This window comes from Pelecanus crispus, chromosome 12 (assembly GCF_030463565.1).
Source record: "Pelecanus crispus isolate bPelCri1 chromosome 12, bPelCri1.pri, whole genome shotgun sequence".
Taxonomy (NCBI): Eukaryota; Metazoa; Chordata; class Aves; order Pelecaniformes; family Pelecanidae; genus Pelecanus; species Pelecanus crispus.
In genome coordinates, this window is record NC_134654.1 from 16,964,276 (window position 1) to 17,108,454 (window position 144,179).

The window sequence follows — 144,179 nt, forward strand, 5'->3', positions numbered from 1 at the left end:
ACTGTGTACCTTGTGGGTCTTTCAAGCAATGTATTTGTATCTATGTGCCTCAGAATTGGTGGATTTTTAAAATGAACCAGCAAATGCAGACGGGGTTTGATCTGTAGGTTTAGAAAGCTTCATTCCCGGTCTGGTCCATCACATTCAGTTGGCTCTGCAGCTCCAAGTCGGTTTATTTACAAGCATTAGCAAAAACCATTTTAGCAGAAGGGAGGTGGGAAGTCCCCCCTTGCCGTTAGGGTTTGTATGTTCCTCCTTTCCCGCGCACCCTCTGCTGCATTTGACTGTTTACATTTGTTTTATTGTACATAGGTTTGTAAACATAATATCTTTGCCTGAGATCTTTGTACATAACTTGGGCTTTGTAGCTTTATTTATTCAGAATCTATATGGCATGTTTCAATAGGACAGCATACCATACCACTGTGGTAACACAGATCATGATGTGGTGTGAAAAAAACAAACAAATGAGAGTAATCTTCCAAAAATAAAGTTCTTTTAATGTGGAATCATTGGATTTTGCAGAAATTGTGGCAGTGCTGTATTTTGTCGTGTAGTATTTTCTGCCAAGCCCCAGGGAGGGGTTGGCAGTGCTGATCTGCGCTGCCATGCACCTCCTGCTCTCCTTTCCTTGGAGTGTTTCTTCATAACTCAGTGGGTGCACAAAGGGCAACAGCCGCTGCTGGAATGCGGGCTGAGCAACCACCTTTCCTCTGCTGTAGCCTCTGCTCCTGGCACTGAAAGTCCTGGGGGCTTGGCTGAGTCCTGAGTTGCAAGATTTCATAGAGTTATGGAATGGTTTGGGTCTCACCAGAGTAGAGGGGCAGAATCACCTCCCTCGACCTACTGGCCACACTTTTTTGATGCAGCCCAGGATATGGTTGGCCTTCTGGGCTGCGAGTGCAAAGTGCTGGCTCACACATCCAGCTTTTCATCCACCAGTGCCCCCAAATCCTCCTCTGCTGGGCTGCTCTCAATCTCTTCACCCCCCCAGCCTGTATTGATATCGGGGGTTGCTCCAAACCAGGTGCAGGACCTTGCACTTGGCCTCATTGATCTTCATGAGGTTCACACAGGCCCACCTCTCCAGCTTGTCCAGGTCCCTTTGGATGACATCTTATCCTTCTGGCGTCAACCGCACCACTCAGCTTGGTGTTGTCTGCAAACTTGCTGAGGGTGCACTCGATCCTACTGTCTATGTCATTGATGAAGATATTAAACAGCACTGGTGCCAGTACGGACCCCTGAGGGACTCCACTTGTCACCAATCACCATGTGGACATCAAGCTGTTGACCATGACCCTCTGGATGTGACCACCCAACCAATTCCTCATTCACCAAACAGTCCACCCATCAAATCCATCTCCTGCCAATTTAGCAAGAAGGATGTTGGGGGGACCCTGTCAAAGGCCATACAGAAGTCCAGATAGATGACATCTGTCTTCCCTTATCCACTGATGTAGTCAGTCTGTCTGGCCAACCATTAGGTTGGTCAGGCAGGACTTGCCCTTGGTGAATCTGTGCTGGCTGTCTCAAATCACCTCCCTGTGCTCCCTGTGCTTTAGCATAGCTTCTAGGAGGATCTGTTCCATGATATTCCCAGGCACAGAGGTGAGGCTGACAGGTCTGTGATTCCCAGTTGGTTTGGGGAAGAACATGAAGATATGTTAGAGGCCTCCAGCTGCAGCATCCAGGGCTTTTTGCCTTCTGGGAGTAGCTGAAAGGTCTTTGCTCTGCAGAACAGCTGGGCTCAGGGCTGGGGCCCTCCCCCAGGGTGCTCTTTCCCTTCCCCTGTGCCTGCTGGGCTGACGGAGCTGTGGCAGCCCCAGGGGCCCTTGCTGCAGCCTGTGCCTGCTCCAGCTCTGCCCCTGCAGCACCCTCAGCACGGCAGTTTTGCCCCACACAAAGGTCGGTGCTGCCTCTCACAGGCCGCTGAGCTCAGCTCCAGCCCAGGCGCTCCCGAGGCACAGCAAAGGCAAGCCGCCACCCGGGACAGCTGTTCCAGCACCAGCTGCCCAGGAGAGTCAGGGCTGTGGTGTTCCTGCTACAGAGCCTCCCTCCTGCCGCTGACCAGGCTGGCCCTGCCCCATCCATGGACAGGCACCTGGCAGCACACCCTGTCCGCTGCCGGGAATGCACTCGCTCCAGCTCCTACCATAGCCGCCATCCCTGCCCCATGCAGGGGAAGGCTGCACACCCCACCTGTGACCAGCTCCCTCCTGGGGGTGCAGTGATTTGGGGGGGGAACAGGGTCACCCTCCCTGCAGTCAACCTGCCTTCCCCCTGTTAAAAAGCCCTAGGCAACAGTAAACTGTTCAGGCACAGAGTCCAGGCCTCCTGCCTGATGTGTGTAAACCATGACAGAGACGAGGAAAAGCCCTTCCACCTCCCCTCCACTCTTCCCAGCATCATCCCAACTACAGGAGAAGCCACAGCCACAGCATTGAAGGGGATATTTTAGCAAAAGATGCCCAGGACAGAACCGGGTTCCAGAAGCTGGTGCCTGGGACCAGGGGAACCCCACAGGCCAGGCAGCTGGAAGCAGAGGTACCACTGGAAGGGCCAGAGCAGCAGCCACTTCCAGCTGCCCTGTGCAGCAGAGCCTGCACCCGAGCTTCCAGCTGCCCCAGCCTTATCAGACACTGAGCTCTGCTCCGAGGCTGATGAGTGGAGCAGGTACTGCACAACAGGACACCCAAAACAGGAAATTTAACTGCTCAGAAAAGAGACCAGATCCTGCCAAAGGCAGAAATAAGGGCTGTGGCTGTGCCATGGTACTGAAGGTCAGCATGAGGTTTCAGACCTCCCTTTGTGCTCGATTAAAGTTCAAAAGCAAATGGCCTGGTCAAGGGTTGAGCCTTTATGCTGTATTTAGGTCAAAATAAAAGGAGGGGGGAAGGGGGGGGAACCAACCACCTCACAGCCCAAGCAATCAAAACAGTAAGAAGGGAAAAGGCAGCTTCCAGTCATATTCTCATTTATTAAGGTCTATGCCAGCCTCAGGAGATAGCTCTTCCTGTAAGTAAACAGAGCAGGCGGCTGCATCTATAATGAATAAATTTATTGTCTTACAAAAATCATTGTCTAGAAATATGGGTATACAAGAAAACAAGATAGTTGCAGTCAGATGCCTGGTGGTCAACAGCCAGTTTGATTAAAAGTATCCAAACACACACAACAAAACCTTTGCAACAGATGTTAAAGCTTTTAACCAAAAAAGGAAATCCATGTTTTTTTGAGCATGTGGCAGAGGAAGTTTCCTAGTTAACACTGATTCATTGTCACTAATATCAATAATACCACTTAGACTAGAGAGGTACATGATATGAAGCACAGTCAAAATTAATACATTAAATCATTGTTATATAGGCAAATTATATATGTAACATTGTCTTAGTACTGTAGTGTCTAAGGCACTTTCTGTAATGTCAGTTTTTCTGCTATTTAAACAAAAAGTACACTAACTACTCACTGTAATACTGTTCAAAATAAAAAACCAACAACAACAACAAAAAAAAAAAAAAGGATTCACATCCACTGGCATGTTAACTCGTAGGCAGGCAACATCCATCACTGAACCCCTGTATCCACAGGCTCACACGAGCCCCACATGCACAGTACAGGTGGCCCTGCTGCTCTCGGAGGGCCATGGGACCAGCTCCCCCAGTAACACCAGGCTGGCTGCTCAGGTATCACATAAGCCTCATCTCACAGTGCAGCTGCTTGGCTCCATGTCCTGAAGACTAACTCAGCCATAAATTAATAAATTAATTTTGCCTGTGTTGTATGTTTATTTTCCACTGGTGTTCACATTATACTAGCCTTAATATATATACAGATCTGTTGGGCATGGTAATAGCAGGTCTCTACAAACACAGAAGTACTGTACAGATGAGGAACGGTGATGCTATTTCAGTTTGCCTGTACTGCAGGAACACTAACTGATGAAGCAGGTGCTGAAAACACTTCAAAATGATATTGCAGGTTAAAAATAGACACTACTCATTCATCCCTACATTTCCCTCTAACACTTCCCAAGGCCTTTTCACAGTTCACTCGCTGATTGTGTGCTGATCACAACAATTAGGAGAAAAGAAAAATACAGGTGCAGTTTGGTCTTCAATGATCCAACACTCAATACAGCCAAGGGCCGTCTGAGCACAGAAGAAATGGAAGGATGTTGTCTGTACAACAAAGCATGCATAGTCATGACAATGGGTCTGTCCCAACCACCTACCCTCTGGGAATGAAGTTTCTGTATTGATTAAAAAAAAGTTTCATCCTTCACATGATGCTTTATAAAATGGCTTTACAATGAGTATCTGGAAAATAGATGCACTGAACAGAGACAATCCCATTTTGTTTACTATATATAAAAAAGCAGTTGTACCTATATCTGAAGCAGGGTACAGTATGGTGAGGCTAGAGAGCCTTAAGACATAGTTGACCTATGATAAGTAACCTTGTAGCATGCCGACGTTTCGTAAGGCAGATTTACAGCCACAAGGCAGTTCGGTGGTCAGGAAAGTTCTCCTTCTGCCGACTATTGTGTAAAAGGTCTCTGCATGCAAATGCTGTGACATGGCTCTACTCAGCAGGGGCCGGCTGCGCTTCGTTCACGTCGCTGCCTTTGCTCTCCACATCGTCATCTGAGAGCTCCAGAGAGGCCCCTTCAATGTGCAGCTGGCGTCTCCCAGATCGACTCGAGGAGAAGGTGATGGGGCCCCCCCTCCTGCAAAAAACAAGCAGACAGCAATTGCTGATAGGTCATGTCTCGCTCACAGACCAAGTCCCCATGCTGGTGGCTGCCCCTGAAAGACCTCCCTACTGAACTGTGGGGGAACACGGCAGCATGCTCCAGGCCACCCAAGGGGCAAATTTCACACACAGCATTTTGAAACCTTCTCTTTAACCAAGGGTTCAGTATGCTGTGCGCAAACACGTTCTGGTACTCTGGTATTCCTGCTTAGTTTATACCATCACCTTAATTTGGCAAGTCTCAAGTAACTTAAAATATTGTCTCTGTACAAGCACCAAGCACAGACCAAGTATAAACAGAGTGGGTTCTCTAGAAGAAAAAAAAAATTGACCGCTCATTTGTAAGTGCTGCACTGCACCCCTCCTGCCATTCTTACAAGCCCACTAGTTCAGCTGCTCTCCCTGTTGGGATGGTTTTTGTTCTGCACCAGCCTCACCTTTGCTGACTCCCATCCATACTTGATACAGACTTTGATCTCAAAGACCTGCTCTCAAGGAAAGTGCTGAAACACTCCCACCAGATCGGGATAAAAGGGATCAGTACTAGCCACTGGAAAAGCGCACCTGAGCTGTCTCCTCTGTCACATTTATCTATGGATGGATTGAACTGGCAACTCCAGGGAACCTGCCAATGTAAGCTCCAAAGAGTTCAGGCTCAAGAGCTGTCAGGAATATCCCTGTCATCTGGCAGCTTCTTTGTCACCATCATCAGGCTTGGTCAGCAGTTCCCAGCAGGCTCCAGTTTGACCCATCCCCTAATGTTAGCAGCTCAGCTTCTGCAGTGCCACAGCTGGATGCACCCCAAGGATGTATTATGGAGACAGTCTGTGGGCACACAAGGGCTTAGATAAACCCCTGCCTGCTGCTACTGGCACCACTTACCTTAGCCTGTTTTTCAGGGTGCTGACCTCCCGGCTCAGGCCCTCGTTAGCCTCTGTGGCATCATCCAGCTCACGCTGAAGTTTACGTCGCGAAGCATTTGCACGTGTGGCTTCCTCTTCAGCCTCCTCCAGCTGTCGTTTGAGCTGCTTCATTCTGGCATTTGCCTTTTCCATCTAAAATACAAAACCAGATCATCAGAATCAAACTCAGCAGCTGCAACCCCACGATTTGGGAGGTCAGAGAGGTTAGCTAACACCCTGTCCTCCCTGACCACCCTGGCTGGAGATACCAGAGCTAATACAGGGAGGCTTTGACTGCTGGGAGCTACTCTAGTGGTTTAGTGATCAAGATGGGGGTTCCCTCAAATGTTTTCATTAAAATGCTTCTTAACAAGCCCTTTCTACTCAAAGTATTGTTTTGTATGCCTTTGCTAAGAAACAGAACTCAGAAGCCTTCCACCTACCTGCTCCTTGTACTGGTCTGCATGTCGACGCTCATCCTCCACCTGCATGAAGACTTCTTTCAATTTCTTCTCTGTACGACGGACCAATTTGTTAGCAGCTGCTCTTTCCCTAGAATAATCAAAAGCCATAATTTGTCCCAGTACTTCAAGGCTAGGAACACAAGGTCTGTCCTTTTCAAAAGGCTCTTGTCTCATTGTGTAACTGACACTTGAGTCCTCTTAACATACCTGCCACCATCAACAGAACTTGGTTTTAATATGCTGCAGGCTGGCTGGGATGCAGCTTTGAAATAGTAAAGTATTAGCACTGGAGCAATATGAATATGGTATGCACGCTAAAGAGACGGATAGGGAGGTGCTTCTTCACAATGAGATTCAACAGAGCAGCTTTAAATTTATTGCTAACCAGTAACATGGTCTTCCCACAGATCCAAAAGCATAAAAGGATTGGAGATGGTAACAAGACAGCCCACCTTCAGTCCTTCTGGGAAGAACTACCAAAAGAAAAAAATTTGGAGGACTGAGATGGAAAGGACAGGCAGAAAGCGCCCACTGGAGAAAGCAGACTTCTGCAGAGCACAGAATTCATCTCAAGTGACTAAAGCTCTCATGCCTAAGCTGTTCAACTTGCTTCCTCTAACCAAAGAGACCAGGTGTCTCAAGGGGACATTTCATCTTGTCTCAAGAAAATTCTGCAGCACCGTGTGCATCCTGGGACTAGCAGTCAACATATTCACCTGGTTAACTTCAAAAGTTAGTTCAGCAGTTTCAGTTACAGAGCAAACAGATTCTGAAACTTTCCACCCTAGTCACTTTACAGCTGTCTTGTTAAGTGTGTCCCTTAAGCAGTAGGTTTCTAGATAATAAACCCTAATGCCTGTGCTGTAAGCTCACATCTCAGCCCTACAAAAAACTTAAGGCATGGGTATTTCAGACATTCAGCTGACAAAGCAAACACAGGCAAACAGATTTTTTTTTTCTCCTTACTTGGCTTCCTGCTCAAGCTGTTCTTCTAGCTGCACAATCTTGGCTTCTAGAGTAGAAATTGTTGCCTTGAACTTAGACTTCACAGATCCCTCCAGTTCCTGCAGCTTGGCTTTCAGCTCTTTGTTCTGCCTTTCCAGCTGCTGCCGTGCATTTTCACTCTTCTGGGCAGCACTCCGCTCCCCAGCTAGCTCAGAATTAAGCGTGTCAACCTTTCAGAGGAGAAGAATAGAAGATCATTTGGTGCTATTCAGAGCCTCCACTTAACTGCACACTGAAATACAAATTTCCCCAACGGCACTGCCAACAATGGATTCACCTGCAGCGTGGTCTTTCGGAACCGCTCATTGAGAAGCTCCATGTTGCTCTGCTCTTCCTCAAGCTCTTCCTCCAATTGTGCAATACGAGCTTCCAGACGGCGCTTCTCATCCAGCAGTGCCGACCTAGAAAGGAAGTGTTTGGGTCATGACACATTCAGATCTGATACAAAGCAACCAGCTAGTTTACTTCTGATACTTTAGTCATTGCAAATTGTCATGAGAAGCCACTGTGTCAACAATTCTCTTCATAACAACAAGGAATTTATATCATGAAGACAGATCAATACAGAATTTGCAAGCAGACTACAGAGAACTACAGTTTCTGGTGCCTTAAGTTCTTCAGATGCACAACTAAAACATTTGATGACTCACTTTCCAGAAGCACTGTTCGCAATCTCATCAGCCAACTCATCCCTTTCTTGCTCAGCATGACGACGGGCTCTTTCAGATGCAGCAAACTCCTGCAAAGGAAAAGATTCATTACAGCATTAGGAATCTCAAAACTTCTGCAAACAATTTAGCCTTCTAATAACACTACACAGTATCTCCCAGAAGTGATATCACTGAGGTCTTTAAATGGATAAGCAGAAGCAACAGCTGTAGAAGCTAGCAGGACACATCATCTTGATATTTCACCCCCTTAACTGCCATATGACTGCAATGGATTTACTTCTCCCTGTCCCTGAAGCGTTCCTTGCACAAAATTAAGGAGAAAAAAATAAAATCTGTGAAGATCAGTAACATTCAAGTCCTAAACAGCAGGAGAAAACTATTCTGTCACATGCTCTAATAAACACATTCAGTGTAAAGTGGGCACTAAATTAAGTAAATGTTTCAGGTTCTTACAGAGTACATAGCATGAATGAAAGCAAAGTATAGAAAATAAAAGCTTTAGCACAACAGTAGAAACAGCACTGAATCTCATATTATAAAACTGTATTACGTGGTAGAAACACCCAGGCATTTGCTAAGAAGGACAATTAAATGCTCTGCAAGTGCAAAACTGACAAGTTTGAAGTCCACAAAAGAATGACATGGAAAAGCTCTAGTAAGCTGTAGGTTATCTATAAAGGCTCAAACAGTAAGTGTAGTGAAATTTGAGCAATTGCTTCAAACTTTGGTCTGTGGCTAATACAGGACAAAAAAAGAAGCAGTCTCTCACACAAGGCAATTCTGCTGATACTTGACCTCGTGGCAGACCAAAGAGATAATAGGAGATAAGTGATCATAGCAAGGCTTGGAGATCTTACATGATTTGCCAACTATGAGGGAACACATGCCCATCAAGGAAAGGGATGAGGACCTAAGATGGCAGAGTGATAAACCTCCACAGACTTAAATGGTCCACTGAGGTACTGGAGAGATTGTTAGGTTTTTATATATTTCCAATAACTGATTTTAGTACTGACACTGTGCATTGCACCTTTCAGAGACTCTTGAACCACCTTGCAAATTTTAGTGAGGCATCAAATCTGTTTAAGCAGTAGTAAAGCTTTCCTGCTACCCAGGCAGGGAAATGAAGTCCAGACTACTAGAATAATTCCTACAAAGCCATAAGGAGCTCACTAATGACCTGGGGAAGGGGGGAAGAGAAATATCTCCAGGCTCCAATTTCTCTGTTCAACTCACTAGATTGCTTTTTAATTTTTTTTTTTTTTTAAACTCTGATCTTCCCCTTGCTCTAGCAAGAAAAACAAATTTCTTTGATTTCAGTCTCACCTCTTGGAGCTGGAGTATTTCTGCTTCAAGACCTTTAAGTTTCTTTTCACTCTCTTTGGACTGTGCAAAGATCTCATCTCTGGATGCACGGGCTTCTTCCAGCTCCCGCTGGTAGTCTTTCATTTGAGCCTGCAGTTGGAAAGCAGGGGAAAGAAAAAGCCATGATGCATTAGGACAACCACAAGATTTATTAGTAGCTCTGAAGCATTTGGCCCTTGAGAGGTAAGACCTTCCTCCCAAAGTGGCTCCATTCCACTGAAATACATTTTCAGTTCTTATTTTCATAGTAAGACTTCATTTTCTCATCTTTCCATCGCTCACTTCTCATCAGAAATGGTAAGTCAATCCCATTATAAGACTTCACTTCATTTATCAGTATATTTCTTGTAGGGAAAATACTTCTAGTACAGAGTTGCTCAATTACATTTATTATGAAACTTGGAGAGGTAATGCTCTTGGAATTGACTTTTGGGGAAAAAAAAAATCTATTTACTTAAATTGACTGATGAAACCTATTACTAGTATGCAAGGTAAGAAACTTCTCAGTGTAGAAATAACATAATTCACCATTTTGCACATATAATGTACAAGCACATACTTCTTCCCTTAGGACACTGTTAACACAGGCTGAGATCTTAATTCACGTGAGTTTGACTTGAGATGCTAGAAGAGTAATAAAGTTGGAGAAACTGCATTTAAGTTGTATCTGCATCTTTAGAATACCACCAGTATTCATGAGGCCACTATTTCAGGTACTTGTATGAAAGTGTACAGCACTCGGGTATGAACTCTCTAGCTGTCCTGTCCTCTTGGACTAGAGAAGCAGAATACTGCTAGGTACCAGCATTTCTTGCTTTAACCTACATTCCCTTCTCATTCGGCACCTGGACTCAGTTCCAGAATTGCCCTCATCCAATTGAAGTAGGATTTGAAGTAGGATTGCCAAGGAAGAGAGTGGACAGGGCAGAAAGGCAATTTAATTTGCTGTATGCTTTACATGGTCTTGCCATGGCCTCATACTCCTGCAAATTTGGGCCATGGCACTGAAAATGTTTGGCAAAACTGAACTCTACTAAATGTTGAATATTTTTCTGGGAATGGGAAATAAATCCTTGACACAAGTACTGGCTTTTTCTTGCCAAACTAAAAAGAATAGGCATCTTGGAGCTTTTTAAAAGCAACTGAAATTTACTCGTCCTTTCTCTCTGGAGCATTTTTGGCTGAAAATGCCTTAAAAAGTTCAACTTGAGGAAGCAGCAGTCAGCAAGAGCTGAGCTCAAATCAGTACATTCAAAGATACAAACAAACATAAATTTTAAAAATGCAGCCTAGAAAGCAATACCCATAAATCCTTATGCAAAATCTTGAAATAAAGAAAAATATGACTGTTGAATAGAAGTATGTGGGAGACAATCTTAACTCCTTACCAACAAAAGGATAAGAGTTTTGTGCAGGTGATAAGTTCAGGCCAGAAACTATGATGTATGTCAGCACAGCCAAGTCTAATACTCCTCTTGCCTTCAAGCTACAAATGTATTTAATGAAAAGCAACACCTTTGACAGACTGTCACTAGGAGAGAAAGCAGCTCAGTTGATTAGCTGTGCCTACCTGGAGCTTCCGTAGCTGTTTGATTGCTTCATCTCGAGCCTTGTTTGCAGCTTCTATCTGACCTTCCAGGTCTTTTAGATCCATCTCCATTTTCTTCTTGGCTGCCACAGCAAGAGCCCTCTGTTTGCGCTCATCTTCCAGTTCTGCCTCCAGCTCTCGCACCTGTGAAATCAAGGCATTTAACAGGCTCAGTTCCAAGAATGGAGCAAACACAAAATCCTAACAAAATGGTTGTTGACTCCAAAAGGCCTTTGCAGATCAGAATTAACGTTACTCAGTTGAAAAAGACTACAGAATGTGAGCTACATGGGAAGACACTGCAGATGGCAAAAACAAATCCACAAACTGGAAGCAGAGATCTCTGAACTGACAAAAAGGAAAAAAGACAACTCAGCATCTGAAGCATTTTCATTTCATCTCTTCAGCTACGTAGTGATCAGTTTCTTGCCCAGCACATCTATCCACATTTAGGTATTACTTTAGGGCAGATGTCACTAATTCCAATTGAACCGCTAAGAGGAAAAAAAGAAGTAGAATTGCCTCATTTTCAATAAAAAGAAATCATTCCCTTTGAAACAGCTGTTTCACTAGCATTTACTAGCTGTTTCACTAGCATTTATACACCAACTTATTTTTCAAAACAAAACAAAGATATCTAAGCAGCAAGCCAACATGAATTACACCAAACTTATGCAAAAATAAAACTGAGCCAGAAATGCCACAGGTTACCAACATGAAATATTTTGTTTAAGCAAGTCTCCCTCCTCATGCTAGGTCAAGAGCTCATCCAGTGCAAGATAATAGCGATTTTGCATTGCAGTGAACTTCAAAAGCCCTCCAAGCCATGTTTATTTGTGAGAGAGTGGTGATTCTCAGTAATTGTACATTTTTGTTTTCTTGTGATAAATCTTGAAATATTGGGTGTGTTTTCCTCAAAGCTTAATGTTAATTTAGAACCATGCTTGCATGTTGAGTGTTTTTGGAGGGCCATCAGTAGCAGACTAACACTAACAGTTGACAGTGGCCTATCTTCAACAAGACCTATTCTATTGTTTGTAAAGATTAGTGCTTGGGATTTCTATAGGATGGGATCTTTAAGCAAAAAAGTTTTATTTTTCTGGTAGCAAGTTATCACTGAACCCACAGAGCTTTAACAAGAGAACCTCACACCCTTCCCACTATGAAGCACAGTAAAAAAAAAAAAGTACAGTAAAATAGACATACTTGTTTAACCAGCATTCTCTTTTTCTCTTCATTCTGCTCATCTCTGGCTTGCAGATCTCTCTCAAACTGGGCTTTCATAGCTTGCATGTTCACCTCCAAACGAAGCTTAGCATCTTCTGTGGCCTGCAGTTCATCTTCCAGTTCTTCAAGCTGAGTCCTCATCTCTTCAACCTGTTGCTCTAGAGTTCTCTTTGACTTCTCCAGTTCATGGACCTAAGCCACAAACATTAATCAGACCCTCTCCTTCAGGTATCTCAACATCAGCAGCTATTAATAGCAAAATAAGAAATTACATGCACTCAGTACACTACATTTTGTGATGTTCCGAATTGGACAATGAATCAGAACAGGCAAAGCAGCATCTCTAAGTCTGTATTAGAGAACCCAACAAACATCTATGCAGATGGTTGGAGAGATGAACTGTGCAGTGTCACAGAGAAAAAGTAGTAGTGAGACAAGCTCTCAAATCTAGTGCAGGTGCCATTAGTCATTCAGCCAGCAACTTCTGCTCTCCATGTCTTCACATCTTTTGAAGAGGCCTGATGTTAATAAAAACCACCCCCCTTTTTCCGAGTGTTAATTCCTCCAGAATTTTGGGTTATAAATCAGCTTCAAAAAGTTCTATTTTTGTGTCAAATGTACTTCTCCAGCCAGGGAGTTTTCCTGTGTTATTCCCTATGCAGTATATAACAAGACAGGGTGTGGAAATGCACTTACATTTTTGCCCACATCATCTTTAGAGCTCATTAAGTCTTCCATATCTGCACGCAACTGTTTGTTTTGTCTTTCAAATTCTTCCTTAGCTTCCAGGGCTTCTTCCAAAGCCCGAGCCAGAGACAGCGCTTTGGTTTCCTTCTCCCTTGCTTCTGCTTCAGCACGATCTCTTTCCTCTGCATATCTGGCAGAAATGTTCTTTTCTTCTGCCAGCATCTGAACGTGAGAAATAATTAATCCATCTCATAAGTTCTATAATCAGGTCCTTCCTGCCTCAGGTGTTTTAGTCAATGAAATGGTTAATGCTCTAAGTTTAATTGGCCTTCAGAGGCTGTCTAGTCTCTCAGCTTTGAGCAAAGTGCTAGTAAGAAAACAGGTACAGCTACTCTGGGATGAGATGAGGAAAGCAAGCTACTAATCAAGATTAAGTAAGTTTTATATTATTTTCATCTTTCAGTCTTCACATCCTTTCTTGAGGGATTACAATCTTGAGGGATCTATCTTGAGGGATTACAATAATACTCTTAAGTTTTTGTTCCAATATAATTTCCTTTTTGTCTATAAAGAGCTTATTACTTGATCTAACAATACTCAAAGCTGGCATTTAGCTCACTGCAGTTATAAATGACAAGTTACACTTAACAAAAGCCAAGCTGCTCACAAAAGATTTATCACAGTACTCTAGTCAGACCCTTCTTTATACAAGGCTCATTTGTGCAGTAACAATATAAACAAGATGCCATTTAAAAATCATAGAAAGAAGTAAGATGACAGCAACTAGACTACCTGATCAAACTTCTTCTGCTTTTTCTCCAAGTTAGAAACAATCTGGCGCTGATGATCTAGATCTACCATCAAGTCATCCAGCTCTTGTTGCAGGCGATTCTTTGTCTTTTCCAGTTTGTCATAAGCCATTGCCTTCTCCTCTAGGCGTTGGCTTAAGGACTCCATGTCTTTCAATAATTTCTTCTTATTTTCCTCCAAGCCTTCAATGGTTCCCAAGTCGTCATCTACCTTTTTCTTAGCATCAGCCAACTGAAATTTAATAAAAGAAAATAATGTTCCTTAGTGCATCATGAGAAGGAAAGAAAGGCATAAGGTCCAAAATACAAAACCAGAAATAGATGTTATTGCTAACTAAAGTAACACAAAAAATTGTGAGCTAGCAGGATACTAAGTAGGGGAAAGTCCTGTCCATTGCAGTTAGTTGTACTAGTCATTATTGCAATGGAGAAAGACCACAGGAAATTTTATTCCAAAATCTGGTCTAGCACATGTGCAAATTACATGACATTTTTCTGAAAGGTTTGGGACACCAATTCATCTCACCTGGAATGTGTAGGCCTTATAGAAGTCCTGCCATTTACAACAGCTTACCTGTAACTGCAAGGCAAGCATCTGTTTCTCCAAGTTCTTTCTGGCCTCTTCTTCCTCTTCCTGCTGCTCTTGCAGGTTGTTCTTCTCCTCTTCCAGCTGCCTAATCCTACTGCTCAGGTTGAGCTTCTGGCGGGTTTCTTCCTGAAGCAGCTCCTGTTACATAAACAGGCATATTCAAAGTTCAGTTTGGTTCATAGTGTGTTAACTGTGGCCTTGGGCTATCACCTTCCATTACTCTATATGGAGTTTCAGGTTTGATTATTTTTCTCACAGCATTTTTGTACAAGGACATGCTTATGAAGACATCTAATTTGGGTTTTCAAAAAGGCACTGCTCGTTCATCTTGGGCACGCTTAAACATTTATAAAGCATACTTCTGATCAGGGAATCCATGCAACTGTCTGTTCTAGAAGTTAATGGATGACACTCTTCCATCTTTAAAAGGACAAGCACAGAAGTCACCTTCAAAACTTATTTTTCTTCTTTCAGACAAGCATGTAGAGTCCCTATTTTAAACCACCTGGGAAGAATATATAGCAGCAAATCCTGCAATAGCAGCATGCTTCCAAGTTTTGCTGCATTGCTTAAATATAAAGGTCAGTTTAAAGATAGATTTAATTTGGCACTGGAAACTTCTGTCATAGTGGAAGCTAATAAAAGGTGTAACCACCCCCCACCCCCCCATCCTGTTCCTCACAGACCTCTCCAGTTGTGATTAACATTGTTCAACTAGTCACCACTAGCATTTTTATACGGGGTGGGGGGGGGGGGTGGGGGGGAGTATATTTAAGTGATGAATATGTGTATAAAGCTGCATTATTTAACTCAAAACCAAACACTGGCAGTTTTAAGAACTTAAGCTGTCAGTAAAAGACAGGGTATTGTCCCTCGTGCCTTTCATATACCCCAAGGATCTTATTTACATTAACATTCTACTTTGAAAGGGTTTATTTGAACTAATATTTATCTCCCACAGAGACTAATAAAGAGAAACTGAACAACTACAGTCTAGTAAGTAGTGAATCTCACATAATGAAAAATTAGCTCCATATGTACCAGAGCAGTCATTATACATTGCATTTCACTAGACTTCAATAGGAAATACAGCTTCTACCCAAGGGACTTCCCAAATCATGAATGAAAATGTATTTTCTGTTATGCAGTTAGCATTTCAATAAGGAACAAAGCTTCACTGCAAAGTTCAAGCTTCACCGTGCACACACCTGTGTATCCTGAAGCTGAGATTCCAAACTAGCTGCATCCTTGGCAAACTTAATACCTTTCTTCTCTGCTTCCTCCAGGAGACTTGAGACATTATCCAATTCGTTCTGCAAAGCAAGCAGTCTAAAGGTAACAGCATGCAGCTGACTCACAGCAAAACCTACATCGCACCAGGAGCTAGAACAGCAGAACACAAAACCTCAACAAATTCCAGGTATGGCAAGACAACAATTGGTCCCACTACAGAGATACAACAAGCTAAAAATACCAAAGTTTCATAGAAACATAGAATGCTTTGGGTTGGAATGCACCCACAGCATCTGCCTGAGGGACAGACTGGGAGGGATTCCCCATTCACTCAGCACATCCAGCCCACAGATGACCCCGTGGGGCAGACTCTGGCACATGGGACATACCCCAGCCCTGGAGGGATGTAGAATCATAGAATGCTTTGGGTTGGAAGGGACCTTTAGAGGTCGTCTAGCCCAACCCCCCTGCACTGAGCAGGGACAGCTTTAACTAGATCAGGTTGCTCAGAGCCCCATCCAACCTGACCTTGAATGTTGCCAGGGATGGGGCCTCCACTACCTCTCTGGGCAACCTGTTCCAGTACTTCACCACCCTCATTGTAAAAAATTTCTTCCTTATATCCAGTCTAAATCTATCCTCCTTTAGTTTAAAACCATTACTCCTTGTCCTGTCACAACAGGCCTTGCTAAAAAGAGTCCCAATCTTTCCTGTGAAAGGCCACAATAAGGTCTCCCTGCAGCCTCCTCTTCTCCAGGCTGAACAACCCCAACTCTCTCAGCCTGAAGTTTGGTTAGGAACTTGAAGTTGGATGTCAATCCTGAACTTAAGGGTATAACATAACAAGAGTTAGGCATGCTATTTAACAGAGCACATCATTCCAATATCTGCATTCATACTTAAATGCTATTTTTAATTATAGGACCATATATTTTACAGGACCATTAATTCAGGGATTATCAGGGTGGCAGCTGGGTTTAAAGCATCAGTGCTAGAGAAAAGGTTACTGCCAGGTGCCAACTCTTGCTATTTTAGACTATACTACTTGTATATACAGTGAGTGACCGCCCAAAAGCTTCCTGCCCGAAAAGAACTGGGCCATTCCCTTTTTGAAGCACTTTAGCTTGATTTACCTAAAGTACTCATTGCTGTGGTTTAAGTCAGCCCTGACTGCGTTTTGTCCATTTTCTCCATTTCCCAGAAAAACAGGCATTTACTTGCAATCCCATCCGTCAAGATCCCAAACTTTGAAGCACAAAAGTAAACATGTGGCCATCATCAATCAGTAGACTTTTTTGCTCACACCTACAAATGAGCTCGGACCAATCTACACAATTCCATATCCAAGCCAAAAACCTGTAGGTCAGCTGTCAGCAGAGCCTCCGACAGGACTTGGTCTCCAGGATGGGAAGCCATGTACTAGAAGCCACTATAATTCTCACAGAGCCCACAAAGTTCAGGATTAAAGTCATGGCTGTCCAGCTATCTGCACCCGAGGCATGTCACCACTTCAAGGCCCCTCAAGTACATGTATACTCACATCACCTCCCACATCAGCTACAGACGCAGTTCCTGTAGACCTAGCTGCATCTTTGAAAGTCATTTTTCCTAGCCATTTCTGCATATGGTCAAGGCTTTTAATTTCTTGCATATTTTTCAGCAGTTTAGGACTTCCATGCAGCCTTACCTGCAGCTTGTTAGCTTTCTCCGCCAGTTCCACCCTCAGTCTTTCTCCTTCTGTGACCTTAGCAGTTAGCTCTTGTACCTGAGCATCAAGTTTCTTCCTCTTATGTTCAGACTCTGCCTTGACCTGCTGCAGTACCTTCACTTCACAGGCTAACTCCTTGTTGTCGGACTCTAGGCCTTGCTTGTTTTTTTCAAGATTTGCTTTGAACTAGGAAAAACAAAAGGAAAGAAATTCAACACTTTGTTACATATCAATAAAGTTTTCTGCTAAAAATATTCAGTCCAACAAATCAGGTTTACAAGTTCAAAGATAAAACAAGTGCTCAGCAAGTTGTAAGTAGGGAGTGTTTAAAATGCTGCCATGTAACATTCTGTATGTGTTAGTAAAAAACTAAATTAATGCAAGTTATTCCACTGTCAGATATCACAGGTAACAGTAAGGACCAGAATTGAATTCAACAAGTTCTGGGATGTCAGTGCTGTAAAATGACTGTTAGAGTAGCACTGTAAGTAGGAAGGAATGTGCCCATTAACAGATCATCACGGCTCATCTCACAGAAATAAAAGGAAAGATATCAACTAAAGCTGCCCTGATTTTAGTAGGCGTAGCAGCCTAGAAGTGCATAACAAAACACTTTTCGCCACTGCACTGACATTTGTCAAAAACCTTTTTTAAAAAAGTAATAATTGGCATAAGGGATGTTTAAGTGCCATCCTTACTATATCACCAGAACTGACATCATCTTAACACAGAACCTTTGTTCAAGATTGCAGGGTATTTTTCCATCTTTTCATGCTCTTACTGAGAATATTTAATGAATAAGGAGCAGAAGACATGCATAAAGATCTTCAGGTGAATAAACTATAATTTCCACCAGCTTTAACTACTGTGTTTCTCACTTCGTATTTTAAACTAAGGAAGTGATGTATTCCCTACATAAAAATATTACTGCAGTAGATGAACTGTCCACACATACATTTGTGAATGACCAGAACTATAATTTCGCAAACTAAAGACACTTTTTTTTGGAAGTATTGGAATAATTCTACTTTTGAACAAGACACTTAAGCTACACTAGGAGGAACCATGCCATCCAGGTGTGCCTCCTCCTGCCTGCTCTGGTGGTGGTTACCAGAGAACATAATACAGCTGTGTAAACTGGCAAGATACTCCACAGATATCTAGCACTGGAGGTCACAGTACAAGCATGAAGTTAAGAGTGGCTGGAAGAACTTCTACACTACCTGTACTCACAGTTTGTTATTTGTGAGTGCCAACATTACAATTACCCTATTTGGAAACATTCTGCAGCTCACTCATGCAGAGAGCTGCTTCTGTCCAAATAAGCACGTGGGCTGCTGGAGAATTCCTACAGAAGTACTATGTGAATTTATCTCTAGATGCACCATTTCCAAGTCTAATGAACGCTTTTCAGATAGATGCCAAGAATGCCCAATAGCTGCAATATATTCAAACGAGCAGGATATATTTGTTTCAGTTAGAATTGTTATGCATGTATAGAGGACAACTTAGGTCTGCAGATATCAGTGGAAAGGACCACAATACTTGTGTTACTTATAAGAAGTCCTGAAACAGAAAAGTGTATTTCTGTATTAATTTTATTCTCACCCTTTTGGCCTGTTCAAGTTGTTCAGAGAGCTCTTCCAGGGCAGTAGCATGCCTCTGCCTGATTTCCTGGATCTGTGCTTCATGGTTTTTGGTTTCCTCTTCAATTGCTTTCTTCAGTTCAGCCACTTCCTGCTCTCGCTTTGTCCTAGAGGAAGCATCAATGGTAATCAAAGTCAACATTTTAGTCTTTTGTAAATTAAAGACAAATTTTAACGGTGCATTCTTACACAGACGTGTGATCCTACCTCAGCTCTTGCTGTGCTGCAGTGGTATCCAAGGTATCTTCCAGTTCAGTTTTTAAAGCCTCCAACTCTTCACTTAAATCTCTTTTCTGCTTTTCTGCCTTGTTGCGTGATGCCTTCTCAGATTCAAGGTCCTCCTGGAGTTCTGCAATTTGAGCCTGTAACTCTCTTATCACTTTCAGTGCATTGTTTTTCTGAACCGCTTCTTCATCGCCTCTGTTAAATAGAGGCACAACAGTTAATGATATTTTGTAGCTTCAGATCTATTCTCATAACAGTCTATTATTAAGTTATGTACACAAATGATAACTCAACTTTCCCACTAGAATAAACTAGACCTTCTAAAACTTCATACACATACAGATACACTAGTAGAATGATCAAGCTTTCAAGTTTACATTCAAGTATTCCAGTTTTGTAGATCTCAGCACTGTACCAAAAAATGCACTGCCTGTAGAATTTTCTCTTCCTGCAAAATTATGGATCATTACTCAAAAAATACAAAAGGTGTTTAGTTTATATTATGTGGCTGCATGACTACCACACAAATCTTTCAATGATTGAATAGGACATATATTATCAAGTACTTTGAGCATTAAGAAGTCTCTCCAAGAATTACATTGTTTTTTCCCTCCTGAGGCTGAACTCTAGGAGACTAAAAAAAGCTTCTAGAGCCCAAATGCTATTATACCCCAGTGAAACATTGCTTTTGGAGCTTTGTAGAGCAAGGATGTTGCTAAAACACTCCATTCCTTCTTTGCCATGTCTACTCACAGCACACAGGTGTCTAGAGATGCTCTAGTACAAACGTGAACTGGCTTCTGCTTTAATGTTCCCAGTTCTAACTGATAAATTTGCAGTCAGCTGAAATTCTGTCTGGAAAAGTAGGTTTCTACCACGCTTCTGTAGTCATAAGCCCCATCATGCTCTGACCTAGCAAGAGCAGCCTGCAATTCTTCCTCTTTCTTGGCCAGCTGGATCTTCAGTTCTTCAATCTGGGCTTGCAGCTCAGCTATTTGGTCCTGTAGGTCTGTTGTTTCACCATCAAGTTTTCTTTTAGCTTTTTCTAATTCTTGACGGGTCTTCTCCTCCTTTTTTAAGCGCTCTAAGGAAGAAAAAAAATTTGTAAGCAATGTTTTCTCTTGTCATCCTCAGAAGGTTCAGGTGCAGGGCACCAGGGTGGAAAGATGGGTGGGAAGTTTAATATATGCTGTGTCAATTCTTCCTCCAGTCTGCAGCTGGAAGGGTGACTGGGAAAGATGAATAGCAAAGTAGAACTGTATGATTTAGATAGAAAGTCAAGAAAAAGTCAATGACTGGAGAAAAAAGTTTCAAGTAAGGGAACAGAAAAATAACCTCATCCCAACAGAAAATAAGGAATGGAATCTAACAGAGGAAGTTTTTGCTGCTAGGCCAGGTGATCACAGACATCAGGATTCAAAAATAAAGAACAACTACGGACTGTAAAAAATGATGGCTTGCATAGTTTTGGAAGGGCTAGGCTAGCCTCCAAAAGGTCTACTGGAAAATAGTATAGCTTAAAGAAAACTTGGTGTCTTGGGTTTGTGTGGCAAGGTTTCAGTAGCAGGTGATCTACAGGGGTGGCTTCTGCGAGAAGCTGCTAGAAGCTTCCCCTATGTCCAATAGAACCAATGCCAGCTGGCTCCAAGACAGACCCACCGCTGGCCAAGGCTGAGCCAATCAGCAACAGTGGTAGCACCTCTGGGATAACATAGTTAAGTGGGGATGGGGCGGGGATCAAACAAAACACCAGGACACAAACTGCAGCTGGAGTGAGAATATGTGAGAGGAACAACTAGGCAGACACCAAGGTCAGTGAAGAAGGAGGGGGAGGAGGTGCTCCAGGCACCGGAGCAGAGATTCCCCTGCAGCCCATGGTGAAGACCATGGTGAGGCAGGCTGTGCCCCTGCAGCCCATGGAGGTCCATGGTGGAGCAGATATCCACCTGCAGCCTGGGGAGGACCCCACGCCAGAGCAGGGGATGTGCCCAAAGGAGGCTGTGACCCGGGGGGAAGCCCACTCCGGAGCAGGCTCCTGGCAGGACCTGTGGACCCATGGAGAGAGGAGCCCACGCTGGAGCAGGTTTGCTGGCAGGGCTTGTGGCCCCGTGGGGGACCCATGCTGGAGCAGTCTGCCCCTGAAGGACTGCACCCCATGGAAGGGACCCACGCTGGAGCAGTTCGTGAACAACTGTAGCCTGTGGGAAGAACCCATGTTGGAGAAGTTCATGGAGGACTGTCTCCCGTGGGTGGGACCCCACGGTGGAGCTGGGGAAGAGTGTGAGGAGTCCTCCCCTGAGGAGGAAGGAGCAGCAGAGACAACGTGTGATGAACTGACCACAACCCCCCATTCCCCGTCCCCCTGCGCCGCTCGGGGGGGGAGGAGGTAGAGAAAAATTGGGAGTGAAGTTGAGCCCGTGAAGAAGGGAGGGGTAGGGGAAAGGTGTTTTAAGATTTTGTTTTATTTCTCATTACCCTACATAAGTTCTCACTCCTCTCTCCTACTCAGTTTTGATTGGTAGTAAATTAAACTGATTCTCCCCAAGTTGAGTCTGTTTTGCCCATGATGGTAATTGCTGAGTGATCTCCCTGTCCTTATCTCAAGCCATAAGCTTTTTTGTTACATTTTTCTCTCCCCTGTCAGTTGAGAAGGGGAGAGCTGCTTTGGTGGGCACTTGGCATCCAGCCAGTATCAAACCACCACGCTTGGATAAACCATTTTTGCAAATATCTATGCCACTATCTCACATCCCATTGATATTTAGCAAGACTGTGCAACCCTGATCACTTCCAGTAATTTATTTGTGTAGCCAAGACACTCCTGCCCTAAGGTATTTCTTTGTGAAGACCATCCAGTTATCAGTGCCATAGCAATAAAATACTTTTATATGATCTCCTGTTGTCTGATTAAGATAGTTACTGGCTGCATTGTTTACAGTTAGCTAATGACCAAGTATGTAAATATATTTAAGTCACAGGAAGGTTTTGCTTAGCATAGCATTAGCACAATTCTACATGCATTAGCATAAATCTAAGTTATTAGACTTGTTCAATACTTCGTGGGTCCTCAGCACAGAGATTTCTCTCACACCCTTCCTATGCCTGCTACTGGATCAGGTCATCATCTTCTACATGGAAAGTGAGCCATGTTCAAGAATCATCTCTTAAAGCCACCCAGGGCTATTTGGGATTTTCCAGATGATCTAAAGTAACACTGTTTTTCTCTAAACAGTTCCTCATTCAAATAAATAGCACTTCTCCCTCTGTTTTTACATTATATTTCTGGTGAGTGACAGTTAGAACAGTGTCATAAGACCCAATTTTGTAATTGAGAAAGCTCATAGCAAACCAAATTAGGGTTCCCCCCCGCCAAATTTCAGTACCTAGCAGTGCCAAGACCCTAGCAGAGAGACCTTAATGGCTTCTTGAATCATCTCAAAGAGTAAATATCATTTTACTGTGCTTTACTAGCCAAGAAATTGCATGCCTTACATTTAAGCTTTAGTTTCCATTTCTAAGGTCATCAGTCTTGGAACAGTACCATAACCAAAGACATCTGTCAAGTATCTTCAGAAACACTAGCCATAATACAGTGAGTGATAAAACTATTTCCAAATTAGGGCACAGAGCACAACTTTGCCTTACATTTTGCAACTTTGACTTGGCAGGTTATTAATGTTGCACAATAGCTATTTACAGCTGTAAGTAATTAAAAAAGCAAAATCAAGAAAGGTTACGTAAAGGTGACAACACAGGGAAAACAATCAGAAATAAATGGCCAAGGAAATTGAAGTGTTTTAGATAAACAAAGCATTAATAAAAGCAAAACAATTCAGATTGGCTTATTAAAAAAAATATTAGAAGCCTAACGAATGCATACTAACATTCTTCCAGAAATACGTTGTTCTAATGTGTTATTATAGAAAAGTATAGCAACTTCGAGACAGATGTTTTACCTTGTTACTAAGAGATGCATGCAACATGAACTTCTGAGTGCATCTATAAATGAAATGGATTCTCAAAAATGAAAAACTAACGAACATAAGAAAGACTGAGCAGCCAAACGCAACAAGTCTTGCAAGCAACACAAATTTCTTTCAAGATTTAGATAAAAATAACAGCTATTAAGGTGCCTACATACAAGATTACACTTAGCAGACTGGACCAGATACTGCACACATTGTAATAAGCGATCCATTCCTTTCTAGCATGATGTCCAAGCTGCTAACAGGCAAATGTAGTAAGAACAAACCTTCCAAATCAGTGATCATCATTTCCTGCTTGTTCTTGAGTTTGGCCAAGTTTTTGGCCTTTTCTTCTTCTTCAGCCAGCTGAGAAGTACATTCAGCAATTCGATCCTCCATCAGCTTCTTTTCCTAGTTAGGAGAAAGGGGAGAAAGACTAACTTCTAAAATACGATTTGAAGAGTCTCTAAGCACCACAAATAACTCAATATACAAAATCCATACAGAGGTCTCATACAGCATATATAATACAGATTTTATTTCAAGTGACTGACCTATCAATATTAAGGATTAATTGTAATAGTATAGAAATGTGAACATTTTTTTTCCCCAAGAAAGTTAGACTTGGAATTTAACACACGGGAGGCCTGGTTTTAGGACAGCATTTGCTATACACTTGTGGAAATCTGTTTACAAAGAACAACAGTAGCTATGATAAACACTGTTTCCAACTCTTAGATTTGGAAGACTCATGAAATTGGAAAGAATGCATGGCAAATACCTCCCTTTTAAAGGTCAGTTTAAAAGAAGCTCTAAGTGTCTCAGCTTCAATCTGTTCAAACCCCACAAGCCTTCATGCACAAACTCTACAGGTAACGTAACAGTGATCTCAAATGTTTTGAGAGCTCTCAGTTGGTACTACTATTACTTATGTGCAGAATCTCCACTGCGCTTACTGGTCTCACCTTCAAAAATTTGGAATTTTGGTCCTCCAACAGTAGGATCTCTTCCTCCATCTTCTTGATCTTAGCTTCAGCTGTCACTTTTTCAAGCTGCAACTTCTGTCGAGCTCCCTCCTCCTCATCAAGCTGTTCCTCCAGGTCCTGGGAAGAAAGGCAATTGCATCTGTGCATTTTCCAGGTTACCCATATCATTTTGTTTTTTTTTAAATTGGTGAAAAAGATGCATTATTCTGAAAAGCCACCTGCCCTAACTAACACTAAAAATGCATTTACTTTTTGTTAGATTCATTTATATCAATGTTCTGGTAACAAAATAAGGGCTGTGATACACAAGGAATTTTTTATACTCTGTTTCCACTTTGGCTGAAATATGCTGTCTAGGAAACATACACTCACTTCACCAGAGTCTTTCAAATTCTTAATTCTGAACATAAAATAAAAAAAAATCTACTTAATTGACAATGAAATCAGATCAGGCTTTATGTCAAATACTTCCTAGCATACTGCATCTGAATAGGGCATCTGGTGTAAAAGTATAAGTGTCTGGGAAGAGATACCACAGGGAACAGATCTCCTGATTTCAGTATGAATCAAGGTTTCTATTACAGCTGAAATGGTTCAGATATTGGCATAAATAGCTAGATACAACTAGAAAAGTAATAATGTATTGTGCTTCTATTCATTCATGGTTTTAAATAAGATTCTCAGCCACACATTAATGGACACTCATTAAAAGGCATCAAGAGCTGTGAGATGTAGGGTTTATTTCCCCTCCAAGTACCTTTAATATTTTGAAAGACAGATAAGTTCTCAGGTATTCCTTTTTTCAAGGTCTCCATGTATGCAAAAGGAAGCATCTAAATCACCTGATTTTCACAAAAAAAAAACCCCAAGTAACTTGGAGGAGATGAAGCTGTCTTAGTTTTGTAGAAGTCAAAGGAGGAATACTCTTCATGATATTCACTGGATTTCAGTCAAAAAGGAACATTTCTCTCATAAGTGACATCATCCCATCAGTCTTTGTTTCTATAAGAAAGCAGGTAAGCCCCATACAGTTATTCCCAGTTCCTCCCCCCTCAAAAGTGGTTGCTACCTTTAATACTCTATCTGCATAGCTACCAACAGTGCATTTTGACTTTTCTTTTTCTTTCCTCACCCTCACATGCCTGGTGACCACAAGAAGCTAAACACACTGAACACAGGAAGAGAAGACAAAAAAATTCAAATTGATTTTATTCCACACATAGTGCTAAGGAGCTAAATACCTCTGTGCCATAGAGATGCTGAGGGAGCCTTCTCATCCTTAACTATCCTATTTGCATGCTTCTCCATTTCCAGTTACCAAGAGGCATACCTGAATATGGCCCTGCATTTTCTTCTTCTCATTCTGCAATATTTGGTTTCTTTCCTCTTCCTCCTCAACCCTGGACTCCAAATCATGGAGAATTTCTTCCAACTCTTGTTTTTTGGCAGCCAAGCGAGCCCTCATCTCCTCAGCTTCTGCAAAGAGCTCTGTCTCAGCCTGTAGCTGCTCTGCAAGAATGTTCTTCTCTTCCAGAAGCTGCAAATACACACAAAAGGTAGTAAAGCAGTAAAAACGACGTTTCAAAGTCTCTCATGAGAGATTATATGTATGACAACTACAAAGTTACTTAAAGGCCAAGTTCTGCTCCAACTCTTGACTCCCTGGTCAATATCCAAAACCAAAAGACTTAGCAGAGGGCTTTATCAGCAGTCTAGAAGACACCAGCTTTTGTAATTGGGCCACAGCAATGTTCACTCACTTGTCCCCCCCGTTTAAGGAACGGATTCCACTGCACCTACCCCATGTGCCCTGTTCTACCAGCAGCAAAAAGATGAGGGAAGTGCCCGTTTCCTAGACTGTTCCTTGCACTCATCCCTGTATAGTGGCAGAGCAGTGCTGTGGGTAGCTGGGCTGAAGCTGGCACTTAGAGTCACTGGAAGAGAACTGGAACACATTACTTCTTGCTGCGTAAATTTGACAATAGAATAGAATAGTCCCATTTGGGAGGGACCTATGACAATAATCTATTCCAACTGTCTGACCACTTCAGGGTTGATCAAAAGTTAAAGTATATTAAGGGCATTGTCCAAATGCCTTTTAAACACCGACAAGCATCGGGCATCAACCACCTCTTTAGGAAGCCTGTTCCAGTGTTTGACCACTCTCTTAGTACAGAAACGTTTCCTAATATCTAGTCTGAACCTCCCCTAATGGAGCTTTGAACCATTCCCACGTGTCCTGGCCCAGGATCCCAGAGAAGAGATCAGCACCTCCTTCTCTGCTCTCTACAGCTTCCTGAGGAGGGGAAGTGATGAGGTCTCCCCTCAGTCTCCTTTTCTCCAAACTAGAACCAACCCAGTGCCCTTAGACACTCCTTATAGGCCATGCCTTCCAGCCCTTTCATCAATAGGAACTGATGCTTTGCCATTCTAGATATCCATCCCAGTACTATCATGTCTCAATATTACCACAGTGATAAATACATGTCTACCTTTACTGACACTCTTTCAGCTGTTCTTTAAACTGGTATCAGTGTTACTTATCAGCATAAATTAATTTTCAGTTTTGCCCAATAATTGTCATAATTGCTTCCTCATGTCTTAAACAGCATATGTACACCACAGAAGTATCCTACCCTGAAAACACATCTGAAAAGGAAAATGACACTGCTACTGAAACTCTCCTGTAAACTAGGAAAGGCCAAAAACGTTTAGTTTCATTAACATGATGTTTCTGCATTCCTGGAGGAATAGCTCATGCTGTGTCTTGTTATTTCAGATTTTAGCAGAGTGTGAAAGGAGTTAGCTCTCCCAAGTCACAGTGCTTTTGCTGACAAGTGTCTCCCCAGCATGGCTCCCTCACACAGGATATAGTGCAATATACATTCTACATATCAAAAGCTGATCTTAGGCACAAACCTGTTGATGTTTCCTTTCCATTTCCTCAAGTTCTGCCTCCACTTTTGTCTGCTTTTCTTTCACCTTCATTAGCTCCTCGTCCTTGGCTTGAAGTTCTTCTTCTTGACGAGTGACCTGAAGAAGAGGCTTCACCTGCAAAGATTTGAAAGGAACAAGTAAGAACCTGCATCTACCTATTTACAGAAGTCAAAGAAAGTGACAGAATACAACGAACCTTTGTGAACACTCTCCACCACTGCCAGTGCCTAAGCTTTAAATATGCAGCGCAATTCCTCTGCAGGATTTTCAGTGCACTCAGTTGCTGTTGCTTCTTTGCAAAGGCCCTGAAGACAGAAAGAGCAAAACATTTCATGTTAAATACAGCTGTATTTTTAAATTTTTAGGTTACCTAACCCTAGAACACTTGCAGACCATAAATAGGCTTATTTTCAAGTTTCAGTGACAACACTGATTTATGAGTACTCATTCCTTATATGAAGAGGCAGAGCAAAAGCTGGATTCACCATTTTCAAAGCAATAATTAAAAATGCTATTTTTTTTTTACTCTTAACAGATGTTTTTCTTAAAAAAATAAAATCGGGATGGATTATACACTGAACTGCCCTTTAATTTCAAAAAAAGCAGCTTTCCAGAGTATCTCTAAGAACTTCCAGTGGAGCAGAAAGATTTTTTTGCAGCCACTAGCTGTACCATAAACAGCTGCACATGTCACAGAGGGAATGTTAAGAAAAGGAGATATTGCTATGGAATGAAGGTAAAAATTGTTGTTGTCATTAGGTAAAAATTCACCTATTTACCCTGGATACAACTACAGTTTATCAGGCACCACTCTTTCTTAAGAAAATCTCTCCTGAAATGGAAGTTTTAATGCATAGCTCCCTATCAAAGAGACTTAAGATGACCATGAGAAAAATCAAACCATAAGAGCACACATACTTCCTAGCCAGGTATCCTCTACAGACTGCCTGGAAAAAGATGATAATGTCTGTGATCTTCAGATCTCGTTCTTCTTCTAAGTGTGCCAAGACACCAGCTCGGAAAAAGATCTTGCTCTGTCCAATTCTGTATAAGTTGGGGTCCAGCTCTAATGCTCTGATCTAAATAGGTAAGCACATTGTTTTTACACCAAGGAAAGAACAATTTTTTTTTTCATCTTTTCAATGTGTTAACAATATATAGGTATAAACACTTACCATACGCTCACAGGCTTGCTTACCATCCATAAAACCTTTTGGAATTGCATTGGGAGTAAGGATCTCATACCTTTAAGTCAAAAGAAAAAACACCTTTACATTCAGCAGTAAGCTACATTATTATGAACCCATAAAGCTATAGTTACCAAGTGCACAGCTAAGGAATTTCTCCAGAAAGTTTTTCTAGAAGCTCATTTTAGATTGGTTTCCCCTTCCCTAGTGTCTTTAGAATAAACTTGTAATATTTAACTGCTTCGAGTTCAAGCCACTTCAAGACCTCACATATGGTTTTGGATTTTCTTCCAGTTGGGCTGGGGAAGGGAGTGGGGGTGTCTTCAATTATTTAACAAGGAACTTTATCTCATAAAAACTCAAAAGACTATTCCTCCTGTTACCTCTGTCTAAATTCCTGGAACACTATCCTGTTTGGAAATCCTTGTCGACAAATCCTTATTCCTTCCAAAACACCATTGCAACGAAGCTGATCTAGAACCAGATGTGGATCCAATTTTCCAGCCTGGACAAACAAAACAAGTATGATTTTTAGTCTTTGAATTTGCATTAATGAAAAACTAGTTTAAGTTTTTCAGGCTACCCTCTACAAAGTCAACCATCTAAATAAGGGCATGTGTGGGGAATACTGAGAAGATACTTGATTAGCGTGAAAACTTTTGAAATGAGAAGCCAAGTTTCACAAAGGAAGACACAGACAGCATGCATAACTTGAAATGCATGCGAAGAAATTAATAATGAGAAAGAATTAGAGAGTGGTCTGTAGTACATACCCTCTTTTCATGATTTGGAATGATGCAGCGAACAAAATTGGGATTAGTGTTTCGGAGCGTTGCCATCAGCTTGGTGAGAGATTCTTTGTACAGTTGGCCAACAGTACGAAACATGCCCTTCTTGGTCTTGTACGCAGAGCCAAAAGCTGTCTCTGTTATTCCAGTGACCTGATCCAGACCCACAATACGATCCACTGGGAAGGACAAGAGAAAATAATTAAGTGGACTTTAATATTTGTCAGCTATGAAGATAAGCAGAAAGAGGAGCAATAGTGCAGCAGCAGAAGCTTTGTGGAACAAATGACAGAAGATGCCATCAGTAGGCAAGACAGTCAGCATGTACTAGGGACACTGTGCAGAAGCAGTGGAACCAAAAGCCACAAACTTATACAGCAGAATAGTGTAGCTTTAGTAGGTACAGACTAAAATATCCAGCTCTTTACTTGCAGTTCTACATGACCAGGAAAGCCATTTTCTTTATTTTAAGTCAACTCCTAAGAGATAGAAAGTTGCCTGGAAACTGGCAATCATTTGAATTCTTACAATGCAAAGTATTTCTGGGTTGAATATTTTGAATTAGACATCTATGCATATTTGCTTAAAATGAAGAGTCACTTACGGTAATTATATAGATTGAGTTTCACTGAATATTCAAAAGTGTTTTGAAAGCATGACTATTTACAGAAGAGTTGGAAATAGTGTTATTTCAGTGACAAGAGGGGAAAAAAGTATCTGCCAGACTTCTGCTAGTCTGCTATTTTGAAAAATTCTTTTGAGTTTTATATACAACTGCTAAAACGTCCCTAGCCAAAAGACAAGTTTCAAAACAGGAAAACTGCACACCAAAGCACTTCACAAAGCTGCCATAAAGGCATCAGAATAGTTTGGGTTGGTTTTGGTTTGTTTTTTTTTTTTTTTTTTTAACATTTTGGGTAAGGATCTCTATGGTTTCTTCTTCAGAAGCACAAATTAGAAGTCTGACAACCATCATTAAAACCTTTAGACGAAAATCATGAGCGCTGTTCCATGTGCATGTCAATAATTAAACAGCTTGGTAAAAAATACACAGGCGGCCTAACACCTTAATAATTATAGTTGACACTTCTTACTACTGAGGAAATGCACAACATATATTGATTCTCCATGAAATCCAAGCTGGCCAGCCAGAAACAGGCAGCTATATGTAGGCTACAATTTAAATTTTGTTAAGTTATATTCAAATTAATTCAGACCAAAGCAGAGGGAATTCTGCTTTGCTATCAGAATTAGTTTTGTATCTGAGAAATAAGTGACAATATTTTATTTCATACTCATACTCAACTGGTTTTCAAAGTTCTATAAAAAAAGGAAAATTAAAAGCAGAAAAATACAGGGCAACAAGTTTGAATAATCACTTGTAAGTCCTGCATCTAGTATAGAACAGAGGCCAGATCTCCACACAGTTTTGAACACAAGAATCTAAGCAGCTTATTAAAGTTAGAAGAATAAGTAGGTGGTAAGTTGTTCATAAGATCATATCCGAAATATTTACTTTGAAGCAGAATTCAGTTCTAAACCAGAAATGGGATAGACATTACTGGGAATCAGTCTTACAGAGGATGAACATAACAGCTTGTAAATATTAGAAACATGCACCCACCAGACACCACTAATGACTGGACACCATTTGGCTTTTATTCAGCCATGTACTATTTTGTAAATATATCTGTTAATTGTGCATCTTTTGTTTTGCTCCCCTCTGTCCTCCAACTATAATACAGTTATTTATATTTCAGTTAGGATTATTAAAGTTAAATGTAAGCCTTCCCTATAGGTTAAGAGCAGTCATTGAACAGCAAGACTGGAAAACGATCCATTGGCTAAAGCCTCTGAACTCAAGCCCTCTAGTAATTACTTTAGGAAACACCACTAGCTTCCTCAAGCATGTGATGTAGTTAGCGATAGGACGAGAGGAAATGGGCTCAAGCTGCGTCTGGGGAGGTTTAGGTTGGAAATTAGGAAAAATTTCTTCACGGAAAGGGTAGTCAAGCATTGGAACAGGCTGCCCAGAGAGGTGGTGGAGTCACCATCCCTGGAAGTGTTCAAAAAACGGGTAGATGTGGCACTTCGGGACATGGTTTTAGTCTAGTCTACCCTTGATTGGTTTAGAGTGGACTTGGTAGTGTAGGTTAATGGTTGGACTGGATGATCTTAAAGGTCTTTTCCAACCTAAATGATTCTATGATTCTATGTATCATGTGTAGCAGAAGATAAACCCAAGTAAAGATCAAAAGTTTGAAGGCACAACCTTCACATACACGTATTTCTAAACCTGGGGAGAAGAATACAAGAAGGATGAGGAAGGTTGGATAAAGTGTCTAAAACATCTTCAAAAAGACATTCCAAATAAGTGAATTTGTTGACTTCTCAATACCTCAAAACACATCTGCAGCTTCTACAAAGGGAAATACTAAAATTAAGAGGTTTTTAAATAAAAGAGCAATTCCAACAAGTCTGGAAGAAGTTTATTTCACTTACTACCCCCCACTACAACTGCAGCACTCATCCTGATACTTCAATACATTCTTCAGCTCTCCTCCCAAAACACACATCCGTGTTCTAAAATGTTCAAGAGTTTTGTCAATGTTGGACTGCAGAAAGAAGCTTGATAGTGTTACAGAGCTTACGCATTCTCTCAAATGCTTGGAGCTACCAGAATTATCACTTAAGAAGCAATTCTGCATCTCAACATGGAACTAGGAAGCAAACGAACCTTTTTATCTGCAATGCTTAAATGCAATGCATAAAATATAGATGCTATATGTATGCAGCAGCAACTGAATACGAACGCACTCAGAGACCATTTGCCTTGTGGAGGTGTACCCAATTTTAGCATGAAATGAAAAGTTCATGCAAGCCTACGAGCAAAAATGGTTTTCCTGTAGATCCAACAGCCCTGCCTTTAGTAGGCCTACTGTTTTTATATCCATTCACCTGGTGGATCATGAAGACCAGTAATATTGTCATAGAAACAGGCTCTCTGAATATTCTGAATCTCTAAGGCAGAGAAACAGCAAAAACAAAGACAGAAGAGCAGATACACAAGACACTTCAGTTAGTATACAGAACAGGTTTATCAATTGCAAACAGACTTAACTGTGCTACAAAAGCAATTAGGCCACAACATATTCCATGCACATTTCAATTATCTGTGGAAGCAGGTTTTGCATATCTGGACCAAAACACTTTTGCTTCTGTGTGTGTACTTAAAAGGAAAGGAGCAGATCCCCAACCAAAAAGTCCTTTATATACATTCATTAAAACTGCTCTCTGTAGCTGAACTAAGTAAGTATTCCTGAGAAGAGGGAAACTCAGTATTAACCTACAGCATCATCTATATCACAAGATTAATTTCCTCCTGGAATAAGACACTACAAGATTTATATACTATGGCATGTAAATATACTCTAATTAATATACTGTGATGTTAAAAACTAGAATAAAAGAGTCCTTGTAAGTATTTATTTGGCTATTTCTGCTTCCTGGGGTATTTTGGTAAAAATGTTGATAAATACTTTAAGCTGATGTGCAGGTAGACTAGCTAAACAGCAGTGTACAGTTAAAACAGGAAAATAATGCATTTGATATTAATATGCAATATCTAAGCAGTAGCATGGCTATTAATGAATTTTATTTTAGGAGTTGCAGATTTCCAGGATACGACCCACGACTGAACAAGAAACAACTGTGCCAGTGCTCACATAAGACAACATTTTATTAACAGCAAGTATCACTATAGCTGCTTACATTCAGGACTTAACTGCAGCAATTCAAACTAAGAGTTTTGGACAAGATCCTACAGATGAAATTTGACACAGGGTAACAAACAGTAAGTGAATATCAGTTCAAATAGTGAACATGATAAGCAGCTACTCAGAAATGGTACATGTGCAAGGGACCATAGGGGCAACCCAGCTTCCTTGTTGTACTTTTGGTGCTAAACAATGCTGTAGATATTTACAACATACAGGTGAGGCAGGAACAGGCACAAAAAAAAACACCGACTCATCCAGCAAGGTAAAAATTGCTAACAACTTGTGTACTCAGAGCATGATCTCTTACCATCCTTCCAAAGCTCTGCAACAAATTTGTCAGAAGACTGGTGCAAGAGTGTAGCCACATTGTCATTCAGGGGGTCCATATTCTTCATCAACCACTCATCTGCCTTGTAGTCTACCTGGAGAGTAGCCAAGTTGCACGTGATCAGATAGACTACCAGGTTTAGTTTTAAATTTACCAGCACCAAAAAAAACCCCAGCTTTCAAAAACTATACTGTTTTCCTCCTATTCTCTTGTTGATGTTAGCTTGCTATGAGTTTGTTGTACTTTGAACTGTTCTAAGGAAACACCACAAAAAGTTATTATTCTTTTGAAAAAGTAAATGGGAGTTTTCTTAAAAATTTAGCAATCTGACTTTTTGCTTACTAATAGCTGGCATACATTTTCAACCTAGTGTTATTGCCAAAATAAAGCTTCACTGTTCACTGTGAAGATGTAAAAGCAACTCCAGTATAGATCCTAATTACTTTATCTAAATTACTAGAGAGTAAATTAAGGATGTGCTGCAACATGATTTTTTTTTTAATTTCACTATATCAGTTATATTTAAACACTTTGTTCTATAAAGAAAACAAAGCTCTCATCTTGAAAGAACCAATTCTGTGGTTTGCAATTAGACTATAGTTCAGCAGTTGAAAACTCAATGCTACCAGCATGGTTTCATGCTAACCCAAAAGAGAGCCCTAAAATTCCATAAATCCAACAAGACCTCCATGTAGACTAGCATGTTTTTGCTTTAAACAAACTGAGTTTTCTATTTTTAAATAAGGGCTTTGGAAGGAACGCCACATATAAATGCCTCCAGCACCCAAAACCAGATCAGATCATCATCTAAGTATGTCTTGCAGTAAAAGCTATTTTACAAATGATTCTAGCTTTGAAGGAAACTCAATTTTCTATCAGAGTGTGTAAAATGCCTTCTGTCAGAGGAAGATATGCAATGCAGTGCCAGTATCCTGGAAATGCCCACTCAGTTTGGCAGAAGTAAAGCATTCTTCAGAACAATTACTTTCCAATAGTCAGGCACCAAGCTGGTTTTTTTCATTTTGATTACCTAAAGGTAACCTTTTGTTTCACAACTAATCTATTATTAACTGCAGTAACAGTGATGACTTCATTATTTCTAACTTAGTTTTAAATATTGATACAATAAAATGTATAATTTCTGTATTTCAGTTTTTGCCACAATTATCTAATTGGCACCACTGACATCAAAGATTAGATAACAAGGCATTAGTACTTTAAATGAAAATCAAAGGATGACTCAATCATTTGCAGAGTTTCTTCTAAATATCAGGGCAAAAACTGGTACTAGGATTAAGTTTTAACTATTTATGAAACCAATTACATAGCATGGCCCTATGGAATAGACCAGGTGATCATAAATGTTCCACAAAATGCTGACAAGAACTGCACAGTTGTTTCATGGACCTGTTCACATTGCAGCTGAGCTCTGTCCCTCAACAGAAAAAAATAAAGATTGAGCTAACAGTAAAGCCAAAAAGATACCAGCTTACCTACAGAACGAAATCTATACAGAAAATCTTATGTGAACTGAGAACATAAAAGTGAAGAGGGTACTGACACAATCCTACTTCAAGCACTACTATCAACTTACAAACAGATACTCAGAAGAGATTCCTTTCAGTAAAAGTCCTGAAAAAACTCACCTGCAAGACCTGACAACAAAATTAAAAGGAAATGGAAATATTTGCTTAATTTAATATTAATTGATATTTTTCAGTTCTATTTGGTAACAAGAGTTCCATCAGAGCACTCCTGAATATGTTCAAGAAAGTGAAACAAGGCCACCCTCCTACACAAGTATTTCTAAATTTGGTAGCTATACCATGTAGTACTTTCCCAAAACCAACGTTTCTAACCAAATATTTAACATTTAACCCTTACCTTCCCTGCATAGTGAATAATACAGAAATCTGCTTTGTCCTTTAGCTGTCTTGGCTTTTGGAACTTGGAGTGGGTTCCTTGCTCTTGGACCAATTTCTCCACAAATGTCTTGTCAGTAGCTTTAGGGAACCAGCATTCTTCATCCAGTAACGCTAACACACCAGGAGGATTTGCCTGAAATCCAGTTGGATTTAATCTGTGTTAATATTTTTTTTATATATATTTTTTTTTAAATTTTAATATTTAAAACACACCATTGAATGCCACAAGTAAGATGTTGTCTAAACTGATTCAAATTTGATTTAAATTAAAACAAGCTGTGGGGGAGTCCAGTTCAATGGATGACATTATGACTGGTTCAAACAAATTCATTCCAATGTATATTGGAGCCAGACATGGGTGACCTGATATAGTGCTGACTAGCTTGCTTTGAGCCAAGACTGGAACAGATGACCTCCAGAGTTACCTTCTAAACATTTCTGCGACACATATGTACACAGCAGCTCATCCACATCCCCACAGTAGTTAATGTCATGCTTTAATGTGGGCTAAACTGAAGACAATTATCCCTCCCAGCCACCTGATACTACTGTGGCAGCCATTGAGCCTCCCTTTGCCAAGCCCTGTGCTGATATCCAGTAGCAGCATCCAAAGAGATTCAGCAGGCTTAACTTGAGCAGCCAGCATAGTTTTATATACTCCCTCTCTTTCCATACAATTTAAGCACTCCGTCTGAAGCTTTGTTTATTCGTAAAGTGAAGTAGGAAACAAGCAATGTCTGTATTTTGCAGTTGTAGAATTGTTTGACAGGATCATTTTCCTCAGGGAAGACAGACTGACATACAGGAAAGCAACAGGAAAAAAAAGAGTTTATAATAATTTATACTTCAAAAGTTTCTACTGAATGTAAAGTTTACACATTTGAAGAGAGATGCTTCTACTATGTGCCTACTGCATGGCATTACATTTACAGAACAATTATGAAGGTACTGACATTTGCTTTTAAAAAAAAAATCCCAGTAATTTGATGCATTTTAGGATATTCACCTAAACATCTGCATACTGAAAGCATCCACACTTACCCCCTCAGGCTTATTGGCACAGAATTTACGTTCCAAGGAGGCAGAACTTTCTGAAGTTCCACACACAAAGTGAAAACCTTTGATAACTGAAACAAGATTTCCTTTTTTTCCTTCTCTAAAGAAATACAACAATGTGGCTCATGGGCTTTTCTGCTCTTCAGGATGCATAGCATCATTGACAGCTTATGTGTGTTCTAGAATACACACGCAGAAATGTAGAGAGTAGTAACTGCAATGCCCTAGATTTAATTTAAAAGGTCATAAAATAATTTTGTCAGCATAGTTCTGAGGTGTGAAGAATGATAACTTTCAGAATTATGATCTTTGTTGTCCCCCTTCCCCTACCCCCCCAATCCAACTGCTCCCCCTGCTCTTTGAGGCCCTCTTCAGCTTCCATATATTGAGCAACCAGAAGAATATGTTAAAAAGCACAGTGATCAAAACAACCTTTAAGATACTGCTTTCCTATTCGCAAGGCAGATTTATAGGGAAAACTCTACCCTAAATGAAGTTTCAGAAATTTTGCTGTTGATCTCAAACAAAAAAAAAAGTTTACTGTATGCCTCTCAAAAGCTTTGAGCCACCACTCAAGCTCCTAGAACACAATGGCATTGTTTAATATGAAAGTGACAGAACTAAAGGCTTCATTAGTACTTGGGAAAAAAAGTATAAAAATAGCAGCTTAATATCTTTAGCTCAGCTTTCTACCCTAACATCAGGCAAAATCCCATAGGGCTAAAACCTTTTACATGGTATTTTAGACTTTAGATTTCAGCCTTCAAGTTAATTCACTTTTTGTGACAGCTCTAATAAATCTCTGTATAGTCCTACAATTTGAAGGCAGTAAAAGACAAACCCATAAATGGAACCTCTTCTCCTTAGAGCATTATTAATGCACAAACTTACAGGTCTTTCGATTAAGTCAATGCAAGGCTGCAGATCCAGTCCAAAGTCAATGAAATTCCACTCTATACCCTCTCGTTGGTACTCCTCTTGCTCCAGGATAAACATTGTGTGGTTAAACAACTGTTGAAGCTTCTCATTGGTGTAGTTAATGCAGAGCTGCTCAAAGGAGTTCAACTACAAAAATAACATTAGTAAAAAAGAATAATTCAGTGACAGGATTTACCACATATCTGGAAGTCAAAAGTTTGACCTTACAAGGAAATTCCCCAAAACTCTGCAACATTCAAATATATTGTAAACAAAATTGGAATAAGCATTATTCAAATCTTATGTTCCCTGTAACTTATAATTAAATTATATATAGTAAGAAAAACCATCATGTACAAAAGAATGATTTAGACTAAAGTATGACTTTTTGGCACTGTAATTTAAGGTTGTCAAACCATTTACATGCTACAAAACAAAACCCTCCTGCACCCTTGGAACATGCATGCATTAAGTGGCTCTACACAGTCCTGAAAGCACATTAACAGGGAAAATAAAAGTCTGATTAGCAGTGTTTTGAAGTACCTCAAAGATTTCAAATCCAGCGATATCCAGAATTCCAATAAAAGACGCTCCCTGTCGTTTGGTCCTGTCCAAAGCTTTATTAATGCGGTGAACAAGCCAGCGGAAGAGGCGTTCATAGGTGGCCTTTGCCAAAGCTTCCACTGCAAAGTCTGCCTGAAAAGCCAAACAGGAAAATTTATTTACCCTGGAGAAGTCAAAAGAACAGGGACATGGATGTTATCACAAAAAACTAAGTCACAGAAGAAGTTTAATGGAGTTAATACCACTGAGGAATGAAAACTAGTAGTAGAAACAGCATGCAGTTTGATTAATGCTATGAAAAACTTGTTTTTAAACTGTTCCATAAAACCAGAAAAGCTCTCTGTGCATTTGATACATACAATGATGACATTAAAGGATAAACCCAGCAGAAGGTCAAGGAAAGGGAAAGGTTTCTTCTACCACTGATTTTTACCATAGAAGAACATTTAATAAAGACAGTAAGCTTAAATAAAGTCAGTGGCAGCACACGCTTAATTCCAATTTTCTTTCCTAAGAGCTAATCAGGATGAGGTACAGTTTCACTGCACCTTTAAAGCACCAAAACTTACTTGTTCTTTGGTCTGGGCTTTCTGAACATAGTCTCTGCCAACTTTGATGCGTGGTGTCAGTATGGCCCGGGTGAACTCCATTACGTTCATCCCCAGTAGGTGGCAGAGTTTCTGTGCAACTGGAGATCAAAGTAGTAAATGTAAGCATTTAGATCCTCCACAACATTGGTGAAAAGTGCTACTGACAAAGGACATCATATACCAGCTTAAAAATTGAACTGCCATTCAAAATAGCAGTCAGGGAGACGCACTCCTGTCTTTTGGACAGGCCTACCCTATCATGCAGCCCACGTCTGCAGGGCTTCCATCTCAAAGGCTGATGGAAGTCTCTACAGAAGCACACCACTGAATTTTCTTACAGGAGTGCAGAAAACACTAGATTTCATGAAATTGCAGAGAAGTCATGTAACAGTCCATAGCCCACGTAAAAGTGTTCATTTTGCTACTTTAATAGGAAACATTCATTTTTTCATCTCCAGGAAAAAAAAGCACAGTATGAGGACATCACACATCAACTCCATCATACTAAAAGTTGCTTAAAAACTGTTTCAATTTAGGCAGGTATGCCATTGTAATGCTTCTATTACAGACTATTTCAAAATGTGTTGTTTAAACTATTTAAAACATGTATTTGTAATTTTTTTTATATAGAGTAACAACGCAAGCAGCAGCACACTTTCTTTAGACAGAATGAACTCTCCTGGTATCATGATCATTACTTGAAACACTGCGTTACCCACACCATCGTTACATATTCTTGCTGCATCAATCCCTTTTTCCTAAATAAATTTTCCACTAGTTTAGGTGTTTATGGTTCCATACTTCTAAAAATGAAGGTGACACTAAAGGTATTTTTAGGTCCGGATAAGTGTTGCCCTTTAGCAGGAAGCCCTCCACACTATCCAGTAAGTACTTTAACCCATTATCTTTGTAATCTGACAGCTTGCTGTTTTACTGTCAAAATGAAAAAAGCTTCTTTTTTTTTTTTTTAAACAAATCAGCATTGGAAAATAGATTTTAATGCCAATATATAAGAGCTTCCACTTTTTTTTTTGTTTGCTAGTATTAAAAACACTACTACTTGCTCTTAATGTTGAGATTCTCTGTCTGGCCATATACTCATTAGAAGGGTTCATGAATCAACACACAACTTGATCAGTGAAATTAGGGTGGCATCACACATTGAGCACTTCTTTCACTCCACATACAGGAGCATTTCTGTGCTTTGGGCATAATAATACACATCAGCACATCAGATAAAACTTACAACCTTAGGTGTCAAGTAACAAGTGCCGTCAGGATCTTTAAAAAACCCAAGAACTCAAAAATATTAAGTAGCCATGAGCATAAGCTTGGTACTATGGTATAATGGATACTATATAAAGGATATTACAGTTTTTAAGGAAGGAGGAGTTTTCTTCCCCATGCAGTACTCCAAACACTACACTCGGCTCCTCTTCCATGAACCTGTGACATAGAATTTATTGTCCCTAGCTTTCCAGTTTGTAATAAACCTTAGGTAACGATAACAACAATAAACCATAGCAGAGGTAATACTAAAAATCACATCCGATTCAGACACTGAAAGAGGCTGTAGCCAGCATTTCAGAGATTTAACTGAAGGAAACTAAACCATTTTCAAGTCAAAGTTCTATCACTTCTAAGGGTAGGACTGGTTCACACTATTTCAGCTTGATTAATCTTGCACTTTAAAAAAAGCATAATTCATCTTGTTTGTTTATAATTGAGGAAGATCCATTAAAAAGGTGCAACTGTAGAAAGCCCTGACTATCCTGACTTGTGTTTTATTACTACTGGGTTTTGGATATAAAATTCTGAATTATTGTAAAGCAAAGATACTGAAAAACTCGTATCATAGTTGAAGCATGAACTTTATGCGGTTGCTTATGAACCTCTGCCCTTTCAGCAGAAAGGCTTCTTCCAAATCTGGTAAGCATGAAATGGTTCTCTAAATACAGCTTCTCCCTCCTCTTCATCCATGAAGGCTATATGGCTTTCTTGCCACCTCTTGTACCTATACTTGAAAAAGATACTTGTTTTCTATATTTATTATCTATAGGGTATTCTTTGAATAGGTTCACTTCACTACCCACACAAATTCCTTCCCATCTATGGAAACACTAACCTGACCTATTTCAGACACATGCCTCTAAATGAGATGAATCGCTCTCAAGACACACTTATTTCTCTGGAGGATGCTAGGGAAATCCATTACAGGGAGATGTGACAATACAGATGACAAGAAGGGAGAGTCAGTTTCACTCAGTGTCTTCAGAAAGATACAACAAAGACCACATAACTAAAGTAATTTTTAAATACAAGAGAACAGAAACATGCTTTAACTATGATCTGAGCTTTTCAGCATCTTTGCTTTCTAATTCAGAATTTTGTATCCAGTATTATAAATATCCAATAGTATCAATATATTTATTCCAGTATTATAATTCAGAATTTATGTCCAAAACCAATGGTAACACCGAAGTCAATATAGTCAGGAAGTAAGAGGCATTTGTATCTTTCTACATCACACCTTCTAAATGGACAACGACCCAGTTGAGTTGTCTAAGCTGGCACTAAAAGCCCAAAAAACTAATCCCTCACCCAACCTTTTTTCCTCACTGCAAAAAAAAAATCAAAGTGCCAACTGCCACCAAATATTGAGTCAATGACTACTGAACTTTACCCATACCTGCTTGCTGGAGCACTTTGGGCAGCAGGCCACTGCCCTGAGAAGTGACAAAAGTTTTGGAAATTGCAAGCAACCTACCTGCACAGCAGTTTAAGACAATTACAAAACGAGACACAGACAAGAACTGGAGCTGTGCATGTGCAGCAGGTCCTGTGAATGATTGTTCTTACTGCTCTTTCCATTGATGTCAATTCTCAAAGCTGACTTTCCATGATAGCATTTAAAAGGCTGGTACTGAAGTACTACATTAAAAACCTGAAATTTGTTTCAGCAGCTATCTCTATTTTTTTGTGAAGAAATATACTCCTCAAAATGCTGATTGCATTGCAGATACTAACTGATAAATTAAATCTTAGTCACACTGCCATGCCACTTCAGAAACCAGATTTTTCTAAATATAGTATTCTTATGTTCAGCCATTTCACTATGGAAGTTGTGCTTGGCTCCAGGGCTCTTATCATTGGCAAGAAAACTTCTGTCAAGAACCAAAGAAAAACAAACTGATTTAAGCATGCACTTTTTCCTAGCACTTAAGTCTTTGTAGATAGCAATAAAGACGACTACAACTGAAATACTTGTTCAAAGTTTAGAAGCGATGCAAACAGCATACATTATGTTGATGGCTACTTAAATTTGTCTGCATTACGAGAATGGAAGAGGGGTTTTATTAATTGTCCATTGGCTACTCCCACAACAGTCACGGCCTCTTTTCTGGCACAGAGCGCTATCAAGGAAGCTCAGAAGACTGCTCTGTATTTTTACCGATATGCACTAAACAAATGGCAGGAAGAAAACTACAGCATAAGTTAAAGGAAGCCATACAAACATGGTCAACTTACCAGTATTCTCTGGCATAGAAGCTTGATCAGTATTTCTCTCCTTCTTAAAGGAAATATTTCCAAATTGTAGCACTGAAGACACCACTTTCAGCATTGCTGCATTACCAAAAGACACATGCAACAGTTTAATTGAGGAGGGCTCAGCTTAACAAATTTTTCTTCTGTTACTTGTGTCACTTTGCTTCCAAACTCGAAGTATGATTTCAGAAAGGAAATGAGTTTGTACTGCACTTTTTGGGCAAATGGCTTTAATTCAACTCTAACTCATGTTCAGTAAACATTTGGTGCAGGCTGTCAAGACACTGAAGCAACATTAATTTTGGTGACATTAAAATCAGCAAGTGTGTGTGCATGTGTGCAAGAGAAAAAGGTACACTTTAAAAATAAAAAAACCACCCCAACTTACACAAGATCTCATCATGCGAAAATCCCATGATATGCATGGCTTCCATAGTCTCCTGAAAGTTATCCTTGTCTTGTTGCCCAGGAATGGGGATGTAGCCATTAGACAGAAATCTGTAATTGTTAAATCCTTCAAGCAGCAAGTCAGCTGTATGGGAGGGAAGGGGAAGAGACAGAAAAATAAGCTAGAAGAAATGCTGTTCACACCCACCTGTACTCTGTTCTCACTAAATGTACAAACTATGTTTTAGAAAAATCAGTTCCTCAAATATGGCTACAAGCCATTATACCAGCTTCTGAAACTCTAAAAATATGAGTGTACCTTAGAAGCTGAAGCCAGATTCCCAGAATCTCTATCTGTAGCTGCTTATATCAGCTCTTTAATGCATTAAGCCTGTAAACAGAACATTACCCAGCTCAGATCTAGCATCATCTCAAATCCCTATTTGGAATATCCTAAAAGAAGTATCTCCATTGAAAGGTAACAGACACAAGCAGAAATGCAGTTAGGTATTGATGATTACTACATCAAGAATGCTAAACACTGGTTTATCTAATGCAGGAGAAGAAAGAGTGGATCAATTCTCTGAAGTCTATACCTTCATATAGTTTCACTCATCACAACAGAAATTCTCAGTTACCAATGGAAAAAAAAAAAGACAATAAGCAACATAGTACTGCAATGGCTGAAGACAGACACAGGGTTTCATTATGTTTTGGTAAAATGGCTGCTTTTCTACCCAGTTGAAGGCAGATATGGCTGACACTGCTGACCAGGTTTGTTATTTATCAGCTGGGAGCACTGCAGTTTCAATCCAGTAATTCCCAGCCAGAGGCTGCCCAAACTGTACTTTGTCATGTAGAAGCCATTTGCTTGAAATGCAACAGTTGCTTGACAGCATACTTGATAAGACACAGAAGTTATTTCAAAACAAAGCCACATGGCTTTTCATTCTTCTTTTAAAACTCACTGTTTCAAGACCAAACAACAGTTCAAACACAACTGTGTTAACACTGAAATAACAAATGCCGCACACAGAAGCGACAGGTTTACAAAATGAGATTCTGAACTTACACTTCAGGTGTTCTCCTGCTCCAGCTAGTAGTTGATAGAAGATATGAAATGTCCGCTCATCTTTAGCCTGACGAACAGCACGAGACTTTTCCAACAAGTCTGATTATAACTAGTCAAGGATCCTTTACAATTTTTGGCTAAAGACATCCAGTGCAAACAAAACTTTCAAAACAGGCTATATAATTACTTTAAGACCAAAGAGAACTTTAATAGTAATGACAGAAGTATGTCCAATATGAAATTTGAACTTTCAGTAACTAAGAGATTTCAAATTCAGACTGGTAAAAGCCCACATTTAATTCTCTGTAATGGATCAGCTGAAGTTTAAGTAAGAGGGGGAAGTGGCCATTCTTTTTCAACCACTTCTACTACAGTCTTCTACTACAGCTCTTAATACCAAAAACCCAGCAGCTGCTGAACTCAAAAGTACTTTATCTGAAGTACATTTGCCACTTCTTTCAAGCATTGCATTTTTACATACAATCTGCACTACCTTTGAACAGCTCCCAAATTCAATTTGTGCAGCAGATAGTAGCTAGTAAGCTGCCATAAGCTGGAATGTTATTTAAGTTTTTATTTCTTGATATTCCATATTGTAAAACAAACATGGGACAGGGATTTGAAATGACACAAGTTACAAGCAAGGATGAGTTCTTGTGATGGAAGAAAAAAAATTCCCTAAGAGTTAAGTCTTCCTGTTTTCAGAGCTCTAGGCAAAACAATTCATCTGAACTTTCATACAAGCAAAAACTGCCTTCATTCTTGTGCTGTATGAAAAAAAACATTTATCAGTAAGGCATATTTTGAATAACTATAGATCTTTCCCAGCCTTATTGGGAAATTCTATTTTGTTACAGTTCCAAACACTCCGTGCACTTAAAATTAAGCAGTTTAACTCATAGCAACAGAATGAAAGCTTAACTGCAGCATTATTTATGATTAATACTCACATGATTTGGGTTTTGTTTACTAAGACTTCCGATTTCATAATTTTATGACCACCCTATTGCTATTCCCCCAGAAAACAAGCTAAACAAACTAAAAAAGAATAACACACACATCATTTTTAGTATAAAGAAAACAACTTTAGAGAAGGGCTTTCAGTGCAAGTATTTTCACTTGTTCTTACGCAATCATTAAAATGAACCTTAAAGCTAAAACTGAATTAGACTTCAGTATTAATTGCTAGTAGGTCTCGTGTTATTGAACCTACACTGGTATCTAGAAGACTTAAGAAAACAGAAGGTGTCCCAGCACTTCCAGCTCTAACACTTTATAATAAGCACCACCTCCTTCCAGGCAGAGAGCTGCTTCTGCAGTGCTGACGAGAGCAAAACCAAGCTTTCAGCACAATATAGTAGGTCAGCTTCTGATTAGGAAGGCAGTTTTTTTCCAGAAATGTTCATACAGCAAGCATACTTTAAATGGTTTCTCTATTTAATACACCCTCTTTTTAAGGCTAGTCTGAAAATCCAGCAGATTTCAGAGTGCTAAATTTTGGAATATCTGATTTCTAAGCACGAGTAAGCACACTGACTTCACAATATTTGATCAACTATTTTAAAATAAAGGCAGAGATGGATGTTGTCAAAGGAATGTAGAAGTGTGGTAACCTTTCACTGCATTCCAATGAATTCTAGGGTTAAAAGCAAAACACTCAGGAAAGTTTTACACATTTTACAATGATGTGGCATGAAGTAGGATACACGTTTCAATGTTGGCCCCAACAATATAACCAGTAACATCAAAGTTAATCCTAATGAACTTGCCCTGCAAAGAAAAGAGATTTTTTTGTAATTACTAATATTTTTTTTTACTAGGACAACAATGCTGTCTACATAAAAACATAAACCTACTTGCATTCATATAACAAGCATTTCACACAACTTCAAATGAAATCTTTTCCCTTCAATATGCTGGGCCATCATTTCAATGTAATATGTTACACTGCACACACTTTCTAAAGATTAAAGAACTAGTATTCTAGATATGTTTGTAATCCAGACTTATCAAAAACTTTTCTGAAAGTGAAGCTCAATTTCTCACATTAACAGAACATGCTGCCTAGGGTTGAAAGCAACGCTGAGATTTAAGTGCACATACTTCTATAACAAACTTACTGGTACCTAAAGGTGCTTTATCTGCAGCAATCCTGAATCTCAGTGTGCTGCCCAGCCCATCATACTTCTACTTCCATTTCCAAAAGCAGGATGGCTGCTATCTGCAAGGCCTCTCTCTTCTAGCAGTTGGTAAAGAAAGGACTAAGAGAATGTCCTGGTTTTGGCTGGGATAGAGTTAATTTTCTTCCTAGTAGCCATGGAGAAGGCCACACTGGAACAGGTACACCTCAAGGCAACTGTGGCTGTGGATAAGTCTATGCTGCAGCAGCTATACTCCTGGAGAGACTGTGGCTCATAGATAAGGCTCCACTTGGAACAGGTACTCCCCTAAGGGACTGCAGTCTGTGGATAAGTCCAAGGTGGAGCAGGGGCAAGGGGATGAGTTCATTGCAATGTTAAACCCAATGGTCTGGCCCAAAGGGACCAGGGGTGGAGATTGTAATGCAACTATCTTTAAAATCATGGGTTACAGCAATTTGAGTTGCATGTTATAGGAATTACTATAGCAGGAACCACCTGAACCAATGGAGGACAAGCCTTACAAGAAGCAGTGCAAATGCAGCAGTGACCCAACCTGAGCTGACTTTGGTGCCCAGTAACTCCACACAACACACCACCTCTCTTGTCCTGAGTGACCACCATTGGAGATGGAGCTCAAAGTCATGGACTAAATTAACTCAGTGGACATTTTGTGGACACTTCTGGACATTTTACAAGGGTGGTCCACAGACTAAGGGAATGATATCTGTGTATTATATCAAAGGATGGAAAGGAGGGGGTGGTTAATGAGGAAGTATTGGATAGCGAGAGACCTGAGCATGACATAAATAGTATAGAATAAGGGGTGGATACTGTCCTTGTATCAGCTGGGATAGAGTTAATTTTCTTTCTAGTAGCTGGTTTAGTGCTGTGTTTTGGATTTAGGATGAGAATAATGTTGATAACACACCGATGTTTTCATTATTGCTGAGCAGCGCTTACACAGAGCCAAGGCCTTTTCTGCTTCTCACACCACCCCACCAGTGAGTAGGCTGGGGGTGCAGAAGAAGTTGGGAGGGGACACGGCTGGGACAGCTGACCCCAACTGACCAAAGGGATATTCCATTCCATATGATGTCATGCTCAGCATATAAAGCTGGGGGAAGAAGGAAGGATGGGAGGGATGTTTGGAGTGATGCCGTTTGTCTTCCCAAGCAACAATTATGTGTGATGGAGCCCTGCTTTCCTGGAGGCGGCTGAACACCTACCTGCCAATGGGAAGTAGTGAATGAATTCCTTGTTTTGCTTTGCTTGCATGAGCAGCTTTCCCTATTAAACTGCCTTTATCTCAACCCACAAGTTCTCACTTTTACTCTTCTGATTCTCTCCCCCATCCCATGAGGGGGGAGTGCATGAGCAGCTGTGTGGTGCTTAGATGCCAACTGGGGTTAAACCACAGAAAGAGACAATATAACCATTTCTTCCACATACATCTCCTTTTCTCCGCAAAGGAGCAAATAAAGAGCATGCTTCCCACATGTAGAGCAGCTCTTGGAAAGAAAGGGGTTGCAAGCAGATATATTATACCAGTTTTAAGCCACATCAGTTCCCCAATCTGATTTGTCACTTGGCTACAAACATTCACAACAGGACAACAGGCTCCAGCTTGGAGTTGGACCACTTTTAACAGCACCATTACTTCATTTCAAGTTTGTGCTCATGAAACTGTTAGGTATTCCCCTGGTTGCAAACATGTGAAGAAACCAGTGGGAATACCCAGTGACTACACTGGGCTCTCCATTTTCATTGCATCCAATTTCTACAGTCCTCTATCCACATATAAACAAGTTTTGAAGATCAGGGAGCATCACAGCAGTTTGCTAACAACTGTCTAAATGCTTCTTTTGATGGTATCTCCACAAAGCCACCTACTAATATCTTTTGCAGTGGCCTTCTGAAAGCACTCTTACAATCAGCATCCAAATCCTCACCTCAAGTCTGACAGATTAGCGCTATCAGTATGTTAAAGTGAGATCCCGTTTGGCAGATCTATTTAGCTCAGGGACTGTACTATTGATTTTCATATTGAATATTCTACTCTACTAGCTTGTAGAATATATGTATTCTAGCAATGGCCTGACCTAGTAAGTGTATATTGGGGGAATATATTGCCATGCCGCAGATTTATGCCTGAACAAGTTGCTGCAATCATTTGAGCTACTGCAACTTCTTACCAGCACACCCTATCCTTCTCAACTGCCCTGATAAAGCCCATTCACATAAAAAATATTTGTGTGCACAAGAGTGACCAAGTTTCTCCTGCCGACCAGACTAGTAAATCCAGAGAAAGGTACAACCTACCTACCAGCCTTATCTTGCCTTAGTCTCAGAGCAAAGCAACTGCTCCATGACTGTGGTTGTACATCTTCAACTCAAAGTGAATTCTCCAAGTTTCAAGAAAACTGGTGGAATACTTTAAACTAGCTTCAAAGGTTACTCCCTACTATTTAATTTGCAGTTTGTTTGGAAAGCCAGTGGTGCTAAAACGACCATGCCAAAGAACAAGGCTTGTTTTCAAGCATGCCCTGTTAGGGATCAACACTTAAACTCAGATTTCTGAGTATGAAGAAACAGAACACTCTAAGCTCAGCTTGTAACTGAAGTATTTATACTTTTTGCTCAGTAACAATTCCAGAAAGTTATAAATATAACTGTCACAAAGAATAAACCGACATTTCACTGAAATTCAGGCAATAGACTAGATACATAAGGCATATGTCAGCACTAGCATGTGAGGAATGGCAGCTGACAATGTTTTACCCAGAACAGGTAACACAGAGCCTTCTTAGAATGACATGGCTTGAATTTGCCACGTTACATGTGAAAACAAGTATGAAGCATTACATAAGGTCCATACAGTGGCTTTCTCTGATATAATGCAGAACCACTTTACTCGTTTCACCCTTAAAAGTTATCTAATTCCTGCTGTCAAGCCACCAGTCCCATGAACAAAAATAATTGAGAGGAAATGCAGTCATTAAACAAGCTGACACATCAGAAGAGGGGACCCACACACTCCCTGCCTCAAAGTTCAGTCATCACTGAAGTCTGAACTAGAGAGGTTAATTATCTAGTGCACCTTCTTAAAAGCATCCTTTTAGCTAGCACTGGCAAATCTGGCTATGAAATCTTTAATTTATCAGTTAGAGACTGTAGTGGTGGTCATCTAACAACTGAATTCTGTTTACACTATCATTATAGCACTAAGTACATGGCTTTGTAAAAACCACATCAGAAGGAAGCATTTAGTTCTGCCACATGAACCCAGCAAGCCCACTCTCCTATCCACTGCAAACTCGAGACTTTATTTTCTGAAACACAAGACAATACTGCCTTTGGTAGAAGAAAAAAGAAAAAAATTATTTGGCACTAGTCTTATTTCAGTCCTATCTGGTATTATCAGCAAGTAGGCAACAGGCTGGCATCCTCATGCTGCACGGTACAGTCAGTCAAGTCTGTATGGACTGAACAACAGCACTCCTCACTTTGTGGGAGGATATGTATTTTTTAAGTCAGGTTTTAAAATGGTTGTTAGTAAAGATTATTTTTTCTGCACAAGATGACACCATCTGGAGTGCATTATACTTGCTCCTTTATAAAAACAGAGCTGGAGCCATCTGAGTGATTATGTTCATGATGGCAATGCAGACTTCAATATAATACAAACCAGATGTTAACATCTTTTATGAAAAAAAGTATCCTCATTAAATTAGTACAATCTTTGATGGATTCAAGATGTGTAACAAAGTAGAATTATTATGCAGTGAAACCTGTTGATATTATAAATCCTATACAAAACATATAAGCATCTTGTAAATAATGTGGCTATAAAATTGTCAAAGTTGAATTTCTACAGTATTCTGCACTCCCTTCTTGATTGAAAAGGCTAAGGGATTTAGTCATACAGTTTTCCAGAGTCCTTATCACCAGAGCAGAGTTCATACACTATAAATCCAAGCAACTGTTGAAACATCAAGGCAGCCAAGAAATCTTTCATTTGTTCTGTAAATTTTAGTTTTGTTCTCACAAGAAAAAAGATTTAATACCTCCTATACAGTTTTAAAGCTGTGCTAAAAACATCTTTCCCCTGAAATAGGAGATGGATTCCCCCCCACCCCCACCCTTCAAAGGAAAGGAAGTTTTAAGAAATGGTAAATAGCTATTCAGCCTGAATTCCACCACTATTTTTAAAACTATGGAACACATCAAAAGTGTTAAAAGCGTTTATCTGTTCACATACTGTTTTGGTGGCAGAAGGCACTGACCCAACAAAAACATCAACCAGCTACCAAGAGTGCCCAACACCTTAAATAAGTCATACTGTCTTTTTGACTTTCCTTCAGTAAATCAGACAGAAGGGCATGGAAATTTAGAGAGGTTTTTATATGCAAGTCTTGTGCTTTTTTAAAAATTGAGGATGTTCTCTCTAAGTCATAGAGTCATAGCTATTGACAAGAAGGCTACATATTTAGCCAAATTCCATGTTGATGTCATGCTCCTTCATACTTTATAGTAGTTCAGCAGTAGTTTGTGCATGCAAGCCACAGTTTAGCTCTACAGCGTAACTATATTTGTTATACTATGAACACCACTGTCAGTTCAAGGATGGTTAAAGTTAGAAACTGGAAAAAATTGAAGCAAGTTTCACCAAGAGCCAGTGAGGATGCATCTTCAGTGACCCCAACACAATACAGAAAGCATCATAAGAGAACCTGAATTCATGGAGGAAAGAGAACAAAGAAAGCTTCTGATACTAATTAGACAAATTCCTAAAAAGGGAATTTCTCCATAAACAGTAATCCAGATTAATAGACTCTAAAGAGAAAAGGAGTAACTCACAAAGCGGGAGGAGTTGTCATTTTTCACTGTCTTTGCATTCCCGAAGGATTCCAGAATGGGATTCGCCTGAAGAAGCTGACGCTCCAGCTCCCCCTAAAAACCACACAAACAGAAAAATAAACAGACATAATAAGCACAGTATACAGGCAATTAAGTGTTCCTATATTCTGCTTCTTCCTGACAGTCATTTTATACCCAGGTTGTGGCAGTGATACCACCTTCAGAAGGGGGTTATCATTTTTCCCCTCACTTCCAAATCCACTGATAGACTCCTCCATCCAGTGAATAATGTGTTTTGGGTTTGGTTTTTTTTTGTTGGGTTTTGGAGGTTGTTTGGGGTTTTTTTGTTTTTTAAAAACACACACACACACAAACAGAGCAGTGACCCAATAGGACTTAATGGATGTTGAAAATCATTGAACATGGAAAAGAAAATTCACATTTAGGGCTAATGAAATTAGGCACAGACTTTGAGTGCTTAAGAGGAAAAACTGATTTAACTGTTTTAAGATTTTAGTGCAAGATTATTCTTAAACTACCTGTTTAGTGATTTAACAAATAGCTATTTTGCAATACCTATTTTCAAACTGGATTTCAAATCAGTGAAATACTCACTTTCAATCAGCCAGACATTCATATCATTGCAACATCTCTGACCTGAACGCGCCCGAGAAGCATGCCAGAATGGCATAATAGGAACTGAGCAATACCAAATATAAAGATCATTTTCAAATTGCTCAATTCAGCCAACATTGCTCAGTATGTTTAATGCATTTTTTTTAAACGTTTCTTTACGTTCAAGCCAATGGATGTAGAAATCAAAGTACTTATCTTAAGGAAATTGCACAACAGCTTTTACAATTGCTGTCCATGAGGAGGTCTGGTAACAAAAAAAAAAATCTGTGCTGCTTCCATGAGCCCAGGAGGCATGTATGTACATAGGAAAATATGATATTGACTTCCTGCTCTGAAGGATGGTTTAAAAAAAAAAGTGAAGCTGTCTGGAATATAGTCTCAAAAACTGACATTTGTGTTCATAAACCTGCTTTTTCCAATTATTTATAGCATACATGAATAAAGGCCCCAGACTAAGCATCAAAGAATGGGAAACCTACGTCTCTTAAGGCTTCCACGTGAGGTCAATTCTTACACAGGAATTTTTAAAATTCATTAGTTAACACCTAAAAGGGGCTTTCATTTGTATATTGAAATACATTTCGAGTCCTCCTGGAAACAAAAGGCTGCTCATTCTTTAATGTGACCTCAAGATATCTGCTCAAAATTTGTTTACTTCCAAATGTATTCCCTTTGGGACTACATACTCTTTGAAGTAACTAAAGAAGAAAAATGTGCGAGTCTTAGCCCAGAGCACACTAAACACTACACAGGCCACAGTGCCTATGCACTATATGTTAGGTCTGCCAACATTACAGTTCTCAGGAGCACTTTTAAATTGACAAAGAATCCACAATTGGAGAAAAACTAGATCCCTGTTATAACCACTATATGCATGTCTGCAATTTATATGCTGAAAGTTTCCTACATAAACACATCAGATAGTGGGAAAGCATTTGCTCACACCATTCCTTCTGTTCTCCTCTCCCAACCATGCTGTCAGCTCCTGCTAAGACACCAAGTATAAAAATGAGAAGCTTGCTTACCATGCTGTACACAGCTTGAAATAAACCACATTACGTATATTAAACACAGCAAGCATGTCACAGCTTACATTTTAAATTCTAGCTATTCTGGAAAAAAAAAAAGCACACTGACTTCAAAATTTGACACCTCCGCAGAACATCACTGTGCCACTTGAAAGCATCTCACTGCAGGCACACTTTGTCCATGCTTTAAAGTGCTTCTGTGTACCACCACCTTAATTTGTTTTTGTGCAGAAGAGCTTCTACAATGCATCGTAAAATAATTGTACTCAAATTCTCCAACTGAATGCAAAAAGTTCTTAGTAGTTCATTTTTACAATCATCTCTGAGGATTTGAAGAAAATATTCACTTGGGTCCTCAGATGTGGGCGAAAACTGTGAGAACAAACAGAGCGATCACAGCCTAGCCAGCCTCTGTGGTTTGTACTTGCAAGTAGACTTGTCATAGCCATCACTAAGAAACAGCAAACCTCTCGCACTATATTAAACGGCTTCTGATCTAGTAGTTTTCCTTTTTAGATGGATTGCTTTATAGCCAAAACCAATTCTCTTTTAGAACTGGTCAGTGTTTTGGAAAGAATGTAAATTTGGCCTATAGGCATATCTCCTACATAGGCATCTAAAGAGAACTTGGAAAAAGCAGTATTGCAGTGTTGTGGAAAAAGTAAAGTCATGCAGTATTTCATGCAGGACAACATTAAGATAAGGACAGGTTATTGTCTCAGTTTCAGAAAAACCAGCACCCCAGTGATTCAGTTCATTGTGAAGCCTGGGTGAGGCAGGGATATGTATGCTACTCACATACAACAGGGATCCAATCTGTAGTTCAAAATGACATTGAAACAGAAATGTTAATGATTATGGTTTATGCAGTAAAGAATTCTGGATTAGCATGCTTCCACTGATACATTTAAAATGTTTGCCAACAAACAGTTTATTTCAACCCTGACATGCTAACTCTAAGCAAAATGAGGGTTAACTAAACACTGCTCCATCTATTTTTGGAACAGAAATATTTTAGTAAAAACCCTTAGAATGAACTGAGGTTTGCAAGGAGGGAGGATTAGGTTAAATACTAAGAATGTCTGTAACTTCTGAAAATGAGACTGTGAGCTCAGATGCATGATTGGGTTACAGAGGTTTAACAAGTTAACACACACTAGCAAAGGCATCACAACTGTCCATGTGATTTCTTTTCACTTCCAATACACCAGACTTAACTTGAAATTTCTTTTATTATTTTCCTTTCCACTACAGTTTAAGTTGCACTACAGTCAGCTGTCAGAAAGACGTAAAGGGGAAGAACACAATCAGCTAAACTAACTCACAGTAGTTTCTTCAGTTACCAAGCCTTGGTTGCACCATACGGAGCTGTTGCAAAGCTTTTTCTTTATTTAAGAGCTTGTGCCCATGACAAAAAGGCATCACTTACCATCTCAGGTTAGCGAGTGGAGCATTTATCTTGCATAACATGTGGCAGCAATTGTTTATCTCTTTTCACAGTCTTATCCCCAACTTCCACCTAACCCTCATCTTTATGCTTCTTCACAAGTACACTCCATAGGACTCGGAGTACTGCACTTCCTGCTCTCGTACAAGAAGTTGGTCTAGAAAAGACTGACTACTGCTGCCCACAGGAAGAGGGGGATTAGGGGAGCAGGAAACAGACAACATTATCTGCATGTCAGCTCCAGCCAACCTGAGGAGTAAGAGCAGCTGAAGCTCAAACATTAATTCAGGCAGCAACACTGAACAGATACCACCATCACTCACACCACTTATCCTAGAAAGTCATGGGAAACACTTGATTTCAGAACAATTGGTTATGCCAAGCCTTTTACAGTTGAGATCAGAGTCTTACCAGGTTATCTGAGAAGCTATAAAAATACTCAGACAAAACAGTATATTAATCAAAAGAATTCTGTAGCTTCCATTAATCTCTTATTTAGTACTTTGTTTAATATTAAAAAAGTGTTCTGCACTCTCACAGCACATTAACCAAGTACACAGATAGCATATTGGAGAAGGTCAACTAGAGTGAGGGTGAACCTTTTGCTTCAGGACAGAGTAACACCACTTTAAAATGGTGAGGAGTGCTTTGCAACACTGAGGAACTTTTAAGCTGTTCACTAGTCCACTCTCTCAAAGCCAGTTAAATATTCACAAAGTTTACTATTAGCCATATACATCTACAAGATTTCCCACATTATAAATAGAAGTTGACAGAAAATAGAAGAATATATGTCAGTTTGCCTACATAACTTTAAAAGCGTAAAGAAAAACACTTGCCTGATGTTTCACGGGTTTAGGTGATTCGGGCTGTTCATTGCAAACAAACAAATGCATACGTTAGCAAGCAAGCATTCCAGCTGCAAGTTACATCCCAAATAATTAATGCCAGTAGGTTTAGTTTAACTATATACTCACTTAACAGGAACTGTTTAAATTAATTTTAGAAAAGAAGTTATTTGCTTGTCATTGCATGCACAAAATACTAAAACCTGTGTTTATGCAAAGGACTAATTCCAAATAAAACACAAGATGACAGATGGACCTTGGGCAGCAAGGAAAAAGGGCAATAGTTTAATTAGTTGTGCACTGCTTTGCACAGTTTTGCCAAACAACAACAAAAAACAAACCCACAACAACAAGTAGCTTTCTCTACAGCCTTAGTCACTGCAAGGTAGTTTTGTATGGATAAGATTATCATTATTCTTCAAAAATAAAAAAGTTATTAAAAAAATAAGAGGAAAGCAATACTTAGGGAGTCTGGCATTTTGATTTCACACTGTACCTGAAGTGTTTAAGAAATGCAAACCTACAATCGAGACAGCAGCTTTGTTTGTTTCTTTCAAGAATGACTGTCTACATGAGAAGCAGCAAAATCTTAAGAAACTGGAAGACCTTAAAATTTTGCCAGAAAGCAGGGTAAATGGAACATGAATGTAATAAAGTAAAATAAAAACCCTCTAAATTCAAGTTTGCACAGTTTCTGCAGAAATTTTCTATTCTGTTATTATTTCCTTGGCTTAGTCTGCAAGATTAATAATCTTGAGCTTCACATCAGAGAGCCTATGGAGAAAATATTGTGAAACACACACACACCAAGAAATTTCCATACCAAGCCAGATGCACACTTCCTCCATTTACGTCTATTATTTTAAACAACTAGCACTGTCTTAGTGCAGAATAACAGACTTTGACAGAGGTCTGTAAAGCAGCTGAATAAGCCAAACCGCTGCCAGCTAAGTGATGTGAATTTTGCAATGCTGCATCATACCTGCTCAGAAAACAACTCAGGCATCTGAAAAAAGGTTAGATGTTTCAGTATGAAACTACCACTCCTACTGTAATAGCTAGAGAGGGACAGGTACACCTAAGAACCTAGGAGGCATTTCATTTGCTTATCTTCAGACAAGATGATCTGCTCTCTCAGGGTGTCCATTTCTGTCCTCACTAGAAACAGAACTGAGCATAATCAGGCACATATTTAACTTCTCTGTGTTTAAATTAGGGCCATTAAAGCTCATCTGGGAAGTCTTCACTAAGGGGAGCTTCAGTCTGCATGAGTTTACCCAAGATCCTGTACTTCAATTATGTTTAAATTTAATTTTGTTTATAAACAAATTAAACAATTTAACTTTCCAGCTACAAAGGCAAATGCAGTCACTGAAAGCAATCCTTAACCTGAAACTACCAGTAATTATTTCTGAAGTTTAAAATGGCACCACCATGAAAGCTGGATTTTAGTGAAAATAGATAAGGTTTGGAGTGGGAAGGCTTTGGGGAGAAGGGAAATGAACAGAAGTCTAATTCCGTTCATCTGAACCAGGGATACATAGCACCAGGATGACTGGAAGTGGAAACAGTGGTGGATAGATGTAGTTAGTTATAGAACTTAACTACTTCACATACTACCATGATTGAAAATATCTGCTGATTTCATGTATTTGACCATGAATCAGGTCCATGTACATCCATAGTCTACAAGTACAGCTGAGAGTGTTCCCCAATCTCATACAGCCTGTAGAACATGCAAGTTCACGGCAGCCCCTGGGCAGTAAGCAACAACCAGCACTTTTCCTTCTTTTGGAAAGCTATGTATGCAATTTTTTTCCTAATTATTTCTATATTTTGCATTGACTTCTCTCCCCATCCAAAACCACAGTTTGTAAACTAAAGCAGAACCCAAGAGTCAGAATTAAGACTCACTACTTAACCATATTAAAGTAGCTCTAACACATGCATTACCACCACAATTTCATTCTTTTCTTTCCCATCTCACTTGGCACATATGGGAATGATAAGCCACAAAGCTAAGCAGTTTAGAAGTCTCATTTTCCTCGCTACCCTCCTTGCTTCATCTGTCCAAAACCCTCTCTAGACACATCAGCCTCCTCCCCACACTCATCAGTTACTTGTCCTTGCTCTCTTCCTCTCCTCTTATTCTAAAGATCCTTTTCTCCACATCTCCTGAGCCTACAGAAGAATAATTGAGAGCAAAGGTGAGAGAGGCTCCTACATGTGGCCTAGTAGCATGGGATAGCTGACCAGACCAACAAATACCAGCATGGGTCACCTTTGGTCTGAGACACCTCAGCTAAAGCACAGTGGTTGCCTTTATAAAGCTGGTCCATGCATGGCACAGTTATCAACTGAAGAAAAACCACAATATGCTTGGTGCAGGTAAAATATTCAGATTTACTGGCAAAGTTTTTAACACCACCAGCCCACCCCCTCCAAATTCTTTAGAGCTCAAACTTATTGGATGCGAAGCTAAAACTTTCACTTATTTACAACAGATATCTTCCATCTTCTCTTCCTTGCTACATGCCGACTAGGACTGTACGTGTGTCAGTTCTGACTCTCAACCAAGCACACTACAGACAAGGATTCGGGCACACTTTCATCCCACCTTCAGTCTTTAGATGAGCCTATGTTTATAGCTCACTGCCAAGTACTTCTCCCTCCCCTCCATTACTTGGCTCTAGAAAGCAGTGTCTCTATTCCTAATTTGTCTCTATTCCTAATTTAAGGGACTACCTTACTCTCACCTAGCTCTGCCAATTCCTACCATTACTAAAGGTTCTCTTCTGCATTTTTACTGTCACCACCTACCATTTCCTAGCACAGTGCCCAAGCCAATACCTTTAATATTCCTTGGGAACAAACAGGAAATTAAACTGTAGTTACAGATTCAAACACTCAAAACCAAGGAAATGCTAGTATTAAGGTTGTTCAGTGCTGCAATTCCACCTTCCGTGGTTACAATGTGCTATTGACTCAATTTCCCACAGGACCCCTGTCTGAGGACAGTCACTAGCTGTTAGGAAAGAGGGCTGTTGGGAAAGAGAACTCACATGGACAAGCAGCTGAATGCCGAGCATGAGGATGCCCAAGGGATGGGTAGAGCTCCTACATGATGCTCCTTGCATAAGCAGAGCATTTCACAATCAGCGCTGCTGCAGAGTGTACTTGGTGAGCATCTGTGGCATGGCAGAACATCAGTGCTACTCTGGCCATGGTCTGAGGTGTCAAACTGGGGGCTACATTTGTTTGTAATACTCTTACAGCACTCTGTCAGGCAAAACAGACAAAGTTAACCCTAGACTTCAGAACAGTGTTGGGAATATAGTTATTCATTCATCAGCATACAAATTGCTTCATAAAAAAATCCATGCAGCATTCAGAACAGTCTCTGATAATTATTTGTAACAGGATGGATAAAAATAAATCCATGACTAGCAGTCTATTTAACAAGCCTATTTAGCATCTTCTCTGTGCACAGGATAATGCAAAGTTTGTACAGATGGGTACTATGGATCACTGCCAGCCCTCTACACTTTTCTAATGAATATGTAAACAGGAACAAATTAGGGCTGCATATATAAACCCAATTCTGACACTTCCTAACTTTTGAGTATTAGGTGTGTAGATTAGACATTCTTTGTCTGCAACATATAAATAAAAATGAATTGTTACAGAACAAGGGAGACTCATTTATATTTTCAAAACTCTTTTGGTTACACAAACATTCTGCATTTTTCGTAAACATATATTCAGCACTTACTATAGTACTGCATTGAATGACGTACACAATCAAAGTATCAAACTTTCATTCAGGACAATACCCTATTATTTTTACTGTGCCTAAATTATGTTTTACAAAGAATAAAAACTTTTCCAGTCTTCATCACAACAGTCATCAATGGTTCATGAAGCAGCTGATTACAACAACCATCTTCAAACCTCTTTTGAGATGAACACCACCATCCCATTTGATCACACTGGTAAGTAGAGAATTACATTGCAGTTCAACCAGCAATTTAAATGGAATTAGCCAACACTGCATTTAAAAGGGCAATTTATCCTTCCCTTCACTGACATCTTCCACCCCAGCTTTCTCCTTTTCTGTGCCTTCACTTCAATACCAGTCATGCAGCCACACAAGAAACAGAGGAAACTTGTTTCGTTTAAAGCCAGATGGACTTTAAGACAACAAGTTTGAGCCTGCATCAGTCTCCAAGCCCAGTGAGTGGCCACAGGAACTGTTACACTGACAAAGCTCAGAAAGGGGTACTTCTTTTGGCAGATGTACTGGGGCACAAAGTGCTCATGGAAACACAGCATGAGAAGAGCCAAATAAACATGGAGTACTTTTTAAACAATCAAAAATAGGGCTTCAAGTGGTTAAGCACTGGAACAGGTTTGCAGAGAGGTTGCATAATCTCCATACCTCAAGATTTTCAAAACTGAGCTTTACAAGGTCTTGGGCAATGTAATCCAACTTTGAAGGAAGGCACATTTTGAAAGGAGGCTAGACAAGAGGCTTCTAGAAGTCCCTTTCAACCTGAGGTATTCCAAGTTGTCACTAGTACATTTAGAAGTACTTGGTACGAACCCTGCACAATTCCCCTTCTCTGCATAATTCCCTTCTCCCCCCAAAAGCTGTAGGCAATTTTACTCCTGTAGAAATGGAACAAAAAAGTGCTGGTTTTGTTCAAGACTGCACAGCGGTAAGGCCAAGAATATTGATAAATCAAATCCTACACGGAAAAGCACGTCCGATGAATGATGTTCTAAACAGCATTCCCCAGAGCCACATATTCTCCCAACACACAAGACAATGCCATGAACATACATGTAATACTGCTGATACTCCAATCATAAGAAACTTCCTTCTAAGGCCTGTAACTGATGTGGACACAACCTGCAGCACACTCAGACTGCATGATGAATACTCAGACTAATTTTGATCTTTTCTGTGTGATAAACCAGCAACAGTTTGAATAAGTACCTATGCATAGGGTCACATTATTTGCTGTTGATTAGAGCAGAGATTCAAGTTTCCCTATACATTTAACTAGATTTCTCCAAATCTACCTGCAGAGCAATCTTTCCTTCTCTCCCACTTCAAATGCTTGCCCGCCTTTCCTTCACAATTGGTCAAAACTCATCTCCTGTTTTTCCAGGAGTTTGAGTCTTGACACATTCGAGATTGTCTTAACATTAAATGCCATGCACTGGAAATTACAGAAATTGTCACTGCTAAGTCAGATGATACAGTTTGAAAGCTTCGAACCACCAGAGACACCTATGCTACTACCGTAGCAAGGCAGGCATACACCAGTACTCATTAAAGCAAGCTACTTGGTTGTATCAAAGTTGAATTAATACTTCACTGCAAAGAGATCCAAGCGCTCATGGCAACAGATATACAAACCCATTCATATTTTTTAAAGCAAAGAATTGCTAAAAATTCAGTGCAAATTTTGAAGTCTGGCAGTAAATCTGAAGAAAGTTCTATGTAAATCAGAGTTAGTGACAAGTTACCAAAACCCACAAGATTCTCTGACATAAGTGTTGTTTGTAATGTAATAAAATTTGAGCTTTATTAACCGCTGACTTCCAGATATAGCAAGTCTACAGCAGTTTAAGCTTGATGATTTTTCCCACCTCCAAGTTAATTTTTGAAAGAACAGAAAAGCTTGTTCACAATGTAGTCTTGAAAACTGCATCTAGTGGGAACTAAATTCACTAAGAATTGCCCAAGTTAATTAAATTTTTTTGAAAAACGGAGTTTACTGCATCAGAAAGCTTTGATACTGTTTCCAGTTACAATGTTTGCATAAAGGCTTTAATTTTACAACAGAAGGTAAACAGCTAACATTAACTGGAAATTTTCATGCAACTGCTCATTTCAGCCACTACTAAAGAGAAAATAATGGTGAAGACAAAATTATGTGGATTTCATTACAGGTTATCTTTAATAAAAAAGTTGTGGGGTTTGTAATGCAAAGATGGTAGTTCTCAAAAAGAGCAAAAAACAAATGAGAAAATATCCCAACTTACAGGAATATTATGGTCCTTTCTTCCTTTATGGGAGGAAGCAACATGAGCAAGGTATTGAATAACCTTCTTAGTGTTTTCAGTCTTCCCGGCACCAGATTCACCTCTGCAAAACATTTCAGACATTTTCCTTCAAAATTTATTTTCAACAACTTATCAATCCTTTGTTTATAGCAACCTCATTTCATTCCATTTATGGCTTTGACTACACAACAGACCTTCATTAACCATCTAAAACCAAAAGCACTGATGTTGCAGGGTACTACAAAGTATTTGTTTTAAATACTTTCTTCATCCTAAAGATCTCCTTAGTATTAAGATGTCGATACAATGCATAACTTTAGTTTGATTAAAAGCTTTTGACTATATGCCTGAATTCCTTTGTTACCTTAAATAACAAGAAACAGATTTGCCCTCTGCCTTGATCACAAGGCCAGAGACAGAATTTTTCAGAGTGCAGATACATATATTTTTTTTTAAAATCATTATATACATATATACACACAGACACACTTTTATATTTAGTATCATTTTAATATATTTTATATTCCAGGAGCTGGTTATGAGTTGATGGAAACATTCAGCATCTTTAGAAAACAGTTTCAAGGTACAGTAAAGCACAATTTAAATAGATTCTTTGCACTGCTCATCGCAGACTTAGCTAGTTTGAAAATATATTTGTGGCCATGGAGCTACATGAATTCATTAAGAAATGAATTTGTTAGTGCAGTACTGTACTGGTACAGTATGCAGATTAATAAAGACAGCAAATGCACATTTCATTTTTAAGACAGAGGCAGATTTAAAGCAGAACATGTTTAGACAGAATTTATTGCAAGGTTTGCATATGGGATATTCTAGGCAGGAAATGTGGCCAAGTTCACACCACAGCAATCACAAATGATGTTACTACAGCTTTTTTTTTTTTTTCTTTCTTCTTTTTTCCCCTTTCTGTAAAACCTAGGTCTGGTCTTTGGATAAATCTACACATCAAAGGGATGACCAGGTCTAACTTAGCCAAGATTCAATCAATGGCAGTAAACTACTAGAGAAAGATCCCATTTCAAGTGAGACAGTGACCACCACTGGCAACTCTGAAGTGGGAAGCTAAAAAGGATTTTATTAAGGATTTTATTATGGGGATTTGCATGGAAAGAATGAAAGTACTTCTGTCATTCAACAGTTGTTCAGAAATTAGTTTGGAAGCAAACTACTTTGTAAGTAACAAGGACATGTTTTGTGTGCTTGCACATTTCTCAGCTAGATACTTATAATGGAAGTGTTAATTTACCGGGGGGAATTTAAGCACATTCTTTTGCAGTCTTCATAAATACCTTCCTCCACCATGCTGCATACCCCAGTTTTGTAGCTAGTCTGCATTTCCTTTGGTATTTAGTACATTCAGACCTGCACTTCCTGATCAGATAGGCAGCTTAGAAGCACCCCTATCCTTACATTACACTTAACATCTGCAAAAAGGAGACAATATAGCACTTAATATTTCAACTGTTCATATACAGAAAGGATACTACCACAGATTTTCAAAGAGAACAGACTCAATCTTGTTTCTTCTTACCTTCCAATCCTCTTAAATCATGGAAACCCCACAGGACAACTGAATAGCAGAGGTGACCTCTTGCTAAGAGATGGGAGTGTGTGCATTTCTCCATCCATGAGCAAGTAGTAATGGGGATTGAAGCAGCTCACTCACAGCAGCTTAGCAAACTCATCATGGAAGAGTAGCCTACAAGAGCTAGGTGCGAGCTTCAGGTAAAACAACTCATCTGTTTGACCTGACAGAACAGTATCAGCCCCTATGTTTTGCAGGAGAAAACTTATAACTGAAAACACTGAACAATATGATTCTGCTGACAACCTGTGAGACATTTATCATAGCCTCAGTTACCAAATTGTGGCCTGCAATACTAGAGGGTTAACCAAGGCACCCGATGTTATTGATGGCATCTGCTTTTCAGAAGCAACTACATCAACCTGTCTAAAACCATTTTTTCCACTTTTCCTCACAACAAGACAAACATCATTGGAAAATAATACAGTGTGAAAGATTAGAAATCACTGTACTCAATGACTCAAAACTTCCCAGAGATAGAGAGGAAACTTGTTGACTATGCTAGCTTTGCACACTGCATGAAGAAACTTGGAAGGTATTACCTGAAGAGCTGGTTAAAAAGAAGATTACTCTGAGAATTAGCTAATGAATAACTGGATTTCCTTTCTGCCAAGATACCATCAATATGCAATACAGAAACTGGATGTACTTTGGGACTGCTACAAGTGGAACAACACACTGACTCTTAATGAAAAAAACCAAAACCCAAAACATTTCTACCTGGCCCAGAGTCATCACATGCAAGACAAATGTGAAGATTGATAAGCAGACGAAAAGACCTCAGATGCCAGTTCTTGCTTCCCAAATATTTCTAGTTTCCCTTTTACTGCAGTGTTTACATTAACATAATTCATGACTATAAGCAATAATAAAAGTAGTCTTGCCTGTTTCTAGATGTGTATTAAAATATGTTTAATGCTAAAACTATTCCAGCAGGTAAGAAGTACAGCAAAATATATATTTACATTTTAAAACAATACAATTTGTTCTTATTGTCATCACAGCTTGGTTGTGCCTTTAAAACTAGATAAATAATCTTTTCTGTCAAATTACAGAAACAAAGCTTATTGAATTTGAAAGGAGGAAAATCTACTCTGGCACATCCAGTGAGGAAAAAGTAGTACAATAAATACAGTCCAGATGTCAACTTTCTAAAAGGGCAGCACACAGTTTTAGAAGAGGCTACTAATCAACAAGCTTTTCTGGCACACACAGCAGTAGAGCTTCATACAGCACAGGAAGGTCAAAAGCTTGCAATACATTCCTTTTGCTAAAAACACCTTTAAATCTAATAGTGGGTTTTTTTAGCGACAGTCTCTATGCAAGTTCTCATTCAAAAGCAACACTAATGGATGTTATCATCCTACTTCTCCTCTCCCTGGAGCTTGCAAATATGCCAAATATTTCCTGCAGGATACAGTGTTAGATACCTCTGCTGCCATATACTATAAAAGAATTAGAAGATTTAGGATAAAGTCCTTTTCATTTATAGAAATAATGACATCTGCACACTTTAGTTCTTTCCCAGGAGTGCAAGCACACAGATTGTAAAAATAAATTAAAATCTTCTACCTCTATCAACCTGCCCAAAAAAGGTAAACTTTTAGTAACACTATGTACAATATTTATGGAATGGAGATGGTATCAAAGCTAAAGATTAACTTTTTCAAAACTTTGTTTTAATACAACTCAATTAATATGTTACCATAAATTAAACAACTAAAACCCTTGGCTGAGATCCTAGCTTTACTTCAGTCAACGGCAGCTTTGCTAATGACTTCAGTAGGGTCATAATTTCACCTCCTTTATTTCAGTTTCAATTCCAGTACTAGTAGAAACAAAACTTTATGAGCCTGAATTGAAATGCTGTATCAACTCAAGCCATGGGCTATGCCAAACAGTGCATCCAGTAAGCAAACCATCTTTAGCAACAGCCTCAAGTTGGAGGTATAAAGTTAATCCATCAATTAACTGAAGGATCTCTCCCTTACAAACTATGTTATAGACAGGTCAAATTAAAATCTGACAGTCACTGGTAAATTTATTCAGCATCTAGAGTTAAAGTGCTTTTCCCTACAGCAGTAAAGCTTCTGCTTCAAGGAAGCTTCAAGCACATTTGAAACAGGAAAAGCTTAGCTAGCATGAGCACTTTAAAGTTTTTACATGGTTTAAAATTCATTGCATGTAAAGCTATAGTGTCATTTTCAATAAAGGAAAGTACTCTCCAGGCAAACTTATCTCAGCTACAATTTGGTTAGCAAAAATTAGCAACTGACTTCTCAACCAGATGCAGTTTTTTTTTCCCTGAGCAACATGAGCCCAGATCTTGCACAGAAATAAGAGCTATTTCCTCTTCTAGATGGCAATCTATTCAACAAACAGGCAAAACAAACACAGCAGAAGATAACTCACAGGTTGAAGTAAACTGGCAACAGCCAGGAATGGAAGCAGGTCTTCTGACTTCCAGGAGAGCAGTGCGCTCTTCCCATACAGCCCACTTAAAATGGCAGTTATTCTATGAACAGGTCAAATGCCTGTCTGGGAAAGACCTATTCTAAGGTGAAACAGTACTAAAACAGTTGTTTTCCTTATTGTCAAGCAGGTTTGAAGCACCTAGACATCTTCCTGTGATAGTTATAGCACTCAGTATGGCAGGACAAGGCAACACCACTTCTTCATGAATTGGCAAATGCATTTCTGGATTTTATGGAAGTCATATTAGTTTAGAAGTTGCTTACTGAAGTCCCACTGAGAGGACTGGCACCCTTCCTACCACCACCCAGCTAGCCATTAATTTCACTAGCAGATCGGGGCTACACAGGACATACAAAATGTCATGCCATGAGCCACATAAGACAGAAGGACACAAAAATGTGTGTACAAAGAAAAAAGACAGACTTTTCCTCATCTTGCTACCTGTGCACAAAGCCCCTACTGCAAACTAACAATATCTGTGAGGATAAGCATCTGGAATACATTAGGATGGTCAGATGCAGTTAGTGCCATGTACCCCATTACAGATCATCTTCGATTTAAATTAAATTACTAAAAAACTAACCAAACAAACCAGTATTTTCCATGCTAGGGGTCTGGTTCACTCAAAGCCTTCCCCAGGAGTTTCAGTCTATTTCTATCATTCCTGATCAGCAACAAGCCCTGGGATGAAGTTCATCTGGGAGCAGAAGGTTCTTCTGCAAAGGAGAAGTGGCACCACTACCTCGGCACCTGGGCAAGATCTCCTCCATGCCCGCTCTCACAAGACACAGGAATCCCAACCTGCCACTCACAGGTCCTGTGGCCAGCAATTCCTTGTTTCATACAAAGCACCCACTTACATAAGGCATCAAAACATGAAAGTACACACTTAAATTGTTTGTAGGAGAAAGTAACCACGTAAGTAAGAGCCCCAACAACAGTCTTTTGTCCTTCTCACAACAGCAGTTGCAAAGAACAGAAGAGTCACTTATTCTCAGACACAACTGAGCAGATCTTCTGCCAGCTACAAATTAACAGATATTTACAGTCAAGACCTGTAATTAAAAGGATGCCTTAATGACTTTGCTAATTTTCCGAAACGAAGAGGTATAACTGACAGTTTGGACTAGTGCAGAAGAATCACTAATTGGCTTTACCATTTACAAATCTGCTTTATAGCTCCTTCATTTCTCTCTAGATGCTTCGCATCATCTCAACACCAGTTATCTAGGGAATGTTACAAGCTGGACTCTAGCCAGAGGTTGTATACAAATATGCTTGGTATTTGCTGCTGTTGTCCTTTAATAAGCAGCCTCTATTCCCTCCACACCCCACCACTCCTACTGAAGCCAGTATTAGATATCCTTCTATGGCTTCAAGCATCTGCTAAATGACTGTTTATCAAGCCCAGTCTCAGTTTTGAGAATACCATAAGCTTGTGGTAAGATTCTCCAATTTAGAACATACTAGCTTAAAAAAGTACAGTGTAGCACATTTTCATATTTGACTTTCCAAAAGTCGCCTTGCAGCTAAAGACAACAAAGCCAGGAAAGGTTTGGATGTTTCTCAGATTCCTAGTACACCACAACAGAAATTTCTTCATCTTGGTCATCAGCCTCCAACAGCCTGGCATGCCCTTTTAACATTAACAAACAGCAATAATCAAAGAGAAACAACAAAACATCAGCCCTTGCAGCTTCTCAAAGAAAAAAAAAGCCTACAAAGCTGTTCATTACAACTTCACATCTTACAGAAATTAAGAAATGTACAGTGAGGTATGTGCACATTGCGAAATCAGCACCACTTTTCTGTAATTGATTTCTTATGGATACTGGGTTAATAATGTACTTAAGTTAACATGAAGTTGCTGGAACTACATATATTTTCCTTCCTTTTCAGCAAGCTAAGAATTTACAGACAGAAGATCACAAACAAATTAGGCTTTCATCAATGACTGATAAACTGTCCAATGGATTTGGGAACTGCAGATGTATGTGCCTGTGCACATATCTGGGTTTTCCAGTTGGTGAAAAGCCAAAGGGCACATAAGAAGTCACATCACTACTACCTGAGGAAATCAGGGTTATACCATGGAGCAAATGCATGGAGATACACCAGAGTCCTTCTGGACATGGGAAAATGACTTTTGGTTCACTGAGAAAAGCCTCTCTATAATAAGTAATTTCATCAAAAAGTTTATCCTATAAACTCTGTCCCCAGGGCTGAAGTACCAACCAATTTACAAGAACAGACATAGTTGGAGGAAACAGGAGGGAGTACAATGAAACAAATAGAAGATGAGAAGAAAGGAAATTGTTTCATAAATATCCGTAAGATTATATGCCACTAACTCAGAATAAAGCCCTGTAGACTAGTCTCCACAGCAATGTGATTGTCTATATTTGGTTCCTTAAAAGATGGAGAGTAGAAAGGGAAGAGAACAGAAGGTAACAAAAAAAAAGGAGAGGAAGAAGGCACACCATTTTATGTTCAAAGACAACTCTTATTTCTACAGTAAGACCAGGAAGACATCTATGTAATCATGTCTGGATTGGAGAACTGAATGACAGCCACATCAGCAGGCAATCTGAGTAATACCCTCCTGAGAACAAGCTTCCATGTTAGGTGAAGGACAAGATGTTAGGCTGAGACAAGCATCCAGAGAACACAGCAGTGGGTTCCACCACCCCACCTCACCCCCCGTATTAAGTTTGACTTTTAGAAAGTATTACTAACTTTAAGATCACCAGTTTTAGCAAAACTCCTCATCCTTAGGGCATGTCAGACCCCAAACTCCTCATGGAACATCAGCAGGTGATGAAGTTGAGACAGGAAGCGTCGAAGTAATCCCACTACCTTCAAAATAATGAGATGTGATAAGAGGCATGCTTGGAGAACCATCCATCAGGCTAGCCCACTCCACACAGTGCATTTAGATGAATGCCTGTATCTCCAGCATTTCAATGGAATACAGGTTATTCTTCAGCACAATTCCCTTTGAGGGAAAAAAATTAAGATAATTCTCAAACTGTATTCCTCAAGAAGTTCCACCTGCATGCACCGTCTCTCAACAGGTATACTGCCTGCATACCGTCCTGTCATGCAATGACTACTCTCTACCAAATGCTGAACCAACTTGGATCATTAGGCACTGTTACTCCTGAGGCAAAGTGTGAACAAAGCTCCAAAGTGTCTACATAATATCCAAGATAAGAAATTCTTTAATGTAGCTACAAAAGTGGTTTAACTATGTTAGAAAATACACAAAATAACACCCTTGCAGTTTCTTGACATGTCTGGACACAGCTAGCTATTTACTGGAATAGTGACTGCATGAAGGCAACAGCAGACCTTTCAGGGGAAACAGACTGGCATTTCCTAAAGATCTGGACAGGTGAAAACAATGAAACAGCCTCAACCCCAGATTTAAGTTGCACATTTTCATGCCTAGGGTAAAAAATACCATGTGTACCAGATATAAATCAGGATTCAGTTGTCTATTCAGTCCAGAAGGATCAAAAGCTTAAGGTTATCTTGCAGGTGAAGTAATTACAGCATTGAAGACAAAAGCTTAAAGGTTTTTCAAGGTAAGTATGAATGGATCGGACATTCACTAAGTTAGAGCTAAACAAAAGAAGGCATCTGGAAAAAGTGCAAGATGGCCTTTGTAGAGGAAGAACTGAAACCAAACCCAAAGGCTTGAAATAGCACCAATCTTACACTTAACAATGGCCTTGAGAGCAGCACTCCTGGCTGTCAAGAAAAGGGGGCTGGATCCAAAGACCCGGTAAGGTGTGATTCAAATACTATTACTTGAGAGCTGACCTGGCCCCCTACTCTAAATGCCATGGAAGGTAAAAAACCCAGGAAACTTGATCGACTAGAGGAAGGGAGAGATAGGTGAAGATGCTAACCAGACTGACCTTCATCAAGCAATAGGAAAGACTTATCTCCAGATATACTTAAAGACAATTACGGTCAAGGCAGTTGGAGACTGGAGAATGACAGGCACACCACAACTGTCCACTCATCTAAAGTGCACAAGTCAAGGGATGTTTTCTTTCTCACTAGCTAGCTTGAATCACTCCTACCGGAGAAAAGAAAAAGTGTTCTGTGAACTTTCAGCTCTACTAAAGATCAGGGTCAATCAGATGATCCAGGTCCTGAGACAACAAGTTTGGGATGAGAAGACGTCTCAAGCCTTTTATGAACTGCCAAAGCAGTTTCTGAAACCACCTCCAACGCAGTTAAGACACACTCCTTCTACCTTATTTATTCCTGCCTTAGTCCAAGACCTGTAAAACCAGTGACACAGAAGGGAAACACACACAGTTTACCTCTTAACCACAGAACCAGCAATGCAAGAAAAGTCCTGGACACTAGCCCACTCTTGATCAAAACAAGAGACCTCCTTTTAGCCTGCTACAAAAGGGAATTTGCCATAGCCTTTCCCATTCATGAAGAGGATTTAACATCCCAGCCAGCCACATGTCAAGTACTGAGTTTATAATGCAAACCTGACAAAAGAATACAGCTCTCCCATGAAGCCCAGGGAGAAAACCATGTTAAGGACAGTACCACATCAGACAGCCGTCTTTATTTGTTCAAAACATACATGCAGGGGAATACAAATGGTTTTGATGGCACTTCTCTCCAACGTGGACACAGAGCTGAAAAGCAGCCTAAGGCAAACCTATTTTAAGAGAAAAGTGTTTATTAACCTGAACAGCAGTCTGGTAACCCCTACTATCCTTTTATATAGTCAGCATCTAAATGGTGCTGAAGGTTAGACAGTGTTAATAAGGTCTCCTGGGCTATAGTGGAACTTTGGTGTTCAACTTCAAGATGACAGAAACACCTTGAATCATAGCATCTATCACATAATATGTCTTCATATTCTCAAAAGGTAAGACCTAGACTGGATGGTCTTTGGTCCTGTACATCCAGTTTGGAGATACAATGCCTTACCATTCATAATTCTGAGGCCACAGATCTGACCACATTACTGAGGAAATTCATATTTCCTTGTTAACCATGTTTGGTGACATTGATCTTTTTAACCTGGTTTTTCTTTATACTGCTGTGTAAGTACTTCAGGAAGAAACGCAAGTTAAAGTGTCAAGACAGCCAACAGAGCCTAGAATCTGTTGCTCAAACTCAGCTTTATTAAGAGTCTGCCATACTTCTATTAAATGTTGCCTTTAACACTGGTACAACCAAGGCACTGAATTAAAGGTAGCAACACTTGTCCAGTGTCATGGTACTAATAGTTTCAATACTTAGTTTTCCAATTCAATTCCAGAACAGTGTTGAAATCTTCAGAGATATATTGTTCACTTAGCACCAGCTTCTGGAATTTTACATGGAGCAGTAGATTTGTCACCAAACATTTTACATGTCCAACAGAAGAGATATCCTCAGGGCCATCTCTGAGGGTCTTAATATTAGGACTGCACTCAGAGCAGTCCCCAGCAGCTCCAGACTTCACTACTGGATATGGTCACATTCTCCTGAGGTCTGACTGTAAGGACGTGTGCCCATTCCCAACCCCTCTCCATCTGGAAGCAAGCATCTCTCTGCAAATGGATGTACAGCGAGCAGCTTTTCAACTGCTTAGCCAAGATGCGGAACCTATCACAAGATCCAGCACGCTGAAGTGTGCTGTACCAGATTTAAAACAGGGTTCAGTTGCCTATTCAGTACAGAAGGATCAAAAGCTTATGGTAACCTTATAGGTGAGGTAATAACAAAATTGAAGGCAAGAGAGCTTAAAGGCTTTCCAATTTGCAAATGAACAGATCAGACATTCACTAAATCCTGTAGCACTGCCATTCCAGCCTTTGTGGTCTCAGCTGACCATGTAAAGGAGTGCAAGGTTCAGGCACAGAACATGAAGCTACTTAAAAAAAATTACCTGGGGCAAGCACATACTGCCAAGGCATTCAAACACACAAGAACAAAGTATTTTTTTTCTCTCTGGGATCCCATCCTTGCTTTGAGGGCTGTTTCGTACATTGCACATGAAGCAGTCATCACATGAAAACAGAAGTCCTACTAAGAGCAGGAACCACAGACCTAGACAAGCCTGTGTTAACTGGATCAACTTTTATCTTAGCTACACAACCGTATTTGCTTCTGTGTCCTTAGGCCCCATGAATCTTGTATTCATAGTACCCATAGTTGAAAAAAGCATAGCTTGAAAGGATCCACCTTCAGTCTTGTATAGAGTCTGACAGTTAAGGCAGTTTTGTAGGAAGCAGGAGATGAAGCTTTGAATCCCTTCATGTCAAGAAGGAAACTGAACCTAGGTCTCTTTCCAGCAATTAATCTAACCATCAAGCTATTTCAGGAAGCAGGCATCCTCACAAACTATGGCCTCAATGCAGCTGGCATGCACTGGCACACAGTATGGTCAACTGATCACATAACCAAGTCAGAGGTATGCAAGCTAACAATCTTCCCTCTCTCCCTCAGATAATTGAATATGTGAAGTTATACCCAAGACTGCTAAGTGCAAGTAGTTTCAGAATGGAGCCAATGTGTAGTTTCACAACACAGATGAACCATCCTAACCCACAGGCTGCTACCAACAAGGACAGTTCCCTCCTGCATGTTCATACCTCCTGCTTCAGACTAGTACCCCTCTAAGCCCACAGAGTTCAGAGCCAGAGAACTAAACTGCTGAAAAGCATCATTTTGTGGCAAGGTTGGTTTTCTGCCAGCTTTGGTTCCTGAACTACCTTATCATGTTGGCTGCCAATCCCCAATACTAGCATAAGAGGCTGCAGAAACACACAGCCTGTGTGGGAGAGGAAACTGCATCACCCCTTTTAACAGCAGCCCAAAGATAGATTAGCTCAGTAGTGTCATAAGCCTGAAAGCACATTCATACTCTTCTGACTACCCCACCATTGCATTTCCAGATCCCAGCGAAAGTTAAGCTGAACCTAGAAGTTTGCTCCCGGGTGGGGCAAATTCAGGTGCACACAGAGAAAGCAAAAGGAAACCTTAGTGTCAACTTGTTCAGAGCTCTCCCGTTTGAAGCAGATCCAAAGCTAAGCTGTGGCTCAGCAGGGTTTCTAGACCAACTTTTCATTCATGTCCCCCTCAGGTGCTACACACTGAGTAGTTAAAGCACAGCATTTCAGACAGAAAAAAAGCTGTAAAAAGTGTGTATAATTCAGATCTCTTGACTGACATTTTTAAACTACATTTCTTAAATGGCATATGCCTATAAAACTTTCAATAAGGTGAGTTACAGTATTAGAAGAATATATCCGCACATTAAATATCAATCATGCTACATCTTTAACCATTAGACACTGCCTGTCAAGATTAAAGACCAAGTTTTGACTACTACAACTGTATCAAAGACCCCTTTCACAATACACATTTCCAAAAATGCCCAAATGAAAAGCATTCACTTACGTGCAGAGAATTGATTGGTCCTCACGGTCTGCAAAACAAGAACAAACATGGTTATAGTTTTTTGTTTATACTGTCCTGTAATTTGCAAGACAGTTTCTTTTAAATGAATATTTAAAAAAATTCGGCTTTTCAGCTTAACAATTCTAAGGACACTCTCAAGCAATTTTAATAATATCCCTTAAACATTCCAGTTCACACACACAGCCCCCTCAAACAACAGCTTAGACATTCCTAAAAGTTCTGCCATTTCATATAAAGCCAAAATTTTGCTTAAATTTAATAATAATCCACACCAATCTTTTTAAACCATATTTTCAGACAAAGCTGGCCCAACATCTTTTATTCTGTATGCACCCTTTCCCAAATTAATCAAATTATTTAAAATCTTAAGGATTAAGCAAGAAAAAGTTTCAAGTACACAATACTAATGACCAGATACTTGGAAATAGCACTAACATCTCCAGCAAACAAGTGCTTTGCTCTACAGCTCCCCCTCCCCCACGTTTTTAAATGAACATGCACACCTAAAGTGCTTCCATAATTCAGCTTCTTCATTAAAGCCTTGTCAAAAGGACATCCAGGGAAATACTGAACAGAGCTGAACTCCACAATATGGTGCAGCTCAGCACTTCTGTGACACCCACTGCCACACTCATGACCTTTGAAAAGAATGCCTGAAGGTCAGTTATACCCTGGCAAGAGGTATTTCATAATTACAGGATCTTTGCAGAGTATATTTCAACATCATACACTCTATATTAAAAATTATATAATCAAAACATTCAAGTATACCTGCAAAAATTAAAACGTTTCAGTGAAAGGTGTTCTCCACCTCCTGTTTGAGCCAGGGTTTTCAAGGAGTTAAACATCTTTTTCATAAATCTGCATCACAAAGATCTTGCTTTTACACTTCACCTGTTTGTCACTAGCTCCAAAAGAACACAATCACTTCCTGCAAGCTCAGAACTTCAAACAGGTTTTCTGTTCTGATTGGTAATTTGTAATGGATTACATCTAATAAATAAAAAAATCAAGCTTTATTTTGTTCAGCTGTACATCTCAGGACTACACATTAGACTCCCTGCCACTCTCTGCATACACCCCTTCTCCTTGAACACGAGGCTCTGAGTGATCACAGAAAGGGAGCAATTGTTGTGTGATGATCGTTATTCCTTCTAGGACACAGAGCTCAATACTAGCAGGATGAAGAGACAGCTTCAGTTGCTACAAGGCAGCTTCCCCACATGCTTAATAGGTTTGAAACAGATCTATGTCCATAGATACAACCTCAATACATTTATGACTATTTCTGGTAAGCAGAATAATGTAAACAACATTTCACATTGTTTCTAAATGGGTCCAGAAAAACTATTGTTAAACTGAGTTGCAAATTACTGCTGAGTTTTGCAGACTGTATGAAACCAGTCATCCTACCTATGTAACGAGCTGAGTTCATAGCACTGTTGGGTAACAATTAGTATTGAAGAATTTCAACTTTAGCTAGGTAGCATGTAAAAAAGAAATCCAGCAGTGAGCTGTGTGTCCCCCCATTAAACTGCCTGATGAACAATCCAGATAGAAGAACAGTTCATGTTCAGCCACATCAGCTCCCTGAGCAGGCTTGCTGCACAGCAGCAGAAATTAAGTTTCAGCACAGACAGGCAGGACTGCCGATTGGGTCAGAGACAGATGCCTGGATTTAGATCAGCATGGGCTGCCAGGGAGCCTGGTGACTGGGGTATACAGCCAAAACAAAGACAGGCTACTGTTGAAGGGGCTATCATGTCCTGTCCCTGTCCTCCCAACTGTCCCAGCATTCATGCCATCAGCGTAGCACAGCCACAGGGTGAGCATGACAAACTGGTTTTTGGTCCGATTTGTGTTGAGCTGAATAAGTGCCCTCTATGTACTCTGTACAACTGTACAAAAAACTGTACTGGCAAAAGAGAGACCCAAGGTCCCTTTTCTACATCGCAGCCCCAATTTATCTTGGATCAAAAGGCTATGTTCATATAGACACAACGCATCTAAAAAAGCAAACCACCTAAAAAAGACCTGGTCTCAGCAAAATGTTATTTTAATTAGTCTAATAATAGAAAGTTTGAAGGACATGAAGTCAAGTCTTTCAAAGCAGGCAGTTGCTACAGTGTATTGTCACAGCTGGCTAAACTAGAGGCTTGTGGACTGCACCACTGACAAGTTTTAGACTACATTTTAACATCAAGTATGACAGAAAATATGAGGTGCTTTCTGACTCAAAAATGTTAAATACATGCAAACAGTTGTACTTTGAACCCTGTGTACTAGCTTGTTCAAAAATGGCAGGAAATACCAGTGATCCTCTTACCCATTGTGCAGAAAAACTGCATTGGGTTGCACTTCACCGGGAGCGCAAGTCAAATGCTGCACCCCTGTGACTGTCCTGCAAGCAGGTGTTAGCTCCAAAAATCCTACCTACAGGGTAACAAACAGAGCAGAATGATTGCAGTAGGAGAGCAGAAGAATATTAGAGTATTAAAAGTGGGAACCAAAATAAGATTCAAAAAGTTGGTGATGCTCCTGACAAGACTGCAGGGATGGTACTGGATCACTTCCTACATCTGTATGATGTATAGCAACTCCTGTACAGACACACCAAAAAAAGGAAGGGGGAAACCTCTGACTGCAAGAAATAAAAGCTGAGAGTAGGCAAAAGCAGTGGGATTATGACAACAGAAACATTAAGAGAACACTAAAAAAGTTTATGTTCTTCTGGTTTTGATATATGGCAGCTGGTCTTGCAAGTCCTATCAGAAATAACTTTTTGGTACCATATTACTCTTATGAATAGCATTAGCAAATTTGACATTAATTGCCTCTGTTACTTGCATACAAAGGGTGAGAAAATGTATTGGTCTGGAATGGTTGATACTCTGGACAAAAGTCACAACAGGTTCGTTACATTTTGAGCACAAAAGTAGATGATATAGGTGCATTTTCCCCAAAAAAAGACAACTTAGATAACACAACTTCTGCTATCAGCATAAATATCTTTCAAGTTGCTCCCATATAACCCAATACAGTTTCATTAAAAGGCTAAGCCAAACTAACAGCCTCCAGTCTGTTGGGGAAAGGTTTATCACATTTCTGCTGTACCAATACCACAGTTTCCATCCTCTGAATAGACTCTGGTCCTTCTCTGATCATAGTTTAAAGCAACTCAGCTCACTAATCAAAGATACTCAGTAAGTCAATTTAACTCAGTCAGATGAACATAAGCATGAGGACAAGTATGTGGTAGGAAGGGATGAAATAAGAGGACCAAGCTCTTAAATTCAAGATATGTCATAAGACCAACACTTCTGTTTTAAACCAATACAAAAGTCCTATTGGAATCTATTACTTCAGAGTTATACAGCTTGGATTTCAATATATGCCAAGGTCTTCCAACTACAGTGCAGACCATAACATTAAAGTTGCACAGAGAAGGGTTACTATGATATTCCTAATTTGAAAAAACAAAGTTCCAAAATTATGCAGAGTCTATGAATAAAAACAAAATTAAATTTTCTGCTTATGAAATAAGCTTTCTGTAGGCTAGTACATCCTTTTGAATGGAAGAATTTGGAACCACAAAGGCAATACAACCTGACACTAGCCTTACGCTGAAGCTCCCCCGCTGCTGTAATTCAACTTGAGCTGCCATCGATATCTCTGCTTTGCTTGCCCAGTTTCACCATCCCATTCCACCCTTTGAACCAGCAGCTGATTGTGCAGATGCACGTGATGCTAGTTCAAGTAGCTGATGGAACTAACAAAATATAGTTTTCAACCAGATCAGGTCCCCGATCCAGTTCAAAACACAGCCACATGAACACTGAAATTAGTGCACGGAAAGTGAGCGAACCACCTCTTGTACCAGCTACCCACACTCTGGTCACCCTTAAGCTACCGCAAAAGCACACTCCCCAGCTCAGGCGAGCTGCAAACCATTCCCAACCAAGTAGCTGCTGCCAGCAGAAGGTGCCACCTCCTGCATCCCCAGTGTATCACACCACCTCCCTTAAGCCAGCACTGGTAGTCACCTCCACCTATAATGAGCTGATCACAGAGTCATACTAGCAGAAAACTAATCCTGTCTATACAAAAGGGGGAGGGGAGAAGGGGAAAAAAAAAAGGGCAGCCAGCACAAGGGAGATGAAGCAACAAATATCAGAGTGGGTCTTACTCTTTTGGCAGTGGCTAATCATTAGATCAGCTTACACTGCATCAAGCTATATATTTAGCATCTGGAAGTATCAGACATAGAAGCATTTCTTTCACTCTTGCTCTCCTCCTTCTATTGCTTCCACCCAGAGGAAGACTGACTCTCACACCTCAAGGCAAGAATCAGCTGCTGTGTTTAACACCAACTACTGTAGAGCTGAAAGACATCTTACTGATGCAAGCAGCAGCAGCCACATTAGGGAAATCCAGCCATATAACACCGAACAGTACAAATGCTTTGAAGAGAGGCCAGGGAGAATTACCAGAATACAAGAAGGACAAGGAGAATTACAGCTTTGAAAGCCGTTTTTCCCCTATGCTCTCTTAAACTTACTTTGCTCTCGTCTCCCCAGAGGAATATACTCTGGCGACAGCAATTGGCAGCTCCTCAAACAAACCTGTTGCTTGGCTGCAAAAGAGCTTCCATGTTTTCCTGTTTGAAAATCCAGTAAGAATAGATCCTAATGTTTACCTTACTATGTATATATAATAAAGTGCATGAAGTTTTGACTGTCAGTAAACAAAACATTTTGTTCCACATCCCTTCTCTCACCAAACCATGGAAGGATTTTTCCCCCAAAAGACTAAGCCTAACAAAACCCCTGTTAACTCTGGGGAAGGTTCCAGATGTACATTAAACGCATCTGTTGGGCAATTGGTTCAGGCAGAACATTTTGAAAAGTTGTAGCTCAAAGCTATAGAGTCTGTCTACAAATGAATTACTGTATTTTAACAAAGCAGCTTTTCTTAAAAGTATGACTTAGTTCTGCTTGGGTCATGCTATAGTCATTCATGTCCTGGTTTCGGCTGGGATAGAGTTAATTTTCTTCCTAGTAGCAGGCATAGTGCTGTGTTTTGGATTTAATAGGAGAAGAATGTTGATAACATGCTGATGTTTTCAGTTGTTGCTGAGTACTGCTTATACTAGTCAAGGACTTTTCAGCTTCCTATGCTCTGCCAGGTACACAAGAAACTGGGAGGGGGGACAGCCAGAATAGTTGATCCAAACTGACCAAAGGGCTATTCCATACCATATGACGTCATGCTCAGTATAGAAACTGGGGGGGGGGGGGGGGGGGGGGGGGGGGGGGGGGTTGGCCAGGGAGCAGCGATCACTGCTTGGGAACTGTCTGGGTATTGGTCAGCAGGTGGTGAGCAATTGCATTGTGCATCACTTGCTTTGTATATTATTATTATTGTTATTATTATCATTACTATTTTACTTTATTTCCATTATTAAACTGTTCTTGTCTCAATGCAGGTCATTACTATTTTACTTTATTTCCATTATTAAACTGTTCTTGTCTCAACGCAGGAGTGTTTCTCACTCTTACTCCTCCAATTCTCTCCCCCATCCCATCAGGGTAAGGGGAGTGAGCGAGCAGCTGCGTGGTGCTTAGTTGCTGGCTGGGGCTAAACCACAACAATGCATGAATTGATAAAAGATAATCAAAATGAAAAGGGAGAATCTGTCTTCAAGTTTCCTACTGAAACTCAAAGGCAGTAGCATTGCAAGCACAGAAATTTTATCACAGAACAGAGCTTACAGGTCAACTGATACCCACCCTCTACAACTGTCTTTGCTCCAATTGCCCTTTACCACATTGACATTGCAAGTATTGCAAGTGGCCAGACCTACCTTCACCCCTCAGATTTGATTCAGAATGAATGGAAGAAGCCATTTGGAGCTATCCTGCACAGTGAACTGCCCAACCAGAAAGCCATTTTTTTGAGCTTAACATAAATATGCAAATCTATGAAGACAATTCCACAGATTTATTACCTGCTTTCAGATTTAACAAATCTCTCATTACTTTGACAGCAACTACAACTCTTATCAGACCTGGTAACTTTCATACAAACATTGACTGTCTCACAATTCCACCACCCTTCCTGTAAGCATCTTCCCTTTTGCATCCAGCCTTTATTTAGGTAAAAATATGAAATAAGTGTGCCAAAGTAAAAAGCTTAATTCTAGGAAAGTAGTGAAAATGGATGTATGTATTAACATGCTTTCCTGACTTGGGCTGAAGAAAAAGCTATGGGCTACTACACATCCAGCCATCAAACAGCATGAAATCATGGAGAGGGAAATTGTTGTTATCTGCAAGGACATCAAGAATTGTCCTTCCTAAAATTCAAGTGCAAGACACTCATGGATCGTTCATCCTTATGTAGCCTTGCCCTTTATTTCTCCAGAGCATAAAATACCTATTCAGCAATGATAAAACGCCAGCCTCATTTCCGTAGCTGGCATAACCAAGAAAGTTGATGCTTTTAATGGTGCAGAGAAGGACAACTTCTCTGATATTTCTCAAATGGGAGAACTTGTTGTCTTTCCAAAAAGAGGTAGTGGTGTAGGGGGAATGGAGGGTTCTTCTTTATTTTTAGACAATATTTATTTCTCAGGTGCCATAGCCCATAAACCAAGAAAAGCTTGGTTCCCTGGTCAATAGCCTGTTTGTTGTGGTTGTCAGGCTTGGAAGATCTGTGTGTATTTGCCCTCTACTGTAGGTGAACAGGCTCAAATATCAATCTATTCAAGGACATTTAAAAGTTGAATTCCTGACAAGTTTTATGAAAATGGGTCACTGCCTGGAGAAAAGAGACCTTCCCATCAGCACAGATTATGCTGCTGCCAGAGCACTCACAGGATTGAGTGATAAACACTACACAACATTATAAAGCATGCAGGTAGTCTGACAATCTGCCATTCTTCGATTCCAAGCTCCAACTCACCCCCCCCCCCCCCTTTTCTTTAAACCAAGTCCTACTGGACTGATAAGCATGGAAAGATATCTGGTTACAGAGATGAAGCATGCCTATATATTTTGTGTTTGTCTTTAAAATGTTGCCTAGTTACTCCATAAACTATCAAACACTTAGCACTATGAAGTGACTTGCAACAAACATCTCTAACAAGCATAACAGGAAGACTGACAGGCACAAGTTTGTTTGCTGAGTACCTACCTTACTGCAGACCAAGTATACCCTGACACACTTACACTCACCATGAAATTTCTGCACTCACCATGAAATTTCTGCAATAGCACTGTTTACCCTACATTTCCCCTCTACCTTTAGTTGTGCAATAACCTTTGCTATGTACAGCTTAGTAATTCACTCTTCAATATACATTTCTGCAACTTCACAAAAAGACAAAGGCAGTTTACAGGAATACAGTCAGTATTTTGCCAACAGTAACCCATTAAATATTCAAGTGAACTTTTCAGAAAGCATGTAACTTGCTAACACTATAAAGCTGGCATTTCAAGTTATAATACCTACATTTATCAAGTCAGTACTGACTATTTAAGGAAGCTGAACTTACACATGCCCAAAGCATCTGACGCGATACATCCACGAGTGCTAAAGGAGCTGGACAAGATCACTGTCAGGTTACTCTCCTTGGGAGGTTTCAGGTGACTAGAAGGATGGAGACATCAGAGGTATCTTCAAGAAAGGTGAGTAGGATCATTTCACTACCCTTATAAAAGCTGGAAGGAACTTCTGGAGGTCAGAAATTATCAAGGCCACTGGCACTCTTCAGGGGAAAACCATCTCTTGATGTACCTTGAAACTGCATTCATCTTTTTCTTTTTGCCTTATCATCAGCTTGTTCATCTGTTGGTCAGTTTTTACATCCAAGTCTTATTTCTTTGAAACTGTCAAGCAATGAACTGGAAGAAAATTCTCATTCTTTGTCCTAAAACATGTAACTAACTGATACTAGAAGTAAGATCAAATTCAGGTGCACTCCACTCCTTGTGGGTATCCAGTGGTTTTAAGACTTAGAATAGTAGTATTTATCAGTTTTGCTTCATCAGTGCTCAGACACTTTTTCCACAAAACACTGAAAGCCCCCAGTGCTGGCTCAGACACAGTCTATGAAGAATTACATCAAAACTCTCCCTCCAGCCCACTGCTGTCCACTTCAAAGACAAACGCAACAGTGCTGCCTTAAATCAATTACCAATTCCCAACTTTTTTTACCTAGTAGTTCCCATATAGTATGATACAAGACTGACAGCCAGAGTCTACTACATTTCCTTTACCTAGAAACCAGCCCGAGAAAGCTGTCACGTTGAACTGCCACAAACCACTTTTGACCCACCAGTATTTCACTCTTGCCTCTTGTGTACTTTGTCTAATTACTCCAAGATACCTCCAAGTCTTTAGTGAAGGGCTGAGAAAGCACCTCTTCACTGTGGGGTGGGAGCATTGATGTAGACACTCTATAGGTGTTCCTGCTATTTGTGAAGTTAAATAACAAAAGCTTTAAAAAAAAAAGTGGTTCTATCCCTTACTCTAAAAGATGTGAGATTTGAGAAATTACAACAGCCAGATTTCAGTGTCGCTTGCTGACTGACTGCTAACTACATTATCATCAAATGAAGCATAGCAGAGGTCAGTCAAACCCCAGTCACGGTTTACCCTGCAACTTGTTTACAGTGAACTGTAGCACTGAATACAAGTATTTCTTGCACGTCTACAGCAGACTTCATGACTACACTCATTATTTGCTCACTCACCCCAGACAGCTCAAGCTGCTGCACAAGCACTCCAGTACAGACATAGCACAAGTAGCTAACCTAACAGAGCACCATCAAACCCTGGAAGAATAAGCCAAGCTATGAACTGAGGCTATTTTAGAAGTCACGAATTCGGTATTTGCAACATTAGCTTGAAATTACCTAAATTCCTAAAGAAAAAATTGTGACATTTGTTTTCAGAGTTGCTAGCCAGGGCTGAATCAGCATAAAAGGAGAAAACAAATAGCTGTTAGACAACATCCTCCTGACTTAATGAAACTGTGGGTAGCTTCTCCATTACATACCAGATAGAATTTGAATTTTTTTATTAGTCCTCATTAAGTTTGAAGAAGCTCAAACATGGTTTATGTTTTCACTGGCAGTCTTTCACTATCTTTTTTAACTATCATTAAGAGAAACTTTAGCAAGTCTAACTTTATAAATTAAAACAGAGGTGCCACATTGTGAGCAGAAGTTAATAGGCAACACATTCCTGCCCTCTCAAATTCATTCAAACAGACATGGATTTATATCAAGACTTGCAAACACCCCCAATCTATTATGTAATACCAAATTCATTTAGCCTGTTGAAACGGGTGACTGCAGTGGCTTAGGAGATGAGCAGAGAATACAAGTCAGCCTTCAGTTTGGAGAAAGGCCACAGAAAACTGCACAGTCCCAAGGGCTGGTCCATGCTGTAAGCAACAGCTGAGATGTACAAATAGTCAATACATGAAGTGGGAAACAACTTGGAACGTGAGAGCGCTCCTGATGCACCACACCATCAAGCCAGAGAAGCCAGCTACAACTTGTGACTTAATTACCGTCAAAGCCAATGACTGGTTCTCACCCAAGTGTTTAATGCAACTTAGCTGAAGGGCAGTAACAATCTGTAAAGCAACAACTTCTTAAACTGCTCCACCTAGAGCTGTAAGGACTTGCTCACTTACACTTATTGTTCTTCAAATGACACAGATGAACAGTTCTCAGCCTTCCTGATTTGTGGCTCCCAAAGAACTTTCCCAGTAGAAATGAGCAGCTCCTAAGTCTTCTACACAGGCTGTCCCTATGTTTACTTTTCAGTTTTTATTTGCATGCTGCTTAGAAGTAACCTAAGATTAGTAGTAGTTGGCAAGCCACAGGCTGGAAAATGTTTATTTAGACTTTATAGAGTATTCAGCATAGCAGTGGTTTATATTCTCCATCAATGCTGCTTAAGTTGTTCCGTTTCCCATGTAATACAATTTTGCCTACACAAAGATTACATCATCAACCAAAACAATGATTCAAGGAGGTCCTTTAACTGTAATACCTGCCATTTAAGCTCACTCATTTAATTTTTTGCTCTTCTTCTGAAACAAATAAGCAAGCACAAACCACTTAACAAAACTGGTTGTGAACAAACTTTCACTCTAGCAGGCTGTGAACAAACTTTCACTCTAGCAGGCTCTTCCTAAGTGTTTCATTATGCCTGAACTCCAGAAGTTTGGAAAGATAGCAAGTATGATAACAATACATAGTTAGGCTTTCTAACTTCAACACAACATGGTTTGGCTTTTTGTTCTGTCACACATAGGACAGGACATAGATCATCTAGGACATCACCCCACCCCCAGTAAGGTCACCCACACTATACACACCAGTGATTAACACATCACCTAGCAATAGCTAGGCTAAAAAAAAGTCATAAGCATTTTTCTGATGGGTATTTTCTAAGACCCATAACAAGCCTTTTGATGAGTATGTTTATCTGAAAATATTTTAAGGCCCAGATTTGCTGTATAGAATTCTTCAGCAGTGGAGTCAAGTTGTTACTTTTTCCAATCACTGAACACTGTAAGAAGTATTGGGGCTCAGTTTTAGGGCCAGCCTTGTTTAGTATCTTTATTGATGATCTGGACAAGGGTGCCCTCAGTAAGTTTGCAGATGACACCAAACTGGGTGGGAGCATCGATCTGATTGAGGGTAGGATGGCCCTGCAGAGGGACCTGGACAGGCTGGACCGATAGGCTGAGGCCAGCTGTATGAGGCTTAACAAGGCCAAGTGCCAGGTCCTGCACTTGGGTCACAACAACCCCATGCAATGCTACAGGCTTGGGGAAAAGTGGCTGCCTGGAGGAAAAGGACCTGGGGGTGTTGGTTGATAGACAGCTGAACATGAGCCAGCAGGGTGCCCAGGTGGCCAAGAAGGCCAACAGCATCCTGGCTTGTATCAGGAATAGTGTGGCCAGCAGGAGCAGGGAGGTGATTGTTCCCCTGTACCCAGCACTGGTGAGGCTGCACCTTGAATACTGCGTCCAGTTTTGGGCCCCTCAGTTCAAGAAGGACACTGAGCTACTGAAGGGTGTCCAGAGAAGGGCAACAAAGCTGGGAAAGGGTCTGGAGCACAAGTCTTATGAGGAGTGGCTGAGGGAACTGGGGTTGTTTAGCCTGGAGAAGAAGAGGCTGAGGGGAGACCTTATCGCTCTCTACAACTACCTGAAAGCAGGTTGTAGTGAGGTGGGTGTTGGCCTCTTCTCCCAAGTAGTTAGTGATAGGACAAGAGGAAATGGCCTCAAGTTGTGTCAGGGGAGATTTAGATTGGATATTAGGAAAAATTTCTTCACAGAAAGAGTGGTCAGGCATTGGAACAGGCTGCCCAGAGAGGTGGTGGAGTCACCATCCCTGGAGGCATTCAAAAAACGTGTAGACGTGGCACTTTGGGGCATGGTTTAGTAGGCATGGTGGTGTTGGGTTGACGGTTAGACTGATGATCTTAGAGGTCCTTTCCAACCTTAATAATTCCTAGTTTTAACTTTCATTATAAATAATCCAGCCACCAAGCCAGGAAACATGAAATTAATTATTACTCTACCCTTAATTGGTTTAGTGATGGACTTGGTAGTGTTAGGTTAATGGTTGGACTGGATGATCTTAAAGGTCTTTTCCAACCTAAATGATTCTATGATTCTATAAGTTCTAAAACACTTTCCCAAGAAAACATGTAAAAGCCACTGTTAGTCTCATCAGATATTTCAGGAGATAAAAGCTCATGAGCTTCCACCACTTCACATGCCAAACTGTTGAGGCTACCTTGTGAGTGTGGAAAGGTACAGCACAAACAATGTGCAATGTTCAAGATGAACATTTGTCTAGAATTTAAGATTGGGGAGGATAAGGGGGGTGGATATCTCAAGTGAAGTAAGACAGTTCAAACATTAAAATCCTTTCCTTGAAGGACCCAAGTTAATGCTACTTTCTTATACTTTAAACACAGATTCCCTTTAGGTTTGATTCTGAATATTTTTTCAAGATGTTCAACAATTTAGAGGACAAGCACTATGTTTTCCCTACCCTCTTGTGCCTAAATCACTACTAAGTTCTCAATAAACTCTATTTCAGTACAATAATTTGAAATTGCACAATATAAATCTGTCCTTCAGCTTTTAAAGAAAAATTCACAGGTATATTCAGATCTCCTTTCCTTTGGAGGAAAGACGTTGACCTTCATTTCTTTAAGGTCAAAAGAGTTTTTACTCACATGCACTTGTGTGCACACACAGGCATTTTCTTCCCCCTTTTGCCATTTTTCTAAACATGAGCATCATATATTCCTTATGTTATTTACAGGGGGGAAATCCTTAAAATCCTCTTCTCTCTCTCCCTTGAGCACATAGACTCCCCTAGACCCGACATAAACATTTGTTCCTGGAAGTTCAAAGCACTAACATTCATTGGATAGTTTCACTGTATCTGCTGATAATTAAAGTAATCCTTTCTTATGAGAAATGGTCATGAACAATCATTGTTTACAAAATGGCTTCAACTGGTGGGTTTTTTTCCTACGTAGCTTAATACACTAGCTTTTTAGATGGAAACAGTATATTACCCTAAGGGGGTGTAATATCTTCCTATGGAGGGAGGGGAACAAGACGAGTATCTCCCCACCAACTACAGCTTTTCTTTACCCACTTTCAGCACTTAACACTCCCTTTCTTCCAGCCTTAGTCTTCAATAAGAAAGGGATGAGAAAAACAAGGATACAAGAAAGAAGAGAATAATCATTGTAGGAATTTTTGACCCAGTAACTACTTTGAATTAATTCCTGTACTAAAGGCAATGGTTCCTTCTGATTTTGTTGGAAGAAAAAAAACAACCACAAAAATCGTTAATCTCATCTTCTAAATCTATTCCATTTGAGATGCTGAATGTAACCATGAACAACTACTGCTTTAAAAAGAGATAGTGACATTTCACCAGTTGCCTCTTCTTGGCCAGTTGAACACTTCAGTGTACTAAGAAGTAATACTTATAGAAAGCACCCCAATAAAGACTAATTAAGCTCCATGCAGTCATAATAAACAGCTGTGCTACAGTTTCAAATAGTCTTATCAGCCTCTTAAAAGCCAGCTTTTAGATTCCTGCACTCCTACCACTCCCATGCACTGCACAGTGAGGCACCCACTAACGCATCACACTCCACAACCCTCCAGTGTTACAAAGAGACAGACTATTACTATTTAATCCACGTGCACTTTTATATGCAGGTTACAAAGTAAACTTACTGATATAGCAAGATAGACCACATAGAATCAGAATTGGTATCACACACTCCAACAGCAGAAAGAAACAACAGACCAAAATTAGCAGGTAAGGATGACTCCCCAGAACACCTTCCCATTCACCAGCAAATTCTCCTGAAATTTCCTGATCCATCATCCTTAAACTTCAAGTTCATGAGTTCCTCAAATTGCTGTTTGGACTAGCATAGGCCTTCAGCACCCATTATATCCTGAGGCACAGGTGCAGTTCTTCACACCAGGCTCTCATTTTTGCTACCCTGGATAACAACATAAGCCAAGTATCCCCCTCACAACCTCTTCTCTTTTCCAGGCAAAAAGTTTATAACCAAGAAGCATGAACACAAGCACAAGTTCCACAGGGTTTTCAGCAGTAACCCTGCCAAACAGTAAAAGCAGAAAAAAATGGACAAGATCGGTCAATCTTGAACTAGTTCTTTACGTATACAAAGGCCTTTTCTCATATTGCAATTACTTAAGAGCCTCTGGTTAGGATCATTATCAAATTACTTTTCGAAAGCCACATAGGTCATATCAGATTGCCATCCCTGTTCATGCAGATTCATTCACAGATCAATGCATTTGCGAGGCATGACCTCTCTTTTTAAAAGCTATATGGAGTTTTGATATATTACATGCATTTGTATGTTCCTGCAAAGGCTAGTTTTATACTTTGGAACAGTTTCTACCAACATGATTGGCACCAATCATGAGCATACTGCTCTTCATACTCCCAGATCTGAAGAGGAATCTCAAAAAAGATGACACCCAGTAGCTAACATCTGGGTGCTTTGGTACCAAGTGTTTTATGCCAAAATGTTCACGTGCAGCACAGTTAGTCAGTGAGCTGTTCCATCTCTGAGCTTAAGAATTTGGTTCTTGCAGTTTGCTACCATCATTTCTCTTTTTACTAATCCTTCAGTTTGAGATTCCTTGATGTTTTTTTCCTCAAAGGAATATTCCCAGCCTGAGAACTTCCCTGAGCAACTTCATAGGAGACACACAGAAAGAGGTAGTTGCATTTCTTCCTGCTTTTTCTTCCAGGTTTTCCTTCTACACATCATCTGATGGCTTTACCATCACTATTTAAAAGCCCTAGAATAAAAAGAACTTTAATGCCCCAGAGTATTCAGAAAGCCATGAGCTTTTATTCACCTTGCTTTATGAAACAGCAGCCTAGAGGTGCACAACACCTTGCAACTCTGAATTGCTGAGGAAGATACAATAAGTCTGCCAGGAGTACCTAAGGAGCCAAATACCTGAAAGCATCAGGTATGGACAAGTGAAAGGAAGCTAGATATACACCAAGGTATAAATTGGCAATCGTGTTGGTGATGTGAGCCTTGGGTTATTGAAGACAAAGATCAGAACACCAACAGCCACTCACTACTCTCCACTTGCTAAGTGATAAAAACTGCTTCTACATCTTGTTGCTTCCTTGCCAGAGTGTAGCAAAGAAATTTAAGTAAAGAGGAAGGGGGCGGAAAAAGGAGCTACTGCAATTGCTATCAGTAGTAGTTAATAGCATAGCTAAACTCTTAGTTCAACACCCCAGAGGAATGCAGACATGACTGACAAAAACCAGTTATTGTGCAAAACATGTAACACCTAGCAGTGCTGTTACAGTGCAATGTGCTGTCAAGATTAGAATACGCTTAAGTTTTTGTTGCACAAGCAATAATGTCTTGATGTATGTCATCTGAAAGCTAAAGCCAAGCAGAAGTGAATTATTCATTTCACAACTACCTAGAAATAAATGGAGTTTAAATTAAACTAAAGCTTCAGAGTAGAAGCAGGTGCTGGCTGAGTAATATGCACAAAATGATTCATCTCATGAATGATTTCATAAGTTGGACGCACTTAGTCTTGAATTCCTGTCTGTAGGCTAGCACAGTCACAATTCAATTATGAGGCCAGCTTGCATAGCAAGTTTTAAAATTAAAGCCATCATGAGCTGGTCAGAATATCAACTGAAAAGACCATGGAACTGGCTAATCTGCTGCAACACTTCACTTCAGAAGTGGAGAGAAAACAGCCAAAGCACCAAAGAAACTTAGAATTCTTTATGAAGCAATTGTCACTCCTGTCTCATTTTTAAATATAAGAAAGTTACTTCTTGAAGTTATGCAAATTTAAGTCAAGCACTTCAAGTAACATTTCTAAGCAACTGAACCTTAAGAAAAAAAGTTGTGTACTGTAAATATCATCATGCCTAATTAAGTTTGTAACCTTGAGGTTGAACACCAATAAAGAGCAGGCATCCAAACACATTCTGACACAGACAAAGACAAAGGTTAGGAACTGTTGTCACAAGCACTAAAGTACTAAAACTTTTCCAACATTAAGAAAAAAATTAAGAAAAAGACATGACAGTATACTATAATCTAGTTCTAGACACTAAGTTCAATTGAGTTTGTTCAATAAGTAATTGGTACTGATGTCATTCAGAGATGGTCTAGCAAGGCACAATAATTTAAATCATAAAGAAAACTTTACAGTAACTGAAGCACATACATGTAATACCAAGAGACAGAACAGAAAAGTGAGGGGAAGGAGATTAAATATTGCACAATAGGTCACAATAGGTGACAGCAGCATTTCACGTTTTACTTCAAATTCAAAAATAATGAGGTGGAAGACAGTTTCAGCACGATGGATTTCAGTTTTTTCTATTTCATTTCTTGCTTCAAGAATTTCTTTCCCTCCACTCAGCCATTAAGACCACTGCATATCACATTCCTATTAGTATACAAACCAATCTTGATATTAATGTTATTGTCACCTAAGTATTTATATTCCACACCAGCCTGATTGGACAAAGTGAAAACACAGAAGTCACAGTATAACAAAGGAGAGACATATAAATCCTTCACATTACATGTACCAAGCAGCTAGTTCCACTTAGATTGCCATCCTGCACTTTGTAACTAGTTAAAAAGCTTTGAGGAATCTTTTTGGTAAGTCAAGATGTAATGAAAATATCAAGAATATTAATTGCACAGACAACAGGTTCAATATACGCCTCACAAAACAGAGAATGCTAGTCATCACTCCCAGGCTTTTTAGTCTCAGAGCAATTTTTTGCTCTTCCATTTGAAGATTTAATAGACTTTTAAAGGTAAGAGTAGTCATATTTTAGTTTCAATTCTTTTCTTCTATAGCTTGGGGCAGGGGGAACCACAAACATCCCCAAATGGAAGACTTAAATCAAGATTAACTAAAAATGTAGATCAATGTGATGTTTTTAAGAGAGAAGTATTGCATCTGTAGGCAGTACTGGCTTCTCCAACACCAAGCGTTTGCTTCACGTATTACACTGTTTCCGATAAACCTTCTCTGTAGCAGGATTAAAGGCAGTCCTAAAATATCAGTGCTAATTTAGAGCTCATCAAGATGTCCTCAGGGAAACAGGATAAAAAGGAGAGACTAAGCATAATTATACAACAGTAATATTGGTGGGCAAGCTGGTCTTTGGCAAAACAAAGCAAACAAGTTTTCCTTTATTTCTTCCAAAGCACTTTTAAGAGTCAATGAATAAAGAGGCATAATAAAACAATGTCATACTTCCTCTAGAAATACAGTGGGATAATAGGAAGGGAGGAGGGAGAAAGGAGGAGGGAGAAGAGAAAGCCAAGTATGGTAAAAGCACTAAAGAAAAATTTGTTAGTGCTGCTTCCACACATTCAAGTCTCCCTTGCTAGTAAAATATAGTCATAGATGAACTATTAGACTTGCAGAATTGTTTTCTTAAAGAAAATCTTAGTCCCTGTCAAAACGTTTTCTTCTTACGGCCTATAACTTTTAGCAGTATAGAAGAGCAGTAGCAAGTCTTGCAAATTGTATTACCAAACAGAATTAAGGTTAATGTTGTCACAGGGATTAGGATACCAATTCCTTATGACCATGTCAACTGTCCTGCAGCTGTGAAAAGCTCAGTCTAGCATTCTTTTGTGAAGCACACCAACTCCAACCCTATGCATTTATGCACTTGATTTCTGTCTAGGGCTAAACAATTTCAATATGCCTAGAAGCCCTGGGTTTGTGTACTTACTGTTTCAACATAACATTAGGAAAATGAAGAGAAAGCACAGGAGAAATCCACTAAACAACCTGAAGTAGCACTTACCCTACTACCATACTACTTTGAAAAATAATTACTAAGGGGGAGAGAGGGGAAATCCAGTATGTAAAGCTGAATTGCATGGTATTATCTTCTGAGGTCAAGGCACTAGGTAATGAGTCTTTTCCTGAGGAGAAATCCTGCCTGTCATAACCAGAACACACCCAAAGTCTTGCTTGTTTTTAAGTAAGACTGTGTTCACACTTAATCTTTACAACAAGTCTTGCAGAAAAGGCAACACTTATGAGATCAAGCAAGCGATGCTTGCTTTTCTTGCAAAACTTTTCTCTCAAATCCCTAGTGCACCACAGCTGCACCACCACTGAACTGTTCAGCTGCAACACTCAGCCATTAAAAGTAATTCCGCACCTCCCTCTTTCTTGTATTGAATTAGTGTAAGCCATGACATCTCTCTGGAGAATATTATTCCCTCTAAAATGGCAAACTGGACCTCTTGAACATATTCTCTGTTTTACAGCTCTTCCCCCCCACCCCTTTATCCTCCATGTTCAACAAGCACTGAAGTAGATTTTCAGCCCATTCTCCTCCCCACTAAAGGGCACAAATGAGAGCTGACCTGTGATGACTGCAGGGCCGAAGGTCCTCCTAAAGAGGAAATCCTTTAAGGGGACAAGAACAGAGAAGCAGTTTGACGACTGGCAGTTAGCAATGCTTCCATACAACCTTTTCCTAACAGAGAGCCGCACTGTGAAGTACGGTGCTTCGTTTATATGGCCAGTTTAACAAAATAGATTATTTCCAGCAACATTTAAGACACGGAATAACTACTGAGATGCACATGTGTCACTTGTTTCTGCTGACCAAAAAGCCTTTTGCTTTCATAAACCAGAAATCTTTGTTGTTTAAGCAAAAATTTTTTTTTAAACATACAAAACTTCAGATTAGCAGAAACTTGAGGCTGATCTCTAAACATCCATGCTCTGAATTAAAGGCATGAAAGCATTAAGATACTGAGTAACAGTTTGCTTCCTGCACCCAATTACCAGGCACAGAAAAATTGTGTTTTAAGAAATCAGGTTGTTCAGAGTCACAGCCCAGGTCCAGGTATCCCGTTTATCAGTGTAAATACATCTCAAACACCTAGAAAATTAGTAGTTTGTGACTAGCTACAAGGAAAGTAAACATGATTATACTGAACAAAATACCACTGAACAGGCCAGAAAAATACAGCCAACCACTTTCATTGACCTAAGTTAGTGGCTAAGATATTTCTATAAGGGTATGGTCATATTATCCAAAGGAATTGCATTTCTATGGTTTCAATTTCAGGTTTGAATCCTAATAATTATACTCTGGATGTCAAATACTGGAAACACAAAAGTCATTCACATCAAATGAAATCTATGAATATGTTATAGTAGCAATATCATGACTTGCTGTAATACTGGAAAAATTAATCTCTCTGCCCCACCCTCTCTACCATCCTACCTCTATCTCCCAAAGCAACTATGCGCACATAGACATGAACTGTAGAAGAACAGTTTTATAGTTATAACTATGTATAACTTACCAGCAGCAGCATCTTGGTCAAGCATTATGCTGCAAACAAATGGTAGCAGAGACCTCTGATGACTTAATCTGAGGCATTGCAATTAATACAGCTAGTTCTTTATTAGAGACCTATCTCTACTAGCCCAAAGTTTCTGATACACATTTTCTGTTTCATTAGTTTAAGATTGAAAGTCTAGCAAAACATAAGGCATAGTTAGAAGATTTAAAAGACACTTTGTGCATTATGTTAAATCCTTGGCTGGCAGGGAAAACCTAGCTGTCCCTACCAAATTCTAAGCACACTCAGTAGTTGACCTCATGTTGCCACTGATAACCGGAAAATAAACTGAATGTTGTAATAATCTCCTACTATTAAGACAAGTATTATTTGATGTCCTAATGACTAGAAAACCTTAGTTGTAATTGCAAGTTTTATTTATATGGAGACTTAAATTCAGTTCCCTGAAGTGCCTCTGTCTCCCTGCATCAGGTCCCAACTAGAGGCTCTGGAAGCAAGGAGGGACCAGCACTGAGCCAAACTTCTCCACTCACTCCGCTTTAGGCAAATACTCACTAGTCATTCTCATGACCGATCACTGCTTCACAAGACTACGTAAAGCCAGGGTGATTGCATAAAATCACCAATACAAATAGCAGTGAGTCTCATACTTCAGGCAAGCATATCTCCAAAAGAAGTCTGTACACCACCCTCCTCCTAAAGGAAGCAATGTCTGTAAACAGTTTCATGAGTCCATTATAAATTCAGAAGCAGCACTGTTTTTCCTCTTCCTCTGGAGGTCTCTTCCTCTGATCCAACCCCATCAGACAAGAACAGTTTGCTTCATAAAATATTTGCCAAGCACAAAACTGCTAATGCCCATTCTAGAGTTTTTACTTATCTTTGGCAATGCAATTGTGAAGGCAGACCATCAATGCAAGGTTCACTGCTCAATTGCAATCACTTGCTAAAATAAGCGGGAGTAGCTCCATACAGGTGAAGGGCACTAGAAACACAGATTTAGTTAACCTTGAAGTTATTCCCTAATAAATTGATCCTGTTGCACAGTTTTCATCTACTCTTATTCCAATCTGTGGCTTCATTCTTTCAAATGAAAAGAATTCGGACAATCAAAATCAGAAAGAAAGCACAGAAAGACACAGATCTGATACAAAATAAAAACATCCATATATCAGTATGGAAAGAAAACAAGACTGTAACCAAACATATACCAGCATGTGAAAAATTTCATCTTCCAAAAACAGTAAAATTTGTACATGTAGCAAGATCTCCAGAGATATAAATCAGTACTAGCACAGTATATGAACAAATATATAGAGCACCTGAAGTGTGATAACTACTGACATTGACTTACTTTATTAGAGGACAATTGTTCTTGAGACAGTTTTAAAAGACATTGTGCTTTTAGAGTGGGAAGCCCTTATCCACAAACCACTTGAGACTGCTAGGAATAAACTCCTTAAAATAATCTTAAAGTTTGCTCTGTTCTTCCACATATACTTGTTATTAGGGGTCCTCTGATCTGAGCTGTTAGAGGCTATTGTTCTGGTCAAGAGACTGTAGCTTTTCTTTCATAAAAACACACATAAAAACAGAGCCCCAAATATCCATTGAGAGGTGTGAAAACTCTTGGTGGCCCCAATTTGCTGCCCTTCCGTTGCTTTCCCCTGCATCACCCTGCTCGGTGGCAACAGCATAGTTTCTTCTGGGGTGAAAGAGCACTGTTAAGCAGCCCTAAAGACAGAGGCACAACTGAAGAAACCAAGACTTACAGTGATTTATTTAAAGAAAGGAAATGTCATTTTAAAAAAGACTTACATTTAAATGGTTGGTTAACCTGGCAGCAGAAACAGTGTTTTCTTAGTTTGTGTGAACTAGGTCAAATAGCTTTTAACTTACTTCCAGTACCTCTATACCAGGCCTATAGCAGAAAACACAGTAAATTTTTCAGAGCTGCCTCTTCATTACACACACTTTTCCAGATACAACATGCTCATGTTCCCAAGATCAATAAACAGCCACCTAAATATGAACCAATATTGGATAGTATGAACTGCGTTTCCAACACACTATGTCAGAAGTGCAATTTTACAAGTTCAACAGCATGTGTTTACTTCAACACATCTATATAATGTCAGATTCACAGCTTTCATATTTGTCCAGCACAGCCTTAAAGCCAAAATTCAAAACACATGCCCACCATAGACTTACTCTCTATTCTACTACAGACATGACCCATACCAGTTTGGAGGGAAAAAAAATTTAAAAATCTTCAAGCTTAAGCATTTCACTGACCTCTTTTTGAACTCAAACATACTATTGTTTCATTGTCACTTCATATTATTTGTCAGCTGCCAAAAGGCCAGCATTTTTAAAGAATTAGAGAGACAAGTCATTAACATACTTTAGCTTTCCTGTTTCAATCACAATTTTTCATTCTTACTTCATTCAAAGCCAGTGCACTAACATCTTTCGACATGAATCTTACCTCTTCTTTTTTTAAGAAGAAAGTATTTCTACTACAACTTTCATATGCTGACAGGGGTCAATCTCCAAGTTATTTCTATTCTGAAAGTTTAAGGTACTAGATAAGAAAGCTCCTCCCTGCCCCCCCCCCCCCCCCCCCCCGTTTAAGTACTAGAAAAGTTTCTGATCATGTTAGAAATTACTATATAGCTGGATAACGAAGCTCTGAGTTTTAGGTACAATACAAAGAGTTGTCAATTAACTGTTAAGTAACATTTAACTAATTCTTACCTTGTAGCATGCATCTATATGCAGATTCAGATATTGCATAAATGTGCGGTGGCATTTCATGGCGCTTCTTCCCTCTGTACATCTCAATAATGTTTTCTGAATAAATCGGGAGGTTCTTGTAAGGATTTATAACTACACAGAACAGCCCTGAATAGGTCTTAAAAAAAAAGAGAAATATTTCTGTTAGTAAACAGTATTGAACTAGTCATAAAGAGCAGAAAATTTTTTTCACAGGTTCTATAATATTTATCTTAGAGCAAAATTGAGGTCCTTTTTGCTGAGCAACTCAAAGTACACGCTATATTCAAATTATTGCTTTCTAGTTCTCTTAAAAGATTCTCAAATTACCTGCGTAAAAAGTAATTTAAAGATAATAAATGTGAGTAAATATGAAGTAGAGCATCTGATCTCTTTCCCACAGATATTTAAATCTCCCTTCCATTTGCCAAGTTACAGGATTTATGGACATCTTTTGATGTTCAAGTCTTTCAATAAAATTTGCATTCAAAGTTATTTTTTCATTTTTGAAGGAACTGATAATCTCAATTACTCTAGTAAATAATTTGGATAAGGAAAAAGCCTATTTCCAACCACCACTGTTTCTGCTTTGCTATTTTTCTCATATCTGTATGTCTTTCCTGCTCATCAGCCTTTCTCAATCCCAAAGAAGTCTCCTCATGGAGAGGTCATTCCCTCCACTGTCCCACCCCGGCTGATGGATAGCCTGGCAGCTGGCACTGCACACATTTCATAGTCTACTTTTAGAGTTGATACCGAACAGAAGTTACCAGGACTATTATAATATCAAGCAAATCAAGCACAAATTTTACATTGCTTATTGCATTGACTTATTGAGGCATTTCTGTGTAGTCAAAAAACGCCTCAAGTTTTAGAAAATTGAGCTCACATTGCAAACCATACATACAGGTCCACATTTCCCTGTGAATGAAATATCAAAGACTACTTCAGAACAGTTCAATCTCTGCTCCATAGAAGATATTTGTATGACAACTTCCTTATAAATATGTATGAAAGAAAAATGTATACAGTCAGACACTTATACTTTGTTATCTGGGACTGACAGATGAGCATGGTCTGGCTGTACAGGCCTTACTAGGGATCACAGGTTAAGCTCACAGACAGACAGCTTTACACCATGCAAACAGAGCTAATCCACAGTGTTTCCCCAAACCAAGGCATCCAGATGGCTCCTACCTTTGCAGATTCACCTTTATTTTATTGTATGCTTTGAAAGTGTACTCTTTTTGGTCATTAATATTATTCACATCTTTACTAGCATAGGAATGTTAGCAAGAGAGACCAGTTTTGACATTTCTGAATGTCAGGAAAACTGTGTTTCTTACCTTTGCAGGCTCAGAGGAGAGAAGGAATGGAGACAGTAAGCAGACAGCATTAACAGCTCTTGAGAGCCTATAGTATTAAGCAGGTAACTCTGATTCTTACAACATTTGTCAATTTAAAAATATTTCTGCTACATTTGTATGAACAGAGTAGCTGAAATCCCTGATCTGCTTTTTTTTTAAACATATAAAAGATTTTACTTGGAGGAAAAGGTGCCCTGTTCTTTCTACACCTACAAGGGATTCTGGAAAGACAGGCACTAGGTGATCTCTGAATTGAGTCAGGAATACCATCAGTAAAGAAAAAGGACCTGGGTTTATGCCAGATGTCCTGACATAAGGACATCTTATGTCCTTATAGGAAAATAATTTCTCTGCTTTGGTCAGATCTGCTGGACGATAAGTACCTGCAGTGCCTGAGCCAAACACCTTTGGTAATACAGTATTTATTTCTCAAGAGAAAGGACAGATGTTATCAGGTCAACTGACCCAAGCATAAAGAACAACTTATCAGGCATTAACTCAACATAAGCATGGGGCTGTTGGCAAGTGGGCAGTTCCTCCCCAGCCTCTTTTTCAGCCTCATGTTCCTACCACTGTCCCTCTTGCCAGCATCAGCACTCTTGCAGTAATACACCAAGCTGAATACTACTGAAGATAAATTTCAAAAAGAATTGGTTGGTAACAGAATCAGTTCCCTGACCAAACTCATTCATGGTCACTAGTGATACTGTAAGGGAGAGGGAAGGCAGTACAGTTATTTTAATAGCATGGTACAACTGACCAAGGAGCCAACTAACCAATAAATACTGAATCTACATTCCTAGCCAGCCATCTTCCCTGTTGTGCTCAACTGAGGTCACCTGCATTCATCTACAACTACTATGGGTGACATGAAGACATCAAGAATTACCACAAGCCTAATTTCCAGTGAAGACTAGAGTCTTCAAATAAGGATAACTAGAAGAAAGGCACACATTCATCAAGCCCATCATATGATACCAGCTTAAAAAAAATAAAAAAAAAAAATCACTGAACCTATGCTGTGTTTCTCCACTACAGACACATATAATGAGAAAAAGACTTATTGTTGACTGCAGATGAGATCTAGTCACAAGCGAAAGAATTCACACAGCCAAAGTCCATTTCCAGATCTGTCCCAACACACCCTCTGACCAGTGTAATGGCATGAACATTTGCTTAAGCCAGCAGACCTCGCTCCTCCAGGATTATTCTGGACTCTCATCCAGCAGCACTTCTGAGCCCTGGTCTGTTTTTCACCCACGCAGCTTCAGAGACTTGCAATTTACCTCCACAGGCTGCTGGTCTGTATCTTACTGTGCACAGGAACTCTCAAAACAGTGACCAATGGTTAAGCTGTAAGGGTATTGCTGTATATACTAGCTATATTACAGAGTCACCCTCTTTCAAGAGCAGCACCTCTATTTTTCTGCAAATTCATCTAAAACTTTTATCAGTTTTGGTCCTTTTATGTTCACAAAGAAAAGCTGTTGGTTTTTTCACCAGTATCACTGCCCTTCCCCAGGCATGAATAAATTGATCTGGTAAGTAAAAAAAAAAAAAAAAAATCTTAAGTGCTAGGGTAAGAACAGCTATTTGAAGATTATCCTTCTCTCCTCCCCCCAGTTGCTTTGGCATCTTTTGTTTATTTCCAACACAGACACAGAGTAAGTGTTATTACTATTTAGCTACAGAAAGAATTTATAAATTATAAAAACAAACTTAACAATCTTTCAGACCTCTATTGATGATACCTAACCCGGACTATATCCCAATGCAGTAACTGGATGGATCAGTGAACCGGGAACGATCAGAATAAGCAAAGTCCAGCTAGATGCCAACACAACTCAGCCAATCTAAAGGAGGACCAGTAAGTGTCCTGGGCAAATGAAAAGGGTTAATTTAGGAGGCCCTGTGTTGAACAGGGCCAAATTAGAATAGAATCATAGAATCATTTAGGTTGGAAAAGACCTTTAAGATCATCCAGTCCAACCATTAACCTACACTACCAAGTCCACTCTAAACCAATCAAGGGTAGACTAGAATAAACCATGTCCCAAAGTGCCACGTCTACACGTTTTTTGAACACTTCCAGGGATGGGGACTCCACCACCTCTCTGGGCAGCCTGTTCCAATGCTTGACCACCCTTTCCGTAAAGAAATTTTTCCTAATTTCTAACCTAAACCTCCCCTGGTGCAGCTTGAGCCCATTTCCTCTCGTCCTATCGCTAACTACATGGGAGAAGAGAACCAACACCCACCTCACTACAGCCTCCTTTCAGGTAGTTGTAGAGAGCAATAAGGTCTCCCCTCAGCCTCCTCTTCTCCAGGCTAAACAACCCCAGTTCCCTCAGCCACTCCTCATAAGGCCTGTGCTCCAGACCCTTCACCAGCCTTGTTGCCCTTCTCTGAACACGCTCCAGCACCTCAATGTCTTTCTTGTATTGAGGGGCCCAAAACACAAAATTCTACCATGTCAGCAGTGCAGGGGTTCATTTATTTGCAACTAAATCTAAAGGATAGGCTTTTATGCCTGACCATTAAGTCTATGTTGTGACATAGATCTTCATGTACAGCACCTTGACCTTCAACATCTTTATTTCCTGCACATTTGACACTCAGTTCACTCTCCTGCCATTTCCCTGCAGAATTTAAAAAGCACACTTTCTTCAAAACATCACCACACCCCTTCATTTATTCAAAGGAAGATGGAATCAAGTTCTCTCACAAGGCTCCCAAACTTCCTGACCATCATCTATTAAGGAAAACAACACAGGCACATATGGTGGGCTGTTTTCATGGCTTGGTAGGCATATAAACACAGAAGGGATGCTTTTGAGTCAAATTTAATTGGGAGGGAGGTAAATGGTACAAAAATTTTATACATCTATTTTATAACTGCAAGTCTCACAGTACATTACTATATCTAAGACAGCAGATGGGACATACGGGCTTTCTGCATGCCAAATGAAGATATGAAAGGTAGGCCAAGATTGTTTTACACACCTTGAAAAGCTTCTTGGTGACCAGCTGTAGAAAGAATTAACAGGAATACTTGCACACCTGCCTTACAAATGGACACCCTACTTAATGAATACCATCATGTAACTGTTACAGATGCCCAGAGCTTTCAGACACAAAGGGGCAGAGTGATGCCCTGTGCCTCCTCTCTGTTGTGCAGTACATGGACACTGCCAAAACTGTCAGATCTGAATTACAGTTATGATCAAGCACTGAAGAGCTACAGTAAATAGGCAGTCTGGATAAAGAATCAGACTTCATTAATTTTTCAGCTGACAGAGGTAGGTATGTATATTAAGAACTTAAAGGCAAGTAAATAAGCTTATACACCTTGAGATCATGGGATCAGCTGCAAACAAGCTAGTTGCTTGAAACGCACACATTTCTGCTTTACCAAGGAACATGATATAGACAATATCAACCAACAGTAATAAGGCATATTGGAGTGCACACTGTCTAGGCAAGGCTCCAGAGACAAATAGTAAAGCAGTACTCTGACAGAAGTTTGTTATACAAACTCTCCTTCAGGACACTAATTGTGGAGTTTGAATGTTTCCAGATGCTTACAAGCTTTATCCAGTAGTATATCGTTTAGTAATTTGGATTTTGGTAAGCTATCCCAGACTGCACAGTTCAGGTTCCTGGCATTGGCCTATTTGAAAACTACATTATATTCCTAGCAGTAAGCAACCTGAGAAAGAGGTATATGTAAATGAACTACTGGCAAATAGAGAGTGCATTATTTCCAGGTGAAAGCACATAGGAATTTAGGCTCTAAATCTGGAGTGTGGGCTCCAGAGTAAGAAAGGTTTTCATGGCCTGTCCTGTCTTCCCTTAAAACCACATCAAACCTCCACTGTGTATACATATATGGTAGTATTAGTGTCAAAAGCATTGTATGATTTCTTAGATTAATAGCTCAGCTTCACAGTTCTTGCATCAAGTAATATGCTGTTATGACTGTTAGGTTGGTTCCTCCTGCCACATCATCAAAAGGCCTCTTTAAAGCACCACTTAGGAAGATGCAGGTAAGTTTTTTGAATTTGTAACAATCAGTTTGCACCACCTGAATACCCAGGCTCAACATTTATCTCCAGTTCTTCAAATACAGAAAGTGACAGATTTACTCTATTGCTACATAAACAATTAAGCTGAAGTAAGAATCTAGACATCTCCTATTATTATGTGAAATATAAACCAGCAGTTTCTAGCCTAGAAAGCAATACATGTTTTAAGCAGTACCCCACATTAATGGGGTAGAGCACATTCTTTAGATTGGTAAATTGCATCATCATAGCATTTTCTTGTCTGGTTTCACTTCTTGAGGTTATAGACCCACCTTTCACACTCCAAGACCTATTAAGTCCTCTGACTTCACATGATTTTCTTGTGTACTACATTTTCACTCTGAATGAGGCAGTTATCCAATCCTAAATTCAAGCCTTAAAGAAGGGCAGGCAGCTCTTCAGTCTCAGAGGGGAAGAAGGTGAGGCTGTGGCCTGGGGTGGAACACATTCTCTGCTTTGCACAGCAGCTACCCACCCCACACACGCCCCCCCGCCCAGCTGTGATCCACTTCCCCTCAGGGCAGTGGCAGAGGGGCCACACAGCTGCCCCGGCACCATGGGCAGCCCCTGCACCACCATCCCAAGCCCATGGTCCCCAGCCAGGGCACAGTCAAGACTGGAACCCAGAAATTATCCCAGATGTCTCTGTACAAGCCCAAACTGCTAGATAAAAACAAAAACCCAGTAAGTCCTGCTGGCACCCAAGAAGTTGGAGTCAAGAGTGCCAACAAGGGTAAAGAAATTCCTGCAGGGTAATGGAAACCTCAGCCCTGACAGAGGCTGGGGGACAATAGCCACTGACTGTTACTCAGGGCAACTGAGGAGTAAAATCTGTGCATGAGGAAAATGAGAAAGGGAAGAAGCACAACACATACACAAGCTATTAAAGAAAAAGCACAGCCCAAACTTTAGAAGACTTGTCTATGGATGTTCTCTACAGCTAGCACTGAAGAGAATAGGTTCATCAGCACTGTATTTTCACATTTATAGCCTACAGGATATGTGTTTAGAGAGAGAAAAAACAACATTAGATCAGGAGTGCAGGTTATACTCCTGCTGAGTCAGCTCACCACCTCTCAGAGATAGACAGGCTCAGTGTCACAGCCACTCAGACAACACAACTGCTTCAGCCACAGCAACTGCTAAAAGGTAAAAGATGATCTTACGTTGCACCAGGGCCAGGAAAGTATTAATATCCTTTCACAAGTCTCCTGTATAATTGCATGTTGGAGCTTGACTGCTCTACAGATGGCTTACAATGGGCTACCTGTGACTCCTGATGCAGGCATACAGCTTGAAGGGGTGTCTTGCAACACAGTGCATTCCACTGAGCGCTTGAACAGGAGTCCATAATTCAAGTTGTTGCACCTTCTCAGGCTGCTAAGCTACCATTTTTTATAGAAACAGAATATTTGACAAGAACATGCACTTTTTCATACCTCTACTTGCCGGAGGGCAAGGAGAGCATTGATTCACTTCCCTTAAATCCCTCAGCTATTTCTAACAAAGTAAAACCCTACATAGAACTCTCTCAACTTGATCACATTTGAGTCTTCCAAAAAAATCAGAGTTAATTTAAAAACAAGTTTTGTGTCAAAACAGCCCTTACAATTTGAACCTCAGCACTTCTGCCATATATTAGGTACTAGATCCAGTGACTGGTTTGTGTTAAGGAAAAGATGAAATCAAGTAATCACAGGTTCTTTTAATACCAGTCTTCGATACTCGGTAATGTGAAACATTCCCAACTGGACCAGCAGGAAAATTAAAGCAATTAGAACACAGAAGCTTATATAACACCACAGATTGTTCCAGGTTACGCTCTGGCCTCACAGGAGGCAGCAGCTTAAGAGAAGAAACAGCTTATAGACAGCTCCTCAAGTGCAGTTTTGTAAGAGCTTCCACCCACAGCAGGCTCTGCAACTGGAGACTACAGCATATTTCTCATTCTTTCCCTCTTCTGCCCCAATAAAATGGAAAGTACATAAAAAATGAAAGCAGCACAGGGCTGCAGACCAATTACAGAGGTAATATTTGTAATTATAAAAAAAAATCTGCTGAAGTATTTTTAATTGCACAGCAGTAAGCATGTTTTCTTCTTTACTGGTAGAAAGAAAACCCAGTAGGCATATACATGGAGAGCAATAATTAGCAGCAAGGTTCCAGGCGTTCTCAGCCTTACATAAAGAGTTTCCAACCCTTTTGAAAATGTCTTTGCTAAAAAAAAAGTGGAAGAGTGGGCAGGGAAGATAATGCATAGTTCATTAGAGTTTGGAGGGCTTTGAAGTTGCATCTAACCCTTTCCTCAAGAGTGTTTCACCACCTTTTTATCCTTCCCCAAAGAATAACAAAACTAGTCATCTCTAACTTGACTTTACCTACAGCATGCACACATCTTGCACCACATGTCCCCACCTGAAGCTTTCCAGCTGAGCACCCAAACATAGGCCATGGGCTCACCAGCAAGAGACAGCACCAGGGAATATCCCACATACAGTCACACCAAGGCAACAGGCCATCTGGGTACTGACATGGGTTAATAGAAGTCAAGCCTTTGAGAAATTCTATTAATTTTAATCCTTTTGACTGAATGAGGTCAGGAAGCAGTTAAGTAGTAATTGCAGTGATTTATGGGGGTATCAGTAAGCTACATATATAATCAACTGTGGGCAATGGACTTCCTCCAGGAGAGCTGGGACTAGAACAGATGTGGCAACAGCAACATTTTTAAACAGATTTTTATAGAGCCCATTGGATTTTGAGTATCTTAGGTTTTACTGTAGCTTAATTACACCCTATGTTTGAGTAAGCAATTACTTCATCCCATCTTACTACACTGGGTACAGGAATGAGAACTTTTGACTGCACAAGACATACTTTTGGTCCTGCGATACCTTCCTTCAGTTATAAAAGATAAAAAACCCAAACATTTATAGACCCATTGAGTAGACAATGTGCCATTTATCCAGGAATTTTTCAGATATTAGTCTGCACTTACCAGTCAGACCATTAAAATACAGCCATCTGCAACTTAGATGTTACACTTCTCTGAAAAATCATTACGATGTGTCAAACCTCTACAGGATCCATACTATTAGTATTCGCTAGTGCACTTAGCAAGAAACCCATGTCGGTTTAACAAAATATTTCTGTCAACAAGATGAGGGTAAGGTTAGGTTTTTACATTCATCAATAGAGTATTTAGGAACATATAAACATTTAAAAAATGCTTTAAAAGGTAAATGGAAGGGTCTTTCTTGCCATCAAAAGAAGTACTGACACAAAAGCAGAGCTTTAAATTGCTGGAAAAAGTGTCACCTAGCCCCGACTTAGAAGTATAAACAGTCATTAGCTTATTCATTCCAATTCCAGCCAGCATCTGCAATATCAAGAACATTTATCCATTTAAGTAGAAATAGGGTATTTACATTGCTGACCTACACAACTGCTGCATTTTGATTAACTAAAATGCTTTTAATACACTTAAAAACTCAAAATACTAAGAAAGTTATATCCAGAACGCTACCTAACAAAGCACTGAAACATTAAAGTGATCAGGAATACTCCTGACCACTTTGCTTTTTGCAGTCATAGAAGTGGTATACCATATCTCAAAATTTACATTCAGACTTAAAAAAACAAAGAATCATCTTGATCTGAAGTGAAAGAAAAGGACTCTCAAACTGCACACTAACTAGCCACTCTCTCTTCCAACTGCAGAGAAAACAAAATGGTAAAAAACAACTTAAATACTTTAAAAAAATACTGACAAAGTTCTTTCCTTCATATCAGCCATATGAGTCAAATTGGGTAGTAAACTTTGAGTAGAAGCCTAATTTTGAACATAACTGACATGCCTATATAAGCTTTCTGAATAGACGCTGAAGTTAATACATTGTTGATGCTGAAGTGCAGAGAGAACAAGTTGAAGAAAACACCTCTTCCTACACCAGAAATTCCTTTGCAGCTTTCAAACCTTATTTGTAGCTCTCCAAAGCACCTAAGTATTTCTCCCCTCCATACTGTCAAGTGCAGCATCTATTCTCCTAGCACTTTATTTTCAGACTAAATTCTCCTTCTTGTTTGTCTCCTCTGCCACTCCCATCCCTTCCCAACAAAACCAGAGACCCATTTCAAGTGTCTCATTTTTCCCAGGACTCCAACTAAAGGAGATAGTTACAGCTCAAAGTCCCTTCTTCAGCTGGGCTTCACATACCCCCCACAACAGCAAACTGACACCAGAAACCTCTGAGCCATGAACAAAACCCCTCCTGAACCTCTACAGCTTACAGCACAGCAGTTTAAAAATTGAAGTCAGTGTTTTCCTATGTTCAGATACCGTATTGGACCATGAAGATTTGGGAAGCTGGTTCATGAGAAACCCCAAACCTCATGAAGCAGTGACAAGGAGAATTACTAGAGTAGTCATCTTGCCTATCACAGCTTGTCAGAAAGCATTAAGGAAACAGTGGTCTTGAGAACTTATTAGCATTCAAGGCTGATGGACCCTTAACATCCACTCTTTCCAGTGGATGCCTTCATTTCATTGTCTGTTTCAAAGATTATTTCTGCCCCCCCCCCCGCACCACCATTAAATCAGTTTTTGCCGATATGACTTAAGGAGAAACCAAAATCTAGGGCTGATATCTAGAAGCCTTCACGGTGGCATTTTACATGCAGGTCTTGTAAAAATAAAGATGTTTCCTCACACAGGCTACAGACCTCAGTGACCCAAAACCTCTAACTACACTCCTTTCTTAAAGCAATACCTTTCTGGGGGCATCTGGAACTCAGTTCATCATGGTATAAGGATATTCAAGAACCACCACAAAACCAGTCTGAGTTTATTCCAAAACTTCAAAGGACTTCCTAAGCCTTTGGGTATTCCTCCTGGGTACCCTTAGAATGAACTACCTCCAGTTTCAGATCTACAACTATGAAGGATATTACTAAATCCATGCTGAAGCTAGTGTTAAAGCTGGCTACTCTAAAGCAGAACAGTAAAGTTTTATATGAAGCTGAAGAATTGACAGTTAACAAGCATTTAAGGTAACCAAAACCCATGAGAAGCTGCTACTACATCAAGACATGAGACACCAGTTTAGAGTATTAGTGACTCAAATGATACATCCCTGCCACAAGAAATGCTGATATACCTAGAAAAGAACAAAATTTGGAAAAATTCAGCTATGAAACACAAGGCAGAATGAAAACTCCTACCAAAGGTAGAAGTAATGAGGAAAAACAACCTGCTGTAGATGGCTGCACCTTCACAGAACCAACACTTGCACTTGATGAAAAACAAGCCTCAAAACAGGAGCAGAGATCATCTCTGGGACACTCAGATTCTGCAGGATCATGCCTAGTCATTGACGGGTTAAGGAGAAAAGTGCAAGAAATCATAATGATAGATTTGCCTCATCCTCAGGGGTGAATATATATAGTAAATTCAAAAGAATTTACAAAGATAATACAGCTTCTCTAGGGAAGAATTTCCTTCACATACTCTTCAGTTACATTCAAAATAAACCTTGTGGCAAGAAATGGAATAGGTGATGTTAAAAGTGGAACAAGAGATTAAGCTATTTCATCTCCAAAGTAAAACTGGGATCACTATAGTTTACACTCCAACCATTCTTCCCAGCAGAACTTGTACAAGAACTGCTACCTTTCATCTTCTATGCTGTCATCTTCTATGCTGTCATGAACAGACCAGAAAAAGACAGGACCAAGTACTGACATCATGCTTTTACAAGCAATTGGTCTTCCAGATTCTCCATTTGTGTTCATCTCCCACAGCACAATAATAATGCAACTGAGAGGCCAAGATCATGTCACTTGGCAGACATTAGAAATGCTAGCAGTTCCAGAAACTCCTTGCCATCTCTACTTAGATGTTACTTGAAACTCTTCTTGATAAAATGAGCATCACTGCCCCAGTCATGCCAACTGGCACTACCTAGCTTTAGTCAGCCCTCCCTGTTCCTCCAGCCCTCCCTGTTCCTCCAGCAGTGTCATCTGGAAGAGGTAGATTATAGACTGATGACTAGACCCACTGACCAAATCCCTCAGCTTGTTTGTTTCCTTTCTAGGGATTGAAAGGAAATATGTATCTACTTCAGTTGACAGTCTTTCACCTTCTGCTTCCTAGAAAGGCAACACTGTGTGCTGCCTACTGTGAATTAACAGAAACCAAACCAGGTTCACCATCTCCATCTTAACTACTTGAGACCAACACCAAAAGATAACATTTCAGTTTAGTTATTATGAGAGTACTATCTGGAAATCAAAATGTACCTTTAACTGACTCGTCATGGCCAAACCACCATAATTCACTTCATCAGCTCAGTTAACTTCGGCTCTTTTCTTTACATCAGGCAAACATCAGCAGGTTACGCAGGCAATGGCAATTGCTCCAGGCTGTGCAGATAGCACCAGCAATGACAGTGCCATATTCAAGAAGTTTAGGAAACCCTAATGGAGATCCCTACCAGAACCGCACTAAAACCCCACCAGCTCAAGTTCTTGATGAAGTTTCTCTCTATGGCCTGTTGCCAGCATTCAGCATCTACCCTAATAGTACTCGCAACTGCTTCCCCCCCCCCACCGCCTTCAAAAAATAAGATGAGTTTTAATTTCAAACAAGAAGCAATTATTACAGCTGCATAGAAACATTATTCTTGGTAACAGTAGCATCCTCCAGCAATGCTCCTGTAACTCAGACCTCCAGTTAAGGCCAACAAACCCATTAGCTTCTTGATCCCAACCAACTTCTTACAGCTCGAGGGCGGGGGAGGTCATTAGTAATATACTGATGCAGTAATCCTCCTATGTGACAGCAGTATCTCAATGCCAAAGAAGCAAGTTTTAGAGTTTGCCTCAAGAGTTAAAGAATGAAAGCAGAAAGCACCTTTTTGGGAAGTGGGGGCGGGGGGGAAGTCACCTACAGGATATCACTTAAACTCCACCTATACAATAAGCCAGCCTTCCACAAAGCAGAGGTTTTTTTAATTTGTTAGTCATCCAAAGTAACAGCACTGTATCATCTGTGTACACAGAAGAGCGAGAGGTTCTCAAGACCATCCTCCAGAAGCATTTGTGGCTATGTTTACTGTATGGAGTCCTTGGACTAGAGCTTGCTTTGTCATTTAAGGCCTTCAGCTTTTAACCTTTGTAATGAAATATGGTTATAATAGTTGTAATCAATTTCATAACAACTAGCATTGTGATTGATACATATACTGAAAACTTTTGACCTATCAACTTGTTTACTTTTAATTTTAAATCCAGTCCTTACTAATTATCCAATTAGTTTACTTATAAGCTTGCAAGAATCATTCCAGAAGTATTTTTCGCTGAGCTCTGCTGTAAAGGTCTTGGTATAAGGCCTTGGAAGGGTAAAAACCAAAAACCCACACAGGAAACTGACAAAGAAGCACAAATACAAAGAATATTTTGAAGTTGCATATATTTTTAATAAGTCCAAATATTACGAAAAGCCAATCAAAAAGGTATGCCGTTAATACCTGGATGGAAGGGAAAGTCAGCCAACTAACTAGCAGAACCAACTAAAATGGATTTAAGCTTCAGAACAAGTGTTTATTAAAATGAGCCAAGCATTTAAGCATATGTTCCAGTTTCTTTTAAGATAGACAGTCTACTTGTAGCTCTTAATGATACTCTGACTCAACAAGTCACTATGCAATCAGTTTGCCAAGAGACAAGGAGCTACTCTTAACTGTACACTACAGACACTCATTTAATATTGTTCAAGGAAGGAACGAGGTCAAAAGCAGCATCAATGGTGGTGTGATTTGTAACTCTATAGAAAGATGGTGATAAGCCAGATGTTCCAATTAGTGCTTCAAAGCCACTGAAAAAAGGAAGCTTTATCTTATTGGTTTATTTTAAGCACTTGAACACATTCTTTCCTGGCCTGCTAAGTTGATATTAGATTCCAAAAGACATTTTGCATTCCTAGCATGCTCCAACTTCAGCTTTTAAATAATAGCATAGCCTCTTGTTATCATTTCTAATACACAGCAAGTTAAAGCAAGATATATGCTTATTCATATGTGCAGTTAAACAACAGTAATTCAGCAAAGTTAGGTTTTGCAATCTCTCATTAGCTCAAACAAGCCATTTGATACTATTCATGTATCAGTTAAGCATGTCTGAGGCAATTGCTCTAACAAGTGGCATGAGCTAAGTACCCAGAGTTGCCATTCAGCATTCTATTTTTGAAAGATGCTTGCAGAATTATTTCCATAGGAGAATTTTTTATTATTTGTTTTATGACAACAGAGTTTTGACCCTTACACAGCATGGAAAAGGACGCTGGACTAATGCTAGGGACACAAAGTATTTAGGCTATCTAAATCAGAGCCAAGACCTGATTCCTACATTTCTGATAAGTAAAGGAACGGGAATCAGATAAGTTCAGCTGAATTAGCAGCCGTAATGAATCTAATAATTAGTACTTACATAGATGAGCCCAGAGTAATACCGATCCTTTAAATTATGCAATACAGAGGCTTCATTTAAACAGGTTAATTCTGCCATGTCTTCCACTTTAGAGAACTTGGGAGGATTCATCTTCTGAATATCATCTTTATTGACTAGTGCTTTCTTTCCATTCTCTGCCAGTTCGACCAACACTTCATCCCCTTTTTCCTCCTTGATGCTGGCTGCCTCAAAACCATGGCGCTCTGAAGGAATCCACACCAACTTTTTAGCAGTCCAATCAGCCTGGGTGGCAGGGTTATAGATCACAGCCCTATCCACGAAGAGGTATCTCTCTGGATCTTCCTGTCCAGATCTCTGTGCCATTGTAGGAAGTGAAGGTGTCCACTATCAATTACCCTGTAAATTGGAGAAGAAAAAAGCAAAGTGTATGTTACATACCATATTCTTATTGATTAAATGAACGGAGCTATGGCACATCAATTAAATGATCTATCACTAATATCGGTATCTTCTCTTGATGAAGAAGCATCGTTAATTTCTTCCATAGTCTAAAGAAGTTGCTATACAACCAAGAGCCCCTACTTACAGAGTGGCCCTCTGAATAAACCAACTGCCATACAAAAGTTAAAATGACCTGTCAAATATAATCCCAGACCCTGTGCAGGAAACTCTGTATAAACTGGTTCTAATTGTGCACCACCTGTGGAGAGACATTGCAACAAACACAAGAACTACAAGCAGGAAAAATATGCATCTGTCTTCTGTCCTTAAATAAGGAAGAAAAGCAAATTTACCAAAAGCTTGCCAATAAACTCAACTTCAATTGAAGAGTAAAAAAAAAAAAAATAGATAATAAAAATACAAAAAATGTTCAGTGGATAGCTAATTACAGAAAGCAGTGAGAATATGTTTTAAAATATGAATTTCCAACAACAGACAAGAACTTGAGACACTTGGGGATTCTGCAGGCCATTAAGCTAGCTAAACCTTGCTCATATTCTTCCTGAAAAACATAAGACTGTGCATTTCTACAGCCTGCTTCTGTTCTCAGTTGTGAGTGCTGACATTACCATATTCAAAAAAAAAAAAAAAAACCACCAGTCTCCAGATCTCAAGTTTATCTCACACAGCAAGGACTGATGTTAGATTTTCCAACAGCTTCACAGGTAATTTGAAAGGGAAAGAAAAACTACTGACAAGAGGTCCTGCACACTCCTTTTACCTATTTGCCTCTATCTAAGAGAGGCCACCACATTTTTAGTTAATAATACTATCACATCCAGGATTCCTGGAGCGAGAAGCTTCTTCTGTAACTGCCCAAGAAGCAACAAGGTCAAGCCTTACACCTAGTACTCAGGTCATTAAATATCTTTTTTTTTTTTCACACACTAGATCAATTCTGCTGAAGAATATTACATTAGCTAATGGCAGCCTCTTCCAGCAGGTAACCTAAAGGTTAGCTTCAAAAGCAAGGAAGGTTTCGCAAACTGGATTTGTCATCTTTCATACTACGGTATGCACCCTGATGGAAGAAGTTCTGCAACACACCCGTCCCCAGAAGAACGTGTAATTAAATACAATACTTATGTCTCCATCTACAGCAAGGACATTTCTTACGTTGTCCAACTTTAAAGTAAGCATGAAGTCATTGAACCCTTCAGAGATTTGAAGAGCAGACCGTTTACTACAGACAGCTTAATTCAAATGAAGAGGTGATGACTCAACATTTAAAGTATTTTAGAAGAGCCTCTAAGAGAAAAATTCAACAAAAAGGGAGTAGTTGAGGGGACACCTTAAGTGATAGCTGGACTCCTCAGCCAGGAAAAATGAAATTAGTCAAGGAGTACTACAGTTAGCTCAAGAAGCCCACAGATTTAATATCTGAGCTTTCAACCCCAATTCAGATAGCTGTTTGCCTCCACTGTGCTAGACTACAGCTGAAGTTCCAACAAAGACCTGAAACACCATTGCTGCCTTTGTGTACAAATGCATCTTGCTGTCAAGCCTCTGAAAGCTCCCTGGCCAGGTGCGACAGCCAGCCAAATGCATTTATAACCTTGGTCTCAGTGTTGCATACTGAGATGTAGTGAAACCTAGAGATCAGATAAAACTAGTACAATAAAGTTAATCGGTGCTGTTCCCCAGTGGAATTAAAAGCTGAAGACTGAAATGAATGCATGGACTGACTTTACACCAGTTCCCGAGGAATATACCTAACATTAGCGGGTCACAGACAGTTTCAGGGTCATTTTTCCACTTTGGCTTTCAATTCCAGAGAGCCCATCACAAAAGACCCTGTGCAGAAGCAAAGCAAGTAGCAGCTTACTATACCCAGGCTCCTCTGTTAACAACAGCATTAAAATGAAATAGACAAATGAGCACATTTATCATGCAGGAATCCAACACTCCCAAAAGACGACTGGGAGGGGGAGGGGGGACACGACACCGAAAAACACCCTACACATGCTCTGCTGCTCTAAACAAAAGGGGGGTGGGGGGAGCACCAGCGGAGATGGGGAGTGGCATCCCTCAGCGCAGCCCGGGTATTTTCAAGGACAGGGGCAGCCTAGGGAGCCGCAGAAGCCGCACCGCCCCCGGGCGCCGAGGGCTGATGCTCGCCGCCGTCCTCCTGCGGGAGCGGCTGCGGAGCCCCCCTCGCAGGGCCGCAGGCCCCGCCGCCGCCCCGAAGGACAAAGGAGGCGGCCGGGGCCGCTCGGCCCAGCGGGGCCCGGGAGCGGCGCCCTCCCGAGCGCGGCGCGGCGCAGCCCGGCCCCGGCCCCAGCCCCGCGCCCCCCGCCCAGCCGCCGCCCCGCCCGCGCGGAGGCTGCGGGAAAGGGAGAAAATGGCCACCTTCCCCTCACCGATGCGGCCGGGAGCGGCGGCGAGGCGGCGGAGGGGGGCGGGAGGATGCAGCGGTGCGGGCGGGACGGACGCCGCGGCCCACACAAGGGGGTCTTTGTGTGCAGTGCCGGGCCCGCCGCCGCCGCCCCCGCCCCACCCCCACCGCGGGCGGGCCCGGCCGTGCGCGCGGGCGAGCCCCCCGAGCCCGCCCCGGGAGCCAGGGGCCGCCGCCGGGCCGGGCCCCGCCGCCTCACCTGTGTAGCGCCCGGCCGCCGCCGTGCCCCGGAGCTCGCGCCGCCCGCCCGGCTCCTCAGCACTCGTGCCGCTCCGCCCCCCACCCGCCGCGCGCCTTTAGCGCCACACCGAGCCCTCCGCCCCCCGCTCGCCGCCGCCGCCGGCACCGCCCCCGCCGCCGCGGGCCGCCGCCCTTCCATTGGGCGGCGGCCACGTCCGTCCGCCGCCGCGCGCTCACCCATTGGCGCGCCGCGCGGCCGCTCTCCAGCCACGGCCATAGCAACCTCTACACGCTACCCTCCAAACCCCGCCTCCCCCCTTCGCTCCGCCTCCCCAGCGCTCATTGGCGGGCTCCGCCCGCCCGTCGGCCCGCAGCGCTCCCCTCACTGGGCGTCCGCCACGCCTGTCGGGGCGGGCTCCTCCCCGCGCTGCAGCACGCCCGGCGCGGGGCGCGGCGCGTGCCCGGCGCTGCAGCGGGCGGCGCGCACGGTGCTGCAGCGCGGGGCGAGCGCGCGGGGCGGGCGCGCGCTTCCCCCTCACCCACCCACACTCCCCCTCCCCCAGGCAGCGTCCCTGTATTTTGGTTCGATGAAGGGTTTTTCAGGCCCCGGCCCCCGGGCCGCCTTCCACCGACGTGTGAGATAACGGGGAAACCCGTCCCCGGGCGCTGGAAGCGGGCACTGCCCTCCCGCCGGCCTCCGGGGGTGGCGGCACCATGCTGGGGTCGCGGGGTCGCCTCACGGCCTCCTCAGCGGTGCCCATCTGAAGTGGCCACCACCGGTTTCCAGGCCCTGCGTGGGATGGCGGTCCAGCAGAAAAGCACCCGGACCCGATTTCCAAACTTCCAGTTCTAGAAACTCTGCCACAGCCCTCCGTAATTGTTCCTGGGGGTAATTACCCTGACTATTAAAACCAAAAACCCAGCCCTCGCTGCATGTCTGACGTGGTCTCCCAGCCGCCCAGTTCAGTTGAGTGTCTCCGTGCTGGCTCGGCAGCCCCCCTCAGCGAAGCACGCTCCTGCGTGGCCGGCTGCCACCAAGCAGCCCCCGCCTCCTCCGCCCCAGGCTGGCCGAGCTCAAGCTCAGATACGTGTTTTTCCCCTTCCTTAAACACCCTCCTGAGGCTTTTTGAAGCCCTTGCCCATTTGCCAGTGCCTTTTCTGGATCAGGCGGATAGGCAGGAGGCTGCAGCATGGGAAAAAAAGCCATTTGCAGCATCTCTGAGAGTCTTGTGGGTTCACGTGGACTTTGAAAATCAGTTCTGGGTGGTTCCAAGTGTAATACCTCGGGGGGCTGCCGGCCTGCGCGCTCCGGCACTGCCGCTGCCTGGGATTTTGAGACGGAGGGCTTCAACGCCATGATGGCCTTCCCTGTTTTTTTCCAAAATTCTTCCCATGTTTCATTCCCTGGCTCAGAAAGCTTCTCAGGGATCACACATGGTGCCTTCAGCCTCCAGGGAATGGGCACAAACTCTCGCTGCAACCACAGCTTGCTCCAACCCTGCACGCAAGCAGGTAGTTAAGAGCGTCAAGGGTTCCCATCACCGGAGCTGCAGGTTTCATTACTCTGCCCAGACCAAATGCAGATGTGAGTGGCTCAGGAATTAGAGCTATTTTGGTGGAAGGAGTTCGTGTCGGATCATTCTGACCAAGTCAATGAGTGGAGTGAGGAGCAGAGAGAAGTGGCAGGAAGGAGCATGGAGACTAGCACGGGGCAAAGCTGCAGCGGGGATCCCGGGAAGTGGTGGGGGTGTCAGGCAGCACCTGGGGACAGTAAGGTTGTCTCCCATTTCCCCTGTGCTTAGGAAGCAGGACTTCCTAGGGACTACCTACACAAATGGAAGTGTTTCAAAGCAGCACCTGCATTTCAATACAACTTAGCATTTTTGGACAGGTTGCTCGGTTCAAAAAGGGAGGCAATAATGCAAACCGTGGGGAACCAGGCTCCTGGCACGGAGCTGGAAATCATTCGGTCATCTCTGCTCATCTCTGCACACAAATCAGTTCATGCGCAACTCCTGGCACTTGGATTTATATGAAAGTCTCCCTCTTAATTACCATTTCAGTGGGAGGTCTCGTACATCCTGTTTCACCGAAAAATAAGGGTGTTGACTAGCAAACGCAGGTAGATGAAAGCCGAACAGCTGAACTGGTTACTCCCCAGCTGTTTTTCGCTTTGCAAGGACTGCCACTCCCGGGGCTGGGACGGCTGAGCTGCGTGGCAAGCCGCCGTAGGCAGCAGAGCAAGGCCAACACTGCGCAGACTTTGGATTGCTCAAATACAGGCCTCCAGCATGCCGCATCTCCCAGGATTTACAATTTTTCCTTGCTCAGCGAACAGGTCACAAGTGGCTCGGCTGGTGTTCACAAAGAGATGCCAGCCCCTCAGCAGCACCAGAGCTTTGCAACAGAGCAGCCTCGTGAGCATTTTGCTTCCTTTGGAAAAACCATGCTCCCAAGGAGCAGCATCATGCACCGGTTACGGTCACCCCTCGGAGTGGCTCAGGCCTCAGGATGGTGCAGCACCCGCACCCCAGCACCCTCACACTCTGGGTCAGCACCTCCGCCATGCTGCTTCACACTTCAGTCACACAACTTCCATTTTTAGGCATACAACATCTTCTAAAAGAAAAATAGAAACATCACACAGAAAACATTATTCTAGAGACAAGCTGGTTGAAGACTTTAGTTTCATTTAGAAAATTATTTCCATGGAAAATCTTGGAAGATCCCATAGATGCCACGTGGAGAGTGTCAGGGTTATAGCATTGAGTTATTATTTTTATCACACAATTATTTTTATCCGGGCCGGTGTTAGGAAGGAATTCCCCAAATCCACTGAATGTCTTTAACCCATGGAGGAAAAGATGATATTTTTATCTTCCCCAGGAGGCTGGAAAGAGCAGAAAGATACATCTTTCAGAAAGGATCTTTATTTGAAATAGAAACTCAGCTAGTCCCTAATCCTAACATTGTTTCCCTACATTTAAACAGAAGGCTAATGATACCGTTGCTACTAGGGCATGCATGTGCTTAAGGCAAAGCATATCCCTGGGGGGGTTTCCAGAGCTGGAACCCGAGCAGGTAAATAAGAACAACTTAAGCTTAAAGCAGCGCTTGAGATTTTTAAAACAATGTGGAGGATTTAGGCAAAAAATGATCCATTCATTTCTAATTTAGAGGTCTTACTACTGGTGGCGTGTATTGGAAAGCTAATTTCCATACTGGGCAATGTGCGCCTCCATCCCCAGTCTGCTTTGGATGTTGCCAGGCAGAACAAACTTCTGCAAGGGGAAAACACACAATCGACATCCAACAGCGCTTTGTTCTGTCCCATGTCCCTACCAGCAGCCACCAATAAGCCAAACAACCCCCGTTCCTTGATTGTTTGACACCTCTGCTTCCTGCAGAGACTGGCGTCCTCCCTCCCTGCCCTGCTTTCTTACTGCAGCAGGTTTTGGGCACATCTCCAAGACTTACAGACCCAGGTCTGGCCTCCCCCAGGAGCCCCACGTCTCTGCAAAGCAGGACATGTTAGCATCTTTCTGGGTCAATTTTTTTCTCCATAACTTCAAGTACTGAACAATACTGAGCCAGGATTTAGAATTAAATATTTAAATGCAGGAGTTGCATACGCACAGACATGGTCTGCGCTTAGTGGTGACAAGGGCACAAGTGAATAAAATCCATGTGGATTTGGTTTCCAGTTCAAATCCTGACTTGCTGTGGCTTTGGGCAGCCATGGTACCTTCCCTGCCCTTGCTCACCCTGCAAAGGGAAGAGACTTCGTTATTCCCGTTTGCCATTTCAGAGGTGAGATCACATTTGATGTATAATGTGCTTTGACACCTTCAGAAGGAAGGTGCGAGGAAAAGGCAGTACTGCTCATATAAAAAATTGGCTGCTTTATTGCATGGGATCAAAACACAGACAAGTATAGGAATAAAAGAAAAATTATTCTGCAATAAATTTACTTTATAGTAAACATTTCTATGGGAGAAGCTTGAAAGGAATTGGCAATTCAAGCCTGATGCTTAATGCTTGAGTTTCAAAGCTTTCCGAGATGTAATAAATTACAGTAAGATGAGGTTACGCTTATTTCTTGAAGCATGCTGTCCTCTAGGACCGCGCCGTTTATTTTATCTCCTATGTCAATAGGAAACGTTCTGAAAAAGGACGTGTTCTCCAGGGTGCCACACGGGGATCAGCACCAAATATGAGTTTCATTGTCTCACCCATCATATATTTTAGTCCTGGATAGTTTAAAAAGTTAGCTAAATCAGGAATGGAAAGTCTGCTTCTTACTCACAAAAGGGGATTGCACAATAGTTGGTCGGACAGGCTGCTGTGAACCTGATGTCAGATCAGCAAAAATAGCCACCTCTGCAGCAAATGAGTCAAGATCCAAGCAGCAGAATGAAAGATTTGCATTCCCTCCAAGCAAGCCTCCGACAACCACGCAGCCATTTGCTAACAGGTTGTGCTGGAAGCCAAGAAACTCCATAGAAAATCTCAAGCCTCTTCAAACATAAAGGGCTGAAACAGAGGACACAGGATGAGATCCATCTCGGATAGTCCTGCTGCAATCATGCTAGGAGCGAGACCCAGGCATGCACAGGGATGTGTGCTCACCCCCTCGTTGCTTTCTCTCTTCCTTCCCCCTTCCTCCATCTGCCACACAGGGAAGGAGCGGAGGCTGGGAAGGCAGAGCAGGATTTTCTCAGCCGTGCCTTCTACCCTCCACGCAAAGGTTTGGCATGCATTTCTCTTCCCTCAAGGAAAAGGAGGGCTCATTCACAAGCCTCTGCTAAAAAACAACCAGAAATCTGAACCTCCCTTTTCCCCTTGAAGCAGGAACTTGTCTGCGAGATCTGTCCTCCCCCGCCTCACTCACCACACCCTGAGATCGGAAATTGTCCCTGGGAAAAGCACGTGCAGCAGGTTTGGGGAGCTGCCCTTTTACTTCTGGCTAGCTGGGAGCTTGCAATTCGCCTGGCTGAATTCTCATCCCAGTTACAACTGCTCGCATTGCAGAAGCACTTCTCACTTGCAGTACTGTTTTTAAGGGAAAAGTTTTAGCCATTATATAGTAGAAAGGCCAGAAGAAAAATTTCTTAGGCATTGCAAGATCAGAGCTGGAATGGACCTCAGAAGATCATCTAGTTCAACCTAGCTAGGATCGTGCAGACTTAAAAAAATAAAGAAAACAGCGGAGATTTCCCATGGAGCCACTTGCAAAGGGCACATTTCCTTGGGGATCTCTGCCTCGTCCAGAACCGGCCTTTACGCAGCACAACTGCAAGATTAGGTGCTTGGATGCCAGCAGGATGAGCACGTCATGCATACCTCTCCCAGTGAGAAAGATTCCCCTCCTCACATTTCGGATGTGGGGTTTATTTGTAGCCTGCTCTTTCAAGCCCCGTCTCCATTGCTGGTAGGCAGGGCTCCTGTGTCAGTGCTGGAACAGCACCCACCCTAGCTACCCTAGCTGGAAACCCTATTTATCCCCTCATTTTCCTTCCCCTGTCCCACCGCCCATGCTGCCAGGGCTCACAGAATGTTTTCTAATTTGAACTAAATGCCCCATTTATAGCTGGGCAAACCCAGCAGGGGTTTTTTGAGATTTGTTACATACAAAAGTGAAGCCAAGGAACACAGGTCCCCTGCATGGTCCAGGGTTTGGGCTGGCTGTGTGCTGGAGGGGCTGGGCAGAAATCGAGGGGCTGCCGCTGAAAGACCTCACTACACCAAAGCCCCAGAGTGGGATAGCTGAGCTCTCATCATGGCTGGGGAGTGGGCAGGGGGCAGCTGCCCGGGGGGTTTCTCACCACCCCGCAGTGGTCCTCGGCTGGGCTGAAAGGGCCAGATCCTTCCTCTTGGGCTAGAACCTCCATCTGAGACCAATAGCTCCTTTCTGGCAGAGATTTAACTAAAACCATGTGGTTTTTACCCAATTAAAGGATCAGCAAAGAAGAAACAGTGCTGAAAAGTTCCCATCAGGGTATATCCAGCACTCCTGGTGGAAGCCCTGGCCATGCCTGTTGGCTGAGGAGCCAAAGGCATGGCAGAGCTGGCGGTTCTCTGCAGGGCTGGGGGACATGCTGGCGCCATGCCAGGGTGGGTGGGACACTGCGAATTGAGGGGACACTTGGGCCATCCCACAGCCCATGGGCCAAGCTGCTGCAATGGGATGGGACCCATGCTGGAAATCAAACCTGTCCTTGCCCATCCCAGCTCTGCATGCCTGCCTCCCACCTGCCCTCAGGGGCTCTTTGAATGCCCTAATGTGCCATGGAGGAGAAAAACCCTTCAGGGCCCACTCTGAGGAGCAAATGGCCAAAAAATGAGCTGAGGATGGCATCCAACAGACCACAGGGGAGAAACCTTCCACCAAGAGCAGAGAGCCGATGGTTGATGGGGTGCCTCAGGGGCCTCGGCCCATTTTTAAAGACAAATAATGCATTTGGGTTGTACCCCTGCCTTGCAAGAATGTGTAAGCTGCTGAGGGCCCACCTGAGGAAGGCATGGAAGTGCCCGAGCACGCCAGCAGGTCCCACCAGACTGCCAGTAGTCTCCAGGGCTAGCAACAACTTCAGTTTCTTTGGACCTGACCCTGAGAGCTTGTGTCTGCTTAGAAAACCACAGAAAAGCATTACCAGGCCTTGCCGTGTGTTTGAACATGGGGCACAGGTGCTGCCAGCTCTCCTAACCCTGTAAAACCATCTCATACTTCACAAGTGAGCACCTGCAGGGCCAGGCTGCAGCACTGCACCCTCCGACCATCTCCAGTCCCCTGCAAGTGGCAAGCAATGGCATACCGGGGATTTTCCCAGCTTCAGCTGGAGCCTCCTGTTAGATTCTGTGCAGTCTTTAATTGGAGCTGATTTATGGCATTTTTATTGCTGCAAACAGCCAGCAGTTGGCACAGCAGGCAGCTTTAATATTACTTTTGCATTTTGTTATTGAATCACCAGCTTGGAAGGCAATTTTGGGGCTTTTTATAGCTGCCGCCTGCTCAAGAGCAGCCTGGCACTGCAGCCCCTCTCTGGTCTTTGAATGAATAACGCTTGCCAGCTGGGCCAGCAGGAGCCCACCTGGTCATCCACCAGTGGACCCAAACACCAGGGCACAAGCATGGCTGAGCACGGCAGGTGGTGAAGCTGCTTGTCCCACTCAGCAGCTCCAGCAGCATGGCCACATTTCAGCCACTGCTCAGGGGCTTGTTCATGGTTTTTCTGTCCTGTAAGGTTGGCCTCAAGGTTTTTGCCTGTAGGTTTTTGCCACAGATGTGCAAGTGTTTCTCCCAGGGTGCAAAATGCAGCTTCTGCTGTGGAACAGGAGATACAGTCCAGGCTGGATCTGCTGCCTGCCTCGGGCACATCCCAGTTGCTCCCCAGCTCAGGACAGCGCAGAGGCAGGGGCAGAGGAGTGTGTCCCAGCTGCTCTCACCCTCCCGTGTCCAGCAGAGACTGTGACAGACCCAGGGGCTGTAGGATATGTCTCTTCTGCTGCAGCTCACCCTTTCCATTCATGCTGATACATCACTTCTTGGTCTCACAGGCATGAAGGACCTCTGTCCTGGTCCAGTTTGCCTCTGTGCAAGGAGCATGATAGTATGCCTAAAAGGGAGGAGGGTGGTCTCCTCCTATTATCAATTATCACATGCAGTTTGTTTTATCATATTACATTCAAAGGAGACAGTTGGTCTTTACAAGCCTCCTCCATAGCTATTTATCTTTGACTTCAAAGCAGGAGGGTCAGGCCTCATGGACACCAGCTTCCTGACACTGGTTAAGGGCCAGCTGGAGAAACCCTTTCCCCTAGAAACCCAGTAAGTGAGCCCAGTGCATACGGGCTGGGAGATAAATTATTCCTGGGGGATGTTGCTGCAAGGGGAAGCAGTCAGTGATCCTCGTATCACATCTGTATCACAGCATGCCAGCTCTGTTGGGGTGTGCCACACAGGGAGTTCCCATCATGGTCCTGGCAGCTGGGCTCACCCTGGGATGTTTGCCCACAGCCACCATCTAATTGAATTTAATTCAATCTAATTTAATGATTGACTGAACCCTGCTGGTTTAATTGGCAAGCCAATACTCAGCTATCAGCTGGTCGTTGTGTTTGTAACTCATGTGCCAACCCCTTCCCTGGGCTGGGGAGGGGGGACAGAGGGGGATGAATCCCTGCTGGGTCCCAGTGAACAAACTTCCTCGAACAAACTCCCTCAAGCAGGTGAGGAGGAGCAGGGTGAGGAGCAGTTAACCCCTGTCACCACAGCCCACACAGCACATTAGTGCTGCAGAGCCCAGCTCCATTGCTGTATGGGCACCAGCACTTCCCTTGATACCAAAGAGAAAATGAGCACATGCCCGTTAAAGGTCAGGGTGCTCACCCATTTGTGGCACTGGTGCTGGCCTGAGTACTGGGATCCCACCAGCAGCATCTAGTCCCCTCCAGGCACTGTGCTGTGCTGGTGTAGCTTGTCCCCAAGTCATGATGGGGCAGAGTGATGATGTGGTGAAGGTGTCCCCAGCTGGCAGACAGGGACCTGAAGGAGCGTGCCTGGGCTGGGTGGGGAAAGTTTCAGCTTCCCCTACACCCTACGGGCAATCTCAGTATTGGCAAAGGGCTGAAGCAAAGCACTGAAGGCACTCACCAATCCAGCAGGAGCAACTCAGCCATGGGATGACTTTTAAAATGCCTCCATTGCTTGTTCACAACGTGTGAATGGTGCTGGTTTGATCTCTATGGGTGGAAAACGTGGGTACTGCCCAGGAAGGATGGGAGACAACCACAGCACAGATGTTGAAGCTCTTGGGTACCACAAAAATGGCTCCCAGAAGTACAAAAATACTGTTCCTACTGCATGACATCAGGGGCTGAAAGGGCAGAGCATCATAGTAAGCAGGATATGTCCAACATGGTCATCTCTCCACTCTCATTAGCATAACCCTGTTCCCATGGTCATCTCCTTGTTCCTCTGATCATCTCCCCATTCCCGTGGTCAACTCCCTGTTCCTGTGATCATCTCCCCATTCCTGTGATCATTGCCCCGTTCCCATGATCATCGCCCTGCTCCCATGCAGGCAGCGTTCCCATTTCCCACCTTGGCATGGTTGCAGCCCATGTCAGGGGCATGGAGAAACCAGGGACTAATACACACTCCTTGACAATTGTTCCCAGCTCACAGACACAGAGGAGGGCTGAGCAGCATAGTGATGATGCTTGGTAGAGCCTTAGGATGAAGATAAAGGTGATTTGCAAATGATTCAATGATTTTGTTTTTAATTGGACTTGTGCCTTTTCTCATCTGTTTAAGATGGATGAGATTGGTCTGAGCATCTGAAAAGGTTGTTTGTAAAACAAACAGGGTATTAATTATCCTGGATGTTAACCTTGGTCTTCTTTGACTTTGCTGGAAGGCACCATAGGAAGGTCTGCTCTTGCTAAAGGATGAACCCTGTTGGGTTCAGTTAACCAGGTGCAGCTCCTCGTGCCGGTATTCGCATATCAGCATAGGAGCGGTTGCAACCACCTTCACTTAACCATCCACAACCTGACTGAAGAAAGTCCACATAGCCCAGTTGCATCAGTTTAATGAACCTATCTAGCAAATTAATTTAAGGCAGTCTGGAGATGCAGCCGCTGCAACCTCCCCCACCTCCACTGAAGGATCTTAGTGCTGAATATTTAACAGAGGCTTCCTTCCTCTGTGTGTATTTACACCCTGGGGTTTAAAGAGGTTGAAATGAATCCTTGACTCTTTTAGTAGCTCAAATTTTTGTCATTAGTTTATTTATTTGTTATTTCTTAGTTGTAATTTTAGTCATGTGTTGTTATTCAATCACCAACAGATCTCAGCACTGCGTGGAAACTAAACCTGATTCTGGGAAAAATAAAATACCCCTTTTTTTGCATTGTTTTCTACACAAACACCTCTGCGGGTGCTGCTGTGCCTCCAGGGCAGAGAGTCAAGGGATTTTTCAATGTAAAATCATGTGGAAATAAGCACAGAGGGGGAGTGCTCATGCAGGGACTGTGTCTAAATAGTGCTGAGCAATGATGGTTTTGCATGGTGCAAAGAACACCAGAGGAGATGGAACAGCACAGAAGAGCTTCAAGTTGAAGGAAATCCCCTAATTTAAGTCCTGCAGCAGGGAAATGAGGAGTGCAGCAACAAATAACGGGGCCACTGCACCCAGGGGACACTCTTAGCCCTGGTGCATTAGCTGGTGGAATGGAGCTACCATGGGGGGGGAGCAAAGCCACTATTTCAGGGTGCGTAAAGCCCCCCCCACCACCAGATTGAGCACACATGGGATAACCATGTCATCAGCACATCTGTACCATTACCAGAGCTGTTTTCAACGGTGGCAGCCCATGCTGCAGGGGACAGGGCTATCGATTTGCAACAGGAGATGCAGCCAGTGGGGGGTTTTAATATACAAATCCTTGTCAGGAATTTTATTTTTCCATAGGGCTCTCTCCCCTCCCTCCTCCCATTTCAATTTAAATTTTCTGTCAGGGTCCCAAAAGAGGCCAGCCCTCACCCCCAGCCAAATGTATGCGGGACCTGCAATGAGTTAGGGCTGAATTCCTGCCAGCCCTTCTGGTAACATTTAAAGAGGACACTGGCGGCTGTCCAAACCTGGAGCGCTGCAGAGGAAAGAAAGGCAGTGCTTGACGGGAGTTAAGATATTGCAGGATGTCTGGGAGTCAAACCCATTCAGGGTAATATTGCAACCCACGGTAGCAAGGTAATCCATAAACAGCGAAAGGCTGATGAGCTCTCTTATAGCCGAAGGACCCCTCGAAGTCTAGGAGGCAGAATGCAATTTATTTGTTTCTAATATTTAAACATGCGCTTACTTGAAGGCATCTGATGGAGGGAGAGATTTCAAATCCTCCTGTGTATCTCTTTTTCTTTGAGGGGGGAACAACTCTTTTCTGGAAAGCCTGGTGTAGCCACAAACCGGCTGTGGCCAGGCAGGTCCTGTTCAGCAGCAGACAGTTTCACAGCTCCATGTTTGCAGCCCAGGTTTTCCAAAGGAGGAAGCTAAAAGTGCTGCAAAAGAGGGGGTTTCCAGCAGTCCCCCAAGCTACGTCCACATGGGTACCCCTGCCTGGGTTGCATGTGTGGCGTTGGTATAGCCAAGCCTGCCTGGCTGCCCTGCGAGCACCTCATTCAGCAGCACGGCGGCTCGCTCTACACCCATCCATGTTCCCAGCAAGCAGTGACAGGAGGAGGATGGAGGGCAGCTGCTTTGCAGAGTGGTCAGGGCATGGCCCTACAGCCACCTGAGTTTTGGGCAGCTGGGGAGAAACCAGGTTGATTTTTTAGAGAGCTGGGGAATGGCAGCAGTCTGAGTTCCCACTTGGCCCCCTACCTCGAAATCAGGGCTCCCAGGCTCAGCACTACGGGGGATGCGCTGGCAATCACAGGACTCTGGGAGATGGGGCGTAAAGAAGCCCCATGGACCCCCAGGGCACGCTGCAGCTGCCGGAACAGACTCCAGCCGCATCTCTTCACAGCACTGCAACTCCTCTGGGAGAAATCCTGGTTTATTTGGTGAGGGCTCAGCCCTCCGTTAGAGCCCATGGCCAGGCGACCACCATGGTCACAATGTCACCATATCTGAAGCAGCACATGCTTGTGTGGCTGCTGCAGCTGCTTGGCTGCCTTGCTTTCCCCTGCCTGTGCCTTCCCAAAGGCATTTTTCTCTGCCTGCCCATGTGCTCCCAGCATGGTCAGTGCAGAGGGCGTGGGCATGTGAGGGCAATGCAGCAGCACAATTCACCACTCCACATCACTGCACAACAGCAAGAAAACCTTCCCCTAGCTCAAGGATAACTGCAGGTTATCCCACACCTAACACAGGGTTTGCGCATCTCCCTAAGTAGGGGAGCACGTACTCCCCCTTTTTTTGTATCCCATCAAAGGTGCCCACTCTACTGTGCTCCTGGGACCGGGCACGTCCTCCTCCCAGGTAGTGGGGACCCCAGGAAGCCCATGTTTCAGCACCTGGGTGCCCATGAGCTACCTCGGTGTCTCACACCTCCTCCCCCAGCCTCTCCTCGCAGGAATGCTGCGAATGCAAAAGCTGACAGCTGCCCAAACCAGCTTTTACCCTTATATAGTATCTGCTTACACTCTTTCCTCCCAAAAGCCAGGCTGGAAAAGCCTGATGACAGTGTGGGAAGATAAAGGGTTGCTGCCAGAGTGGGGATAAATATTTGTCATTTTCCATCACTTTGTAAGAGCAGGCATCAAGAATCACAGGCTATCTGCAATTAAACCAGATTCCAATCTGATTAACTGCGGCTCTACTGACTTAACCCTTCTGCACCCACCCACCCGCTGAGACAGCATGGTGCCACCAGCACTGGAGGGGTTAACCCTCTTGCATCCAGGGAACAAACTGTCACCAGGGATTAATTGCAAGTCGGAAGGCTTCATGGGGTACTCCACTGGTAGCAACAACTGGATGCAAACAGCGGGTGACAGCTGGAAGCAGAGAGGTATCCTTGAGCGAAGCCCCTTTGCAGGCATGCTGCTGGCTGGTGCTTCCCCACTGGTGTCGGGGAGCTGCTGTCCTGAGAGGGCTGATGTCGCATCTTCAGTCTGGACCAAGTCCTTCACTCCTGGCATCACTTCTGGGGGTACTGATGCGTGTTGGTAATGCCCCCCAATAAACAGCTCAGCGGAAGTCCAGCAGCAGAGCCTCGCTTTCCTGTGCACTTACCCCATCCCGTTTGCTTGCTCCATGTCCCTGGAGACTGGACACAAGCCTGGCTGCAAACCCACATGCTCCCTCTGCCCCATCAGCAGTGGGCCCATGGCTGGCAGCTCCTGCACCTGGTCAGCCCCGTGCAACTTCTCCAGTCTCCCCAACACAGGCTGCCTGGCCTCAGTTCCCACTGGCTTTTACTTGGCCAGTCCCCACTTTGCCAACACTGCTGTGACCAAATGTGTCCCTGCAGCAGAAACACTTGTCCCTGTGCTGGGCAGCATCCCTGGCTGAAAAGTGTATGGGAAAGGTCATGGCTGTGGCCAGTCTGAAGCTACGTGGTTTGGTCCTAGCAGGGTGGTCCTCCCACTACCCTCCCGGCGACTCCATGGCCTAGAGTGCCCATCTCTGGCTCTCTGCCAACTCAGACAAATTGTTCACGTTTCCAGCCTTCCCTTCATAGGCACAAAATTTAAATTGCCTCTCTTTTTTGTCCCCTGGGCCTCTGGTTCTCTAAAACATCCTCACTCCTGCTTAAGAATAACCAAAACTTGCATGTGTAGTGGGAGGAACATGTGCAGGCAGGCTGGACCACACAAAACCGTGCACGGGAGCTGTGTGCAAATGTGTTTGTTAATTCATGACCATATACCCTCCCCCCTCTTTTCTCTGCTTTGCTGGAGGAGCTTTTGCTGCTCCGCAGTGACACAGAGGAATGATATACCCATTGTGGCTGGATTAGATGTAACCTGCTCTTAAAGACGTGTTTCATTTCTCCCCTCCCTGGTTTCACTACAGGTGTTTTGTGCCTGATCTCTGCATTCCTGACATGCCTAAAATTCCCTTAACCTCAGCTCCAAATTTCCTGGATTTATGACATTTGGATTTAGGTTAATAGCAATGACCTTGTAATATTATCCACCCCAAACTACTGATATCTGAGCTCCCCCATAACTCCAGCTTAATACCATTTTTTGCATGTAACATATATATTTGTTATGCCTGCCAAAGCAGGCTTCCAAGAGTTTCAGTTTTCTGTTTCTGTTCAAAGTCATCTGATATCCCAGGCCAAGCTAGTATTGAAAAGACTGGTCTTAATCAGAAATCTCTTCCTCTAAGACCTGGAATGCATCTGAGCATCCTCCAGCTCCCCACCCAGTGCTCCAACCTCTGATCCCATGGCCACGAGCTCTCGCGCATCGGCAGCCTGCACCTTCTGGGAAGTCCTTGGCAGGAGGATGATTCTGCATCACTTGTGCCTTTCCTCAGGTGCCTGCTGGGCCAACTCCCAGCCATCAGCTCTTTCCTTCCCAGCACTGAGGAAGTCCCTTAAATATTTTTAAGCTGCTCAACTGTGGTGCAGAGCTTTTCTGCCCATGAGAAATACTGGTCCAGGGGTATGCTGGTTTTAGCTGGGACAGAGTTAATTTTCTTCATAGTAGCTAGTAGTGGGGCTATGTTTTGGATTTGTGCTGAAAAAAGTGTTGATCATATAGAGATGTTTTCATTATTGCTGAGCAGCGCTTACACAGAGTCAAGGCCTTTTCTGCCTCTCACACCACCCCACCAGTGAGTAGGCTGGGGGTGCACAAGAAGTTGGAGGGGACAGAGCCGGGACAGCTGACCCCAAATGACCAAAGGGGTATTCCACACCATGTGACATCATACTCACCATATAAAGCTGGGGGAAGAAGAAGGAAGGGGGGGATGTTCAGGGTGATGGCGTTTGTCTTCCCAAGTAATTGTTACAGGTGACGGAGCCCTGCTTTCCTGGAGATGGCTGAACACCTGCCTGCCCATGGGAAGCAGTGAATGAATTCTTTGTTTTGCTTTGCTTGTGCAAGCGGCTTTTGCTTTCCCTATTAAACTGTCTTTATCTGAACCCATGAGTTTTTTCACTTTTACTCTTCTGATTCTCTCCCCCATCCCACCAGGGGGGAATAAGCAAGCGGCTCTGTGGTGGTTAGTTGCTGGCTGGGGTTAACCATGACAAGGGGCCACATGTTGAGTGGGTGTAAAGCAGCGCATCTCCAGAGTCTGCTCTGGGGGATGCCACTTTATGCCAGCTGAAAATCTGGCCTCTGCTGCTTGAAGAAGTTGTGTTTCCTGCTAATAACTGCAGGGCACGTTGGGCAAAGGGTAGAAACCTGAAAAGCCCTTGAAAGCAAATACCTCTGTGTGTGTTTTACAGTGTGGTTCACCTCTAATCCTGGTCCGGGCAGGAGGGGGGCTGGTGGCTCCTTGCTGGCTCGGTGCCCATGGGGGATGGAGGATGTGGAATGGTATAAGTGGTGGCAGTGGGGAAGGCTGCCCTGCTGGCATGGGAGCCAAACTGCATTTCATCCCTGGGATGGGACCACACAGCCGAGTCCTGCCCTTATCCCAAATCAGGAGTAACTGCCCTGTACTCAGCTGGGCTGCCTGGGTGGAAGATCAAGGGGATTGAGCCCAGGGCTGAGTCACAGCACGGCGTTACCTGCCCCACACCCTGCCCCTGCTCGCTCAGCAGTTTCCTATCAGCCCCGGCATCACTTTGCCTTTGAGGGAGCTGCTGGAGATAAACGGCACTCAGCAAGTCAGAGCAGCCACCCCTGCGCTGGCAATGCGGGCAGCCCTGCCTGCAGCTCAGCTTCCCCTGACCTGCTGGGGGACCATCCTTGCTGAGGAGGAGGTGTTGATGCACAGACCCAGCAGTCCTGTACAAGACCCATCCTGGAGATGTACAGCCACTGCACGGGAGCGGAGGGGTGTCAAGAAGGATGAGGAGCGGGTGGGGCGTAAGCTCTGCCTCACACCTCACCATTGCCACCATCACCTGCGGGCAAGCCCTGTAAGGCCCTGTGCAGGCTTTCTGCATATGGCCAAAGGGCCTTCGTAGAGGCCCTGAGTAGGCTGGGAGATAGCTCGGACTGGGGTGGGAGGACAGGATTTGCCCAAGGTCCTGCCTGCGGGCTGAGCTCTGCCCAGCCTTGAAAACAGCCCAGCTGATGCCATTGCCCGGGACCAGGTGTTTCTGGTGCCTCTCACAGTCCACAGCTCCCTCCTCCTGCCCCCAAAAGGCTTCCCTGGGACGTGGCCCCAGTGCACACCCAGCCCTGGGGACTGGGCTCCTAGGTGGGCAGCCCCCACCTTGTGATGACCCCGGGGCTCATGCAGACCTGGAGGCTGTGAAAATCCCATCAGCAGGGCTGACTAACACCAGGGTCATCTAGGAGAAACCGTGACACCAACTGTCCTGAGTCTCCACAGAGGCACCGTGCAGAGAGAGGTTAGTCTCTCTCCTCTTCCAACAAAATGCCCTTTGCAGAAACAAACTAGCTAGAAAATGAGAAATGGGTGAAACCAAAAGGCTCAGATAGTAAAGATCCCCCTGTTTATTTTTACTCTGGACTGATGATTATTTGAATGCTTGTGGTTAGTGAGACCACCCTGGCAAGATGGGGGCCTCCCCTGAGCTTTCCTGGCATCATGGAGGCCACCAGCCAGGAGATACCTCCAGCCTTCTCCTGCTTGGCCCTCCATGAACCACACACCCCATCTCCCCAGCTGAGATCTCTGGGCTGTGCTCGGCTCCTGGGACAGTGAGGACCTGAGCATTGCCTGGCCAAGCTGGCTTCAACTTGGCCCAGGCTCTCAGGTGATGGTCAGGGTCTCCAGCCAGGAACTTCTCATGCTCTGGTGAGACCATTGGCCTCCTCCTGTCCAGGCTTCAGCACGATATCACAGAGCAGATGTTTCTCAGCGGTCTGACAGTCCCACTGTGGCTGTCAGTGATTCTCTCTCCCTTCCATGCCATTCCTCCTTCTCCATCTTGGTGGCTCGGTACTCCCCACCTTGGTTTACAGCTGCAAGGAGTCTTCTCCTTCCCAGGAACCACAGTTTGTAGCTAAGTCTGAAATGTGAATCACCTGTCAGGCAAGCCACAGGGGACTGAACAGGGCTGATTTCATTTGCATTTGAACAGCTCTCAAGCCTTCCCAGCTCCAGCAGCCAGGAGTCCAGGTCACCGGGTTCATGTCGGCAGAGGAGCATGGTTCACTCCAGCATCCCTCCGGTCCAATCTCTGCAACTGCCCACATTTACTGGCCTGGAAGATGTATGCTTTGTGGACATGGCCACAGAGGTGAAGCCGGGGTCCCTGGATGTGAATATTTTCACCTGGATGTGGATAGTTTCACCTTCCCCACTTTGCCCTGTTACTCCCCATCAGGCACGTTCCCTCCAGTTGTGCCATGTCTCCAATTTCCAGAGCAGAGCAAAAGCTTTTCCAGTAGAATTAGTTTTGTCCCTAAATGTTTTTCCTTTGGTTCCTTTTACAGAAAATGTTCTGGCTTTCAGATTTCTGTGTAAAACTCACCAAGAAGTGAAATAATCCCTCGAGTTGAAACAGAAACCCTCCTGAGCCACCCGTCTCCCAGCTCAGATCCCATCCTGCACCAGACCTTTGAGAGTCTCCTGGCTCAGCATCATGAGGTGCTCTGCATGCCACTGACCTCCTGCATCCTCCTGCTAACCCCAGGGATACCAGGTGGCTCCGTGGTGGAACCCTGCAAAGAGTTGGAAGAGCATCTAGTGCCATCAGCACAAGAGGGACAGGTTAGAGCTGGAAAAGGAGGCTGAGCTCCTGCATCTCAGTGGGGTATCGGATGAGAGCGAAAGGGTCTTGTGGGAAAGATGACAGAGGAGGGGTTCTTTTGCTGAAACCTGGGGCATTTGCCCTCATTTTCTGCTGAATGGGAAATAAAAGATTAAAACTTGGTTTCATGACTGCATTTGCTTGTCCTGTGGCTGGCAGACAATACGAGGGAAGCTCTGCAAACTCAGGGGTTGAGAGTCACCCCTTCTGCACCTTTCCTGTCCCAAATCCCTTCCCATTGCTCCTGCCCAGGGAGCAGGGACGAGCAGGTCCCACTTCCTGGCCATGACAGGTGCACGGAGCTGATTGTGTCCAGATGTGCATTTTTTTGCTATAATATATTACAGGTCACAGCACTGTTTCTTGAGTAGCCCCTTTCAAGATTAAAGGGGGAAGATGTCATTTTCATAGGTGGTTCCCATTAGCCATGGTCACACACTAGCAAACCAAGCAAATAAATTAGGGATGAAAGAGTCCACATCACTCACCCAGCACTTTGGCTCATGCTTGGAGACCCACTTCAGTGGACCTGCACTGCAGCAAACACCCTGCCAGAGGTCCCTGCCATCGTGAGGGAGGTTCTCAGGGCAGTACACAGTGGTTTGCTCCACCACCACGAGCCTGCTGTCTGCCAAGACCTTCATGGCTCTCTGTGGCAGAGAAGTGGACTTGTGTGCTTGGTGGCACCCACCTCCTGGCCCAGCAGTGAACGCTGCTGCTGATGCCTGGCCTGGGGTCTTTGCTCACCCACCTCCCCAGGAAGACACATGAAGGTTGGGTGGATTTTATTTACGTGATCTTGCCATGTGTTTAGTTGAGAGAAGGCAGGTCCAAGGTGCATTTTTTGCTGATAGAAGGTGTGGGATAATGTTTATCTCCTGAAGGCTATGCTGGTTCAGACCAAATATCTGGTTTGCCCATCTCTTGTCCCCAGCAGTGGCCCAGCTCCTCCAGAGCCTCTTGCTGAGGTTCTGGCAGCTCTTCTCACATTTTTATTTACACCTTCCCCATTGGAAGGACCATCTTTTTTATTATTATTTTTTTATTATTATTTACACCTTCCCACAATATGGTGGGACCATCTTCTCTGCCTCCTTGGCCCTGGCCAAGCTGGCCATCCCCAGAGGCAGGAGAAGGTAGCTCTGCAGGACAATTCCACTGACTATGCAGCCTGCTTCCATCCCTCTCCCATCACATCTGCAGGCAGAGCCTTTGAGGGTGGTTGATACTGTGGGGGTTGCTCAGCTTGGGGTCCCCCCAGGCCAGGTCCCCATTTTAAGTGGTTTGATCTTTTGACTTCTCCCTTTTTTTGTCATCCCTCATAATCACATCATTTTCTCTTTCTGAAGACCCCCTTTAGGGAAGAGAGGAGGATTTCATGGTTGCTGGAGGGGCTGACACCCGGCCCTCAGTAGAAATCCAATAGAAACAGGGGACATAAGTAATGAGGGAAGAGTGAGATTAGCATAAGTGGGTACAGTTTGTCCCCTAGATACTTTGCCAGCCTCCATCTTCTTCTGGCGTGCAAGATTTTTTGAGCCTGATGTGGTTTGTTGGCTATTGCAGAAGTCAGCTTAGAGGAGCTGAAGGAGCAAATTACTAAAGCCAAGTCATCATCCACCAAAACGGGGAGAGGTCCTCTAGTGGTGCTTTGAGCAGGGTCTGCGAGTAATGCCATCTACAGCAACACTCCTGTAAGACAGGTTCTGTATGTGTCCCTCAGTCCTTGTCCAGCACGTAGGGGATTCCTGCTGTTCCTCATGCTGCAGCCCTACAAGTCAAACTCACTCTTCCATCACCTTTGAGTCCCTGGAGTAACCACAACCTCAAGCAGTGGCAGCTCTCAATAGAGAAAACTTGACTTTCCATGTCTCCAGGAGCTGCAGTCAGTTCTGCTGGGACCGGGACCGAGGGGTCACCCATCGTCCTCCTTGCCTGTAGCCAATGCCTTTGAAAGTGATTTTGGGCATGCAGAGACATCTAGAAGGAGTTTGACGAGTGTTTTCTAAACCTGCCCATTGCCTCGCTCTCAGCCCAGCCTAACCAGGGTGAGCAGTACTACTTGACCAGTTTCTATCCAGTTTGGCTGGTTTGGCCGTTGTCTTGCTGGTTGCTGGCGAGACAACTGTATTTTCTGGTTTTACTTGCAGCAGCTTTAATGTGGGATGAGCCTGCTGGCTGATCTGCTTGTACGTTGTAGTTCCAACACAGCCTGGGACTGGGGGAGGTCCTGTGCACACACGGATCTGTGGTTGTGCAGCCAGAGAGGACCAAAACCTTCTCACCAGTAACAACCACTGCTTGGGCACTGAGAATGTCCTGGTCCAGGTGGCCGTATATCCACATTGTACCCTATGTGTGGTAGCCCTGGAAGACCTCCAACAGCACAACACTGCTCTGCTTCCCATGGCTGGACACGGGATGCTCAACCAAAGGGCATCTGCACTGGATGTGGGGACTCAGCGGCAGGGCTCTTCAGACAGCCATGGGCTTTCTGTGCTGGCATAGCCAAAATGTACTTGCCCTAATGCCAGGAAGGCAGAGCCTTGGCTTCACCCCTGATAAGAGACATCACCCTGATCCTGGAAATGCTGCTATGCAAGTCTAGGTTTAAGCAGGCATCTTACTTGAAGTCATCCAGAGAATCTGTGACAAAGCCAGGAGTTGGATGCAGATCTCCTAAATCTCATTTGATATCTTCACCACCAGGCCTGCCTTCTTCTGCCAAGTCATGTCTAGGGTCAGTGACGGAGCTAAAGAGCAAGGAACTGAACCCAAGTGTCCTGACTCCTCCTCCCCTCCATTTGTTTCCACCCAGGTTGGCTCTCCATAAATAAAGGATTAATCAAGGCAGTTACAGTTAACTTGAAAGGACCCTGCACCATAAATTCATGATCCTAAACATAGCCAGTTCCAGGTTGGTAATTAGTGCGTTTCACTGTGCATCGCAGGTGCATCCTGGGACCTCTGAAACAAGTACAGGATCAGCAAGAAAAATATCTGGAAGCAATGGCAGGGATTTCACATAACTCTCTGGCTTGAAAACCCAACTGGATTACTGCTGTTTGCCTCATTAGAACTACTCCGTTACTGGAAAGCCTTTGGGAATTGTGGCAAAATCCTCAAATTTCATCTCCTACCTCAGAAGTGAGGGCCCCCCATAATTCCCTATCACAGAGCTGGCTGGACCCATTCCAGTATGAGCATGGACAAGTCACTTCATTGTCCCATGACTCATTTTCTCCTTCTCTAAAATGGCAGCAGTGTTTCCGTGCCTTGGAGGGGTGATGAATATTTGCACAGAGCTTTGGTGTTCTTGGATGAAGAATAAAATCCCTGTGAAATGCTGTGGTCCTCCCCCTGCTCATTGAGTCACGCTCAGGTCAGCGATCATGGGGGAGAGGAGCATTTTTAGCATTGTTCAGGGCCAGCACTCGACACAGGACAGGAGTCAGGCCCAGGGAAGTGCTACATGCAGAACGTGATAAATCACAGCTTTCGCTGAACCCCCCTGGGGGGAAACTTGAAGCTGCTTTGTCCAAGCTTGTTAAGTTGTAATACATTAAGAAGGAGCTGACTTATGTCTTCCAGGGGCTGAAACTCTTCCTTGAACAAAGAGACATCATGGGACCTGGTGGGCCTTTCTGGGCGCTAGGAGCTGGGTCGCCTTTGGGCAGAGCTGGGGTCTGAAGGCTATGTCAGGATAAGATTAGCAACCCTATTTTGGTGAGGAAGGTGGGTTCCTGAAAGTGTTTTTCCTCTTTATTTCTGGGGTTTGCCCAGTGCTGTCTTTGTTCCTCTGCTCTCAGCCCCCTCTCACCTCTCCAGCATCCTGGCGGAGAGCATCCTGGCACGGTCAGCCCTGGAGATGGACACTGGGGCTGAGCCTTTGCTGGTCAAACCCAGCATCCCTCTGATGCTGCTGTGACAGTGGCTCCAGGGTGCAGTGACCCCAAAGGTGCTCGGGGGCTGTGTGAGGGGTCCCATGCTGCTGGGAGTAGTACCAAGGCAGGCATTACCTTGCCCTGGACCTTGCCAGGAGAGGATGTCTGTGTAGCAGTGGACCAAAACTTATACCTCCCTTACCCTCATTCTCCTCTCTTTCTCCCAGTCATCTTTCTGTGGCCTGTGATTTTCCAGCCATGATTTCCCAGGAATTCCTCTCTCCTTCCCTCTTCCTGTCCCTACCCATCCCTTGACAACCTCCTGTTTCAGGTATGTTCAAAATTAGGCAAAGCAGGTTCTGCCTGTGACCCTCAAAGTCCCTGCCTGGGAGGTGAATCTGGTACCTACTGACCAGGGACATGTACTTATTTGATGACCCAGGAGTCAAGCTGGCCCTGCTCATAGCCAGGGCAGAAAGGACAGGTTTGGTTTTAGTGACTGCATCCTCCCAGCAGCAGGGGACGTGCACAGGAAGATGTGTTTATTTTCCCAGCTCCTTCCCCTGCAGCCCACTGCAGACGTCTGGCTGACAGTGGGAGCACTGCTGCATGCCTTTTGATGGGTGATTTCATCACCAGGCAGGAAGGGTTTAGTCTGGGAATCTGTGCTGAGTCCCAGCTAGGTCCCAGCATGGGGCATTTCTGGGATCAAAGACTGCTCATGGGTGCAGCCCCGCTGGCGTCTGTGCTGCTGTCAAGGGGCAGAAATACTGCTGGGGAAGGTCCAGCCAATCCAGTGTGCTCCTGAGAGGTGCAGAGCAAGGTCTGGCTATGCCACTGATATCCTCTGCTCTGTGGTGGTGGCCACAGGACACAGAGGTATTGGAGCTGAGCCAGGTGAGTGGATGGGACAGACCACAAGGTTGTGGGGTATCCAGGAGCTTTTGGATGAGCCAACTTGGCCCTATACTGTGGGGACATCTGCATTGGTGACCACTGTCTCCAGGCAAGAGCTGATGGGGTGCAGCTCCCAACAGGTCTGGGGTCTCACCCAGCCCTAGGCCAGCACACCTGAGCCCTGGGGCGCTATCCAGGCTGCTCCTGCTGTGGTTGTGGTGGAGAGTTGCCCACGCACACTGCCTCCCTCCTCACACGGGACTGCACAGTGGAGAAACATTGCCCAGGGCTGCTGGAGAAGCTCTCTACATCATATTGATGCATCAGAACAGAGACATCAAACCAAAGCAGGTCTCCACCACAGCCCTGGGCTGGTGAGCCTCCCATGGGATCAGAAGAAAATGAGCTAAGAAAATATATGGAGTTGAAGAGCGGAGCAGTTAAAGCTCTGGAGGAGAAACTCCATGAGTGTGGAGAGAGGGTTTAAACACTGCTTCCCTCTGGGTATGCAGGTTATGGAGACCAACGGGAAGGGAGAGGTAGTGGCAGCCTGATTTCAGCACTTGACACTGTCCTGGTTTCGGCTGGGATAGAGTTAATTTTCTTCCTAGTAGCAGGCATAGTGCTGTGTTTTGGATTTAATAGGAGAAGAATGTTGATAGCATGCTGATGTTTTCAGTTGTTGCTGAGTACTGCTTATGCTAGTCAAGGACTTTTCAGCTTCCCATGCTCTGCCAGGTGCACAAGAAACTGGGAGGCGGCACAGCCAGAACAGTTGATCCAAACTGACCAAAGGGCTATTCCATACCATATGACGTCATGCTCAGTATATAAACTGGGGGGAGTTGGCCAGGGAGCAGCGATCGCTGCTCGGGAACTGTCTGGGTATCAGTTGGCAGGTGGTGAGCAATTGCATTGTGCATCACTTGCTTTGTATATTATTATTGTTATTATCATTATTATATTGTTATTATTATCATTACTATTTTACTTTATTTCCATTATTAAACTGTTCTTATCTCAACCCAGGAGTGTTCCTCACTCTTACTCCTCCGATTCTCTCCCCCATCCCTATCGGGGTAGGGGAAGTGAGCGAGCGGCTGCGTGGTGCTTAGTTGCTTGCTGGGGCTAAACCACGACAGACACTTAATGGCTTTTCTGTAACTCAGTGAAAGCCAGCAACAAAGCTGCTGGAGAAGTCTCTGGTATCCTGCACTCAGCAGGCAAATGAGACTGAGAGATATGCTTTTAAAGTGGAAGATGAAAGGAGGTGAAGGCCAGACTGGGGCTGAGAGCCAGCCATGCAGTTTGGCAAGGAGGCAAACCAGGTCCCCAGCACAAAACCAAACTGCAACAGAGATCGGGGCAAAAATGCCAGAGCCCTAGAGCTGACCTTGAGCAAGGATGTATACCTGGTCCACACCAGACCCTCCAGATAGACAAGGCTGTGCCAGCCTGGAAGTGACTGCAGACCCAAGGACTACAGGGAAGGAAACCTAAGGAAGAAAGCTCTGCCATCTCTGAATTTGGGCTGCCTGGAACACCACAAATGAAGCCAGTAGGAATGGCTAGGAGTTACTCTGGACTCTGTTGCTTTACAGGGCTGTGTCAGCACAGGCAGCAGCTCCTCTAATTCAGGAAATCCTTCATAGGAATGTTGTCAGTGGTGAAGAAGACAAGCATACCAGCAGGCTGTAAGCAATAAGGACATTTATTTTTCGTAAACTAGATCCCAAAGCAGCAGCTGGGGTGGCTTCAGGAGCAGATATTAGCAGTGACTGAAAGGCACACATTTAGGCATGAGGGTGACATTAGACTTGCCCTCCCGTACTCATCCCCACTGAGGAGCTGAGCAATCTGAGCATAAATGTACAAACTGAAAAATGTACAGTTGAGAGCATTGTAAGGGTGAACAGTACCTGTAAGCAGGCAGAAAGTGCTAGGAGCAAAGATTTCATAGCAGCACATTTACTAGCTGGAGGGCTAGAGCTATAGAGGATTTTGAAGATGTCTTCCCCTGACCAGAGAAACACCCAGCTCCATGCAAAGAAGTAGAGGAGCCCAGTGGTGCCCTAGCCCGTCCCCATAGGAAGGGCTAAGAGAAGTGCCAGGCAGCACATTGCTCTGGACACCCACGCAAGGGTGGAGGTGTGCAGTGATCACCGCAGGAAAGCAGCTGACACAACTCTCCATCACACCCAGACCCAACGTACTACATATGTAGGAGGAATATTTCCACTGCTTTCAAGGGGAAAAATTCTGGGGGAGGTGACTCATGCCAAATATTTTTACGTTGTGTGCATTAGCAGGGCTCTGGCAGGTAGACTTGGAAAAACAGGAGCAATCTCATGTGCAATGAGCTCTTCTTTAGGATACACTGACCTCACTGCCATTTGGGTGGTAGGCAGCACTGTGGGGTAGCACAGAAAAATAAAGCCATTTATAATGGTGTTTGGGGCGTTTCATTTTATACAGGTGATGTTTTGAGTTGGAAAGAGTAGAGAAACATGATTCATGGATCTGAGCCACTCTTTAACAGCCAGAACTGCTGGACTAAGGCTCAGTCAAAAACTCAAAGACAACAGAATAAATCATCTATGATGGAAATAATGTGCCTGAGTGAGAAGTTATTGCAATAAAGTGTGAAAGATAAGGATGAGGGTATAGCAGCAGCTCCCTCTGATGACAGAGGAATACAACAAACCTTTGAGTGTGGGTGGTGTTGGGAACCGTGTCCCCAGTCTAGCAGCTTGAATCACACAGATGTGCAACAGGCGTGAGGTTCAGCCTGCCCACAAAGTGCATTAAGCGTGTCTCATTCCCCAGGAGATACAAGACAAGCTTAAAACTGCAAAGGAATACAAGACTGGGGGGCACCTCCTGGGCCATGAAGACCTACTGTGCGTGACAGAACCTCTCTGTCCCAATAGCTGGGACACCCTTTAACTTTCCAGTGGGAATTTCTCTGTGGCCAGTTCATACCCTTTTGTTCTTCTGCAAGGGGGGGCAAACACCTCCAGGAGCCGTCAGTCAGGAGCCGTCAGTCAGTCAGTCCCCAGGAGGACATCGATACCCACCTTTGCAACACCATGGTTGAACCTGGAGACCAACTTGGTGCTGGAGCACCAAAATCCCAAAAGAAGGAGAAACCAGCACAAATATTTCATGTCTTTATTTATAGGAAGCCAATATTAGTGAAACCTGCTTGACAAACTGCCCCCACAAGACTGCAGAAATACCTTTTCCATCTGCAGAAGGGCTGTTAATAGAAGATTTAGTGGTTTCAAATGCACTTCAAGAGCATTTGATAAAAGTGCGTGGGAGCGAAGTCCAGAGCTTGAACTAATACTTCTCTGCTGGATCAAAAACACTCATCTAGACTCTGGCAGGATGCAAACTGAGTGCCAGAGCTACTGCTGGAGAGGAGACTGCAGGGAGTTGCTATGTTATTACCCCAGCACTGTTTGTTGTTTAGCAGGGGCTCTTTATACCCCGTAGGGTCGTATTTAAAGGTTGATGATTCATAAGACAAAAATAAGGTCTAAAGGATATATACTATCACTTCAGCACTGGAAAATCTAAGATAAAGGCCAGAAATATTTTAAACTGGACTCCAGTGAACATAGAGATAGGGAAGGATGTTAGGGCTTATTGCATGTGCCAAAAATAGAGTACATCAAGGAAAATAGCCTGTAACAATGGCGCAGGAAAAGCTTATCTCCAGGAACAAAGTAGCACAGGTTTCTTTATACTGCCTGGAAAAAAAAACCAAAACAAAAAGATGACCTTGTTCTAGATCCGTATTCTCAGATGTCTATAACAGCCTTCCCAGATCCACCACAGCTACTAAAGATGCAAATGAAATGCGTTGCTGGCAGATGTGGCTCACCTGGCCAAGCAGGGGCTGGGCCACACGTCAGTGCCAATACGTTTAAGCAAATTGCAGTGAAAGGTGGAAATAGAAACATAGCATCTAATCTTCATTACTGCAGCTTCATAAACGGATGCAAAATGAGGAGCCAGGCTGCAGCCCGCACAGTGAAATCACACACTGGTACCAGTGCAGGCAACTCCCATCTGCTGATGAATGTTGTCAGAACCCAATGCCATTTGGGGCATGGAGGCGTGTGAACTGTCAACAAAAGCAAACGAAGGTCTTGGTCTGATCTCAGTCGGGATTTACCTGACTTCATGAAAACATCTCTGGTCATATCTACCTGGGGACAACGATATCCATCTGGAGGGTGTTGCAGGAGGCAGCACATGTTCACTTCTCTAGATGGATGCAAATTACCAGAAAATTACCAAGCCTCACTGCAAATCTGAGAGGAAGGGGCCACCATATCAGGCATTTCATCCAGGAAGGTCTTTGGCAACAAATACGACCAGTGGGAGTAGGTGAATGTTAGGTTAAGACAAGGTGGGATGGACAGACAGCCGTTGGGTATGGTGGGATGAGCTGAGATGGACAGAGAGTTGCTGGACTACAGGAGGGCTGGTGGCCCAGAGGGGACAAACAGGTCCCCTTGGGCACTACCTGATAGTCCAGGGTTGATATTACTGTGGTTCACTGTTAGGTGAGTGGTATTCATGAGCAGGGAAGTTGGGAGCACAGTCTGTCAGCATCTCTGGCCAAGATGTGGCTCTTGTCATCACTCTAATCTCACAGTGTGAACAAAGGTAGAAGAAACACCCATGCACCTGCCCAAGGTACTCTGCAATGCAAAATTTCAACATCTACCCAGACGGGTGCTGGCTGCTGGTTATTCACACACCCTGAGCAAAATGGGCAGGGGCTCAGCAGGGCAAGGGAGCCTCAGGCTCTGGGATGTGCAAAAGCAGATCTGCAGATGCATGGGCAGCTCAGCCCCGTGCTGCCCATGCTTGGCTGGACAGACCATAGCCAGGGTTCTTCTGAGACGCTGTCTCCTGTCCGGTGCTGTGCAGAACTGCAGGTTTTAATGTGCTTTTCTTTTAATTGCTCCAGCCCAGCCAGATGAGCAAGTGAATACACTCTCCAGCCCCACTCCCGTGGATGTGCAAGGCTTTCGGCTGCTTGACAGATGTGGCTCCTTGCAACCAGTAGCACAGGGTGGGATGGGGACAGCGAGCCTGGGAAAGCAGCCATGGGGGCAATGTGAGATGCCTGTGGGCACCAGGGCTGCAGTGGCCAGCCTGGGGTTTCCTCCTCTGGGTTGGGGCAATGCTTAAGGGGGACCTGCCGCAATCAGGACATCACAAAAGCCCTGGCAAGTGTAGTATCATGAGGATTGTGTAAATATTTTGATTAGCTTCTCCTTGAATCTAGATGAAGGGGAGATGTTTATCACATTTACTGACAAAACAGCTTTTTTTTTTCTGGGAGGGAGGAGAAGGCTGACTAACTGCTAGAGGAGGATTCCTGGAGTGATTTAATACCAGATGAAAGCAGCCAGATAGGAGGTGCTGCTCCCCAGGAGCAAGTGGACAACCACCAACAGCAAGTGTGTTGAACAGGGACAAGCTTACAATTCTGTTGATTGGGACATATTTGATATACCTGTCTGTCTGCTTGGAGCTGACACATGAGCACAGGGCAGCACAAGGTGCCACAGAGTGTGTCCAGCTCCACGGGCAGTTTGGGCCCTGTCAGTGCGTTGGGGAGGCTGGCGCCGTCCTCCCTCTGCAGCAGTTCACACATTTCATTTGAAGGGCTTTGGTTTAATCCCTGTGCGTTAGCTGGCATGATGTCCATCGTATTAACACAGCCTGTAAATAACTCTGTGCTAGCCTGCACCGGGAGGGAGATGGGCTTTGCAGCACATTTCACACCAATGCAACTGCCCTGCAGGGAGGTGGTTCAGCTGCTGCGGTCTGGACCCATCCCAGAGTGAGCCCTCCACAGCCGCTGTCAGACCAGAGGACATCCTCTTCTTGCCAGAAGTCCCCAGGGGAAGTTTGGCTGAGCCTGCAAACAGCAGGTGCCCAAAACAGTGGAGAAAGGCTGTGACTAATGAAGACGGGATGGGTGGCATTTCCATCAGCAAAGTTTGTCTGGGTGAAAGCCAGTGCAGGGGACTTCAGTGGAGGAGGCTGAAAACAGAGATGTTCACCTGCTTGCAGAGAGCAGGTCCAGGGCTGAGGCATCACCAGGACCTAGATCACTGCAGGGGTGTGGGAGGAGACACAACCGCAATGCTTCACACCTCGTCTGCATCCCCAGTACTGGGGATTGCTAAATATTACCTAGAGAGGATTGCCAACAGCTCCTCACTCTGCAGTTAGCCACCTCCACAGACAGTAGGGGTGGGGCTGGGACAGCAGTGGGCTTGCAAAGACCTGGGCAGGCATCCTCTGTCCATCAGTCCATCCCGCCTGCTACCCAGCTGCATCCAGGGTGCTTCTGCCAGTTCACAGCAGTGTGACACCCTATGAAACTGTGGACACCTTCTGTGGCATCGCTTTCCTCTTATAAAATGCACCGTGGTCTTCCTTATTTCCTCTGACAGACAGTCTTTGGGGCAGAGCACAGCACCAAGCACAACTAGGGACAGCTTTTGCTTCAAGGCTACAAGAACTTTGTATCTTTTAATTTCCTTGGATAGTTTAAACATTTGTGAATGCTTTGCACAAAAGATTTCAATGTACCTTTTACTTTGAATAGAAGAATGGACATGATGAAAATACGGTTCAGGGCATGAAAAGGTGTTGGGGGCAAAAATGTAAAAGATTTGGTAAGAACCAAAAAAAAAAAGTTAAACCATTTTCTCCAAAGAGTTGTCTTAAGGGCAAATTTGTTTCCACCTCAGTCCAACAAAAACACAGAGGCATCTTTTGGTGCATTTCATATGCAAAGGTAATTGTTGGAGCAGTTATATGAGAGAGAGAGAGAGATGAGTGCAATGGTGGCTAGCTGATGGGGGAGCTGGAGACAGTCAGGGGTCGACTGTCCTGCAACCAGGAAGGACAACGGTGGCAATTATGGGACTTACCTCTGCTGGAGGAAAGCCCCAGAAAGTGGTATCAGCACATGGAGTAGGTGGTGCATGGGTTACTGCCTTTCTGGTAAATTAAGCCATTCCTGGGAAAGATCCTGGCCCTTGCATCTTGGATGCCCATGAAATAGACCCCAGCACTGCTTTGGGGATCCTCTGCCTCTTCTGTGGTGGAGTCTCTTCACCATGCAGCCCTCTGAGATGCAGTGCAGAGCTGAAACATGTCTCCGAGAGGAAGTCACATTGATGGCACCTGATGGCACATGATCAGCCCTCCTTGACCCCGCCACTCCTGCAGGTCTGGAATGTCACCGTGCAGTAGCTGGGCTGCCATAAACATCACAGCAGCAGTTTGCAGAGGGCTATTATAGCCTCATGATCTGAAGTCCTGATTTATTACGCGAGCCTAGGTTGTCAACAGATTGGTTATGATAGAGAGCAGCTAACAAGCTATTTCGCATGCTGATTAGACTTGCTTGTCAGTGAATGTCTGCACGATCGCTATCACGAGAAGTGCGTCATGGCTGGGATTGCTTCTCATGTCTTTGAGGCCGCAGCCCCCACCACAAACCCACAAAATGTAGCGCTGTGGCAAGACAACAAATAGCATGGTGCTAACGCAATCTGCAAAGCCATCGTTCAGCTCAAGGGCCAGGCATGGTGCCCCACCAGCCACCCTCGCATGTGGGAAAAGATGGGAAGAGGGTGCAAATGAGATTTTAAAATAGCCCTGTCCAGCAGGGGACTTTAAATGGGGCTGAGACGTATGGATCTGCTCTGCACAGACTGCTGTGCTGGAGAGAGGCCAGTTTTTCCTCTGAGGTCGACCCCTTGTGATGTCCCCAGGTTGGGCAGTGCTAATGAGGTTGCTTCATGTGAACAAATGTGGATTCCCACCCCATACCACTGCTCCAGGGCCAGGCTCTCTTCCCAAATTACCTCTGGTCAATGAGTGACTGTTTTCAGCTCTGGCTGCTACAGCCCCCTTATCCCAGTTTCCCAATTTATGAGGCATAGGGGCTGCTGAGAGAGGGAGGTGTTGGTGGTGCTGGGGCAGTTGGTGGACAATCGGGTGCTCTCTGCTCCACTGTGCTTTGGGTCCCTCCTTTGTTCCTTGTCCTGGAGGGTCTCCAGCTCCATCAGACAAGCAATGTCTTTCATGCCCCACTTGTTTGACAATGCTCCAGAGAGCAGGGAGGGAAGGACAAACTTCAAAGGACTTGGTTTATATTTACAGCTGTCCTGGTTCTCTGCTCTCCTGCCTGGGACAGAGTGAGAGTTGCTACCTCTGCACTGTGTCCTCAGGGTGCCAATGGCCCTGCTACCCCTGGGCTGGGGGCAGGTGGTGGGGATGGAGCTCGACTACTGCTGCTGGGTGACCTGGGGTCTTCTGCCACTCGGTGGGTCTTTGGGATGTAGCTGAAAGCAGCATGGGTCAGCACAGGGCCCACCAGAACCCTCTGCAGGCCAGTTAAAATCATGAACCTGGCACAAGACTAACCCTGCCAAGCAAAGATATTAAGAATTTGCTGTGGGGTCAGCTGGTGGGATATGATGAGCAGAAGAGCTGGAAAAATGGGCATGCACTGGGAGAGAGGGTGGAGGGCAGAGGGGACAAGGAGACAGAGGCAGGGAGGGGAGACATCCCTCTCTGGGCACAGGGGAGCTATGCAGCACTCAGCCTGCAATCCCCGTACCATCCTCTGCTCAACACAGCTCTTCCCACAGTCAGGCGAAGTCCTTTGTGTTAACAAAGAGGAAACTTCTCCATCCTCCTGATGTAATTTCGTGCGTTCAGAGCAAGACTTGTGGTTGGATGGGGCTTCCTGAAGTCTGGACTGCCCAGGGGCCTTAGGTACCTTGTTCCCATTAAAATTAATAATTCCTAACTATCCTAGAGGTCTGGACTGGAGTCACAGAGGTGCTTTGGAAAGCCTGGGACACTTTTTCCACAGTTCAGGCCCAGGTATATTTTCAGAGCTAATCAGTTTTGGCTGGCGTTTTGTCTCTGTCACATTGCATTTGCCTCCAGCTTGGCAGTCCCCTCAAGAGTGAGGAGTTTGTTAACATTTTATAGAGCAAGTTAATTTAGTGCAGTAATTTCTGCATGAAAAACATGCTTGTCCATTGCCGTAAAGGTCAAATGCCCTGGTAGCGAGACCTGTGCTAATAGATGGTCTATTGTGTTGTCCTTCACGAGATCCCAAATCATATCCTGGGAGCATCCCCACCATGGAAATGCCCCCAGAGCTGCGGCATGTGGGAAGCTCCTGCATCTTCAGCCCACAGGTCCATCATCCTGTCCCACCAGCCCACCCTGGGGACATGGCACTGGTGATGTGCTCGTGGGGGGAGGTGTACCATGAACTTGGGGGTGTGCAGACAAATCCAGTGCTCGGCCATGCTCTGACCCTCTCCCTGCATGCCATCAAGCCCCAGGTGCTCACTGCCTGCTCTGCAGCTCTCTCCCAGACCCTCAGCCTTTGCTTTCCTCCCCCAGCAGCCTGGGCTGGATCATTCCGCAGGCGTCTTTCCTGCGGCTGCCCCGTCCCCTGCATGCCCCGAGAAAAGAATGCAGCTTTGCAAAAGCAAGGCAGGAACAAAGCAGAAAAGAGCAGTTTTGTATTATTTTCTTTTCTGGGCCATTTTGAATTAATTAAGGAATGTGATCTAAACTATAAATACCCTCCTTCACGTATGATTTATGGCCTGTTTGTTCTAGATTGGTATGTGCTTAATCTCTAATTGTAAGCCCACCATCTGTTTTTATTGATCTGCTTGCCAGGAGAGTTATTGCTCTCCTTGGCCTTATATGGGAAAATTAGGTATGTGGTGAGCAAGCCAGCTCTGGGGCTGCTCTTACGTCAGTGCTGGAGCTGCTCAGGAGCACACTTCCCAGCTCTGCTCCAGCCTCATGCTTCTACCAGTCTCTATTTACTATGTGAAACTTGAACTTCTGGGTCCCACAAAGCCCTGTTATTTGCAGGGGCATCTGCCTGTCTCAGCCTCCCTCTGTGCCAATCCCCCTTCAGCCCCCCAGTTTTGCTCCTAAAAAAAGAAACAAGGGGAGAAGAAGAGGCTGGCGTGGCCTTGGTGTTTTTGGCTATAAATCAGGCTGCCGCCAACTCAGCCAGGGTGTTTTCAATGGTGGGAGTGTCTCCATGAGAAAACAGGCTCGATTTATTCATTAAACCTAGGGGGATTCGGCTGCATTATTAACCAGCTAGATAATAGCACCCGAGCCCAGCCCACACGCTCTGCATGGCCAGAGCAGAGAGGGAAGGATAAAAGTTCCCAGGAACATTTTGAGGCTTAAAGGAAGCCTGTGGATTTGAAGAAAGAAGCACAGTTTATTTGCAGAGCTGGGAAGCACAGAAAGGCAGTGACAGTACTGCGGGAGAGCTGCCCCCACAGGGAAGGGGGTCTCCAACCCCCTCCACCAGCTGATCCCAGTGGGGCCAGATAATCCGTCTGGCTCCCAGACCCAGCTGGACTGTGGGTGGGACCCCCAGTGAAGAGTGGGATGGGTCACCCTCACTTCAGTGGGCATTTTGGGCTTCAGGATGGGTAAAAAGGGAAGAGCAGGACAGAGAGAGTGACTGAGGCACCTGGGGTTGAATGGCTGCTGAGGAAGGGAAACCTTGAGCTTGGAGGAGGCTTGTTGAATAAAAAAATGGGGCTTAGTTTGGGGAAAGCAGGCCTGGCTTGGTGGCAGGGTCTTTGCTGGGGAAGCTGTGATATGGGGACATGGATCTGGGGGGCACGTTGGCTACTGTACTTTCTCATTCTTGTCGTAGTGCTAGTGCTGGCTGCATGAGTTGAGGGCCAGGCAGGGTTCAGCCACTGGATCTCTACCTGGGCTTCTGGGGGCACATATAACCTTAACCCTGACCCTCTGCTGTGGGTGCTGCCTGGGGGAGCAATGCTCTCCAGACTGTCCCAGCGAGCTCTGCTGCCCAGTGGACTTCAGAGGCTGTCCCCTGTCCCGTCCCTCCCCTCCCCTCCCCAGAAAAAACAGGGAGCATCCCCTTAAAATGTCCTGTTCATCCCCCAGGCTATTTCCTTAGCCACCCTGGGGCCTCTGTACCCTACTGCTCCCTCCACGCAAACATACCCATCTAGGCAGCAAATGCCTCCACGTGACTTGGCAGCCACCACACTGTCTGTCCAAGCTGCCAAAGTCCAATGAGGCAGCTCCATGGCCAGGGCTCAACACCCCCCAGTTTGGACAGGCTCCCTGGACATGTGCGTCACCCTGTGGGGATCTGCTGGGCGCAGGGAGCGGTGCTGGAGAGCGGAAGATGCGTGCCCACTGAGCCAACGTAATCTCCTGGGTTCAGAGGGTCATGGTTCAACATCCCCTGGACTGCTTTCCAGCTCCCAGCCTGGGGCAGACGTGATGCTGGAGGTCCAAGGTGGTTCTGGTGGCCTGGGGGATGCTCTGTGCCCAGTGCTTCATGACATCTCCAGGGGAGGGAAGTTTTAGGGCCAGGCTCATCCCAGCCCCAGCAAATGGCTTTCAGGCAAGACACCCACCAGAGCACCCCGCAGAGGCGAGGGCTTGGCTCTGCTTCTGCCTTGGACCCCTGGGACCACCAAGCACACAGGGGTGCATGACTGGGCATCTCCCCGGGGAATTCCCTGGCACCAAGACCTGCTGTGCCACAAGTGGTGAGGATGCAGCAATGTCCAGGACCCAGACCACAGTCCCCTGCCCAGTTTCTGTGGCTGGGACAGGGGCAGTGTGGGGTCCACCTTGGCCAGAGTGGTCCCTCCCCGCCCTGCAGCATGCGTGGGCTGAGTCCCTTCCTCCCTATGAGGGAACCCACTGAGATGGGAGTTGGGCCGAGCCTCTGGCTCT

General features: G+C 42.9%; 1 protein-coding gene across 4 annotated transcripts; it reads right to left on the bottom strand.

The window, feature by feature from the left end:
* Positions 1-4,587: 4,587 nt before the first annotated feature.
* MYH10 (myosin heavy chain 10) lies at positions 4,588-107,489 on the bottom strand. Of its 4 annotated transcripts, XM_075720035.1 has the most exons (42): positions 107,145-107,489; positions 93,191-93,347; positions 71,447-71,474; positions 59,917-60,019; positions 53,854-53,883; positions 49,904-49,996; positions 44,612-44,675; positions 42,906-43,004; positions 41,835-41,978; positions 41,429-41,524; positions 37,880-37,998; positions 37,290-37,442; positions 36,720-36,893; positions 34,732-34,905; positions 32,827-32,941; positions 31,699-31,761; positions 28,726-28,919; positions 28,336-28,457; positions 27,941-28,010; positions 27,684-27,844; positions 26,962-27,070; positions 26,748-26,879; positions 25,159-25,365; positions 23,808-23,945; positions 23,130-23,253; positions 19,790-19,961; positions 18,860-19,072; positions 18,615-18,759; positions 16,986-17,192; positions 15,274-15,378; positions 14,051-14,203; positions 13,460-13,708; positions 12,677-12,889; positions 11,960-12,172; positions 10,736-10,897; positions 9,127-9,255; positions 7,780-7,868; positions 7,407-7,530; positions 7,091-7,299; positions 6,104-6,212; positions 5,641-5,813; positions 4,588-4,732 (listed from the first exon to the last, which is right to left on the bottom strand). In XM_075720035.1, the coding sequence occupies exons 1-42, from the start codon at positions 107,487-107,489 to the stop codon at positions 4,588-4,590; spliced, it is 6,024 nt and encodes a 2,007-aa protein (XP_075576150.1). The 4 variants fall into 4 exon arrangements, with proteins under 4 accessions (XP_075576150.1, XP_075576151.1, XP_075576152.1 ...); XM_075720036.1 differs by lacking the exon at positions 31,699-31,761; XM_075720037.1 differs by lacking the exons at positions 31,699-31,761; positions 53,854-53,883.
* Between the last annotated feature and the right edge of the window lie 36,690 nt (positions 107,490-144,179).

Excerpts from the sequence above, each read along its gene's own strand:
- MYH10 (XM_075720035.1), bottom strand. The coding sequence starts at position 107,489 with ATGGCACAGAGATCTGGACAGGAAGATCCAGAGAGATACCTCTTCGTG. Across the intron at positions 41,525-41,834 it reads TTCGCATGATGAGATCTTGT|CAATGCTGAAAGTGGTGTCT; the intron begins GTAAGTTGGGGT and ends TTGGTAATGCAG. Across the intron at positions 6,213-7,090 it reads CAGCTTGAGCAGGAAGCCAA|GGAAAGAGCAGCTGCTAACA; the intron begins GTAAGGAGAAAA and ends TGATTATTCTAG.